This window comes from Periplaneta americana, chromosome 9 (genome assembly GCF_040183065.1).
Source record: "Periplaneta americana isolate PAMFEO1 chromosome 9, P.americana_PAMFEO1_priV1, whole genome shotgun sequence".
In the NCBI taxonomy this organism is placed as follows: domain Eukaryota; kingdom Metazoa; phylum Arthropoda; class Insecta; order Blattodea; family Blattidae; genus Periplaneta; species Periplaneta americana.
The window spans coordinates 66993079-67137257 of NC_091125.1; the positions used below are offsets into that span (position 1 = coordinate 66993079).

At 35.7% G+C, this 144179-nt stretch overlaps 1 long non-coding RNA gene across 1 annotated transcript; it reads right to left on the bottom strand.

Annotated features, from left to right (window-relative positions):
* Positions 1-16470: 16470 nt before the first annotated feature.
* LOC138705660 (uncharacterized) lies at positions 16471-57062 on the bottom strand. The gene is made up of 5 exons (XR_011333716.1): positions 56994-57062; positions 46447-46482; positions 44763-44872; positions 31889-31988; positions 16471-18025 (listed from the first exon to the last, which is right to left on the bottom strand). It is a non-coding gene; the product is annotated as an uncharacterized lncRNA (long non-coding RNA).
* Positions 57063-144179: the final 87117 nt, after the last annotated feature.

The following is a 144179-nucleotide window of genomic DNA, read 5'->3' on the forward strand; positions in this document are numbered from 1 at the left end:
AGAAAAGTGCTGGCCACATGGCAGCTAACTGTGACCACGTACTGGAAAGAACAACTGTTGGGCCCTTCTTCTACAAACGTACACAGGAAAGTTACAACAAAGTCCCAAGTGGAATAATTGGGCCCTTCTTCTACAACCATACAGTACAATGTGTGATTTCTCCTTAAAATACACAAATGACTGGGACCTACTGTTCTCCAACCAGGAGATCAACCGGGAAAGGAATGTGCTTACTATTGCGTCATCTATTGGAGCGAAGTAGATTGATAATATTACCGTTATAACGCCAGTTTAAAAAACATGCTCTCTCCTGCATAAGTTGTTTCCTGTATGGAGGGATTAAAAGACCAGGAGATTAACCGTGATCTAATTTTGTAACTAGGGTAGTATAAATGTCTGTATCAGTGTTATCGTTTGTGCTTTGAGAGATATCCAATGGACATGCGTCTACCCACGTCTGTGACCTTATGACATCTTATGACATCAACATTCATTCATAGCATCATCCCGCTGCGTCTCATTCCGCAAAGACTTTCTCGTGGTTGGAGTACAGTAGTTACAGGCCTACTCATCGGCTGCGCTTCCAGAAGAAGTGCAAGGAAATTGAAAAAAAAGTTAATTTTGAAAAAATCACTAGTTGGGCCTTCTTCCAGTAACAGCTTCAATTGGACGGAGTTAAGCAATAATAGACCAACCGACAACTTGAAAAAAATTAGATATTTGCACAAATCTGTTGATGGCGGGCTAATTTAACTCGGGAAAAAAAATGAAGATTGCGGTATCTGAATTTTGCTGCTATTTATAAGAAAAAATTCGTTTATTGCATAAATTTCATTTATTTAGTTTGCTTTCAAATGTTAATTCAACTGCTGGTCTCTTATTCAAAATCGGTTAGCCTTTTCTGATATTATTTATGCTATTTTTTGTAATAGTATGAATGTTATAATATTTCTTGCATAAAATGCGTTATAAAAAACAGGTTTATTTCAATGGCCAATATCTCGAAACGGATTTTTGGTGCTTGGTCTCTTATTGGGTAATTCCGTCCAATTATTAAGTCACGTTTCTCATTCTGAAAGCTCAAGTTTTCTCCTTGTTACTGTTTACGTCGGACTATTATGTTTACGTTTAACATTGTGGATATAGCCTAACGTTGCCTAAAGCTGTGGTCGTGGATTATAAACAGATTCTTTATTATGCTGTGTGAATTTTGTCTTGTCATTGAAGGACAGATTTCGTGCTCATTTCATATCACGAGAGTCAAATCGAAAATGCCCATATATAAACTTTATTCATAGATCGTAGAAATCTTCGGCCTTGGTAGCGTAGTTGGTATAGCGCTGGCCTTCTATGCTCGAGGTTGCGGGTTCGATCCTGGCCCAGGTCGATGCCATTTAAGTGTGTTTAAATGCGACAGGCTCATGTCAGTAGATTTACTGGCATGTAAAAGAACTCCTGCGGGACAAAATTCCGGCACACCGGCGACGCTGATATAGGACTAACCTCTGCAGTTGCGAGCGTCGTTAAATAAACCATAATTTAAATGTTTTTCGTAGAAATCTCCAGTGACAGACTGAAGGCAGGAGGTATTTTCCTTGTTTTCTTATTCGGTGTTTAATGACACTGTATTAACTATTAGGTTATTTAGCGTCGAAGGATTTGGTGTTTAGCAAGATGGTATTTGGTGAAGTGGGACTGAGAATTTGTCATGAGATTATCTCACAGTTGCCTTACAGTTGGGAAACTTCAGAAAACGTCAAGCAGCCAATAAGTCCAAGCGAGGATCGAACGCACGTCTGAGAGCAGTTCCGAATCAGCAGGCAAATTCACTAGCATCCGAGCTTCGCTTAATTTTTCTTGTTGAGGTTGACGACCGAAAATGTCACAAAACCAACCCACCATTATTTATTCAGCTTCTAATAGAAAGATTTTATTAATTTTATGATTCTTATAATAATGAAGAGCTCAGAACCATAGTGGGCCAAGCGCCGTTTACTAAAACCGTAGAAAACAAGGGTTAAAATAAAGTTATTACCATAATTCAGTGGAAACATATAGCAAGTAATATAAAGTATACATATTAAAACTAAATGATATATCAGTCTTCATGATATTCACTTAATTTTAACCCTTGTTTTCTCCTTTTTTAATAAATGGCGCTTGGCCCACTATGGCTCTGAACCCTTCAATTGAGCCTCAAATATCGAAGAACTGTGTATACATTCTATTTTCTTATGTAACTTATTTTTTTCAACTATTCCTCTGCTTGAAATGTGTTATAGGAGAGGGATTATTGCATCACCCTACGTACCTATATTTCTTTCCTTATCCTGTTGTATCGCATTCTTTCATACATTTTTACAAGTCATGCTATGTAGGGAGAATACTATATATCCTAAGACCGCCACTAAACAGGAAGACATTGTGGGTATCCTTGGTCTCATTCTCTGCACTGTGCAAGGCCATCGCTGAGGCAAACGACACAGGACAGCAATGACAAAGGACAGTTCGTGTACAAAAGATAAATCACTCCGGGAATTGAAACATGGAATGCTTGTATGGGAAGCTCGTACGCTATCCACTGAGACAAGGGTCTTGTGTTTTAAATCAACACCGAATTGTGCGGATTCCAGATTACAAGAACCATGACTTGGGTTATAGTGCGTTTCACGGATGGGGAGGGTTTCCTCGTCGGATTTTTAAACCATTGGCAGGTCAGTTTTGCAGGAGGGTGAGAGACTACCGAACGTCTCAATACAACCTTCACAGTCCTGGTAGAACACTCGTGTCTATCAATTTATTTGATATGAATATTTAATTTCTTGTATTAACGAGTGAAAACAAAGTAACCACATAGTCCTCAATGCATCGCTGTCGAAATTATCTACTGTATTTAGATTTAGAACAATTCCATGGCTGTCTTTTCGCTGGACTTTCCAATTCGCCTGTTTATTTCTCCTTAAGAATTCTACTAAAAAATAACTTTCAGTAATTTCAGTTGCTTGAACAGTTCTTTCACACACTATACGGACGTACGTCATAGGTTTCCCGCACATCGTATCTGAAAATACTCGTGAAAGAATGTGATTCCTTCTTCCACAAATTAAATAAAACACTGCAATTAAGAATAAAATAAATACTATATTTTAGATTTCTACTGTTCACAAGTTCACCATACGCACCAAAGTCCTTCACACAGCAAATTGGTTATACAATGTGGGGCTCACCTCACCGGTCCTGGCCGGAGGAGAACATCATAGGGGACGCTGGGAGTGGAGAAGTTGTGGAACTGATAAGAGCTGTTGACAGGCTGAAGGTTTGACCATTCACGTACTGTACTCCAACCAGGAGAAAGTCTCAGGGGAATTAGACGCAGTGGGGTAATGCTGTGAATGAATGTTGTCATGAGATGTCATAAGGTCACACACGTGGGTACACGCATCTCCATTGACTAACTCTCAAAGCACAAACGATAACACTGTTACACACATACTTATACTACCCAAGTTACAAAATTAGATCACGGTTAATCTCCAGGTCTTTTAATCCATCCATACAGGAAATAACATACGCAGGAGAGCGCATGTTTTTAAACTGACGTTATAACGGTAATATTATCTACTTCGCTCCAATAGATGACGCAATAGTAAGCACATTCCTTTCACGGTTAATCTCCTGGTTGGAGAACAGTACCTAAACATGTGTAGTGATTCGTTAATGTTTTTATAAAGCTTGTACTGTGGATGTTATCAGTTCGGAAGCTGGCGAATATGGACATGGTTTCAAGTAGCTTTGGAGTGAGTAATAGTTGATGCATTCCTTTTGTAATTTTTTTTTTACAGTGCCGGCGAGGTGAGTCCCGCATAATAACTGTAGCATACTGTATGTACACACTATAGTCTGCATCAACTGAATATTAACTTGAAGATCAGTGCATAGTTGCCGCTTTGGTTCAGTCATAAGCAGACATCGGATTCTAGGGCAAATGCCTATTTTGTTTCTTTAGGAGAAAAGAAAAAATAATTATTAATATTTGTGTTTCATGGAAATTGAAAGGTATTCAAAGAGTTTTATAGTGCCCTAAAATGCCCTAAAACGGTTATTAGAGCCTAATTTGCTAATATTCGCCTAAAACTGCCTAACTCACTGTAAAGTTTCGTATTTTACTCTTACTTTTTATAATTTATACCTGCATTCACTGCGAAATTTAAGGCATTTAAAAAGTGGAAAGTTTGCTTCACACCGGCCATGAAACCATTGATAAAGGAAACAAAATGTTTTGAATCTCACGACACTCGCAATAGATTTCACCGAATTTAACATGTTTGGAGGCATAAATTCCGACAAAGAACCAACCTTAGTTTTGAAGCAGGCAACAATCACAACATGTGCTGCTACCGATTCAGAGATATACTATACTATAAAAATGACTGTTTTCGGTCTGAAACCGATTAGCTGTACTGCCCTTCAGAGTGTCATAAAATCACAATTTTTGGAGAAAGAGTGTTTTTGAAATATTTATGAAAAGTCGTAAAACTGCGAATTAGTAGGGTAAACCGTTACAAAATATTTATAAGAATGGCCCTCCTAGTGTTAACACTACCAGGAAATGCAACAGTAAGTGGAACTTTGTATTTTTGTCCAATTGAATCTCAATAACAATGGTTCATTTGAATGCTCGTTAACAGTTGCTCTTTCCCTCACCTTATTTGTGTTGAGAAGTTTTGAGCGGTAGGACGTTTTCCTGTGAAGTTTAACGCGATAATGCCGAAAAATATAAGTGCAAAATCTACATTGATCCGGCAATGGCTAACAGAATATTCAGAATTCACTTATGATGGAAAAATAATATTCTGCAAGATTTGTAGCAAACAGGTATGTAACAATAGTTGAAATATATAAATTCTATTAATTTTAATGAGTAGGCCTATAATATTTATACATTGACTGAGCTATCCTGAGGTATAATTCTTTTTAAGACCACTACACTTTAACCTTTTAAATTCCGATAGTTAAAGTATTTGCAGGTCATTAAAATTTTGATTGTTCGAACCCACTAACTTTGTGATAGAAATACGGCAATACAACAATTAGATTTCGCAAGAAAAGAAGTGCCACCTAAAGCAGCATGTGCAAGGAGCGGCTCATAAGGCTAAAGCTCAGCAGAAAAATCAATTGCAACAAACTTTACTAACACAGCCTACTTCATCCAATCTCAGCAGCAATTTCTACTCCGATTTAACCAGAGCGTTTGTTGCTGCTAACATTCCCTGGAATGCAATTGAAAATCCGGTTTTAAGACAGTTTTTACAAAAATACTGCAAACAAAATATCCCATCTGAGTCGACCCTAAGAAAAAATTACTTAGACAGAATATACAATGAAACTTTAGCTTCCATTCGGGAGGATATAGGTGATTCTTACATATGGGTCTCTGTGGATGAAACCTCAGATCCTATGAATAGGTACATACCAAATATGGTAGTAGGAAAACTTAGTCCTGATGGACCTTCGATTCCACACCTCGTATGTGTTAAGGAACTTTCGAAAGTGAATAGCCAAGCCATTGCTTATTTTGTAAATAAAGGCCTACAGTCTTTATACTCAGGTAATATAGACGATTCTAAAGTTCTGTTGTTTTGTACTGATGCTGCCTCATACATGGTTGCTGCAGCTCCACTTCTTAAAACATTTTATCCTAACCTCACGCATGTAACCTGTCTAGCACATGGCCTTCACAGGGTTTCTGAAACAATCCGGAATGAATTTCCTCTTGTCAATTCGTTTATTTCTAACACAAAAAATGTTTTTGTAAAGCCCCATCCAGGATTTCAATATTCAGAGAGAACTTTCCAGATATCCCACTCTCACCTCAGCCGGTTGTTACACGATGGGGAACCTGGATTCAGTCAGTGGTGTATTATTCTAAGTATTTTGAAGAAGTGGTCACAGTTATTGATAAATTACCTGAAACTGATAGTGCAGCGTGTGTGAAAGCAGTGAAAGATTGTCTGAATGACTCACGAGTGAAAAACGATATTGCCTACATAACATCAAACTTTTCTTTCATACCTGCAAGCATTGAACAATTAGAACGTGAAAAACAATCTCTTTGTAGCCAAATAGCAATAGTAAAGGAAGCTCAAGTGAACATACATCCTGCTTTGGGCGAAACTGGGAAAAAAGTTAAAAATAAGTGGGACAACGTATTAAATAAGAATGTAGGATTTTCATTGTTGGAAAAAGTATCAAGAGTGATATCGGGGGAAAGTGTAAATGTTCCAGTAAGTATTGATGTTTCTATTGTACCTAATTTACAATTTGCGCCTCTCACATCAGTTTCGGTTGAAAGAAGTTTTTCTGCTTTCAAAACGATTCTCAGTGACAAAAGACAAAGGTTAACTGTGGAGAATTTAGAAAAAATTCTGGTGATGTACTGTGCAGATAATTATAATAAAGTCTGAGCATGGAACGGAATTTCAATAACTTAAAATGAGTAATCTTGATATCAGTAATCATTATTTCATTAGTTTCAATATATTAAATTTGTGCAGCTCTGTTTATAAATATAATATAGTATTCTTTTTTAATGTTTAAACATACTTTTTTGTGCGTATTTTAGTGTATAACTAAAAATTTCAGTGAAAGAAATAAGTATGATACCTTGATGTGCCTAAAATGCCTATTTTCATTAAAATAGAGCCTAATTTTACAAATTTTGAGCTTATTTTAGGCGCCTAAAACTGCAATTTTTAGTGCCTAAAAATCCGATGTCTAGTCATAAGGTGCTTACGGGAAGAGAAATTCTTGCGAACTTCATGCGCTGCGTGCTACACCCATGAATGAAAATATTGACCTATATATTATTTACTGCATAAGCTATGCTTGCATGAAATAGATAAATCCCCAGTACAATATAACCGTTCTTGAAGAAATATAGGCCTACCCATTATGAAGACATCGACCCCCTAATGTAATATACCTGCACAAAATAGTGTTAGCCCTCTGTGTAATACAGCAGTTCTTAAAAAAAATTAGAAATAAGTTATGCGTATTATGAAAACGTTGACTCATACATGTGTAATATACGCTTTCAAAAAATAAATCAACCCACACTACAATACAGACATTCCTTAAAACTCAGAAATACATGTAATTATGTTAAATATGTGACTGCCCAAAATAGATTAGCCCTAAACAAAATATAGCCGTTCTTTCAGGAAATCAGAAATATACTCATTTTGAAAATATTAGCCCATATATGTTATTAAATATATAGTGCAGATATTTTTTTTCAACGCTCGCGGACGTAGAGCGGAAGCGGCAGCGGTGAGCCAAGGAATAATTACATCTTGTACTATTGGATGGGATCTTATTTAACTGAACTGAGTGATAACTTGCATTATCTATTACTCCGTACTATAATATTGAACCTTCTTTCAGATAATTCAAGAAATCATTCACGAACCACTCTTTGAACAGGTCAGAATTAATTTTTAAATGATAGTGTTGTTTTTAGTCTCAAATATCAATTTACTTTCGGAAACAAAACCAATCCTGTCCGATACAGCAGGGCATACAGTAAGTTTCCTCCTTTTCCAACAGGTATCCTCATTCCACCTGATGATTTCGAGTCCTGGCATATGTATTTCAACGAATGGCTATTTTGGTCATGTTTCATCCAAACAAAATATGGGCCTTGTGTCACCAGATGATCGGATGTTATGCATTTTTTTTTAAGAAAACAGCCGTTGCCACTGCAGTATCTCGTCTTTTCATTAATAATCTGTTTTCTTCGTTACATCTTCTGTACGTAAACCCCAGTTTTTGTAACATTCTTAAAATAGACTATTGTGATCCTTGGAACCAATTTTTTTTTCTGCCATGACTTTCCTTAATTTAGATAAAGTCGAATATTCACCCCTGTCATAAAATTTAACTACTGTACGGTGTAACACATCTTTATCGAAGTCATTGAGATCTGTCACATGACGTCATTTGATTGTTTTCATAGAAGAAATTTTCAGAAGAGGTTATGTAGATTTCAGCGCTTCCCCTTATTTACAGTTCGTTTAGGAATGCCACACATTTTTTTAGTCAGATCTTAAGATTTTCTAAAATCAGTGGTGGCAATTTCCGCAAGATCTTTAAGAAACTTACATACATTGTAAACAGAAGTTTTGCTGTGACTTAGCAAATCAGATTATTATTATCAGATTATTTGCCCTTTTTAATTCATGACCCGTATATAACAGATCATCCAACTTCAATCTCCATAATAAACTAAACTAATCAATAAACTAAATTAGCTAAATAAAAATGGAAAATAATAAAACAATAAATACAGTAGACACGAATTTAAAGAGAAATGACTCTGCACAGTTTGCACACTATTGCTTTCAATATCGCTATCTGTAAAGGATTGATGTTTTCCTTATACGCATATAGCAACAGCATTTGACACAGCATGACCTATGCTGATTCAAGGCGTGCGTGGGTTGAGGTAGAGATAACACTCCCATTCGCAACGGCCCACGAAGTTTTAAGAATCCCGGGGAAGCGGCAGAGGTAATTGCATTTGACCTTCAGATGCATATTCTGGTGACGCGGAGTTTTTTTTATAGGAAATAAAGCAGAAACATCAGTAACTTTTTAACAACTATACTTATGTAAGTGCATCAGAAGCAGTAATGTGGGGGCAGGGATTTCCTATTGGATTATAGTCAAGAAGCCTCTAAAGCTGTTGAGAACAAATTCTCCCTATCCGTGAAACTCACTATAGTTCAGTAGGCCTATAGGAGAACTTAGGATATGCCTCAAAAAGGAGAAAAGAAAGAAGTTTTTATATTGTCATCACTAGGGCCCGGAAGTTCATTCCCTAAAATAGTACCAAATGACCCTGCAAATGCGCCCTTAAAAAGTGCAGAATTTGTCAATAAATAAATGCAGTAATAAGTGAAGAGAAATTACATTTCCTGTAACAGTACGAATACTAATCAATCAGTATGAACTTACATTATTCCTTAGTGGTTGAAGCAGAGGTTATTCCGTTGTCTAAATCAGTGAAGAGTTGCAGTTCAAGATTGGAGTGCGGCTGAGATTTGCAATTGAGGTACTGCGTCTGTTTTCCTTAAAGATACTTCTGTAATCTGTACCTTGAAAACTTCTGTCCACGTCACGTCAGGTCATTGGGGCATATTTCAATTATGTTAATTATTCCGCAGACAGAGATAAATCTTTTGGTGTGATGGAGCTTCTTCTTTCGAGAATATCTCAAATATCGCACAATTATTGCTAACTTATACAGGAGTTTTTAAAATAATGTTAGTCACTTTTTCCTTGACTTTTGTCCTACACTACCAGGCACAGAACTCAAATTAGATTTTATTTCTTAAACGGTGGCTAGTGACACATGTAAAGAAGTGCCAACAGTCTCCAGTGACGTGACTGCTTTTGGCAAACTGGAAAAATGAGCCGTTATAAATACAAAATTCTCTTTGAATTCATTGTTTGCCAGTATATTTTGAGCTTTCTCAATAGACGTAACATTATTGGCGTCCAACAAATTAACCACCTCTTTAACTACATCCTTGTAGATGCTGAGCATAATGCAAGGCCGCATCGAGCCACGTTCCCCACCGGGTTAACTCTGGTGTAAGTGAAGTGCTATATTAGATGCTGTTGATCCAAATAACTCAGTTCTTCTATGGGTATTTCACAAACATTTTCTTTACGGAGGCTTGCAAGTAAACGACCTATCACGTGATGTTAGTGTGTTTGTATTTCATCGCGGTGATTTACACATTCTATCTCCCATGAAGCTCTTGCTTTTTGAGTTCACGATAGGAAAAATCTTGTAAAACTTATAAATATGCCGTGCATGTCTTAAAGTACTGAAAATACGAGGGAGAACCGAAAAGTAACGCACAACAATTCTTTTACGGAATACTATTTTGGTTAGGACGTTCAAAATTGGCGATAGTTTGAATCTTGCTCTACAGGCAACAATGGCTCGATCAGGTGTCACCCTGGCACAACAAGTGGTAACTACGAGAAAAGATGGCGGACAAAACAAAAAAGTCCAAGTGAAATCCACAGGAAAATGTTGAAGGTGTACGGTGCTGATTGTCTGGACGGTAGCAACATCTCCAGGTAGTACAGGTTCTTCGAAGAGGCCCATCGACTAAGCACGTTTCGGCTGACCAGTGACCGTTGCAACACCACCCAATATAAGAGGCATTGAGGTGGCAATCACCCACATTACAGTCCAGACTTCGCAGCCCCTTTCACCTCTTCGGACCAATGAAGAAATTTCTAGGAGCTCAACTCTTCGGTTCGGATGAAGAAGTGGAGACAGTCGTACGCAGATGGCTATGCACTCAGAAAACGAAGCTTTGTGAACGAGGTGTACTGGATATGATGTCACGATGGGAGAAATGTGTATTGAAGTATAGGTAAAACCTGTGGATTTCTTGTGCATTATTTCGTTTTGCTTATCTATTAAAATCGTTGCCACTAAAAATTGTTGTGCGTTACTTTTCGATCCTCCTATGTATTATACATTTGTAAAAATGGTGAAAATATGTATTTATATGCAACATAAAACCATGCTGAAAAAATTCAAAATTTGATTATTGGTATAGATAATGTATAAGCATATAATTGTACCATCCAGGTAAATGTATGGGAACGCATGAATGTCCAGACACCAGTCATCATTCATCATTCTTTATTCAAAGTAATTCGTAGTGGAGTCGATAATTTTGTGGACGGGGGATCGTGCAGCTCTGCTCTTAATTGTATAAAAGATGTACTCTTATCACATACACCGTCCATCAATAAGCGAATAGTCTACGCACGTGGTTGTATGAACGCTGTTAGCTTAGGTGAAGTACATATGTTGCAGTAATAGAGGCCAAGCCCATCTCAGCATATGAACAACATGCAAATATAATTTTTTCAATAGCTACGGAAAATGGTAAAGAAAATTACAGTATTGTCATTTTCGCGCTCTTGTATTGTGTGATTTTCTCTTCCGTCTCTGCATTAAAACGTCATCTTCCAGGATATGGATTTTCCTTAGCACAAGCAGCTGGGTCACTACTACCCTACAAACGATTCCTAGACATGTTTCTCAAGACCTTTTCCAGCAATTTGACCAACACTGGTAAATTTATAACGTAGATAGAGAACTTACTTTGAAATTTATGTACATAAGGTGTCATACTCATAACAATGCCACCGGTGTTCATAGTAAACGTAGTCTACCAAATCATCGACTCTCCCACTTAAATGGAAGAAACACTGTCTTTGCATATAGAACGTCCACATTGGAAAATAAGAGATGATAGAGAACTACTCATCGCGAAGTTGATTTCTTACAAAGTGAGTTCTTCTTTATTTTCGCCGTAGTGGGAAACCATAACCTGAAATTCTTGGTATATGTTTCCTTGAACATACGTGTTCATTGCTCTTTTGCAAAAACCGGTCTTCAGAGTAGTTTCATCTTGTATCCGCAAATACGACCGTCGTCAACCAGTCTTCCAGTCCTACAGCATCCTTTCCTAGGAAGCAAACCTTCCTCCTCGGTAACATTGAGATTAACATTACGTCATGTAATGCTAAGTAAATTCAAGTACACGTGTTTACTTTACACATTGGTCTGTATTTATACACTTGAACGTATTCCTCAAGGTGACCTCAGACGTCCTGTAAATTAGTGAATCTTCGTCAACATAATCATAATCTACAATATTTCCAAGATTGTTCTTCATGGTGCGTCCCCTCTATATTGAGCGTTATGACCCAAATGAGGAAGATAACTTACTTTTTACTTTTGACAGGTTTTCCTCTTTTAATGGTAATCATTCCACTCTACTATATTTGATATTCCTGGAAACCCTCCTCCTGTAGGCCTAGGTATCAGGTGCGCATCATTCGTGCTAATCCAGCTCTCTATGTTAGAGGTGGGGAAAAAATAACGTAACGGTTATTTTGGAACAGTTCCTTGCTTGGAACTGTTTCTAAAAATAATGGCACCTTTGAATACTACGTTTCAAAATAACAGCGTTGTTACGCGCTAGTACGAAATACTTGCTGTTATAAAGTACCCGTTTCACTTTGGAACTACACCACAGTCTAGTATATACAGTCACGAAGCTTGCGTTGTGGGGGTGCTAGGAACAAAAGACTGTGCCGGTACTATTTCGAATTGTCTGTAATGAGGCGATATTAGCGATCCTAGTGGTCAGCAACTATCTATGGATGCATATTTACTACGTATTGAGCTTCGCGACTGTATATAGGTCTACTAGACTGTGACTACACTATGACAACGCATATTTGTCAGTATTGGAAGCAGTGGCGCCAACTTCTGGAAAGCACTGAGTGGGCTCAAATATTTGAGGTATAAGTTAAATAAATCTCTTAAGTGTAATGATAACACGAGAAATTATTAGATGGGCTCGGACCGCACGAGCCTATATAAGTTGGCGCCACTGTTTGAAAGCAGAAGTGGAAATCCTTTCGTCGCACTCAAAGAAATGTTGGAAAACTAAAGTAAAAGACAAATAGTAGAGATACGCAAATTATCTTGAAACTGATGTTATCTATAAAACAATTATCAACATAATGCCTATATTAGAGTAACTGCATTGTGAATTTTATCAAGGGAGATGAAAGTATATGGGTTATGTTTTATTTACAAATATTTTATAATTTTAGTTTCATTACCAGTTTTTGAAATTAAACTAAATTCTGTTGAAACATGACTATTGTTGAAGTTTTTTTATTTACGAAAATACAACGGTAAATGTTCTTATTTCATTACAATGAGATTATTACTCTTCATGGCGGAATTAATATGAATTTTAGCACGGCCGAAATGATTATAGCTTTTATTTATTAATTTTTGGAGAAATTGAACACCATTGTGAACTTGAGCTGAGCAGAAGAGAAAGCATAGGTTAACTTTTATTTACCATTGGGATCCACTCCGATTTCGTGTGAAATGGGCACATGGGTGAAGAAAGTATGATGTTGAAACTGGTTAGGAAGAGAAAAAGGAATTGACTGGGTCACTAGTTGAGAAGAAACTGCCTACTGAAGTATGTACTGAAGAAATGGTGAAGGGGAAAAAAGTTCGCGGCAGAAGAAGATATCAGATGATAGACGATATTCAGATGTATGGATCATATGCGGAGACAAAGGGAAAGGCAGTAAATAGGAAAGATTAGAGAATGCTGGATTTGCAGTGAAAGACCTGCTATTTGGCAGAACACGATATGTAATAGACTGTTGAGGAGTTATGTAATATGTGTTATATGCAAGCGTACAAGATCTGTTGAATTGTATCTGTTTGTCCCTGTTTTGACATCCTGTGATAATTAGAGAAGTTAACCGTCAGGATGTATAAAGTGGAATAACGCAATCGTGTCCGGTATTAAAATTTTTGTCACGAAATATCAAGAAGAAAACAAAATTATTCTCATGCGAAGTTCGTTTTTCGAATCGCACGATACGAACTCCGCAAGCTACCACGTACTCATCATCTCTGACTTAAAAGGATAGATAGGAAAAAAACCAGTTTCTATCATGAATGTTGACTCATTGCCTTTTAAATGCTCACTTTGTTCTTATTTCATTGCGCATCCTGTTTTGAAAGTTCTTGTTTCAGCGCCCAATAAAACTACTGTGCATATGCAATTAATAAATATAAAACTGTCAACTGGATCCTCCTCAAAGGTGTGTCAACAAACTCCGGAATCAATGTTTAAAATACGTAGCCTTGATAGATTCCACCTGTTTTCCAATTCTGTAGTCCGTAATTGAAAATGTGCCAAGATCAATAGCTATTTCATTCAGATAGTGCGTTTGTTTTTAAGTTGTATTAGCAGCTTCGGGCAATAGTACTTTCGATATCGAGATAGAATTTTTTTTCACTTTGTGGAATTGGAAATACATTACGCATATACAGTAATCCGAAGTGCACACAATTGTATGTCAGTGTGCCTCTTTTACCATGATACTGTGAAAGGAGCAACAAATTAAGAATTGCACACGAAGTAAGAAAATAGATATAATTTCTTTTCATAGTTATTGTTTAAAACCATTTATTTTTGCTTGTTTACTTAATGAGTGGTTTAAATATTTGTTATCTGTCTTTAATGTTGTAGTTACTGATTACTTGTTCGCTAAAATACTGGTTTATTTTTTCTCTATCTCCAAAGTAGAAAATGATTGGTCTAACAAGCAAACATTCTGATGGGGGCAGATAAAAAAGTTAAATTTTTTCTTTCACCATGTTGATAATGTCAAAAGAAGTGCCTATACAAATTTTGGCCACTCGACCGCAATTACGAGGGCCGTAAAAAAATTAATTCGCCAGAGGCCGTTAACAGAAAGAAAGCACAATTTCATTGGAAAAAATTGTTGGAACAGGCATAGCAATTGTTGAGCTATTTTTCAACATATTCCACACCGGAATTGGGACATTTGTCATATCATGGAATCGACAGAGAGGTGCAGACGGCTGTCAAACGCTGCTTCCGATCCCAGACGGCTGACTTCTACGACACAAGGATACAAAAATTGATTTCATAGTGATAAATATCTCAATTCCATGAGACATATTTGACAAATAGCGCAACATTTGCTCTATCTGTTTCAATAAATTTTTCCATGCTTTTTTTTTCTGTAAACTGCCCCAGGGAAAATCACTTTCTGGAGTGCCTCCTAACTGCGGTCGAGTGGCCAAAATTTGTATAAGTACTTCTCTTGACATTATTAACATGGTGGAAGAAAAATAATTAACATTTTTATCTGTCCACATCAGAATGTTTGCTTACAAGTACTAGTTTGTTTTCCTTTTATTAGTAAATAATTATTTACTTAATTTCTACTATAATTATTTTTCTTTCTTTATTTTAGTAGCTAACTTTATAATCTGCCGTTGTGGCTTTGTTACTAGCGTACGAATTTCCCATCTAAGCGATCCAAAGTTCGATACCTGGCGCGGGCAGTGGAAGAGATTTATCTTCCGTCCATGGAGCTGGAAGTTTTTCCCTTGTCATGTGCTGTCCTGTATCGCCTCATTAGTGGTTCCTGTGCCGTATTGACGACACGACCATGGAGACCTTTAATAATAATATCTATTCCTCTAGCGTTAGTTAAAGGATATTAAGGTACGGTCACACCTCGCTACTTCTGCAACGCTGCAGTACAAAAAAACTGCGCAACTCTCGTACTGCGACGTGTGAACAACGGTGCAACCCGAAAGTAACGGCTGCCGAACCTGCTGCCCGCTACTTTTTCATGCTGCGCACAACTTAGAAGTAGCGACGTGTGAACAGGGTTCTCAGGGTTGCAGCCGCAGCACTATTGATATCGGTTTTGTTGAAACTTTTGCTGCGGTTGCGACCAGTGTTACCACCCAAATGTGCCAATGATACTTTTATTGTTTGGATATATTTTAATGTTAGCTATGATGAAAATAATTTATTTATAACAGTACTAAATGTACAACACAGTCAGAGTATATTTACTGATAATATAATTAATTTTTTTAATTTTCCGTAGCGTAGTTTCAAACAGTAGAGTTCCCAACATTGATTACGTGAATATGCTGGTGATTATCATTAAAGTATATATGCGTTTTTAATAGCTTTATAGTAACAATAATGCCAATTTCTGAATAATAGTTAGGAAATAATAGATAAGTAAGCTATCACATGAGTTTCATAATCTGAAACTCTAATGCGAACATAACTACAAAATGTATATTGAAAAGTCAACACGGAGATGTAAAGCTGCAGCTAGACTGCGGCTGCAAAAGTAGCGCCTTGTGTGTGAACGGACTCGCAACCTCCAGTTGCAACTTTTTCAGCGCTCGGGTTGCGCAGCACGAAAAGCAGCGTGCAGCGCGCTACTTTTGGCTTGCGTGTGAACACGACACGCAACTTTTGCAGCTGCAGTACAAAAGTTGCGCAGCAAAAGCAGCGACGTGTGACCGTATCGTTATATTCTCCTGCAGATACGTCAGCAAAATCGGCGGCAGATTCAGATCTACCGAATATATACATTTTACCTAAGCTCCTTGTTCATGAAGCAAATGAAGGAGAACCACAACGCAGAAAACTGGAATAGTCGCTGAAGACATTGCACGAAAGGATTTTTCCTTCTGTGTTCGCAAGAAAAGAAAATTGCTGTGACATTCCTAACTTTGTGCTGACACAGAACATGGTAAATTTGGAGAATATCTTTATAGCTACATTGCTTATTAAAAGAATGTAAATTGTATATGTGAAAATGATAATCAAACCGTGCAATATGTTCTGTCTGGCAGTCCATTATTTTTGTGTGAAAGACATGAAATATTCTTAATAATTAAATTAACCGGTTGTGAATTTGAAAATCCACTAACTGTCCTGTTGGTCTGTTCATCATTGGAGGAGCGTCGCTCGAATTGTTCATGTCACATATAAACGAAATATTTTCAAACTTGCAGGGTATATATTGATTTGACTAATCGTTGACATTCGTTATTCGAAGACTATGTATGCTTCATCTATGTTCTAATTTAAATTAAATTTCGCATGATTGTAAATATGCAACCCGAATATACCTACGACCTCTGATTGAGGTGTTGGCTGATATATGTACAGATACGGAATTAAAAAATGGGCAGAATCATGGTAACAGTCGTCCTCTATGTAGGCAACAAGCTTCGGAAGACTGTCCACAAATAGCATACATTTAGGAGCTCTTGTTTACTGCACATGCGCAATACATTGTATCTGGAACTTGGTAAAATAAGGTAGCCCAAATTTTGTTTCTGCGTCTATGTATCTATTATCAGGCAGTTCATCTCACTTGACGGTATGTGTCGGAGGAAAAACTTATTGTTTGTATACATCTCAAGTCTGATTAGCATAATATGTATCTAGTACCCTAACTCATTATCTCCTGGTCTAGTTGTCTCGTGAGTGATGCCTTATTGGTGTCACTTGTGCCCAGACCTGTCTTTGGACAGTTGGCTAAACAACAATATAGATACCTACAGGTGAAATAGTACTTCCACTTGTTGGACAATAATAATAATAATAATAATAATAATAATAATAATAATAATAATAATAATAATCATAATCATAATAATGTCAGTATCAAAAAAGTGCGGGGCAAGAACACAAATAAAGAAATAACTCAATTTTTGTTTTAATTTTATTAATTTAATTAGTCTATTCATCCTCCCTTTAATTTAGCCTAGTAGTAGATTAATTATATGTTTAGTTAATTTTAGTTTAAATACTTCCCGTTATTTCATTTAGCAATTAAGGAATTATTTGTTTACGTTTACCTCATTTGAGTTTTACCTCCCTCTGTATGGTGTAGGGAAGAATATTATCTTTCGACCAACACTAGACAGGAACACATTGCGGGACTCCCTCGTCGTGTGGTCCCTCGGATAGTACATGATAAGAGACATAATCCAGTCCCGTGGACGGAAGATAAATCTTTTCCAATGCCTAGGCCGGGAATCAAACGACGGATCGTTGGTTGGGAAGCGCATAAGTTGTCCATATAGTTAAGGCAGAGTACGTGTCTTGTCTTGTTTTTATAGTTAATTATCTTTATTTACGTAATTAGCCACTTTCCTAATTAAATGTTCCCCTCTTTAACGTAATAGTTAATTATTGCTGATCAAATTATTACTTTATTTATTTGTCTTTCTTATTTTAAGTTATTTTTTGTTTACTTAATTTTATTACTCCTTTACTTACGTGTTCTATCTTCTTAATTTAATAGTTGCTTAATTACTTTTTTCGTTCTTTTCTTTATCCGTTTTACACCCTCTTTTTATTCAAACATATTAGCCAGAGCGGTTATTTCGAGGTTATATTCTTGGATCAACACTGGATACATTCACATTTTAGGTCTTCCTGGCCGTGCGGTGAGCACGATGCATGGCCACTGCCGACACATCATAGGACACGTACGAGTACAATCAAGGTGCAAGCATTCAGTCCTGTGGAAAGAGATACAGTAAACCTGTTGTCTGTCTTATTGTAAAAATTATTGTTCTTTATTTCCTTAATGACTAGTTCAGTTGTTTATCTCTCTTTTAATTTAGCATAATTTATATTTATTTTTCTGTTTAAATATAAGTTTAATTATTTTTCCTTTCCGGCCAGACTGATACCAGTTTCGTCTACAGACATAAAGAAATTGAAGAGGTGAATTCCAAACTGGTCTGAGTCAAAATGACAGTTTATGAGAAAAATGACAAAAACTGATAAAACAAATTCGAGGCTCCTAGTGCCTGCATATGTTTCTTTTTTCAAACGGATCTAAGTTAAGACTTAGGAGAGTCTGTTAAATAAACTTACACAGTTATATATTTGGTTGAAAAAGATAATTAAAACGTGAATAAAACAGATGAAAATATAAAAAAATGACTTAGCATACTTTGGAATCCACCTCTTCAATTACGTTGAGGTTTCCAAGAGGAGGAACAAAAATGTATCAGGATTCTACAAAGTACGTCTACTTATCTTGCTTTGCATTGTCCCGGTCTGTCTACAGCTGTAGCTCTTCGAATAGAATAATAATAATAATAATAATAATAATAATAATAATACATAGACCTACAAATAAAATGAAAATATACGAATGCATTAGCACTCTTCAGTAAGTCAACACAGAGTCCAATTCTTGAAGGTAGTGGTCAATTTTTTTTAAATTTAATTAGTCTATGTTATGTATAATAAGGTTCAAAAAGAATGGGCCGTCGACAAATGTCTAAATTCGAGAATCATAATAGTGCGCATGCTCGTCTCCTTGAAGCTCCAGTTTACAAGATGACACAATTAAACCATGTAAATGTGCTGTATTTTATTCTAAAATATGTTATAAAATAAAACGAAGGGTTGATTATAGCTGCATCAGGGCCTCTGAAGAGTGAGATAGCAATAAAATTGATAAGTACTACCAAGTGTCGGCCCATTCTTTTTGAACCAATTGTAGGCCTACATGATTGCATTTCGTTAGTACTGTCAAACCAGTTACTATCATATATATATATATATATATATATATATATATATATATATATAAAATTACATTTTGGTAGCTTTTTACTTGAAATAAAATATTGAACCCTTATAGGGGTTGGCGAGATTTGAAATGCTTCTGTAATGTCAAAAATATTTTCTTTTATTTTAGAAGATGAGAATAAGTTACGAAGGAAATAAATCTGAATGTTCTACCAGCAGAAACATTATTAAACATTAGAAGAAATAGTGCGAACGTGTCCAGAAGATTTTAGAAATTCCTATCCTCGAAAAACTGACCATATTCGACCAAAAATGTGGTAAGTGGCACGAAAAACGTTTTGGAGCGAAATCATATCTAATGGCCTAGTCTATGATGATGATGATGATGATGACGACGGCAATAAAATTTATGATAATTGGTGATATCGACGGCAATCGATGATGATGACGATTCTGTTAATGATTATTATAACGCTGACGACAATTGATGATATAGACGGCGTTTGATGATGACGACGACGACGATTCTATTGGTTATTATAACGCTGACGACAATTGATGATATAGATGGCGATTGATGATGACGACGACGATTCTATTGATGATTATAACGCTAACCACAATTGATGATATAGACGGCGATTGATGATGATGATGATGATGATGACGACGATTCTATTGGTTATTATAACGCTGACGACAGTTGATGATATAGATGGCGATTGATGATGACAACGACGATTCTATTGATAATTATTATAACGCTAACCACAATTGATGATATAGACGGCGATTGATGATGATGACGACAACGACGATTCTATTGGTTATTATAACGCTGACGACAATTGATGATATAGATGGTGAGTGATGATGACGACGATTCTATTGATGATTATAACGCTAACCACAATTGATGATATAGACGGCGATTGATGATGATGATGATGATGATGACAACGACGATTCTATTGGTTATTATAACGCTGACGACAATTGATGATATAGATGGCGATTGATGATGACAACGACGATTGTATTGATGATTATTATAACGCTAACCACAATTGATGATATAGACGGCGATGGTTATTATAACGCTGACGGCAATTGATGATATAGACGGCGATTGATGATGACAACGATGATTCTATTGATGATTATTATAACACAGACCACAATTGATGATGTAGACGGCGCTTGATGATGATGACGATTTTATTGATTGTTATAACGTTGACCACAATTGATAATGGAGACAATTGGTGATGACGATTTTATTGACGATTGTTATAATTCTGACCATAGTTGATATGGACAGCGATTGATGACAAGAATGACGATTAATGACGACTATAATGCTGATGAAAACTGATGCTATCGACGACGGTTTACGATGATCATGACAACGATGATGATTGATGATGACTAGAATGACTAATATAAAATCGATTACTATAACATTTACTACAGTTGATAATATCGACGACGATGACGATGATACAATCACGATTAGTGATGACAATAATGTCGACGATAACTGATGATATCAATAGCTGACGATGATGACGATGACGATTCATGACTATAATTTCGACACTATTTACACACAGTGGTTAATGATGATAATCATGTACGTGACGATGACATTAATTACTGGTGATGAAGCTAATGACGACAGCGACGACTACGAATGTGTTTAGGTAGGTAGGTACACTAGTGGAGTAAAGGATTTAAGATAACGATATTCGAGTGTGAAGAATGGATTGCTGTTCCTGTTTGTCGCAAAGTTGTTTTTAATCTCGAAGCCTGACACACCTGTTTCTTTTTGGCAACTACAACAATGCGTTCACTTCTCGGAAACAACCGGGTATTCCCAGCATCAGACCTGTTCAGCAACTTGCAAACACGCCTAGAGTCACTTGCCGATTGTGGAGGTCACTCCTGCACGCGACACGAATGCTCTGCCAACCGTTCACGGATCAGCGACTGAATCATAGAGTTACAATAACTGTAAATTTAGATTTGTTTAGTAATATAATCGGAAGAGAACCAACGTATGTATGAATATCATTTCTAAGGAAGTGCACAAGATAGGACCACAGTTGTTTGAATAAAGCAACAATCACAATTCTTTCACCGGTTGTGGCCTCATCTGACACACATTGGTCCTCTATTTCTTGTCTTATTACTCGCGAAGCGTTAGGTGTTCGCGATGGCGCGTGCATAAACGTCAAATAACTATAATGCTACCACTCAAGTCCTTCACACAAGACAATCAAAACCCTCAAAAAAATATTTTTACAATATTGGAAATACGTTTATGTCTTTGGATTGGAATCTGGGCTGTAGATAGAATGCGATAGAGCTTCTCATTTTTTTCTTGGCCAACACTAACTTCTGCTACAACCATCCCGACATGCAGGATGGCTTAGACCAGTGTTTCTCAACCCCCGGGCCGCGAGATGTTCTCTTGGAATTTGGAATAATATTACTTTTCTAAGCATTTTTCTCGAATAAAATGTTAGGTGAAAAATTTTCGTGATTGTGTCGAAAAGCGCAGTTCCAGATCGGCTCTAAACTCTGAATTCTAAAATCTAACTAAATAACATCTGTGTAGCAAATTTCAGTGATCAAGCCAATTATATGATTGATCGGGAATTTTTCCAGATTTAGAAATCTTTGAGCATTCGGGAAAGAGAATACCGCTGTTTACGATCGGTCATAGAAATTGCCTGCAAGCCGATTACAACAATGGGCAGCGAATCCTTTGTTCTCAAAATTGAAGTAAATGACATCTGTGTTGCAGATGTATAAACAACATTTTTTCACTTCAATTGAATATTAAGGCAGTCTGTAATCGATTCTCGATACTGAATATTTATACCCAATACTGTCTCTTCGCAAGTTTGCATTGTTTCAAAACCCGAGTGTCGTGATTTTGTAAAAGACTAGTGACTTTGCTTAATTTTAGTATTAAGCAGAGGTCTGCATCGGACATTTTCACTCGAGCGCCAAGTAATGCATAGCATAATCCGATAGGTAGCGCACATGCATGATGGGTAAAATTGTCACGAGCGATAAATCCTCGAACGGTATAAGCCGAGCGTTCTTGTTACAGTGATGAACTGTAGTAACATTATAGATGTTTATCATTTCAATACTTTGCAGTGTTTAACTAACCTCTCCATAGTACAACTACAGAACTTGCTTTAACATGTAATATAAATGTTGTAGGTATTTTTTTTTTTCCCCCACATAGGAGTGATTTTGTTTTTGCCACATCTGATAGATGTTATTGGATGTAAATGTAATTATTATAAACGGAGAACACAATCACGATAATGCAAGGACTGTATCAAGTTTTCTAGTAGTAATAATAATAATAATAATAATAATATAATAATAATAATGATGATAATGATCTCTAATAATTAGTGTATCAATCTTTGCGTCTGTAACAGTTGTGCAGTATGATTATTCGTTTTATTATATTCTCTGTGACGTTATCTCTGTACTAATATTGTTATTAATCTACTGCTATATCAATAATATTTTGTTAAACGTTTCTACATTGTCGCAGTATATAGGCGGAACACTATGTATGGCCCTATCATATTATATATGTGGTAAATCAAATATTGAATAATTATTAATTAGCAATAATAATTACATATCGATGTTTTTCATACTATTTGATTTATAACTTCATGTTCCTGTTCTGGTATGTTCCATTGACTGTTCCATTAAACGTTTGTCATAAACGCAGAAAATAAAGCCTTATTTTTACCGTGTGAGCAAAACATATGTGTATCTTATCTGTCGCCTTCCATACAAGATAAGACATGTCGGTGAGATGACCTTGTACTGTGCTTCTATTTATTACGAGCGTATCACGACCGATCGTATCTCACTCGAGGGTGCGACACTCGACCGAGTTCAAGCGAGCGATTTAACTCCAATGCAGCACTCTGATATTAAGACATTTCGTACTGAATGTATTTGTGATGCAACAATGTCGTAACAGGTTTACTAGTAAACATCTTTCCAATTTTCTTCTTTTTTTTTTTTAAGTTCACACACTTAACTAAAATAAGTATTACTCGACCGAGGCGAGTGGAGCAGCGGGCGTAATGTGAACTATCGCGATGACGTATTACGAACGCAGGAGCAGTACAAGTGGCGCTCCGGGCTGCAGGACTCCACTGGCCTCGGTCGAGCAATATTAATAATTGGTATATGTGGCGAAATCTTAACATTTATATAGTACTGGTACCCTACGAAAACGATGTGATATGTTGACAAATATTTAATTATTATCAATCACTGGATTAAAGAAATTGTGTAGCATGTTGTAGTTTCAGCTGTAAAATTCGACAATAGAATGTAGCCTATTTTATTTTACTTGCAGCAGCCTGGCCTAATACTTCATTACAACCAGCAGACAAGGAAAGCTTCATGAGTCCTTCCCCAATTAAATATGTTTTTTTTTTCTAATGATAATAAATAAGATGCCATCAGAAGTGAAGTATCTGTGGTTGAAGCTTGGGAAATAGTTTTCTTTTCTATTTTGAGTGCATTTATTTTACGCATGAAGAATTCCATGGGTTTGTTGACTAAATCGGAATGTTTTCTGTTGATGTCGAAAAAATCACATTGGCTTCATAGTTTATTTTCTCATAACAAAAGCACAAATGGCACATTGAGGTCGTGGTAATTAGTATCAGGGCATTGTATGAGACGAAAATTTTAGTTCCATGTACTTACGAATGAACACAAACTTTTCCTTTTACGTACCGATAGTTTTCCCTTCCTTTTGCTTATCCTGGAGATCGCTCTATAGATCTGAGATGAATGCATCACTACAGACCCTCGTCTTATAGAAAAAGGATTTACCGGCCGACGATCTCTCAAAGGCTGAGAACGATGTCTACTAACTGTAAAAGACGAAGAATGACAAGCTGATAGAATCATGTAGTTATTCCACACATGTCACACAACTCTGTGTGGTAATCATGAAAGTCGCACATTTCTCTACCCGCACCCATAAGAATGACTATTTAGGTCTACTTCTGTCCACTCACAAGGGTTGCAACAGCCCATTAGAGCCAGGACCGACCAGCCGACTGCTGGCCTCACGTCCATATGCTTCCGCAGAGGTAAAAGATCATCCAATCAGAACGGAGGTATCGTGTGGTTAGCGCGATGATTCCCCCAGCCGTTATAGGTACTTGTCGTAATCGGATGTCGCTACCTATCGTAGCTCCCAAAATTCATCACGATGCTGGGTGACACCGAGTTCATACACTGACCGAAATTTCATGAGAAAATCTCTTCTTCCATGAGGACTCGAACAAGCGCACTCAATATTGCGAGTCCTAGGCATGATGCCTTAGACCTTAGACTACGACTCGTGGTTTTTATGCAATGTAGTAGTTTATATTTTAGTTTTTATTCATTTAATCATAAGTAGTGAAACAATAGGAATATACCATTATGGTGCATAGGCCTTATCTAAAACGACTTTCTTTAATTATGTTTCGCGTGACGATTTTTGAATGAATTTGGTTGTGCATATAAAGTCATATTTTACTACAAATTATCTTGCACATTTTAAAGACAATTCCTACTTTTGCTAATATTTGACCCTTTTACTTGTAGTAAGGCAATTGAAAAAAGAGAATAAACTTGTGGTCATAGTCCTTGATGCTTATGCAAATTTTATAGTCGTATTCTTGCTCCTTATGTTTTTCCGTTTCTGTAATTTCTAAGTACAGTAACACCCTATGACGTAGAAAGAATATTTTCACTGAATCACTGAATAAAACATTTTAAAGTACAGACGTAACCTATGTATTTCCCTAAGGGAAATGTCCTATTGCTTTTATTAGCCTACATACTGCACTAGTTGTGAGTAATGTACAGTAGTGGCAAAAAGAACCGGACCGACCCTTGTAGGTGATTTCAGAATCTTGTTCACTCCAGAGCACGATAGACTGGTAACTAAGACTTTCGTGGTTCGAATCCTGCCTGGGAAGGAAACGTTTTTTGGGTCCTTATTCAAATTTATTCCCAATACTTTTCGATTGCAGCGATATTTTACTACTTAATTAACTTATTATTCCGAGAACATGAATTTTACCAGAAATTGAAAAGTATTGGGAATAAATTTGAATAAGGAAGAAAAGAAGTTTCCTTCCTAGGCAGGATTCGAACCACGAAAGTCTTAGTTACCAGTCTATCGTGCTCTGGAGTGAATAAGGCTCTGAAATTAGCTACAAGGGTCGGTCCGGTTTTTTTTTTTTTTTTGCCACTACTGTACACCTTTGTCACTGAAAATGGTCTCTCTCCTGTAGCGCGAATTTGTCGAAGTATCGTTCAGGTTAGTTAACACGAGATTCAGACGGGGAAATACTCGTATTAAGCATTGAGGTCCGAGGATAAAATCAAGTCGTACAAGCGACGTATCTGTATGTCACGAAACGACATATTCTCTACGAAGGCCTTACGACTTAGCGATAGATCTCCTTTTTTTTTACAAAGACCGGCTTCGAATCTCTCTATGTAAAACGCACGCGTGTAAACAGCGCACATGATGATGATTCCCGAACTATTCCGAGATGGGACATAAGTCTCTGAACAGCGACCAATCTCCTTGTCAAAGGGTGTATATTAACTGATGCAGTGTTACTTTATGCAGGTGGTATTATAAATTAACAAAGGCCATGGGGGAAAAAAGTGAAGATATCAAGATTTGATTCATTGTTTTGGATTTAGTTTGCAATGGATCGTTGGCCGATTTCGCAACGCGTTTTCTGTGTGGAGAGATTTATAAGTTCAAGTTCAACATGCTTATTGAGGAGAATTCAGTGACCAGGATTGCCAGGGACCAGCTCCTTACCGCAAAACAATAAATGAGTGGGTGAGTCTGGCGAAAAGATGGAACAGCTCAAAACAAACCTCATCCCCATAAAAAAAAAACAACAGTTACATTCGCATAAAATGTCGGGAGCGAAAGGATTACAGTGCAGCGTAGCACCTAGTCGTACAGCAAGGCGACACTCCTTAGTCACCAGATTTTTTTACTTATTTATCTATCTACTTATTTATTTACGCTATATATATATATATATATATATATATATATATATTTGTTTGTTTTTTTTTGCTTGTTTGTTTATTTGTTTATGTACTTAATTGTTTCTTTATTTGTTTATTTATTTATGCATTTATTTACTTATTTATTTATGCTATTATATATATATATATATATATATATATATATATATATATATACTGTACACATAATACAGGTTGTCCCATTTATCTTGTGCACCTATTATAACTTTTTCTTTGATAGGTATTGTAATTTTTGTTTTTGAGCGTTATGTTAGAACGAGGGGCTAACATGAGTATGGAGATTTGGTGCATGTAACTACATTATGGTACAAGATACACGTGACGTCATCAATTTTTCAAATAGCACTATACCTATACTTTAATCATGTTATATTGTGCAAATCTAGTGTTTCAGGTAAGGCTCCCTGTAAAGCAGTTTTGAATAATTTCAAGGGAAAAATTGTTCCGGGGTCGGGTATCGATCCCGGGACCTCTGGTTGAACGTACCAGCGCTCTGCCAACTGAGCTACCCGGGAATTCTACCCGACACCGTCTCAACTTTTCCCTTTATATCCACACAACTCGCGTGGGCTGACGAAGTGCCAGAGACCCACATCCAGTGCACACAAACTCTGTGTGACTTGGAATTGTGGTTTTCTGTTAACGTACACGTATTCAAAACTGCTTTACAGGGAGCCTTACCTGAAAGACTAGATTTGCATAATATATTCGTCACTGTGTACGTTAACAGAAAACCACAATTCCAAGTCACACAGAGTTTGTGTGCACTCGATGTGGGTCTCTGGCACTTCGCCAGCCCACGCGAGTTGTGTGGATATAAAGGGAAAAGTTGAGACGGTGTCGGGTGGAATTCCCGGGTAGCTCAGTTGGCAGAGCGCTGGTACGTTCAACCAGAGGTCCCGGGATCGATACCCGGCCCCGGAACAAAAATGTTACATTGATTACACATATTAAGACGAGTTTAAAAATGCATCACAATGTCACCTTCCTAATCAATAACAACAACAAAACTAAACAAAAATGTACTTCCAATGCGATGATGTTATGCTTTGAGAGACATAGAAGATGTTCCAAATGGTGACCATTCACATTAATGCACATTCGAAGGCGTTCCCCGAAAGACAGTATGACTGCCCGGTATGTTACTGGCTGAATAAACACACAAGCCTGTCGAATGCGTTGCTGCATGTCGTCTGGTGTTGTCAGAATGTTCTAGTACACTCTGTTCATTACAGTTCTTCACAGGAAGAAGTCGAGTGGCGACAGGTCCGTAGAACGTGCAGGCCACTGTACGTGGATTGTAACGTCGACAGTTGTTGTGGTTTGTTTACATGTTAGACAGCAAACACACAACACGATGTGTACGGACGTCAGTCGTCTTTCGTTTTGAGTAAGTTAATGCACAAGGTGAATGATGCACCACAACAAACGACACATTCTGATGGCATTCATTTTGCACTTTGTTGTTGTTATTGATTAGGAAGGTGACAATGTGATACGTTTTTGAACTCGTCTTAATGTGTGTAATCAATATAACATGATTAAAGCATGTAGTGCTATTTGAAAAATTGATGACGTCACGTGTATCTTGTACCATAATGTAGTTAGATGCACCAAATCTCTGCACTCATGTTAGCCCCTCGTTCTAACATAACTCTCAGAAACAAAAATTCCAATACCTATAAAAACAAATAAGTTATAATAGGTGCACAAGATAAATGGGACATTCTGTATATTTGCTAGTTTGTTTCTTTACTTTCTTAATTACTTCTTTATTTACATATTTACTTATGTATTTATTTATTTATTTAGGTATATATTTATTATGTTTAACAACGCTGGGTATTCTTTTAGTAGATTAACAAACATCTGTTGTTCTTCTATGCTTCCCACTTCGTCTTAATTGTCCATTTTCTTGTTAAAATAACTAAATTTTAAGGACTACCATCAATTTTTCCTACCAAGAAGTTAACATAAATGCATGCATGGAAGGCGAAAACTAACGAATCTTAGCGGAAAAATCCGAAGTAGTGTCGATAATCGATATAATCGAATACTTTTGGTACTTTATACTAACTTCAAGTACCTACTACAGTCAAAGCGGAAGGTAATACTTCAATTTTATGCATACTACCCAATTTCTTCATGTAAGAATGTTATTTAAATTGTACATACCCTGTTTTATTTCATATCATACCACAGTTTTTACACACATGTCATAGACAATCCAACTACGAATAGAAAAGCAAGAAATGGTGGGACGATTTACTGCTATTGGTAAAGAATATGGACAACATATTTTAACCTTCTCTTAACTGATTACAATGCAATGTAATTCGTTTCATACAGCAATATACTGTATAACAACAATTCACGATAACAACTCTTTTGTTAACTGTGTAACATTATAATTTTATTATCTTTTTGCAGTGTAGAGAAAGAAATCAAGAGGTTTAGTACATGATAACACTAGCTAAGTACTATTAACACAAAAATACTCGGCATGTTAACTATTATTTATAGCAGGGCTGGGCATCTGGATGGGACCCAGACTCTAAACGGGGACGCTTAATATTCATCCGTCACTTATCAACGCTGCGCGGTGTTCGGCGGGGAAAAAAGGGGATGAAGAGAAATCATATGGCTCCCCGTGAGAGAGTAGAATCCGCTCTTGTTGCCCAGCCCTGATTTATAGATTATGTTTGATAGCTACTACTACTACTACTACTACTACTACTACTACTACTACTACTACAGGGACATCATTTTATTTTTACTAACATTTTTAATATTAACCTGTCTATACCTTTAGAGAACCGGAAACACCGCTTGCTCCCACCTCCAAGACTGGAGTTAGATGATACTGGCGTAAAACACAAATCACTCTACTAGGTATAGGAAGGAAGAAAAGTAGTTCATCCATTTACGTAAACTAGGAAATATCGCGATTTTGAGTTTGATAATTTTCATTAGGTTTTTCTTTAATCAAAGTACAGTACTGTATTAAGAATAAGTGTTTTTACTCACGAAGTGAGTTATCCATGCGAACGTATTCATTATGCAGTGTATATTATACTGTCTACAGCACATTAGCGTACAATATAGAGAAAGAAGTTAAATTGAAAAATAATCATAATATGAATATTTAAACACAATTTTGAAAATGGTGGCCGTTCATTTCGATACAGGCTTCAGTTCTTTTGTGCATATTATCGCACTATAGACTATTGCATCTAATTCCAATTGCCAGTTTCGTCCTTCCTACTAGTAACTCATGTTGAAATAATTCTGTACCTACTCTACGTACTGTAAATTCAATCTTCACTTCTGCCCGACCCGAAAATATAAAGTTACTCAGACATGCTATCTACTGTCCGTCCAAGTGGTTATGCCGCAGGATTGTAGAAAGGGAGGAAATCACGTGACAGTTAATTACTTAATGAGGCCCTTTTATTTAAGTTAAATTAAACAGCTGTATAATATTACGTAAACTTCCAATTCCTAAGAGAAATTAATGTTTTCAGAAAAGAGCTAAGACAGCCCAGCTATTACAGAGGGGCGAGCAGAAGCAGGTGGGGGAAATCGGGATGCGACGTAGGCAAACGGACAGTACCTGTGCGAAAATATGATTCAATATTGAAAGCTTTTTCGTCACTGGAAAACGCGAACATATTTCTGGAACGTACTATACTCAGTAACTCAGTACTGCTTACTATCTGCGGTCTTGGTTCTGTGTGGCGTTGGAACTTCCTTAGTAGAAGGGGTGGGAGTGAAGTACATTCAAAAACTCAGGTACAATAAAAATTGAAGTAAAAATAAAATGATGTTCCTGTACTACTACTACTACTACTACTACTACTACTACTACTACTACTACTACTACTACTACTACTACTGTCGCCACCGCCGCTACCGCCACCAACATTTTTTATTTACTTCCTTATTAAATATCTATATCTCCAAAATAAGAAATATACTTACATTTTATAAATGTTAAGATATAAACAGTGTAATAAAATAATGTACAACACAATTTCCTATTTGAAATTTGAAAACACATAATGCATTATGACATTTCTGTCGCTTTGTTCTCCAGTTCGTACATTTCATTAGGTTAGTTCACAAACACCGTGTTACGTCATTCAGCTTTCTATATCTTCTTCGCAGGTAACATATCAAGGTTCTAGTCCGCATCTGTTATAACTTATCAAAATTGTTGTATCGAACCCGTTATTTCAGGTGAGCCGTAACAGCTGGAACGCTTCTAGGAATACGACTTTCCCGTCTCTCTCGTCTACCTGTAGTTCGGCGCAACGCCACCTCCTACATGCCAAACCATGGAACACATACCAAATCCTTTTCGAAATATTTAATTCCCCACTTTTCTGTCGGAAATCTAATTCACGTCTAGTGAATTTGTAACTAACCTATATTTTGTAGTGAAATAACTTACTGCGTTATTAAATTCTCCATGATTATCCCGTAATAATTGAAGGGCTCGCGGCTCCACTTTTTGGTGAAATTAATGTTTTGCTTGTTTCATACGTTGCAGGAGCGGTGTGATTGTTAGCATTTGGTAGCAAGTTACAGTGGAATTGGAGCTCCCAATCATTGCGTTGCAAAAAATGAGACAGCTCCTGGGGTCATGTACAGAGTGAACCGTAAGTAGTGTCATTAAGTTAAGGAGGTTCTCTTATGAGACATTTCAAACAAAAATGTTTAATACAATTTAAATCATTTTTGCTTCCTTTTTGAGATAACAATTGTTTCATTTGAAAAATATCATAGCGTATTTTGGGAAAGCGTTGATTTAATTCCCAGTATGTTCAGTCGTTTTTAGGACAGCAGTGTATTATGATGAGACATTATTGGAATAATTTTAGTTTTGTCCCTTAAATGTGCAGAAATTTGATCCGAACAAATGTAACTTTTGGTTCTGCAAAGGAATTTTACAATGTTATAATTTTCATTCCCACTTTCGCTCTTAATTAATTGTACTCCTTGTTAAGAAGTTTCATCTTCACCGCGTCTTTCCCTTCACGTTCTATACATATTACAGTATTTTTGACAGCGTATCTCTATCTCCCGAGTATAAGATGCGCCCTCGGTGATGGCAAGTCTCATTCAGGAGACAGAAAATCGAAAAGATGCTAATCATTTAGTGAAAAGATATGAATATATGTTGTCTAACTTTGATACTATGCTCCTCAAATGTTTTCCTTTTTTTATTTTGCGAAAATAATTAAAAACTAAAAGCTCCGGTGGGTACTCAGTTTACTTTTAGTGGAACTTTCTACTTGTACGCACCGGGAAGGCGACAGTTGATTAATTATAATAACACGTAGGCCTACATTTGCTTACAAGTCCGCCGAGTTAACGGTGTGGTAGCTCGTTTGCCTCCAGACTAGCGCCCCGGGTTCGCTTCCCGGCGAGGTCAGAGATTTTCGTGTAAAATTTCTGTGCACTAATATGCCTGGGTTAAATCCCAAATCTCGCCGCAGTGCATAAAATGAAGAGGAGGAATATGTCACTGTTGATAATGATTCGTTCGTCGGTTGGGGACGTTAAGCCTGGCGACCCCTTGGTGCTATCGATAGGAGTAGGTTACGTGCCGGCACCGGGTTTACCCTTCTCCCTTTCTCATTTTCATTATCATCCTTACTCATTCCATACAATACACCTACACATATACTCACCTTAGTACACGACATAACTCTTCACAGATACACATAATGCACAACATGGCCCGCCGAAGTGGTGTACAACTCGAAAATGGGTCACAGTCCTGCCATCTATCTGTAATATGCGGAATCCGAATCATGAAGTGGGTAGACATTGGATACACACACATTTGTTTACAATAATGGCAGTATAAGTCAATCACAATGTGAGTGCTAGTGGTAGACAATTGAGTTACTCTCATGAAGCAATTGAATTCCGTCGTAAGTAGGTAGGGCAGGGTGCGAATTAGGATTTCTGATGAGGGGGGGGGATAAAGTCCTAGATAGAGAATACCATACATAACATTATTGTTATTCTTATTCGATACGGCTCAACGCTTGGTCGCACTGAGTTGCTTGTCTTGCATCTTGAGCATAATAATAATAATTTATTATATTCATGAGCAGGCTTAAGACAAGATGTGCAATTCCTGAGTTATTGATTGTTGTCAGCTTGCCGGTGATGATAATACATCAATATTATTTTCTTTGCTTGCTTACTTACTTACTTACTTACTTGCTTTTAAGGAACCCAGAGGTTCATTGCCGCCCTCACATAAGCCCGCTATTGGTCCCTATCCTGAGTTAGAGTAATCCAGTCTCTATCATCATATCCCACCTCTAGTTTTTCGCCTCTCCTGTAAAAAAAGAAAGAGTGGAGTTGTCCAACTTTGATACTTTGCTTACTTTATAATTTTGTATAATCATATTAACTTTTAATAGAAAAAGGAGCATTTTCTGCGGACCTCTGGAGAAAGAACTAAGAAAGAGACTAGTGAACTGCGTTGTGTGGAGTGTAGCATTGTATGGGGCAGAAACATGGACATTACGACGAAGTGAAGAGAAACGACTAGAAGCATTTGAAATGTGGATATGGAGAAGAATGGAACATATGAATTGGATAGGCAGCATAAGGAACGAAGCTGTGTTGGAAAGAGTGAGTGAAGAAAGATACTGAAACTGATCAGAAAGAGGACATGGAATTGGCTGGGTCACTGGTTGAGAAGAAACTACCTTCTGAAGGATGCACTGGAAGGAATTATGAACGGGAGAAGAGTTCGGGCAGAACAAGATATCAGACGATAGACGATAGACGATATTAAGATATATGGATCATACGCGGAGACAGAGAGGAAGGCAGAAAATAGAAGAGACTGGAAAATACTGGGTTTGCAGTGAAAGACCTTCCCTTGGGCAGAACACTATGAATGAATCATATTAAAACAATTATATTTTCGGAGGGGGATAGAAGTTATCCCTGGCAGGGATGTTAACATGAATTTATGAGAGGGGGATAACTTTCTAACAGGGGGGAAATCTCCCCCATCCCCCCCCCGTTAATTCGCACTCTGGGTAGGGCAACATAAACACAAGAATCAATAATTCAGATGTCGAGAGATTTCTATTTTGTAATTGTACCTGCTAATCCTTCCCCAGCTCCTGACAATGTTCGTATAATAGACTTGAAACATCACTGCCAACAGATGCAATTAAATGGTGGGAACTTGTAATTGTTTTGGACATAATACTCACGACGTTAGGCTAGCTGAGAAGAGAGAGAGACGGAGAGAGGTGTGGAACCGGTTATGATTTTAGACGCGGAATATTATGAGATTTATTTTTCGAGCCATTAAGTTCTGTCATACTACAATCACAAATAATAGTGATAATAAAAACGTCAATGCTGAAACAATAAGACGATTAGTGTTTTGTCCTTCGGCTGTTATGTAATTCGAATTATGGCAGAGTAAAATACTGTAATGATTATCGAGTATAAGGTAGGAAATTTCCAAGCCAGGTGAGGAAGACTTTAGTGTTTTCTTTGTTGTGGTCTAATTACAGTTCCTCCAAACTGCCGGAGGGCTAATCCTTGTTTATCGTCGCAGCACGCATCTAAATTTCCGGTTCTCGGGCAGGAATCCAGTCGTACTGGAAGAGTGGCGGATTGCAGCAGGTAGCCGGCCAGTTGAGGCGTATTAAGTGCTTCCCTGTACGCTTACAAAATGATCTTTCACCTTCTTGAGTCCTCGATTCCAGCCCTATCAACTTGATAATCAGTAGTTGTGTGACTGAAGACTAAAATGAAGGTATTAATAATTATGTTTGGCCTAATTGTAGCTCCGTCAACTTACGGCTTCCGGCCAACGGGACCTGAATACACTCCCCGACTGTCATTGTGAGATTTGTGGCGCGAAAGCGGTTGTGGAGCAGGTTTTCTCCGAGAAGACTTGTTTCCTTTAATCTTTGATTGCACCGTTCCTGAAAATATTACGGTTTCGACTGAGTGAGCGAAGAACCACAGTATAGAGAACATACAGTAAAGACACCTAAGCCAAACAAATTCTGAGTGCGCATGTCACGAAACCGAGTGTATTGTCTGGAACCTCCACCAGATGGATCTCCATCTACGACAGGGCTGGCATAATTTAATATTAACGGAAAACATTCATTACTCATCTTTTAATAATTTTAAAGACATGAGGCAAAGGAATGGCAGTATAACCATAATAATAATTACTTCCGTGTGCAATCATCATGAAAATATTCACTAATTGACGCTAACGTTCAAGTCACTGTTTGAGGCTTATGTTGGTAAAATTGATCCAAGTACAATATAGTGCATCATGGCGTCCGTTGCGGTGAAATGCGAACATGAACGTCAACAATGGATATAAGTATTTTGACTTCCTAGCGACATAATATTAATGATAGATAATATACATACAAGATTATTCGTATTACTGACCAATAAAATAAATAAATAAATATTTTACTAATATTTTGATAGTAGTTTGATACTAGCGACATAGTTGGATTCATTGAGAATTAGACCTTACTGAGCTTGAATTTAGTACCAACAACATCAAAGGTGCCGACAAGAGTTGTCCCTACTGATTCTTTTTATACTGTGGAAGAACCTTCAATTCTTTGACCCTCGTGCAGTGTTGCCAGGTTTTTTCAGACGAAAATCTCTACAGATGTTTAAAAAATCCCTACCTTGGTCAAATCAAATCTCAATGGTTCCATTTGGTTTCCACGCATTAACTAGACCTAATTGAGATTGTGATAAATTAAAAAAAAATCTATTAACATAATTGCAATTGAAGGGCCCACGGAAATAACATGCTAAGTCACTTTTCTTACATTTTATAAGAGAGCATTTCTTAACTTTAATATAGTGGTAAGACATCATTAGTTTACATCTCATTTAGTTTAAGTTACCGTGTCACAACGCAAGTTTTTTGCCATTCTAATTTACTACAAAGATAGTTCACTTTATGAGCTAGCAGATAGGACCAAAAAACAAAAATAAACAACGTGGACCCTTCATTGAGTTTCTTCGTCATCTGCGATCTCTTCTTCACCCAATATAAGTCCAATAATTTCGTTGTTTCTTTTGCCTCTCATTAAACAATTTAAGCATTTCTTGTGTTACAGGATAGACATAGCACACCCTTTTCATGTTGCGCATGTCTAGTTTTATACGTGGACAAGTGCCGAAACAGTGTTTAAATAATTTATTTATTGATTTAATATCGGACACCGTAGAAAATATGTATTTCATAAAAGCATTAGAATGCGGCAGAGATAGACAAATTTTGGCAGTTTTCGATATATTTTGAAACATGAGTTGAGGGTTGAAATTTTGGCATCCTTAATTTGTTTCCAAAATTCCAGAATTGGCAACTTTAAGTAGGCCTATACCGTTTTTTTTTTCGGCGAGAAAAAATTGGCAAAAGTGCCCAATCATTCTGTAACATTTAAAAATGTGTTAATTAGGAGCTCAAGTGAAATATTAGGATCTTTGCTTCGTTCCAAGAGCGAATAATAAAATTACCCATGGGTACTAGGCACACAATAAAAATCCCTACATTTTTGCAATTATTTTTTAAAAATCTCTATATCCCTCTTCGTGTGAAAAATCCCTACGCCGAGGAATAAATCACTACACATGGCAACACTGCGCCTCCTGTTTAATATAGTATATTGTATAGATCCTCACCGAGATATATTTTATCTAATCGTATCAGTTGGCGTTCTGATTATTTTCACAAATTTCACACTCGCTCTCAGCAATGTCCTGTTCTAACATTTCCTTCACACAATGGCTCCTTTAATGAGAAACTATCAATTTAGTTACAATCTAATTATAAATATACAAGGCGGATATACTATCCACTTAATTATAATTTTTGTCTTGTAAAAATAATATTAATAATTACACTATTTATTTAACCTTTGCTGAAGACTTAGTTGTTATATTCTTTCGGGAAGAGGAGTTACACAATTCAATATTTATATCGTCATTATCATCATCATATTCTTCACGGCTTAGGAATAATGCACTTGTTCCGGTTTCAGAGTTAACAGAAGACATCTAATTGGGCGTCCTATTATCGTCTTTCCATTGCTTTGTAGGCTTAATAGATAAGCTGAAATGGTAGACGATGTGGTTCCTTTCTTTCTACATGTTATTTCCATCTATTTGTATATTGTTGTATAATGTCATTCAAACCATTTAGTTTCAATTAATTTATTTCATTGCTGTATTTATGATCCATACCTGTATCCTACTATTGATCGAAGAAATCTCATTTCAGCAGCGTCTAGTGGCGAAGCTAAGGTTTAAATACTGAGTAGGTTGAAAAAATCTGCTTATTTTATATAACAGGTCCAGGCGTCGATTCTTCTTGGTTGCAAAAAGTGTCAATTACTCTTTCCTTGAAACTCTAATAGCAAGTTGTTTAACCACTTTCTTTTCAATGGCGAATGTACTAAGAGAACTTAATCTTTCATTCTTCATTGAATTACAAAGATAATTTTTTACTCTTTTGAGTGTACTCATACTCCTTTCTGAGGAAGCTGTAGTAATGGTGAATGTCAAGATCAACTTGATAAACTGTGTTACCTCTTTATAAACGGTTTGAAAACCATTGCTAATTATTATGAATTTCAGGGACGTCTGCTTGGGGTAAATGCTTTTCTTCATCTGCAGAAATATTCTTTAATTCATTTTGAATTTTCTAATCGTTCTTTGTTGAAAAATGGATATGTGGACAGAAACTTATTTAATTTCATCACAGGAAAATTTAGTTTATATCCCAGAAACCTATTTTGATCTGGCAATTCAATAAATTTTACCTTTTTAACATCACCAAAACGCGTTTCCATCTGTACAGTCAGTATGTTCAAGATTTCGTAGGTTAAGAGTTAAACAACAAGAAGTCTTGTTCACTTACATTTATTTCACTGAAAATCCTTTTAAAGTTTTCAACACATGACCTTACAGTATTTTCTGATCTCATATTCTTTATCATAACGATTAGGTCGTTGTTTGTTTAATAATAAGAAAAAAAAACTGTAAGCGTCTTACGAGTAGTAAAAACAGTAATTTACTTGTAATTGAAACGATAAAATGCATAATTAGAAGCATTTAACTGTAAACTCCACAAACGCCTCCAAAAACATTCTCCATCACAGATCTAGTTACGTGCACGTGGATCGTTGTGTGCTTAACTTTAAGTCGGATCTCTAACATTGCGTGTAAACTAGTCGTAAATTCGAAACCCACCTTGGGAACGGTTGTTGCCTTTTTCGACACGATATCTAGTGTTATTATAGGCATTATACGAGCAAGCGTGCAGCTGTATCGGAGAAATACTGAACTAAACGCCATACGTAATTCTATTAATCACAGAGTAACGTAGTATTAGAGCTGCCAACCTGAAAGGAATGGAATGAAGGAGATGAGTATTCGGTAGGGGATAGCCTTTTCAATAGTAATAATAATAATAATAATAATAATAATAATAATAATAATAATAATAATAATAATCTACAAAAACGAAAGTTTCAAGTAGGATGGAAGGACGCAAGATTATTCAACACCACTAGGCCTACACCTATACAAACATGGAGGTTGTAATAAAATCTTGCATGGAATTTTGTAAAATGTTTTTGTCTACACTTACTGTAAGTTGTTATTCATGCCCTGTAAGTATAAGCGTAAAGTAGTTATTATGAAAAATCACTATTTTATAGACTCTTCATCATCCTCTTATCGTGTCCTCCTTTTGGAAAGTCGATTTCAAATATGCCTCCATTCGTCTCTGTCTTCTTCCAAGCTTTCTTCCTGTTTCCATTGTCCATGTTTCGTGTATCATCCAAAGAATTAATCCTCCTCGGTTCTTATAATATTTTTCGTGCTCGTCAACGGCTGAAGACCTGAGTTCAAATCCTAGAATGCTAATTTTTGGAGGATGTTGCTGTGGATACTCCAAGTTATGAGGCTGTGTTAAGTGTGCAGATTGAAGTATAATTTTTAATTTGAAATCTTAAAAGTAATGACAGTGTATGTAAGTAATTGTTTATTAATTAGGGTAAACTGGGGTCAATTGGACAGTCGGGCATGTTGGAATGTCCAACATGCCCGACTGTCCAACAGACCCTAGTTTACCCTATATGTTTTTTTTTCTTTTAAATATATTGGAAGTAAGAAATTTCCTGAAGATTAGCGGGGAGCGGGAGTACATAGACATTGTCCTTTACAGGAAAAGTCACACGGAGTTAAATCCGGTGATCGTGGTGGCCACTTCATTAACTCGTTATCTTCTTGTCCAGTGCGTCCGATTCATATCTATGTTAAACAATACAATCAAATCTAATTTGGGCATTTTTTTTTTTAATTTTAGGAACAAAAACTTCGCAAAGAAAATCTGACATATGAAGGACGGCGCGGTCTCAAAAAGTTTGAGAATTCCTGGGACAACTTCCAAGACGTCCGCCATTTTTCTACAAAGTGACACTTTCGTTTTAGTAGATAATAATAATAATAATAATAATAATTATTATTATTATTATTATTATTATTATTATTGTTATTGTACATCTTGTCGTGTACTAGGCCTGTACTGGCCTGTTATGACTTCAAGCCACGCCGGCCTGGGTGGCGCAAACGGTAGAGACATGGCATGTATCTATCGCTTGGTCCGAAGTGTTGTGGGTTCAAGTCCCTTCTCGGGCATGTGTGTTGTGTTTGTATTAGATTAAGTAAAAAGAAAGATAACTTTGGAAAACAACCTCTGGCCGGTAAAAAAAAAACGCTGTTAAAAAAATAAGAAAGCCACCGTTTGTTAGTTAGGTGTTCTCAACGACCGCTTTCCCTAGGGCTGATAATTCAAAATATGGCGTGAAATTCATAGTACGTGATTTTTTCATCTGTATCTGTATTCATCTATCAGGCCTATTCATTTGGAGATCTTCGGCAGCATATTTTGCAACTTGCGACGTATTAGAACATCCAGGAGTTCCTTAAACATGATCAGACTTAAATTGTGTAAAATTTATTACATGTATTATTTGTTTTCTATACAGTAGGCTCTATATCAATTATTATTGATACTTTTAATCTAATATATTATTATATATCAACTAGAAGAGCAGATAAGCCTATTTATAAGGTTTGGACAAATGCACATGTATTATTATCGACGATGTAAAATCTATGACTGGCAGTAAAAATTAATTGGTTGGTCTATGAAAATATGGAAGTTTTTTATTCACTGCGTTATACATCGGGATGTATTATGTGGAAAATCACTAAAACATAGGGATGCGATTAAAAACGTGCTAAAACTTACTAACACAATTCTTGGAGGAAAAGGTCACTCAACCATTGATATTTTCAGACACTGCTGGAATGGTTGGAATCTACGTATGGTGTTTCATTATTTGAGAAACCTGGTATCAAAGACGGACATAGCATGTGTCATTTTTACCGAAATGTAGTTAAGGATCGGTTGTTATAGTATTTTTTCGCGCTCTTTCCAAATCCGCTATATTCTCCGTTTATTTCAGAAGCTGTCATTTACATGTTTTTATGAACGATAAAGTTTGTTCTTACTTTCATAATCGAACACCACCATACATAATTTGTTTCAAATTCGGACTTGACCATCTTAGCCGATCAGATTGCTGAAAATCGCTTAAAACTATCATGGCGATCAGTTAATGTTTACATATTGACAATTTTGACGAGTTTGAACATTTTAATGACTACGTCCTCTTTTATTTCGAAGTTTTATTGAAATATAAGCATTTTGGGGCGCAATAAGTTGGAGAGTACTCCTGAACCAACTAGAAGGGCTCTGGTTCATGCAAGCTTTTGCTGAATTATTGCTTCAAAATAAGCATACTACGGTTTAAATTCGAACCAAGATAACGTTTCACATTTCCGACACTTTTTTTTTTTGTTTCGTGTTCAGTTGTAAGCTAAGTTTGCTCAGTTGCAAAGCGGACTAATTGGTATCAGACTCGTTCGCTCAGTTTACTTTTCAATTATAGGGAGTTAACGGTATGTTGCGAGTGGTAATTGGCTGCCATATTTCAACGAAGATGTTTAACAGGTAACAAGAAAATGATTAACAGAGGACAGTTCAAACTGTCACTTCGCTGCACATTCGTCTTTAATTAATTTAGAACTTATGTCACACTAGCAAGAAAATGTTTCATTCCAACTCAAATACACATACTGAAATGAAATTGTCGAAAGAGTTTTCTAGTAAAAAGTAGGCTACACACTTCGCTTACGTTTTACAGTGGGGACTTCAGAATATTTCTGTCGTAATTTTGGAAGATACCGTATCTTTAATGCGATATTTTTTGTGCGTCCGCACCGTTTCATACAATGTGTTCAGTTACGTATTTAAAAGGGGACCGCACATTGAAAAGTACATAATACAGTATAACTATGTGCGAATTTTGTTTATAGTAGTATAATATTCCTACTTCATATATAGGCCTGTAAGTCATAATTAGTAACCAAGTAACAATCAATATTGTTGACAAATGTATTGAAACTGAGAAGCGTCATTCCCATGATTCCAACATATTAAGCTGAGGCCATACAGAGCTCTATGCTATGTACGCTATGTATGCTTTGTACTCTTAGTTCGCTATGTCCGGTGGCCATAATGAAACCTATGCTTTTAATGAAACTCTTCACTCTTCAGTCTACGGATTGCAGCTAGCACACAAGTACGATATTTTCTGCTTCGTTAAACATGGATCATGTAATAGCTTCTGTGATAGTCAATCGCGCTGTAGTTTTTATGATTGATAGGTCAATATCTACGGAAAGAGTAGAAAAAGATTCGAAATCAAAGTCTTTTTGAAAAGCGAGAAAAAAATTACCAACTTTGAAGTGATATGTTCAAAATAGACATTTACACCTTCAAAAGTTGGTCAGCGGCAAACTCTTATTTTTCACTTTAGATTGAGGATCAAAGCGAAAGAAATGTTGCGGAAGAGTGGAAATTACTTTTAAAATTAAAAATGTCCACTGGTTTCCGATTTAAAGCGAGCTAAACGAGTGTTTTCGCTTGGCGGAGGACTCACGACTCAACCCTCTGTCTGTTGAACGAGGATCGCGTTAATTTTAAATCTCTTTACAAAATATTTCATCGCCCAAGGTTTTTGAGTTTATTGCGAGTTTTGAAATTTAATTAATATTTCTTTTACATAAATAACATCTATGCTGATTAATTTGTTTGTCTGTTAAGGAAGAAGGAAAGGTTTATTCCTATAGATTTTTTTCATGCTGATTTCAAATTTCTCTACCAATTTTTCGAACGTCCAGAGTTTTTGAGTTATTGCATTAAGTTTTAAAAATATGATTTAAATATTATAACAAAATATAATAATACTCTTGGCCGATGCATTCCTTTCATGCTTTTGGAATCCGATAACCAAAGTTTTATAGTGCATATAAATTTATATTTCGGAGGTTAGTGCGTAATTTAAGAGCATGTGCATAGGTGCAGTTAAGACAACTTTTCTGCAGCTCTATTTTAAGTTTTTCTGTCTTCATATTGCTATCGATTTACCATACTGGTAATATTTTCAATTTCCTTTCGATCTTTTACACCACACCCACACAATACCTGTTCCCAGGGTGAGACTCAAACCCGCAGCCCTTTGAGGGAAGGCCGCTAATACATTACGCTCACCTCAAAGTTCATGAGCACTCAGGAGGAAATATCGAAATAAAACTTTTCACAGTTGACCAATTTCGAAGGTGTAAATGTCTATTTTGAACAGATGACTTTGAAGTTAATATTTTTTATCACTTAACAAAAAGGGTTTTCGATTTCGAACATTTTTTAATATTTTCCTTAGACAGTGACCTGTCAATCATAAAAATTACAGCGCGATTGACTGTCTTAGGAGCCGTGACATGATAAATGTTTGAGCATATCAGTCGTGGGTTTTAGTTCGAACTTAGGTTTAAGATACAAATTAGATTTATTTTAAATGTTATTTTAAGTGATCGTGCTTCATTTTATTTAGGATATTCCCTATTATTATTATTATTATTATTATTATTATTATTATTATTATTGTTATAAATTATTGTTAGTATTAATTATTGGTATTATTATTAACTGTATTTTAATTAATAAGTTTATTATTGTCATTATTGAGTGCAATTAGTTACCACTGCCACCGGGTATATACCCATTGCAGTGTGAATAAATACATACATATTTTTTTTAGTTTGTTATTTAATAACGCTGTATCAATTAGGCCTACTAGTTTATTTAACGTCGATGGACTTGATGGTAGTGAGATAGTATTTGGCGAGATGAGGCCGAGGATTCACCATAGATTACCTGACATTCGCTTAATAGTTGAGGAAGATCTTGGAGAAATACTACCAGGTAATTAGCCCAAGCGGGAATCGAACCCACGTCCGAGAGCAGGTCCAGATCTGCAGGCAAACGCGCCAACCGTCTGGGCTCCTGCATGTTCTGGTTTCAGTACTCTTTTAGGCCTTTGTTCCACAAGTATGAATGCTTCAACTCCTTTAACTGCTCATATTCTCAATGTTTAAATGAAAATATGTAGAAAAAACAAGTTGTGAAAGTGATCGCTGCTAGCTTCGAGACTTCCGCATCTGGCGTGACAGAAACCTGTCCATTGGTTTGTTGTGCATGCCCGCATACTGCGTCGCCGACGTTTTGAAAATATGGGCCGAGAATCAAACATTCCGCGACACAGCTAATGTAAGATAGAGAACATAGCGTACGCATCTCTGTGTGGCCAGGTAAATTGCGAATAAAGAGAGCTATATTTTGCGTGCTATCAAAAAGGAGTGCGGTATATGGTAGTAAAAAAATGTTAATAGCCTCCCTATTGATATAAAAAATGAAACTCAAAACATAAGATTATTTAGGATCAAAGTAAAGAAGTACCTAATTTCTCACTCCTTCTATTCTGTAGGTGAATTCATGACATTCAACAACGCTTCATCAAATTGATACTAAGACTATATTGTAAACCTCTTCTATATATATTTCAATTAGACTGTGACTATAAATTAAGACTTTATAGTAGTATTAAGTTTTTTTACTTATTTCATATTCTAGTTGTGAAGTAATGTACGAATACCATGGAATGTTAATAAATACAATACAATACAATACAACGTACCGTACATAGCGCTCTGTGTGGCCTCGGCATTATAGCCTACTATAGCTGTCTGTGGCGGATCCTCTTTTAAATTGAACGCTCTATATAACACAAGAACTTCAACATTTCGGAGCTTTCTATTGGTTCCATCACAATGACAAGGAAGGGGTATTTTATCTATACAATCGATTACCGAAGAGACAGTTGATGTTAATAATAATAATAATAATAATAATAATAATAATAATAATAATGTGGAGGAAGTACAGTGAAAGCTCCATAACCTCCGGCAAGTACGAACTGTTACTATTATTATTATTATTATTATTATTATTATTATTATTATTATTATTATTATTATTTTGTTTCTTTCTAATGGCATGCATATTGGCGTGTAGTCATTTGCTCCTCTATATTTTTTCGATTATGATGAAAAATCCTGTTCTGAGGTTGGAGCGCCCATTAGATGGGATTGTGTTAGCTCCATATGATAGGATGACACCAGTATGTAGGTAGGCAGTTGACAAAGAAGTTATCGTGGAGTCCGGCGCCAAAACCTACTCAGCATTTGCTTTCAATGAATTGAAGGAAAACTCCGGAGAAAATCTCAACCAGGCAACTTGCCCCGACTAGGATTCGATCCCAGGCCCGCTAATTTCGCTATCAGACACGCTGACCACTACTCCAAAGCGGTAGACTTATTATTATTATTATTATTATTATTATTATTATTAACATATTATTAATTTCAGCCCTATAGAATGGATCTTGTTAACAAATCCAACCTTTTCTCTCCTCTCCTGATGAAGGTAATAAGAAGCTGTTACGCGTTTATGGCAAAGAAAGAAAGCAAATAGTCTCGCACCTCGTTGAACACCAATAAAGTCTTAAATCTTACTGATACCTAAACTTTATCTCTTAATTAAACAGTTTTTGTGTCTCGTACATTTATACTCATGGTTTAAATATAGCCTACAGTCTATATTTACAATATGAGACAACTTACGAGTACCGGTAGTGTAATCCACGTTCAAGGGCTGGGCTTTTGGTCCGTTCTGTCTTTACACTTGGGAGCTTTGTGGTTAAATTTAAACAAATTAGGAAATTCTATGGGCCTGTGCCACCAGGAGGTAATGTATTAGCAATACAGAGATGTCAAGATGTAGTTACCGGTACATATAGGCCCTAATATTCGATAATTATTAATGAAATGTTCGTGTATCTGTCTAGGCCCTATATGTGTACTCACATAGGCCAAGACCTACATGTAGTCGTATTATTTTTAATTAAACACACTTATACAATGTATCTGTCATTTTGATATTATGTTGAATCTAGAAAGTCCTAATTACATTTCTATGTGAGATGTAATTAACCTTACCTGTAAGTAGTTCAAGGAGATTGCCACTCATAGCCTCTGCACAAGCATTTTCTCAATGTTTAGAATGTCCTAGCTTCTCCCAGTCTGCTGTACAGAGTGAAGTCTGGATTCTGAAAAATAAAAGCAGTCGAAATGAAATTTTTCAGAATGGAAGCAGGATACATACTTTTGGTTTAGAAGAGATGGAAAAATTTTTCAAGAATTTGAAGCACTGACAATGAGTGATAAAATGTGTAAAAATTATAGAAATAATTGGATTGGACACTTTAGGCCTAATTATATAGTGATTGATATGTTTATGTGTGAATGTAATGTATGTATGTATATATGTATGTATGTATGTATGTATGTATGTATATATGTATGTATGTACAAGTATGTATTTTATTCTATTTTTTCCATATTATTTATTTAAAAATAAGTTGAACTTCAAAATTAAAAATTGAGGAAACGTGACCAGTGTTAAACTCTAAGGTAGAAAGCATTTTTTTTCTACAGGAACGGGATATTTCCTTTATATTACGTTTTTACTTATGATGTCTCAATTGATGCCTTTCCACCATGTTGACTGCGTGACTAGGGGAACTCCGCTGCTCTTGAATGTCTAGTGTTCATTCAAGTTTCTCGCTGGAGAGAATATGGAAAGCGCAGATTGTGATGATTACAAGTTTCAAGTCGGAAAATTATAAACAATGACCACAAATAGTTTTGTTTTTGTTTTTGATGTAGTTTTCACTCGTAGTTTTCGGTGTTGTGTTTGCTGTTGGATTCGAAAGGCGTTGATTCAGATATAGCGGAGAATAATGATATTTTAAGGCCGATAAAAATGTACATTACTCTTCGCAGATGATCAAGCCATAACGAAGATAACCTTCAAACGGCGGAACATTTTTTTTTTCCGAAATAAAAAATTTAAATGTTCGCAAAAGTTGAATTATGGTGCCAATGTTTCGCACAAAAAATTTGGATTTTAACCGAACCGCAGAAGCTCTAAAGATTAGCATATAGGATAAACTAGGGTCTGTTGGACAGTCGGGCATGTTGGACACTCTGTATTTTAACGTGTTACCTCGCCACTTGTGGGCACCATATTCTGCTAGAAATCAATGACGGAAGTAGCCCCACTCGTGACTACTTCCGTCATTGACTTCTAGCAGAATGTGGTGCCCACAAGTGGCGAGGTAACACGTTAAAGTACAGAGTGTCCAACATGCCCGACTGTCCAACAGACCCTAATTTACCCTACAGTAAAATGTTTATTTATTTCTTTATTTTCATAATTCTTTGCTGCATGGACAGTGGAGCTTTAGTCACTTCTTTCTTACCATTTTTAGTTTCTGAAAAGCTATTAATAAGAAAAACTTCAGTTTTCATTTGGTATTACGGACTTGTGTCTGGGAGGAATACAAGTTGACAATTTAAGATTTTTATGCCTCTGTACTTTAACAGGTGCCAACACTGTATTAATAAAGAAGCTTGTAAGATTTATATTTACACTGTTATTACATTCTAGAATATGAAAGAATAGCATTAACGAGTTACGTACTGAATAATACGGTGATAAATGTAATCAGAGACCTAGTTGTTTTTTTACTGCTTATAGTAGAGACTACAAGACAACTTTTGTACATCCTGACATTTTGAATTTCCCACATTTCTTTTCGATACCCCCTATTGTACATACCTTGTCTAAAATAATGGAGAAATATAACCTCCAAATCTGAAAAGAAAAAAAAAAACAAAATTAAGGCATTTTCAAGAAAGAACCAGATAAGAACCAAAATTGTGTTGTATAATAAAATTATCCTTTAGAACAAGTGGGACATTTTAAATATTTTGGTTTTAATTTAGCAATAAATAAACAAGAAGATATTGATATAAAACTATCATTATTCCGAGGACTATGCGGTACATTAAAGCGAATCATCCTAAACAGAGCAAGGAAGGAAACATTGATGAAATTCTGTGAATTAATGGCGGTCCCTATGCTACTCTAAGACACTGAGTGTTGGCTCTTGACAAAATAAAAGCAAAGAATTTAGACAGTCGAGATTAAATTTTTGCGTCCAGTAGCAGGCAGAAGACAACATTTCTAATGAAGTAATTAGGTCACGGCTCAGTATATTTAATTTAAATGAAACGATTAAAAATAATCAAGAAGACTGTTTAATAATGTTTTAAGGAAGGATACAAATACACTCCGGAGATTTAGAGGACGCCCGGAAAACGATGGAGAGAGCAACATAGCTTTCAGTTTGGAACCGGAACGAGCCATGAGGACCCAAACCTTGATGATGATGATGATGATGATGATGATGATGATGATGATGATGATTAGGGATCTATTCTATCCCAGGGCGAGCGGAGATAAGGTTAGTTGTTCTTAGATTATATTGACGTGACACAGGTACTATTAGGGAACATTTGCGTCTTGTTTGTGATGTAGTTGACATTCTATTCATGATTCAAAACTAGACACCGCAGACTCCTCACAATGTATTCTAGTAATAAAGATTCATACTATGAGACATTTCCTACAATTTAAATTATTTATTCAGTGATTTAATTAATTTATTTTTACTGGTAGAGTTAAGGCCTTAGGTCTTCTTTTCCATTCAACCATTATAAAAATAAATAGCAAATATTACATGACAGCAATACAGAAAATAATGAAATAATAATAATAATAATAATAATAATAATAATAATAATAATAATAGTATTAATAGTAAAAGCAAAATGTAAATGTATTTAGATACATGTAATTCTGAGAATTAAACAATTACAAATTAATGTTAAGTAAGATAATTTGGACCACATTATGAAGGAAAATAGATATATTGAAAATAGAAATCATCTTCTGCAAAAGTAATATTATCTAATGAAAGATCATGTTCTAGAAACAAAGAGCATTTTTTTTAAATCGGCTTTTGAAAATAGTCAATATCTGATAACTCCTTTACACTATGTGCACTAGAATACGCTATTTTTTACTATTTAATTACACTATCATAAAAAAACGTAGGCTTATATTGATCAAACATATTTACACTATTTACAAAATTAGTAGACTATATATAATTATATAGTATTATTAAATAAAATAGCTTACATTACAATACACAATACTGTGCATAAAAGTGTGAATTTGTGTGCTCAATATAGGCCTATATTCTTTAAGATATTGTAAATAGTAAAAATAGCGTATGCTAGTGTACATAGTGTAAATAATTGAAATTGTAAATATTAGTGTAATTGTTAAAACAGCCCATGTTTTCTTCTGTTCAGCTTGACTAAATAGGATTCGCGTGAGCAACCAGTCAAGTACTTCGCTTGCATATGTACGCGCGTAGTCCACTTAGAAACTCCAGCAATACTTAACCTTGCATCCTCGTGGGACAGAATACGTAGTCCACTTAGAAACTCCAGCAATACTTAACCTTGCATCCTCGTGGGACAGAATACAGTCCCTGATGATGATGATGATGATGATGATGATGATGATGATGATGATGATGATGATGATGATGTATGACACAGCTTCCTTCGGAAGGTCAATAAACCTATTGCCTCCTACAGTAAAGTATTTCTGAATAAAGGGAGCTTGAAGCAAAATTACGGGATCATTCCTTTCCAAAGTTTCCTACTTTATGCAAACAGATGCCTCTGCAAGTCAGTGAAAATTAATTTTCCGAATCGAGAATCAGGGGCTATTATACAGTAAGTCATATACCAGTATTATTGCGAAGGTTGAGAAGATTCTACAAAGTCACTGAACTTCAGAAATACGTAAAGTCAGAAAATGTACAGAGGTATTAAAATGTAATTTAGTTTGCTCATGAACCATTGTTTTGTAGTATGGATACATATCTTGCTTGTGGAGGTGATAAGTGAGAAAGAAACAGTCAGGAAGTATTCCCATATACATAGAACTTGTAACATTCATGGCGACTTAAAACAATTTGTTACTTTTTATTTCGAAACGAAATACGTTCAATACAGCCTACGTTCAATGTCATGCGGAACGGAAACCCGGTGAGAATTATTGTCGTGCAGTCGGCATGACGCCGAGGCTCCACCTGAGGCAACACAAAATATCGCATTAATGTAGCCGTATAAAATTCCACGAACTGTAGGCCTATATATTTTATTAGCTTCTAGTTGCATGTTCTGGAAGGTAAAAATATATTATTACTGTTTCACGCTTGTAGCTCTCACTTGTCAGTGATACAATTTCTCTGAGCAATACGTCTATTCAGAGGACAGCATTACTACATTGTCTATGCTGTAAATATTTAATAACATGGCTGTTACCCGTATCTAGGATGGTACCGGTATAGTGTTCTTTACTTAACGACTCTTCTGAATCACATAGTGTAATTATAGTGGGCTGTAAATTGCTACACTTGTGTATGAATAATTTTATGTGTGGAATCTATAATCTCGAATACGAGTAATAGGCCTACTGCAGAAGTTTTTTTAATCAGGAACAATTTAATAGGCGTATTCATGATATGATTAAACTGGTTGGACTCAACACATTTCGTTAGTGTTCCTGTACAGATACAACAAGGGTGCTCACTGTTTCCCACTATTTTTAATTTGTATATTGATGATGATATCGGAAACTGGCAGAGAGAATTAGGTGAACACTTTTATATGGATAACGAAATATTAAAGAGTTTTTGCACGCGGATGATAGGATTATCACGTTAGATGGTGAAGCTAATTAAAAAAAATACTCTTTAAATAAAATCAAGAGGTGACAAGTTACAGTAATAAGGTACACGTACCAAATAACGCCACCTTAACACCTAATTCACTGTTGCTCTGGAAATAAGTTATGTAAAACACAAAAATTATGACAAAGAAACTTCAATCTTATCTTTAGAAAATAGCACAATGAAAATGGTGATATTATATACTGGAGAAGAATTACAACTCAAATAGGAAAACTTCCTATATTGGCGTTATTAGGAACAGCTTATCCAATTAACGCCACGTATTTTCTAGTAATATATACACTTATAATTATTAATGACTTATTTTTGCTAAGCAACACAGATTGAAATAAGCAACTAAATTTGAGTTATTGTTAATAAAATGTACAAAATCACTAATGAAATATTCTTGATCTGAAGCTGAAACACCAGATGGATTACGAAAATATTTTTTTCCAGTAACTTCTTACTTTCAAAAAAAAAAAAAAAAGAGAGAGAGAGAGAGAGAGAGAGACAACGAGAGACAGTTATAAACACAAAAGCATTAACCTTAGTTAAATATGAATGTTTTCCACAAGTAAAACAACAAAAAAATAATAGTTTGATTATTAAACCAATATCGTCACTCTGCACATTCTGGACATTTGTAAGTTGAAAGGTTAATGTGTTTCCTGATCTTTCCATACTTACCATGTAAATACCGAATACAATATGAATATAAAAGGAATGAAAATACTATTAAAACTGAGGACTATCGTTAAACAAATGAGTACCGTACTAACATAACCTAACATTTTATCTGTAGACCTTTAACGCCACGTGGTGTTAAAGTGCTACTCAGTACTTGATAACATTACACGCCTGTTTCTCTAACATTTTCAATTTTTATAGATAACAAATACTTTCTCTGCATAGAAGAATGTTTAAGTATCAGAAAAATACATAGTTTAGTATAGTTATTATTTGCTCAACACACAAAATAAAACATTACCTCTTATCTTGATGTAAGAACAGCCTTTCACTATTAACACACAACAGCAAAATGGTGGAATATTATGTCACTCGTAAATGTCAGCGGACAGCTACTAACTCATTTCATCACTACATGGAAAGCGAATGCAGGCTACATTAGTGCACTACCAAAATCTGGTGTCGTTAACAAGAATTAATAGGGTGGCGTTAAAGATATACATGGCGTCATTTGTCTCAGGGACCTTAGAAATTTCCACATCAGAAACTAAAGTTACGACATTAAGTGAAAACTTTCAGTAAACAATAAAATAATTTTATTATAGAAGATAAAATGATAGAATTGGTTAAAAACGTTAATTATTTAGGCTGCAGTATAGGAAGAGAAGTAGATTCAGATGTGAACAAAAATATTTAAATGTCAACAGTTCTGTGCAACGATAAAACTTGGATTAAAAATGAAATGCTAGAAGGAAACAATGCTGAAATTCTAAACGACAGTGGCTGTACCGGTACACATCGCGCCATGTATTTCGAGGGGTGGTGACCATTAGATTAGAAATGGTTTGTAGATACCACACATGCTTACACTGATTCCTGTCCGCAAGGCGAAGCTCTGCGAAACGCTAGACACCACCAAGTACAATCAATTATAGCCACTGCCCTTAAAGATGCCGATTACAACACCTTTGAAGAAATACATGGTCTCTCCGGCACTGGCAGTACACGGCGCATAGATATAATAGCTTTCAAGGAATCTACAAGATCTGGATTCATAATTGATCCCACTCTGCGTTTCGAAATGAATGAGGAACAGCCAGCAGAAGTGAATAAGGAAAAAAGAATATCTGCAAACCTACCATTCCCTATTACCTCCCAAAGTACCGGCTAAAAGAGCTTGAAGTAATCGAACTTTTGGTTGGAGCAAGAGATACCGATACTCTCTTCATGAAAGATGTGTTTAAGAGGCTTGGAATACCTACATACCTACATCTATTATTCCGACTGTAACCTTAGCTGCATTGAAAGGATCAATTGCTCTCCTCAAGCATCACTTGTATTCGAAATGAAACTAAGTTCATTGGCATTCTTTATTTTTTTTTGTAACATTTACTTCTCTCTCTCTCTAAAACTAGGTATATTTTCACTAATCTAAAAATGTATTTGCAGCTCAGTACTTGTTAGGAGTTTCATTGTCAAAACAAAATCAATGGTTCAATGAACTTGTAAACATTTGTATGGTTAAGCACTCTTTGTCCTTTGTGGCAGCTCACGAATGGTGAGAATATTTTTAAATTATTAGAATGGTCTATTTTCTGTCATTGAATTTAACGAAATACGCTTTACGCATTCTTAATTTTCGTTCTAAAATTGTGTTAAATGATATAATTTAATGGATATAAAAAACAACAAAATTATCGGAAATTGGAAACAAGTAGCAAGAAATTAGATCCAGTTGAACAGAAACAATAGTAGTAGGTCCTTTCACTCCCTGGTGGAACATAGGACATCAATGAGAGATCTCCATCGGATACGATTGGCAGCAATAGTCTTGACCTCATTCCACACTCTTCCAGTGCTCTCAACCTCTTCTCTCACGGATCTCCTCCATGTGCCTCTTGGACGTCCCACTGTTCGGGCTCCTTGGGGATTCCATTCTAATGCTTGTCTTTCAACAGCCTCCCTCGGTTTCCTTAACGAATGTACTATCCACCTCCACTTGCGCCTTCTGATTTGTAGTTCAATTGGATCTTCATCTGCCAATCTCCATAGATTTTTATTACTTATTATTACTGGCCAAAAATGTAATTAAACAGAAGAGCAAAATAGAATAATAATAATAATAATAATAATAATAATAATAATAATAATAATAATAATAATAATATTATTATTATGATGATTATTATTATTATTATTATTATTATTACATATAAGAATTCAAATTACAATTGTGGAATATGAAGATGAACTACATATAGCAGCTAATGCCTAGAATAAAATTTGTAAAAATATGATACAAAAATTTGAACTTAAAAAAAAAAAAACAAAATCTATAGGATTGTGTGGAAAATAATATGTTCACAGAGTCAAACTTGTTATTGATGACAAAATAACAGAACAAGTAGACCTATCAAGTTTTACATATCTGGAAAGTCTAATAAATGACGAAAAGAACATTATAATAATATTACGAATAGCCTATAGCAAAATAAATGTAATGATCTAACGATGTTTTGGTAAACAAATCTTAATCTACACAAAACTACGTCTCCATAATATTGTAGTACAAAGTCGGCCTTTCTTAATGGCAGTGAAAGTTGTGTTGAACGAAAGAAATGAACAAGATCTGGAGACTGCACGGATGAGATTTTTTAGGTGATTGTTGGATTTATTAGGACGAATCATCAACAAAATTGAGACAGACATCCGAGAAAACTTAAAGTGAATAACGTTATAGGACATTTCCATTTTTTTCCAAAAACTATCTAGGACAACAAGAAAAAATGAATCCAAATCGCATACAAGAATCATCATGGAATTGTCAACCAGTAGGAAAGAGAAAAACAGGCCGACTGCAACAAAGATGGAGAGATCACGCATACATTTAGAAGTCACAAGAGAACAGAACACAAAGGACATACTCTATACATGTTCATGGTGATGATAATGATGGGAGAGGTATAACTGTTGTTTGATGAGCAATTTATTTTGTAAGCTTGTAGCATTTCCAGCAATATCGAGTTCGGTTCCTGGTAGAGATGTGAATATTATTTTTATTTCTCCCATTGGGACTGGGCGTGTTCATTACTTTTTGTCCCTGTAGTACGTGCTAACCTTGTGACCAGAGATTGTCGCTATTATGAGCGTCCCAATTGGTTCAGAATTCCTCATAAAACATCTATCTTCGAACACATTATTTTTATTTAGCAAGTTGTACAATGTTTTCACATTTTCCTGCGCCCAGATCGCTTTCAATTTATCCTCATTCTCCAGTTGTTTCCTCCTCCAGTCTCTTTTTCTCAATCCTTTTTTTCTCTCATCAGTTTCTCGCCTGTTTCCGTGGTCTGATGGTCAGCATGAATTTTTCTTGAAGAAAAGAAGTTCCCTGGTGTTTAAAATCTGGAAATTTGTATGAATGTGAGTGCAATTGCGGATGTATCGAGTTATTAACCCTTAGTGAGGTGCGCTAAATTTTGTGATCCTAATGGTCGCGTGCCAGTCTTTTTTGCCGCCTGTAACAATGTGCGAAAAATTTGTGTTAGAGCTTACCCAAGCTTATATGAGTCTTGGGATTAAGCGAAACATCATTTTATATAAATTAGAATTTTGAATTCATTTTATGTGTATTCCAATAAGTCATATAATGATAATACGAAATGTGTAGTCTTGATTGTTCAGTCTTTGACTTATTTATTGTAGCGAAATATCAAAAGTTATTTTACTAATTTATTTATTTATTTATTTATTTATTTATTTATTTATTTATTTAACCTGGTAGAGATAAGGCCATCAGGCCTTCTCTTCCTCTCTACCAGGGGATTACAACTACAATATTAGGAATACAATTACAATTATAATTACAATTAATATTAAATTTACAAATACAATAAAAATCAAAGTACTAAAAGATTAACTGATTAATAAAAGCTAGACAGTTTATTTTTTTCTATTATTAATTAAGTAAAAATTAAACCTACTCTACGCAGTAAGAAAAATGCTTAATAAGTTTGCTTTTGAACGCTACTATATTCCGACAGTCTCTGATGTCACTGAGTAGGGTATTCCACAAGCGAACGTTTTCGCCCTTAGTTTGGGAATCATCAGACTAATAAGTAGATATCTATGTAAAAGTAAGTAAATCCATATTAAGCATATTGCAATAAACAAGTTTAAAACAAGCGTGAATTAATAATAAATGATTAAAATGATTGACAAAGTTACATGTAAAATTTATTGGGAAATTATGCTATTTAATAAAAAAGTACTAAAATTGTCTACATGAGAAGAGTTAAAATTGTTTTTACCTATAACCAACCTATTTTTTTTTACTTTTTAAATTTGTTTAATAAATGGCGCTTGGCCCACTATGGCTCTGAACCCTTCTAATATACCACACGTTTCATCACATGCGTAACTTAACAAAAAACACTTACAGTGGAGAGTCGGCGTCGGTAGCGTAGTCGGTATAGCGCTGGCCTTCTATGCTCGAGGTTGCGGGTTCGATCCCGGCCCAGGTCGATGGCATTTAAGTGTGTTTAAATGCAACAGGCTCATGTCAGTTCATTTACTGACATGTAAAAGAACTCCTGCGGAACAAAATTCCGGCACATTGCACATTGGCGACGCTCATATAACCTCTGCAGTTGCGAGCGTCGTTAAATAAACCATCATTTACTTACAGTGAAACATACTAACTATTTAACTCCTGATATTCCTGTAATGATAATACCTTCTGACTGAAAGTAAGGAATGCATTACTTTCTACTTCGAAATTGAATAAACAACTAGTTAGAAGAAAGATATTATTTTCTGTTTCTCTCTAGGGTTTTTGAAATTAACTTAAAATATTTCTTAGAAATGAGGAACATTTCTAAGAACTTAGCTAAGTCAAATAATGTTTATCTATAAATTAAATCTCTTATCAGTTTCTTGAGGAAAATACCAACCTCAGACAATACACAAGAACTGATAATAATAAAAAGATGACTCATTGCTTCATATGATTTGTTTGCTGACAAATTTGGAAGGAAATATATTTGCCACAGAGGTGGAAGAGCGGATAACTTGTGAAACGGATGTAAAGCGTATACAGTACACTGTCATTGTTTACAGAGATTAAATTTGAAAGACGGAACATTGCCCCCGAAAAGAGATAGCGCGATATACTTCTACATTATGCCACTAGCGTCGAGGAATATCTCCATGCTACAAAAGTGATATTTGCAGGGTTGCGAAGTTATTCAAAACCAGGGAATAGACAAGATGTCTTTTCTCTAATTGAACCGTGAATTGCAGAAAACTCGCATGTCCTTGCAATTCAGGTTTTTTCCTCCCAGGAAATACTTATTAACAACTTACTTACAAATGACTTTTAAGGAACCCGGAGGTTCATAGCGGCCCTCACATAAGCCTGTCATCAGTCCCTATTCTGAGTAAGATTAATTAAGTCTCCACCATCTTATCTCGCCTCCTTCAAATCTATTTTAATATTATATTATCTTCCCTTGGCCTCCCTAAAGGTCTTTTTCCCTCAGGTCTTACAACTAAAATCTATATCGTCGTTGTTCCTGCAATAACTCCTATGTGTAAAATATGAAATTTTTCAGTAGGAAGAGAAAACGCATTTGTTCTTTTATGGCAGTAGTGCATAGGAGATTACGAATTCTTACATTTTCGAAAGAAAGAAATATAATAATTACATATAGGAGATTTTATTATTTGCTGTATCACTATTGAAGTTATTTAATAGAGAAAATATCTGAAAATCGATAAATATGTGACATAGGAGTTATTGCCGGAACAACGACGATATGCATTTCTAGATTCACCCATACGTGCTACATTCCCTGCCAATCTCAAAGGTCTGTATTTAAATGTTCATAATTATGTTAGGTGAAGAATACAATGCGTGCAGTTCTGCTTTGTGTAACTTTCTCCATTCTCCTGTAACTTCATCCCTCGTAGCTCCAAAAATGTTTCTAAGCGCCTTATTCTCGAATACCCTTAGCAAAAAAAAAATAAAATAAAATAAAAATCCCACTGTACTTGGACTTTTAGCGTTAGATACTATTCAACAAAGCTATCCATAAGAAGGGTGGCTTCAAATTTACACAGAGGATAGCTCACATACATTGAAACAGATGCAGAGGCTGACGCAACACGTTCCTTTGTTCTCAATTTACTCTTCGGCAAGGCCGGAAACTACTAACTTTGACGGTGAAATTACAATCTAATATATACAGTCACGAAGCTTGAGTTGTTGAGGGTAGGTCTACTAGGAACAATAGACTGTGCCGGTACTATCTCGCGTTGTCTGTGATGAGGAGACAGTAGCGATCCTAGTGGTTAGCGACTATCTTTGGATGCATATTCCCTACGTATTGAGCTTCGTGACTGTATATACTAGACTGTGGTGGAATCTTGGCAATACGGAATGCTCTACATAACCTTCTCTTTAGGACTGAAACATTCCAAAAAGCAGTTATACTTTCGGTTTCCAAAAGAGCCATTCAGGCCCTAGCCAAACATGCAAATTCAACCTTAATGCAGGATATGAATACTTTTGTCGCCCAGCTCCAGAATCAAAACAAACACACAGTTTTCTAATGTATTCCTTTTCATTATGGCATCCAGCGAACGAAACTGTTCATCTCTTAGCAAGAAAAGGCTATAATATATTGCTAAATCTCACACAAAATATACACTCAAATCTATGAAATCTATTATAAGAAGACGATACGATTTCATTTTATCACTATTTACAAGCACTAAACAACCAAAGATGGGCCGCTTTACTTATAAAACAGAAAACTTATACCAGAACATTCACGGAAATCTGCAATGGCCACTGTCACACTGCTGACGAGACACGGATGCCTGGCGAGACATCTACATTGACTAAATTAAGTTACCAAGCTTACAAACAGCCTGTTATGTCATGAATAGAATATCGTGGATGAACAACACGTCGTATCCTGGAGCCCTCAAAGCAGAGGAAAACATCATATGCAAATATTGGAAAGCTGAATCGCTAATGGCTTCTTTGCTTGACGGGACTGCACATTAGAAAACTTCCAGTTAGCGATGCTTATGCAACTGGCCTTAATAAAATTCTCTTAGTATTTGGGTATCAATTTTCCTTAAATTTAGAATTTGAGATGAAATTATTGATACAATTTATAAAATTTAGAACTTCTCTAATGGTTACACATTTCATTAATAAGTTAAACTCTATTGACAGCATAATAATTTCAGTGACACTAGTATCGAAATGTTCAACATCATGAAAACGACAATTTTAATACCATGCAATATGTAAGAAATTATATAGGCCTAACAGTGACATATAGTATACTCGTATGGTGCATGTGCATGGAAAGATAAGCGTTGAAATGAATTTTGTCTCATGTTCCCATCCGCTACGTCATTTTATCCTTTTTCATACTAATTGAAATATTCCCTGGAATAACAACTTAAAATACGTTGTCATTTTTCCATTTTCATCGTATATTGAATTCTTAGGGCCGGTTTCACCAAACAGGATTAATTATTCTATTCTCGCAGAATAACTTAATCTCATTAGGTAAATAGTTAATCTCATTTGTTAATCGAGATTATTTTGTGTGCGTTTCACGAATTTTATTCATGCAGAAACTAATCTCACTTATTTTAATCCAGATATACTGATATTTTCCAGAGATGATATGAAGTAGCACAAAAACAAAGGAAACTCGGGAAGGATTTATGTAATAGAAAGCGCCTGATTCGTTGTTACTTCTTTTGTTTCTAACCTAAAATCTGTTAATTTCGATATGTCATCAGTAGAAAAGAGATCAAGAATCCCATATTTAACCGCGAAGGAAAAAAAGACATTGGTCGATCTCGTTACAGAGTATTTCGAAACCGTAGAAAATAAAAGAATAGATGCTGTGACACAACAGACGAAGTTTAAGGAATGGAATATAATTGCACAAGAATTTAACTCCATATGCATCTATCATCATCGCACAGCCAAAAAACTTAAACTTGCTTGGGAAAATATGAATAAAATCAGAAGAAAGATATATGCAGGTGAAAAAATGCAGTGTGTAGCTGGCACAGGTGGAGGTCCTTCAAAAAAGCGGAAAAAAAATCCTTTTTGCGGACATGTAATGGATTTGATACGTCCTACTGCAGAGAGATTGAACAACCCATTTGATTCAGATGTTGCCTTCTGTTCAACAGGGAAGAAGTTACAAAATGAGATGGACGTTTTAGAAACCCCGGAAGAGGTCAACGATGACGTCACGACAATCCAATTATTGGTAAATGAAGTTTGGACACATTTTACTCCTGACATGCTGGGAAGTCTCATGAGTGAAGCACTCCGTCCTGCTCATCTTGAAATTATTTCTGAAGATGTCACTACCATAATTAATTCTGGAGAAGGTAATGATGATCCACCACCAAAGATGGAGAGGGAACATCAAAGAATACCGTACAGCTTCGACAGCGATACTGCCAGCTACAAATACATCTTGGACTAGAAGGGGAAGGCCTAATCTACAAAGAGATAACAATGACCTGGTTCTTTTGCAGAGAACAAAAAGTGAATTACTTGAACTGCAGAGCAGACATACCATTGAACAGCAAAATATGCTTAAAGAATGGATCTTCGTTTATATAATCCTCATTAGACGAAATTTCATAGGTAATATTATTCTTTTGAGCAGCCATGATAATCGTCATTAATCTAGATTAATGCTGTAAACCAGCGAGATTTGAACACTTAATATTTCATCTCGATTTCGTCTTATTAATTTGGATTATATCAGAAAAACACAATGGTGAAACGCAATAACAGAAAATCTCAGATTAAAAAAGCATTAATCAAGTTTAAGAAAATAACTTCTGTTGATGAAACCGGCCCTTAATAACACATCTCCCTCCCGACAAAATATTATTTCCCTCCAACAAATAGCGCCCTCTAGAAACATTTGAACGTCGTTCTGAGCAATGCTGTTGTACCAAATAGCCTAGATCATACATACCCAGATTGCTCGGCCTTATAGGCTTGGATGGTAACAATTTTTGTCAGGTTTACTATGCTGCCATCTAGTTGTTATGTAAGGAATCACGTCATAACTTCCATTTGAATTGCATTCGCGACTGTACTGCCATCACGTGTTCGTTTACGGCGGACGGGTGGCGATCCTGGCGGTTCTCTTCAAAGTGCTACAAATTTTAACATATGGATGAGTAATCTATATGTGATCTGGGGTAGTAGTTCCTTTTGATCTCGATCGATCCTAGGTGGAACACCGATCTCCGCAAACAAAAATGCTGTAGAAGCAAGTTTCGTGAAGAACGCGCAAACATAGTTCCCAAATATTGTATGCGAACTAATTTCGCCATAAGAAGGCTAAAGACTTCCTGAAATCTACCATGGGCTAGCTAGATTTTCATAAACAGTACAAGCGTACTAGCTACGGCGCACGCAACTATTTGGTTTCACGAGATAACGAATGACCTACATTGAAATTGAAAACATATTTTGGAGAAAAAAATTGGCTTGAAATGTAGGTAGCCTATGTCTAATCGTTGAGAGAAATAAGTTTTATATTTTTTCACAGGTAATGTATGAAGACTGATAGTAATGAAAGCTTTCATTTGACTTGCTGTTTAGTTCTTCAGTAATTGTAGATACCTTGTACGTGTCAGTTATTATTTCTTACCGACCTTAACATCTCGTGACTTTTTTTTATCTGCTGCTACTGAACAAAGAATCTTTTAGAGAATGTTGACTGTTTTTCTGCGTCATAAGATAAGATGTTACGAGGAAAGATCGTTATCATGGCAACACTCAAGTGCTTGCGTTCTTCTCTCATACAAATATTAAATTTGAAAGACGCAGTAAACAAGATTTTTATAAAATATTTTACCTGCAAGAGTAGAAAATTATTATGTGCTGAAGTGGCACATTAAAGAGGAAGAGTCCACACCTGTGGAGTAACGGTTAGCGAGTCTGGCCGAGAAACCAGGTGGCCCGGGTTCGATTCCCGGTCGGGGCAAGTTACCTGGTTGAGGTTTTTTCGGGGGGTTTCCCTTAACCCAATATGAGCAAATGCTGGGTAACTTTCGGTGCTGGACCCCGGACTCATTTCACCGGTATTATCACCTTCACCTCATTCAGACGCTAAATAACCTAAGCTGTTGATAAAGAGTCGTAAAATAACCTTTACGGACAGAGAGAAGTTGGCAGTAGAACCTTGGTTCGGAAGAATTTGACGTAATTATGTCTTGTATTGAAATTATTTTTATGCGATGAAATGTATAAATGATTTATAAATGATTAGCTTACATCCAAAAGTGGACATATCCATGTCATAATTTTTTTCGACGAAGAAGAAAAACTGAAATTGGCACTCGCAGTAAGAAAAAAAAATCTAACATCTGATTCATTCTTACTAATTGAATGTGTTAATACTACATTTTTCTCTTAAGTATTTCAGTAGTAAAAAAAAATATATATAAATATTTTGTATTTGTCCATTTTTATTGAAAATTGTAATTTTTTTTCCAGCTTTCATTGGAAATTCCATTAACATTTCAGTTTTTATGATTTCAGAATTAATTATTATTTTTATTGAGTTAGAATTAGTTTCGTCCTCAACTTGAACATGAATTACATTTTATTGAATTGCTGTAAAATATAATATTTATGATTAAAACAAAATTATTTTTGACTGCATCAAGTTCTTTTACATTTATTCGTATTGTCTAACTTATTGGTACTGGAAAAGTTTTAACTCTACAGACATTTTTTTCTAAAGCCTAAACTCATCTTGGTACCTACAGTATATCATTTTCTCTCCAAAAGCTTTCTCTTCCGAGATCCCCTATTTATTTGACCAACACAAGATTGCTCCACGTTAGTGGCTATAGAAAACTTTAAGCCAATGCTACAGGTTAGAATAGAGAATGAATTTTACTCATTGTCGAAAAAATTGATTATTCGGAATCATTTTACATTTGTCCGTGTTTTTATTGGTTACAGTACTTTATTTCTCCATAAGTAAAAAAGAGACACTGAAGAATACTAAGAAAAATACGTTTCTTAATAATTATTATGTCCGCTTTTGAATGCAAAGATCAATTTCTAAGCCCTTTTAATGCTAGTTTTGACCTATTTGGTTGAAAGTAATTAAAACATTGGATTCCTTTTAGTCGAATTATACGAAAATAATATCAAACTCAATTTTCACTAAAAATGGGCATGTCCGCTTTTGGACGCAAGCTCCACAGATTTCCCTTTATGCTATCTTTTAATTTCCAACTGAACATGTCACTTTAATTTGAATTTCCTAAATATTATTAAAATAACCGGTTACGAAACCTAGCTTTAACGGCAGGGGGGATCATCATACTAACTAAATGATACCTTCGTTCTAGTTGGATGATCGATTACTTCTGCTAGGGCATGTGATCGTGAGACTAGCAGCTAGGTGGTCGATCTTGACCCTTTATGGCAGTGGTCATCAGCACAGCGCTTCCTCGGGCTAGCTAGTGTCTCTTACCAGCGGATAAGAGACTGCACTATAGTGCATCCATGGCTGCTGCCGGGTATGCTCTCTCCCTTTTCTTGCTGCACGACGGAGCATATTACGATGCACTGTTTACCCGTTAACCATTTCAGCGAGTGCTGACGACCACTGCTTTATGGACTGTTGCTCCACGGACTTTTTAATGCTTAAAATAGGTGTATAATATAATATAATATAATATAATATAATATAATATAATATAATATAATATAATATAATATAATATCTAGACTGCTCGGGAAAAAGAGAATAAGTCAAAATATACAACTTTTCAGTACAAGCAATTTAATGGTTTACAGTCTTATGTTTGCTAATGTAACATACTATGGTCTGTCCAAAACAACTTCCGACCTGACAAATGGCGCCTTTAGCATGTTACCATGGCAACCATTCAAATCAACCAATCACGAGAGAGGCGTAACCATGGTAACGGGACGGTGTTGCAGTGTCTATGTTTACAAATTGCACGTGAATACCACAGCGTAGTGGTAAATATAGTGCCCGGAATGACTTTGAGTTGGCTGGTTAGTGCGTGCTTTTTGTGAATTAAAAATATTATTTAGTTGTATTATTGGTTTAGTGTACCGGTATTGATAATTATTGTTTCAGTTTTATTATATGTATTATCTTCGTTGTTACTGGTCGAGTGTGTGGCTAATGTGTGTTTTATAGTTTCTGCGAGAGTTTCTAAACAGGTGACTTGTGCAGTATCGGAAGGAAGGACAGGCAGACAGAGAACAAAGAATATTGTACAAGGTGCCTCGTTAAAAAGTCGAGCGCGAGAGATGGTGTGTTATGTAAGAGAGTATTTTGAGAGGGAAAAAGATAATGGCGGACCTCTTTTACCTTTCGCGCAAGTCGCAACGAGAACTGCTGCGTGTGTTAAAATAATAAGAGCACTGTTATCGATATTGGAAAAGAAAAAGGCAGTGCAGATTTTTAATCATAAATATTTTTACAATTTTTTCAACGTCTTTCTAACAATATTACATTCATTAATACCGACACTCATAGAAGTAGAGGATTCGAATTAAATTTGAACCTGTTTTTACAGTCTACAGTCCTTTCGACGCTTTTCTAACGGTATTACATAGTAGTAGTAGTAGTAGTAGTAGTAGTAGTAGTAGCAGTAGCAGCAGCAGCAGTAGCAGCAGTAGCAGCAGCAGCAGCAGCAGCAGCAGTAGCAGTAGCAGTAGTAGCAGCAGCAGCAGCAGCAGCAGTAGCAGTAGCAGTAGCAGTAGCAGTAGCAGTAGCAGTAGCAGTAGTAGTAGTAGTATACACAAATTTTAATGCCTAGTGTTCAACAAATTGGTTAGAAATGCATGTGTTCGTGTCAGCCGTTCATTACTGCACTCTATCGGCAGCGCGCTCGCTTACACGAAAGATGGGAAACATGACAACACTGCTCCCCCTTCTCTGTAAACTGTCAAGTCGGAAGTAGTTTTGGTCAAGGTATAGAAAACTGATTGTATTTTAATTGAATAATTATATTATTTTACTTATATTGTTTATACCAATCTGTAGAACATGTCATGGTGCAACATAATATTGACTTATCTTATTTTGGACATTTTTTGACTTATACTCTTTTTCCCGAGCAGTCTAGATATAATATAATATAATATAATATAATTGCTACTAGTCCATGAATATCTGTTATTTCATAGCACTGCCACTGTGTAGTCATCCAATGAAAGGTGTTGTTTTGAGGTTAGGCTCAAAATGAAAGGTGTTGTTTTGAGGTTAGGCTCAACTTTTCCCTGTAGGATTTCGGATATGATGTCCTATATCTTGCAGCAGTGTTTCCACTACATCGGAAGTCATTCTACCCTTTCATTATATTCATATAAATATGGTATTATGATCGTGATGTTAGTTCTTGAACGGCAAACATCACGTATTATTTAATTAAATTCAGTGTCTTCATCTGAGTCACTGGCACTGGTGTTAAATAACATTAACATTACAATAAAATTGCTTTAACGCTTAATGCTGTCCATTTACTCATAAATTGAATTTAGTGCATGTGTATTTGTTGTATATCTTTTATACATAATTTTGCACTGTTAAACGTTACGCACCTAAGAACAGTTGAAGCGTTGGGCCGAATAACGGTCTATGTTACAATTTTTCAAAATCGAATTTTTAATGGAATAATGCTCTGTATAGTCTTATACAACTGTAAGAAAATTTTTGTTTCAATATCTATATCAGCGGCGCTTCTACACTAGTTACAACTATGAATTTCTTGGTTGGAACAACGGTCTATGTCACTAGTCACTTCTAGCGTATCCAGTTGTTTTCATCGTATCGGGAGTTATTGCACGGGAGGTTGTTCTCTTTACGAATACTGGGTATTTGAACTCTGTGTATCAGGTTACGTAAAATGGACGACTGCAAGACAGTGACGATTTCTATGGTAGATATTGACCGGCTAAATAAATCCAAAAAAAAAAAAAAAAAAAAGATCCAGAAAATTAATATTAATAAGTGGAAAGATGTGTCACGAAAGTCGCTGAGGGATAGTGGTCTTACGTATATAACAAGGAAGACAAAGTCGCAAGTCAGTGCGAAAGATCCCCGAAATAATGTAAGTTCCTGTCTGTTACTTTTGCAGTATTGTATTAGTTGTATTTTAATTTTCACTTTACCTAGTGTTAGTTGGTATATGTTGTGTTTCGCCACTATAGTTTATCTTAGAATAATATCAAAGTATTTCGTTTCAGGAACAGTTTTGTGGAAATTCTTGTAAGGAGATGTGCTCACAGCTTGCTCTTGATGTCAGAAAGGAGCTGTTTAAAATGTATTACTCTCTTACAGGCGGCATTTAAAAACTGTGATTGTTATTGTCTCCATTATTAATAAAATTTATACTTAACAGATAAGCCATCTGTCGGGATGGATACTGAATATTCGGGAGAAGGGTTCAAATTCCATCCCCAAACAATTTCTGAACTGTAATATTTAATTTTCTTTATTCATTTGTTATTGTTACAACTTTTATTAACATAATGGTGTCCCTACATCTCAATACTGCAGTTATTTTCTAATAATAGTGTTATTATTTGATCAATATTTTATGTTTATCATAATATGACATTGAGTGTAACTTTAATAAATTACATGGTGTTAATTCATATTAATAGGGCCTATTTAGCATTTAAAAATAAATGTCATAATCATTTTGTTCATAATTTAATCTTTTTATTGCTTTTATATATTTCATCATATTATTCTGATTGTATAAAACTGTTTGTCTGTATTCCCCAGTAGCATTTTTGTGGAGTTAAAAATGTTACAAACTTCTATGATGTGTAATATGACTTTCAATAACATATAATTGTATACTTCGCTTAGTTGCCCGTCCGATAGTAAATGTATGAGCGGAATTGCGATGTAACCTTTTTGGTCTTCCTGCACAGTAAGCGGATTGTAACATAGACCGTTATTCGGCCCAACGCTTCAGTTGTAGAAATATTACTAGGTTTACAAGTAAAATTTACACATTTGTAAAATTACTCCTGCGTATTGAAACAAAGCACTTGTAAAGTACCTATGCAAAATTTCATTTCTAAAGATTTGACTTTCTTTGTGAAGTTCAACTTTACAAACTCAGGTTGTAAACACAAGTTTACAATTTACATGTTATTGTCCAGTTTGTATTGAACATTCTCACAAAGGTAACAACAAAACAGGACACACTTCAATTATTGAAGTCTGTTATGGTGATGGTTATAGTCGCACAATTTTGAAAGAGAAAGTCGAATCTGAGGACTACATTACAAAATTATGTACTTAAGATAATTTCATCTGTACTTAAGTGTATCTCAAATTTCAAACCCAATTCATAAGACAATGCCCATCAATCTTGTAATCATTTAGAACCGAATTTATTCAAAAAATACTTTGTAGACTGACATAATCTTTATCATCGTACAGATTAGTTTTGCCAGGTGTGAAAGCTCAATGTTTAAATAGAGATATCAAGAACGCCTCTCTGTTGAAAAAAGTATTAAAAGAGCTTATTGTCCTGTTGTGTAAGGGACATTCACCTCTATCTAGCCTAAAATCTAGCAAATACGGAAGACTTTAATCTCCTATATGTGCAGGAACATTTTCCTAGTGATGCATCTACTTAACCTATTTCTTTTCTGCGTGTCAGAGTTATTAAACACTCCAGCTTATGGCTTAAGCAAATGCTTGAGATTTTATCTCTTACTCTTGTTGAAAGTAATCAAATGAAGCAATGTTCAAACAGAATGTAGTTGCTCCAAATATGAACATTGTGAATACACGAGATGTTTCTGCTCATTAAGCTTATTGTGTTCATGTGAGCATACGTTCGTTTAATATTCAGAAGACAAATGTTTTGTCATTGCAGGTGTTCTTGTATGGACAATGGTTGCTCTTTAATCACGTCGGGTTAAAGAAAAATCTATTTCTGATGATAAATGAATACAGAACCTAGTAGGATAATCACATCATTCATTTCCTCCCATAAATTTTCCATAGAAGACAAAATGTTTACGCTTTCTCCTTCAAAAAAATGTATGCCTAGTTTTTTACAAAACATCTTATATTATGTCTAGTAATTTCCTATAGAGAGAAAGTGTTTTTGGAAAGAGAGAATTATTTCCTCTAGCTATTTGCATGTTTTCTTAATGATATAGATAATAATTATTCATACCTCAGGAAAGTGAACCTCTAAAAAGAATCTCACATCATATACTTATTATTCCCACTTGGGATGATTACCTAATTGGCTTTTTCCGACGTTTCCTCTATCTGTAAGGCCAATGCCAGATAATCCCATGGAAAACACTCGGCCTCAACTCGTCAAAAACCATTTCACTGACATCAATCACGAGTTCTAAACTACATGAACTGTAGTTCGAATTGTTGTTGCAGTATTCTTCCTATTTGTCGGACAGTGCACCTTCTGATCTTTTCTTTTTCTCAAACCTTGAAACTTACTTGACTAGCATAAATTGTTATTATTATTTTGAGGTTATAGCAGTAGCAGAAGGCTTTTTATAGAGCTAAAAGAATTTGTTTGTAAGATAAAAGCGTTGCAAAACCGTTGGACCAGATGTGTTAATCTTAAGGAGGATTATACTGAAAAATAAAATTCTTTTAAAATAATTCTAGTTTTATTTCTGTGCCAGACCATGAACGTTTTAAACAACTCCAGTATTTTATTTTCTTATTTATAAATATCCTTGTTATTATGATTGTTATTGCTATGGTTCCAGTTGCTTCAGAACCAGTAAAAGTCATCGTTTTAGCTTTTCCATAGATATTTTGAAATTAAAATCTTCTGTTATCTAGTTAAATCTACTGTAATTCATTTTCATAATTCGAAATCCCCACTTGGGAATCCTAAAAAATTTGTGTAGCAAAATCAATATATTTCACTAGAAACTTTTTCTCAATAAAAATATTCATTATTTTTTAAACTTTAGCATTATAAATATTTAAAAATTGTTGAGGATATGGGTACAGTCTTTCTTACTTCTTTGCTTCTTTTTTTAATTACATAATTTGTGTATAATTTGCTTTCTAAAATCGTGACCTGATGATGATGGATTATTATTATTATTATTATTATTATTATTATTATTATTATTATTATTATTATTGCACACTTGTAGCGGAATAATACTTCACTGGACCACCAAAAATTAAAATATGAACTACTATAAACATTAAATAGGCCTACTGCTTGAAATAATATTAATTTAATACATGGACAAGTATTTATTTAGAATATAGGCACATATCCGGTATACATCCATGTATGGTGGGTCCCTATCACCACGGCATGGCGCGTCCTCAGGTTGCGGATAGAGGAGACGGCCTCCAGATATGGAGGGTAGCTGCGAATATATTGAATAAGCAGTCGTGGACAGCCGATAAGGGGTGGTCCTCCAGCTTGGGGGTTGGGCGAAGGGCTAACAACCCATCACCGTAAAAAACAGCTTGTTACGAATTCCTACAGTAAGCCTCGGAATAGGACTGATTCTCTGGCACGACCACAGCAAAGGAATAAGGTTTTGAGATTTGGCACTTGGAACGTAACTAGTCTTTATAGAACAGGAGGGGTAACATTAGTAGCAAAAGAACTAGCTAGATATAGAATAGACTTTGTGGGAGTACAAGAGGTTAGGTTAGATGGGAATGGCATATCACAAATAGGAGATTACTTGTTGTATTATGGGGAAGGAAATAATAATCACCAATTAGGAACAGGATTCTTTGTACATAAAAGAATAAAATCAGCAGTAAAAAAGGTCGAATTTATCAGTGACAGGTTATCATATTTAGTACTTAAGGGTAGATGGTGCGACATCATAGTTATAAATGCTCACGCCCCTACAGAAGAGAAAGACGACTATATAAAGGATAGCTTCTATGAGGAATTGGAACATACTTTTGATCAGTTTCCTAGATATCATATGAAAATTTTATTGGGGGATTTCAACGCTAAAGTAGGACGGGAGGATATTTTTAGACCAACTATTGGAAAAGAGAGCCTACACGCAATTAGTAGTGACAATGGAGTTAGATTAGTCAACTTTGCCACATCGAAAAATTTAATTGTCAAAAGTACAACATTCCCCCATAAGGATATACATAAATATACTTGGACTTCTCCAGATGGATTGACACACAACCAAATAGATCACATCTTGATAGATAAACGGAGACATACTAGTATAGTAGATATTCGAACTTTCAGAGGTGCAGACTGTAATTCTGACCATTATTTGGTGATTGGAGAATTAAGAGAAAGATTATCAGTAGCCAAGCGAGTAGAGCAACAAGTTAATATTACTAAATTCAATATTTTGAAATTAAAGGACGAGGAAGCTAAGCAAAATTATCAGGTCGAAATTTCGAATAGGTTTGCCACTTTAGAAAGTTCCGACGAAGTTGAGAAAGAATTAGATGTTAATAGCGTGTGGGAAAATATCAGAGATAGTATCAAAATTGCAGCTGAGCAGAGCATAGGTTATTATGAAACTAAGAAAAAGAAACCGTGGTTTGATGAAGATTGTTGCATGGTAGTAGAAAGAAGGAAACAGGCAAAATTGAAATTCTTACAGGATCCAGTTGAGGAGAATAGAGATAATTATTTCAATGAAAGACGGGAAGCAAGTCGTACACTTAGGAATAAAAAGAGAGGTTACTTGAAGGAAAAACTGAATGAGGTAGAAACAAATAGTAAGAATAAAAACATTCGAGATTTATATAAGGGTATAAAGGAATTTAAGAACGGATATCAGTCAAGGGTAAACGTGATCAAGGATGAGAATGGTGACTTGCTTGCAGACTCTTCATCAATCCTAAACAGATGGAAAAACTATTTTGCGCAACTACTAAATGTACATAGGCCAAATAGAAATGATCGGGACGATATTGAAATACAAACTGCTGAGCCATTTATACCCGAACCCACGATTTCAGAAGTCGAAATTGCGATAGAAAATCTGAAAAAGTACAAGTCTCCAGGTATCGATCAAATTCCAGCAGAATTAATACAAGAGGGTGGAAGTGCATTATATAGCGAAATTTATAAACTTGTACTTGCTATTTGGGAAAAGGAAATTGTACCAGAACAATGGAAGGAGTCCATAATTGTACCTATTTTTAAAAAGGGGGACAAAACCAACTGTGGTAACTTTCGAGGAATATCACTTTTGTTGACGTCGTACAAAATTTTGTCCAATATTCTTTTGAGGAGATTAACTCCGTACATAGATGAAATTATTGGGGATCATCAGTGCGGTTTTCGGCGTAATAGATCGACTATTGATCAGATTTTTTGTATTCGGCAGATAATGGAGAAAAAATGGGAGTATAAGGGTACAGTACATCAGTTATTCATAGATTTCAAAAAGGCATATGACTCGGTTAAGAGGGAAGTATTATATGATATTCTTATTGAATTTGGTATTCCCAAGAAACTAGTTCGATTAATTAAAATGTGTCTCAGTGAAACATACAGCAGAGTCCGTATAGGTCAGTTTCTATCTGATGCTTTTCCAATTCACTGCGGGCTAAAGCAGGGAGATGCACTATCACCTTTACTTTTTAACTTCGCTTTAGAATATGCCATTAGGAAAGTTCAGGATAACAGGCAGGGTTTGGAATTGAACGGGCTACATCAGCTTCTTGTCTATGCAGATGACGTGAATATGTTAGGAGAAAATACACAAACGGTTAGGGAAAACACGGAAATTTTACTTGAAGCAAGTAAAGCGATCGGTTTGGAAGTAAATCCCGAAAAGACAAAGTATATGATTATGTCTCGTGACGGGAATATTGTACGAAATGGAAATATAAATATTGGAGATTTATCCTTCGAAGAGGTGGAAAAATTCAAATATCTTGGAGCAACAGTAACAAATGTAAATGACACTCGGGAGGAAATTAAACGCAGAATAAATATGGGAAATGCGTGTTATTATTCGGTTGAGAAGCTCTTGTCATCCAGTCTGCTGTCCAAAAATCTGAAAGTTAGAATTTATAAAACAGTTATATTACCGGTTCTTCTATATGGCTGTGAAACTTGGACTCTCACTCTGAGAGAGGAACATAGGTTAAGGGTGTTTGAGAATAAGGTGCTTAGGAAAATATTTGGGGCTAAGCGGGATGAAGTTACAGGAGAATGGAGAAAGTTACACAACACAGAACTGCACGCATTGTATTCTTCACCTGACATAATTAGGAACTTGAAATCCAGACGTTTGAGATGGGCAGGGCATGTAGCACGTATGGGCGAATCCAGAAATGCATATAGAGTGTTAGTTGGGAGACCGGAGGGAAAAAGACCTTTAGGAAGGCCGAGACGTAGATGGGAGGATAATATTAAAATGGATTTGAGGGAGGTGGGGTATGATGATAGAGACTGGCTTAATCTTGCACAGGATAGGGACCGATGGCGGGCTTATGTGAGGGCGGCAATGAACCTTCGGGTTCCTTAAAAGCCATTTGTAAGTAAGTTGTAAGTAAATCCGGTATACATAGCCTACACCAAGAGATTGTAATGTCTACTTTGCTGCTATAGATTTTACCTTTGATGAGCTATTGAGGAAATATGCAGTGCGAAATAAGTATACACATCTTCTCTGCACTCATTTCTTCCTAAGAGAACTTTCAGTCGTAGCAATTCGCGCAATAATTGTCACCTGTTTCCAGTTTCTATAGTTTATTATTATTATTATTATTATTATTATTATTATTATTATTATTATTATTATTATCATTCGGCTTCTAGTCGTCATGAAGAGCAGTCGACTTTTTGTGTAGCTCCGCTGTTTTCACAGTGTTCAGTTATTACTACATTAGTCTGTGTCCTCATTTAAGGCGCTTAGTTAACTGCGTACAATGCCGCCTAGTAAAGATACATGTTCTAAATGTAACGCTGCTTTCTTCGGCAGACAAAAGTTCCTAAAGTGTGTTGGGCCTTGTGGCCTAAGATTTCATCTTGACTGTTTAAATATGAGTGAAGTGGAATACGATTTTTTCATGAAGGGAGGCATTTCCTCTTCAAGTGTGATGAGTGTACCAGTGCTGCGAAGGCGGTTCATGGTGATAACACTCCTGTGAAACCGACCAAGAAGACCGATAAGAAGATCATCTCGCCTACTAGAGAACTTGAACTACCTAATTTACAAAGTAAGGAATCTCTCTCTGTACAAATAGAGACGGTACGATTGAATAGTGAATCCATTCTAGATACTTTAACAGTTATTCTGGAGCATGTTAAAAATCTTGAAAAAGAAATGGGTGAATTAAAGAGCGAGAATACTGCCCTCAAATTACAAATGGCCGAGATTTTGGTAAAAAATTCCTGTCCTTGTAAGCCTGATCAGACTGTCCCAAAATTGGGTCAACAGTCCACTGTTCACCCGGTTACTAAATCCTACAGTAGTGTTTTGTCTGACACTGTTAATTCTCGCAATCATGCGAAGTCAGCACCGAGTACTTCATTTGCTCTTACTCATCATAACAGTAATGAGGTAATCTCTGCTGTCGTACGCACAGACGATAGCACTGTTGCGTTATCAAATAACGTAGACTCTGATGGTTTTCAAACTGTCACTCGCAAAAAATTTAAGAAACGAGATCCTAAAGTTGGCACTCTAACTAATAGCAACTTAGAAATGGCTCCAGAGAGAATCAGAACCAAATCTCTTTTTGTTTCTAGATTTAGTCCTAATGTAAACGAGAATAATATTAAGGATTCACTCTTTCATCAACGTAAATTAAGGTCTCTCGAAATAACTAAATTGAAAACAAAATACCAGTCGTATTCCTCTTTTCATATCTCAGTTGATGAGAGGGATTTCGAGTTAATTAATAATTCTGATGTTTGGCCTGCGGGATGCCTCATTGCACCCTTTTTTGGTAAACTTAAACCTGAGCAGCATTTTGCTCCACCAGGTACTTCAGTTGATTCTAGGGTTAATGCCTCTTAATATTATTCTCTAACTCTCAATGCACAGTTCTAATAATCATCTTGAGATATTTTACCAAAATGTTCGTGGTTTAATACAAAAATTGATGAAATTTTTCAAAATGTAGTAAGTAATAATGATATCATTATCTGTCTTACTGAAACATGGTTATCTGAATCAGTATTAAATACAAACTTATTCCCTAACAATTATACTGTGTTTCGAGCAGACAGAACGTATGAGGACACCAATAAAAAAAGAGGTGGGGGTGTCCTAACAGCGATTAACAACCAGTTACCTTTTACCTGTCGGCGATATGATTTAGAAATTATTAATGAATGTGTTTGGATTGAAATTAAAATGGCTGATGGTATTAATTTATTAATTGGAAATCATTACTTCCCACCTGATTTCGGTCATAATCACTTAAAATCTTACCTCAATTTTCTTGAAAAAAACCTTGATACTCATAATTTTAGAATAGTAATTATTGGTGATTTCAATTGTCCTGGTATGGATTGGTCAACTGGTTTTAATCTTAATGATATTCATTACTACTCTAAAATTAAGTCCAGTGATTTATATTCCTCGTCTCGCCTTCTGGGATTAAACCAAATTAATTTTACTGTCTCAAGTAAAAATCTACTTGATCTTGTCTTTACTAATATTATTAATAGTACAGTAAAACTAGCCAATCATTCTCTAGTTTTGGAGGATTCTTATCATCCAGCTATCTCCATTAATCTTGAAGTGTATTTGTCGCTACCTGATCACTGCCAATCTAGTACCTTCATAAATTATTCTCAAGGTGATTACTTGAAACTCTATTCCACTCTATACAATCATGATTGGAATTCCATATATCAAACTACTGATGTTAACGTTGCTGCTAACGCATTATCCCAGATTATGAACAAAGCTATTTCTCTTGCTGTTCCTGTCACTTTCGTAAAAAAATCGCACTATCCTAAATGGTTTTCAAATACCTTGCGTATACTTATTAGGAAAAAGAACAAAGCACATAGAAATTTTAAGAAATTCAAAACTGATCACCATTATCAAATTTTTTCCAATTACAGAAAACAAGTTAAAGCTATAATTAAATCTGACAAATTTAAATGGTTACAATCCATTGATGAAAATTTGAAGAATGAACCTAATAAATTTTGGAAATACGTAGAATCTTTTCGTAAATCCAATAATTATCCCACCGAATTATTAATAAATGGGATTCACATTACTGATCAGCAAGAAATTGCTAATGCATTTGCTAATCAATTCAAATCGATTCAAAAACAGCCTAATTCTAATCTCTGTTTGTTGGAGTATAATTGTACTGACTTCTTATCCTTACCTAAAATTACAGTTGAAGACGTTTCATTAGCCATAAAAAAGCTTAAACCTAATAAATCAAAGGGCACTGATGGCATTCCTAATTTTATTATTAAGGGATGTTCTAATATTCTAATACCCGTTTTAACCTTTATATTTAATTTAAGTTTATTAACCGGTACATACCCTATGCTTTGGAAAGAAGCATCCGTTATTCCTATCTTTAAGAATGGTAAAAAAAAATGTTGTTTCCAATTACAGACCTATTTCAATATTAAACAATTTCTCAAAAATTTTTGAAAAAATAATCCACAAACATGTTTCATTTTATGTTAAGAATAAAATTAATTCAGCACAACATGGTTTTACTAAAGGTAAATCAACAACTACAAACTTAGTATCCTACCTTAATCTTGTTATGCCTGTTATTGAAACCCAAGGTCAAATTGACTCAATTTATATCGACTTTAGCAAAGCGTTTGATGTTGTACCTCACAATATTCTGATAAATAAATTAAAAAACTTTGGTCTCTCTTCTAACTACGTGAGCTGGTTTGAAAACTATTTAACTAATAGACAATGTTTTGTTCGTCTTGGTGATTCTCTCTCGGACCCATTTAATTGTTTATGTGGAGTTCCCCAAGGATCTACATTGGGCCCTCTATTATTTTTATTATTTATTGATGACATATGTAAAAGAATAAGTTCAAACTACCTGTTATTTGCTGATGATCTCAAAATCTTTCGCTCAATAAATAGTTCTGCCGATTGCCAAACTCTTCAAAATGATATTAACTCCATTGAACTTTGGTCTGACATTAATGGAATGAAAATTAATGAAACAAAAACTTTTGTCATTTCGTACTCTCGAAAAACTACTTCCATAAAATTTAATTATTCTCTTAATAACGCCTATATTATTAGGAAAAATTCTATAAAAGATCTTGATGTACTACTCGATTCTAAATTATACTTTCACGATCATGTTCAATATATTTATAACCATTCAATAAGAATGCTTGGTTTAATAAGGTCTATAACCTATTCTTTTTCTACTCCTGAGTCACTATTAATTCTATACTTTACTTTGGTTCGCTCTAAACTTGAATATGCATCTGTAGCCTGGAATTCCATTATTTCAACCGATTCGGTTAAATTGGAAAATATTCAAAGAAAATTTATTTCCTTATGTGCTTTTCGATATATACCCAATTCCACTGACTTTAACTATGATATTACCTGTAAATATTTTAACTGTTGTAGCCTTTATGCTAGACGTCTAAATCTTGATTATCAATTTTTTTGCAAAGTTATCAAGGGTGATATTGATTGAGTCTATCATAAACAATATCAGCCTTCGTATTCCTACAAAAGGTTTAAGATTTCAACAAATTTTTTATAACCGAAATTCAAAATCACTTTCTCCAGTCTGTAGATGCATAAAATATGCCAATTTGCATGGGCACAATTTAGATCCTTTTAAGGTTTAGTTTCGTTTTGATTATTAGTTTTTACTGTTTGTACTCAATTGTATTCATGTATGTTTTTGTTATTTATGATATTATTTATTTTTGTTTTGCACCTTTGTATCTTCTGTTTGTGTATTGTGCTGAACTATAATTGGCCTCTGGCTGTTGTTCAGCACACAAATATTAATAATAAATAATAAATAAATATATTATTATTATTATCATTATTAATTGTAATTTATGATTAATTGTCATTATTGAGAGTAATTAGTTACTATTGCTACCGAGTAATTTACCCATTTTCATTGTGAATAAATAAATACAAAAATACATACACAGGCCTACATAGGCCCCTATTAATGTTCTTTCTTTTCTTGAGCAGCAACAAATAATTATTTTAATATGATAGATATAACTCAGCCCCATGTATTGTTCGTCAGTTTAGATTAGATCAGTAGGCCTGAAGTTCTCAGAAATGATATTCGTCAAGGCTTGTTTCTTAATCAGTTTTAATGTTATGGCAATGCAAACGTGACAATGGTGTTATTCTGGTGTCAGTATTAACATAGCCATCACAAGTTAAACGATTTAAGACCTCTTTTGATAAGCTGTTGAGAAATGAGAATGCTGGATGAGCAATAAACTTGCAGCTCTTGAGGCTGAGCGAATAACATGGACATGAACATTTTCCGGAAAAATACAGTATAAAATAAATAGTGGAAAATTTTCCATTTCAGAAAATGTTCTCCTCACATTAGTAATCGCACACAGAATCGTAATTTATTCAGTAATAAATTGCTAATTCATGTATTGTTGCCGATATACAAGGTCGTCTCAGAAGTCTTATTAATATTCCACACATTTGTCTGTGAGTTACTATGCAACGAATGATTTGTTTACATGTGTTATTAGTATTGTTCTGAAGCACATTTTAAGAATAATTTAACTGCATTATCTGTGTATGATATATAGTGTCTATTATCTTCACATTCTCATTGTAAATATCCGACGACACAATCGCAATTCTTGTATTGTACTTCTGCACTTAAAAAAAAAAGACACGAGTGCCAAATCAGCAGCTGTAAATATATGAAGTGAATGGGTAAACAGTAGTAGCACGGCATCTAACTGGTTTAAGCTAATCAATAACAGAGACTTAAATCTTGAAGATATACCTCGCTCGGGAAGATATCTTTTCTAGAGAATGAGGCTATATTCACTAAACTAGAATAGCTTACAGTACATTCGCCAGTAGCAGTGAATTGTCAGAAAGTCTAGGTGATTCTAAACCACAATTTGTTGTCAGCTCCAACAATTTCAATTATATCTGAATGACGATGAGTAAATCCTTTTGATTTTACCAATCACAGTTGCAGGAAAAAGACTTTTGAGACGATCTGAATAAAATTTTAATTTTTATAGTTAATTGTAGAGTTTCTGTCATAGAAGAGGGATATGTTTTTTGGTCGCTATTACTCCGGCATACACTATAAATATGTTTCATAATTATGCTTGTTATAAATAACATTTGGCATCATTCACGTTATTAAAGTTTACTTTATTTTGCTGCATTACTGAAGGAAATAGCAGCATAAATTTAGTCTCTTCCTTCGTCATATTATAAGTTAAAAGTCGCTATTTCATATGTTATTACGAGGCTAACCTGCTTTCTCAGTAGCTTAAATGTAAATGATTGCACTGCCTGTGCCATAAGTTTCGTGAGCCTTGTCAGTGCACAAGTCAGTTGCAGAGTGAGGGGCAGATAAGAGCTTAGCTCAAGTCGCTATACTGTATGGATTGGTTGGAAAATATCACGGTCTGAAACATTTCCATGTCATATTGCAGACGAGGTCAAAAAAGTTTATCTACATGTGAGAAACCAAATGAATCCTCTGATAAAAGGCGACAACCTGTTTGTTAGCATGGTTTACTCTGGAAATCGAACTAATGGGAATTTTCGAACGCAAGCAGGCGTGTGTAAGTGCATGTCCAATGGACCTGACATTGTCCATACAGTAGTACACACGTAAGCATGAGTACATATGAGCCGTTCAGAGCAAAAGTGGTGCAAATCAAAAATTGGTAATGAGGGTTAAAGTAAACATTCTGTAAAATACAGCGCAAAGTATCAATTAATATTCATTTTATTTAAACTGTTAGTAGTCAGTGGATAGCAAGAAGGATATATTAATTGCTACTTTGCGCTGTATTTTACAGAATTTTTACTTCAAACCTCATTACCCAATTTTGACTTACACCACTTTTGCTCTGAACGGCTTATATACAGTAGCTCGATTCAGTGTTATTGGCCCTTGTCCTTGGTTGTTTGGCTAGTGAGCGAGCTGTGTGTTGCGTCATAAAGAAATTTAATTACAAACATGCATTGGAGGGGAAGAGGGAAGACGATGAATGAATAATATAATATCTTGCTCGTAGCTGAGGGACACTCATGTCAAGAAAATGTCATCATGATATTGTTTAGTCAACAGACAAAATGGTTAGTGAAGGGACGTGTGGAAGAATATTGTGTTTTAAGACGGAGTGTATCGCGACATGATAAGAAGGAAGTGTTAGGTGTAATGACTGTTCCGCCTGACCTGTGTGACCCAGGCTGACAGTAGTGATGAGTAACTCGCTCTTAGTCTATCTATTTACTTTTTGAAAGGGCTAAAATCCCCGAATCAAGCTGTACATACATACATACATACATAGGCCTACATACATACATACATACATACATACATACATACATACATACATACATAGGCCTACATGCTTACATACATGGTGATAGTAAAAAATTTGGGACTGAGAAGTAAAAACGAAGAGAAGCAAAAAAGTTCCAGTAAACATGAGTCCGCAAATTAACCGTTTGCGAGATAATGCCATTTTTTCAGGTTGGGGCTGCCAGCGAACCGAGTGCCTGGAAACTGTAAAGCGACAATTTTTCTTAAGTTCTTAAACGTAACAGTGAAAAACGAAGCGACTCAAGTAACAAATAGGCTTGAAGCTTTTATATATATATATATATATATATATATATATATATATATATATATATATATATTCCTTTGCAAGGACGCACGATAGTGTACCTTTTAATTATTGTTTCTTCTCCTACATCCCCTTGTATCATCATTAACATCATCTTCTTCTTCTTCATCATGAGTCAAAATAGGTTGGGTTATACTGTCTTAGACAATGAATGCTTAAACATTAATTTGATATAAGATTATACAAAATAAAAACTTTTATTTCCCACTGTGTAAACTATAAAATGAGAAAAAAGTATACATCAATTATATGGCACAAATATTTATTTAAATACTATTTCCACGCTTTCATATACCCGTAAACTAACAAATTAACAAATAATTTAAATTATGCTCCAGTGAACTTAGAGTATAACTAAATACTTGGAAAATATATTTTAAATTTAAAACGCAATTGAATCGCAAAGCAATAAGTTACTCGTAGAAACGAGTAACTTATTGCTTTGCGATTCAATTGCATTTTCTACTTAAACATTATCTCAGTTTTTAAGGTTAAAGATTAATTTCGAATTGCATAATCGTCATATTACAGTAGGCCTAATGTCTGGAGCAGGAATGTGTAGAGCAGCGGTCGTCAACACAGAGCACGCTCGTGCTAGCGTTGCTTACCCGCGGAGAAGAGACTGCACTATGGTGCACCTTAGCTGCTGGCGGGTATGCCCTATCCCTCTCTGCCTGCTGCACGACGGTGCATTTGATATTGCTCCGGAAACCTTTTACCCATTTCAGCGAATGCTGACGACTGCTGGTGTAGAATGTAAATTTAATGTTTAGCCGCGAGACGTTATTTTCTCTCTTTGTGATCTTGCATTTAAAATTTGCGTTATCTCCCCATGTTCTCTGATGTAATCATCTAATCACTTTGTACCTTCTCGTGTTCTCGTTACTCATGCCATTGCTCACGTTCTATTATTAAAGTCATAAAATGGTTTTATACTGCTTTCAGGAAAGAAACAATGAATAATCACGCAAGATACAAAGACTTCTTGATGTGGTCTTACATTTCCGAAAAAGGATTAAAGCTTTGAAGCACTTAAACTTAAATTAAGCTGAAACTATCTAAATTCAGTTTTATTAAAAACATAATATGAGTCTGTTTATCAGAAAAATGTATGATGATTTCATTCCTGTAAGAATTAAATGAATCAGTGTCCCACTTACGAAACAGAAAAATTTCCTGTTCTTTCTTGAACACCTCCAAATTACTTGCTTTCCCTTTCTTTGTACGTCAGAGATCTCTGTTGTCCCACGAGACTCATCTGCAGTCTCAATGAGTACTTCGTGTTCCTGATCATGCGTAAAAATTGAATAAACTATTTCATTATCTTAATAATCAATTAAAAATGTATCTACAGTCCTAATACCTTATAATATGGGTTGTGGTATGTTTTAATGATAGAACAATACTTGTGCAGACCTTCTCGGATCAAACCACAATCGTGCGGTAATCTTTATCTTGGCCTTCCATTAAGACAAACACAGATGTCTGCTCGCAAAGCAGGAAACTTAATGGTTTAAGACGCATATAACCGGTAGACACATTGCACCTCAAGCTACTATAGCTCAATCAATGACAGGGTACTTTTGCTTCGGAGTGGGAAGCAATAGAGACGAAGAATAAATGATAAACTACAAGTTACAAGGGATCTTTGGTTTTATAAATTCTGATACGATTATTCGTGAGCGCGTTCTTGGGGAAAACTTTCTTGCACCGCAAATCTGAGCCACGAAACTTTTCACATTATATCCATAGATATATAGGGTAAATTAGGGTCTGTTGGACAGTCCGGCATGTTGGACACTTTGTACTTTAACGTGTTATCTCGCCACTTGTGGGCACCACATTCTGCTAGAAGTCAATGACGGAAGTAGTCCCACTCATGGCTACTTCCGTCATTGACTTCTAGCAGTAGTCCCACTCATGGCTACTTCCGTCATTGACTTCTAGCAGAATGTGGTGCCCACAAGTGGCGAGATAACACGTTAAAGTACAAAGTGTCCAACATGCCCGACTGTCCAACAGACCCTATTTTACCCTAATAGAATATGATTTCACATTATGAAAGCGGATACGGTAAAATATAACTTCCTGTATATATCGGGATGAATTGTATTTAAGCTCTGAAAATAATAATAATAATAATAATAATAATAATAATAATAATAATAATAATAATAATAACAAAATAGTCATCATCATCCAAGACATATATTAGACTCTGGTTTGTTACGGTCTCACATCAGCCCATCTCTTAGCCGGGAAACTAACGGATCTTCTTCCACGGGAAACATACTGCAGGATTTGTTTCGGGATGCGTGTTCTATCCATCATTTTGACACGATTTTCCCAATTTTGCCTTTGACTGTTTACAAATTGTAATACTGGTTCGGTTGTGAGTTCTTTCAGGATATCATAATTCCTTTTGTGGCCCCACTTTGTGACTCCTGTAGTACGTCTCATGAACTTCATCTCGGCAGTGGTTATTCTTGACGAGATCCCGGGTTGGATACCTGGCCCCGGAACAATTTTTCCCTCGAAATTATTCAAATCAACTTTACAGGGAGTTTTACCTGAAAGCTTGATTTGCGAGTCAGATGTGTTTTTATGGCCCAAGCCTCGCATCCGTAAGATGAAGCTGAATGGGCAAGAGTTTTATAAATTTTGATTCGTGTACTCCTCTGAACTAATGATGGGTTCAAAATTGAATTTATTGTGCATAATGTTTCATAAATCTGATAATTTTATTTTGTATGTAAAATGATAACGAATATTCAAGATAATTAAAGTTGTTCAGTCTTTCTAATAATTTGTTATTGATGCATATGAAACGTAATAACTTAACATTGAATGTATACTTTCCCATTCTTCCTCTGTATCTTATAGTATAATAATAATAATAATAATAATAATAATAATAATAATAATAATAATAATAACAATAAATTAAATTTCTTAATCTTGTTCTTTCCTAGCGAAAGCTGTTGCACTTCATTTCGCCTCTTTCTCTTTATCTGCTGGACTGTAACGAGGACTCGTTTCTCATATGTTCATGAAAGAGTAATTCTATGAAAGTTAAAATAAAGTGTGTGTCGTCACATGATGGACACGTTGACATAACAAATGTCAGCGCTGCGTTGTTTGCCGTGAGTAATGCTGCTTATATGCAAATATCGTGAACAGTTGCAATAATGTCACCTGCAGTACTGCAACGTAAACAAGTGTTGATGGAAGTACGTGCGTCTTATCAGAATAGTAGCCTACCTCCAGTCTCTTCTACCAAGTAAATTAAAGATACAGTACACAGAGCGACAAATTATATAGGTAGTATATTATATTATCATCTGAGTCCTGGGAGTAGCCTATAGTATACTATATCATACTTCATACATGTTTATGATATAAGGTGTATGTGCAGAGACCCGAAATGTGGTATAATATACCTGCATTTGTACCCTAACTGTAACCTGCAGAATTTTTAAGCTTTTTTTTTCGCGTCAGTACTTTTTTTTTGAAGTGTAGAATTATATTGAACTTTAAAAATCAAACAATAAAAGCCTCAGAACTGAGGAAGTTATATTATATTATATTATATTATATTATATTATATTATATTATATTATATTATATTATATTATATTATATTATAATACACAGATGAGCCTAGCGTTAGTTCATAGCTTTCAATATTCATAAAAATAAAATTGTATCTTGCATAGTTGGTCAGTCTGAATGTACAGAGCACATTCAGAACATAATTTAACAACAACAGGGCAGAATCGAGTGAAATGTAAGCTGGAACGGAGCGAGATGCAATTAAAGCATTTACAATTTCAGTGGTAAAGGCATATAACTTTCAACTATATCACACATTAACATTTCAAATTAAAACTTCACGGATTTACGAAAGCTTAGTAACTTTTAATCACATTTTCTGGAAAATAACTTAAGTGCACTTACACCTTCTGGCCTCCTCAATTACAACTAAAAGAAATATTTGCACGTGGTGACTCGAACCCTCGAACTTCCGACTTATAAACGCAAATATTGAAATCACATTTCATTTCTTGGAATCTTTCACCATAAAATATGTTGAATCATATTCATATTACAAAGGTAATTGTTTATTGTTGGCGTTCAATCCTTGCGTCTCTAATTTATGAGCCACTTATTTCTTCCTTCTTTGTCAGCAGGAAAATGGTACAATATGTAGACTCTATGCTTACAATTATTACTATTCGTACAATTTGAAGCCGCACAACCAACCGTTGTGTAAAATTAATAATATAGTTTAATGTTTAAAACTAAAATGGATCCACATATCAGATCTTTTACTTTCCGTATTGTTGTTTCCGCCTAGGGAGAGCAGATTCACATCGATAAAAAAAGACGACACAATGCTTCAAAAAGGAGGAACTTGTTTGAAAAAAAGAGGACAGAAAATATGTGCTTAGATTTAAGCTTAGGTCCTTATACTATAAATTACGTCAATATCTATTTTATTACAAAATATTTACAGTATAGATTTAAGCTAGAAATATGTAACGGATTTGTCGAGCTATGGAAAATACTTCCTTTAGCACGGAGTAACGCTTGGAATTAAGTATAGCTGATATTGATCGGTTAGCGATTTTTTTAAAACATAGTTACCCCACCATGCATGTTTCCCGCTCTCACAGGTAAATAACCTAATTGTAGTCTATAAAATTTATATGACGTGAATAAAATTTAACAATTAATAGAAAGTCAGATGTTCAAATTTATGTAACTTTATTTTTATCAGCGAATTTCAAACCCAAAGATCTTGTTTAGTATTATACATGGTGTTTCCGAGGTGGTGTTACAAATTTTCAGAGATGATGGCGAAGGGCAGATGTATCAATTTGAGATAAGGAACCCTGGTCCGGAAATGACTGAGTCGAAAGTTATAAGCAAAAATAGTTGTGGGAAATGGAATTGTAATTTCGCATCACGTGCCCTCCTTCCCTTAACCTTTGGAACAGTCGTGGAAAGATGGTATGGGCCGGATGTCTCCTACGTGGTTACTTGACCCGATAAAATCTGTGAGCTTATCTACTGTTCCCTTTGGCTCATCCGTATTCGAAAATCAGGTCTGCTTATTCCGCTCTCGTGTACTCCATTTCACTAGGACTGATCGACTGGACACTGCAACTTGTACACATACACTGCTGTCTACAGACGTGCATATCAGGACCGACCATGTCCGTTACACATTACGCTATCTGCATTGCTTTAGTGTAGTTTCCTGTCCCCACCCCTCTGACAGCGCACTGAATGGGATACTGTAAGTAGACAACGTAAACAACGTCAGATGAATACAGTATGTGTAAGATGTACAGATAAATACACATAAATAAGGTTACAGAGGAATAAAATTATTTCATTTCCACACAACTATTTTTGCTTGTAACTTTCGACTCGGTCATTTCCGGACCAGGGTTCCTTATCTCAAATTGATACATGTGCCCTTCGCCATCATCTCTGAAAGTTTGTAACACCACCTCGGAAACAACCTGTACATAAGGTCTTTGACCAAACTACCTTCCATATGGCATAATAAAATTCGTGTTTTAATCATCTATACAGAGATGGTTCCACTGTGTAGCAACATATTTCTAGCTGTACTGTAGGCCTACATTGCTAGCTGTCTCCACACATATTACATAGTTCATAGTTCTCGGTGTAGTGTGTTACGGGCCTTATGGCTTGTATCATACTTAAGATATGTTAATATCTATTTTATTTCAAAATAATTATGAAAAAACTTAATGACGGTTTTACAGTTACGTAACTACATATGAAAGTGGACAGAAAATATATTTTTAGATTTATATTCGCATCTTGATCTCTCTATTTACTAGCTACCTCTGAGCAACGACCATAACAAGGAAGAGGAAAGAGAGTTATGATCGTTGGCAAAGAGTATATTCAGTCGATGCTGCTGCCACCTACAGACAAAATAGTTTTAAAAAAAAGAGTAAAATCATGTAATTAAAATATATCAGCCATACAAGTTACGAAAAGGAGAAAATGTCTTGATTTTTTAAAAATCCGCCCTGACCCCGGACAAAGACCTAAAAAGGAGGACATGTCTGGACAAAAGAGGACGTCTGGTCACCCTATTTCCGCCACACATACGTCACGTCATGTCACTCGCTTGGGAATTAACATGGCGGATTGGTATGCTCGGGGAATACAGTGCGTGATAGTGCTTTAGACCAGTATTACCCAGTGCTGCGGTAACAAAGTCTGCGCTTTGGTAACGCCTATGTGATTATGCGTCTGTTAATACTGTCGCAGTGTGGGAACCAATATACTGTAAAGTTACGAACTTATAATAGTGTGCAACCATGCAAGCGAGAAAGTTGCTTCGGAAGTCTGCCACTGAGAGTCATACTCAAGTTAAATTCGATTCGCCAGTTTGCTTAATACACTGTACCCGTCATTTGCGTTTAAAATTCTCTCAAGTCAGGTAACATCTCACACACACACGTGATACAGTGTAAAAATAGGAATTTATAAATATAGAAAGTTATTGAATTTACACAAGTGAGGTCAGATTCAACAGTGTTCAAATATGATATATTAAGCATACAAAGATATAATTTATTACAGTTGTATGAACACTTTTTGATAATTAGATTAAAAATTAGTATAATCAGTTAAAAACCAAACATGTTTCGTATTTCCTTGGTTTCCGCACAAAACCAATCCGCGGTAAGTCTAAATTTCCACATTCAGTATTCCCAACCTAACACACATAACAATTTCCCTCTTCTTACCGCTTAAGTGACATATTGATTTTACTGTTTTAGGCTTCTAACATATTATTTTTAGAGACGTTCAATATAGTAATAATTATAAATTGGAAACTTACCACTGCAATTTCACCTAAATTGCACTGTTAATTATTGTTTCTAAATATTTGCAAAAATTAAGTAAACTCTACAACTCCACTAAAGTTACTGGATTCGTGATGCAAGTAACATTAAGGAAGCCGTGAAAAAATCAACAAGATTCCAGATGTGCCGATGTTATTACTGCAATATGTTATATAAATAATATTGTTAAAATATTAAAATGAAAAATAAATCATTACATAACCTTACCGTTTGTTTTAAGTTCGCATTTATGGACTGGGAAAAAAAAAGACAGACGTATATCACGGCTTGCTGGAGTATAGTAAACACAGAAAACATTTTAAAGCAACAATGTTGAAGATAGATATTTTTGTTTTACAAATTTGCCGTCATTGAACAGAAACCAAGATGGAGATTTCATTGCAACTAATTAGAAATTCCTCTTTCAGGTATATAATAAACAATCTTCGCACAAAAGATTGTACGATACACGAGCGGTATGGTTTCTTTCAATTCTCGGAAATTAAAAAAGCTCAACTACGTTTCGCTTTTTCAAACTTTTCCTCGAACATGAAAACTTCAACATACCGCTCTTGTAACGCATATTACTATTATTTTGTATGCAAATAATGAACTGCCAATTTTACACATAACTTAAGTAACAATATCAACTAACTTTAATTAAGTCGTAACCTGGAATTCTTTTATTACACAGATTTAGAAAAATCCTCTGACGCTTATACTTAAATACAGTCTTGTAGATAATGGAAATATGTCAAATGCATTTCTTGTTCTCATAGGATATATTCGTTGAAATTGATATATAGCTTTACAAAAAATCGAGATGACACATTTTAGTTTATTCGTTTTCGAGGCAGCGGTCGGACGTTGATGCTCATTATCTGGTTGGATTTTTCGAGTCTAGTAAGTTTCGTCACAAATGTTTCGTCACCGGCTAGTTCAGTCACTGGCAGTTCGTCGCAATGAAAATTTGGTCACAACACCTGTCGGTCACAATGATAAGTTAGTCACAATACCTGTTCTTCACAATGATAAATTAGTCACAAGTATTTTTTCGTAACATGTGACATGTTCGTTACAATGACAACTTGATCTCAGTACTATTTGCTGCCAACATGAATGAATTAATATTGTAATCTTAAACATTTTATTAATTTTATTATGTTTTCAATACATAAAAGTAAAAAAATTCCTTCTACGTTATATCCAAGAGACTGTAAGTACCCCAATATATTATCGTTATCCCTGTACTCCCCATATTTTTCAACAATTCTCTGAATTCTTTTATGTAAAGTCAACGTATTTCTTCTTTTTCTTGGATGGAGATAATGTCTCTTGCCATTCCTTCTATTACCACGCTGATTTCTGCCGTCTCTCTCTGAAGGAGTGCCAGAAGATGATATAGTGAGGGGTGCGCTTTTCCCATTGAAAGCTGAGTCGCATATGCCAAGCCTCACAGTTTGTTGTTCTTAGTAATTACATTAAGGTCTTATTATAGCAGTTCCATATGTTCGGTGGGGAAAAGGGTTGTTGTCTCCCACGACGTATTGTTATATAAAAATGTCATGTGACACGAATCGGCCGGTAATGGAATTATAATGTATTACGAATCGTTCTGTTACGAAATTGTAATGTATTACGAATCGTCCTGTTACGAAATTGTAATGTATTACGAATCGTTCTGTTACGAAATTGTAATGTATTACGAATCGTCCTGTTACGAAATTGTAATGTATTACGAATCGTCCTATTACGAAATTGTAATGTATTACGAATCGTCATGTTACGAAATTGTAATGTATTACGAATCGTCCTGTTACGAAATTGTAATGTATTACGAATCGTTCTGTTACGAAATTGTAATGTATTACGAATCGTCCTGTTACGAAATTGTAATGTATTACGAATCGTCCTATTACGAAATTGTAATGTATTACGAATCGTCATGTTACGAAATTGTAATGTATTACGAATCGTCATGTTACGAAATTGTAATGTATTACGAATCGTCCTGGTACGAAATTGTAATTTATTACGAATCGTCCTGTTACGAAATTGTAATGTATTACGAATCGTCCTGTTACGAAATTGTAATGTATTACGAATCGTCATGTTACGAAATTGTAATGTATTACGAATCGTCATGTTACGAAATTGTAATGTATTACGAATCGTCCTGTTACGAAATTGTAATGCATTACGAATCGTCCTGTTACGAAATTGTAATGTATTACGAATCGTCCTGTTACGAAATTGTAATGTATTACGAATCGTCCTGTTACGAAATTGTAATGTATTACGAATAGTCACGTTACGAAATTGTAATGTATTACGAATCGTCCTGTTACGAAATTGTAATTTATTACGAATCGTCCTGTTACGAAATTGTAATGCATTACGAATCGTCCTGTTACGAAATTGTAATGTATTACGAATCATCCTGTTACGAAATTGTAATGTATTACGAAATTGTAATGTATTACGAATCGTCCTGTTACGAAATTGTAATGTATTACGAATCGTCCTATTACGAAATTGTAATGTATTACGAATCGTCATGTTACGAAATTGTAATGTATTACGAATCGTCATGTTACGAAATTGTAATGTATTACGAATCGTCCTGTTACGAAATTGTAATTTATTACGAATCGTCCTGTTACGAAATTGTAATGTATTACGAATCGTCCTGTTACGAAATTGTAATGTATTACGAATCGTCCTGTTACGAAATTGTAATGTATTACGAATAGTCACGTTACGAAATTGTAATGTATTACGAATCGTCCTGTTACGAAATTGTAATTTATTACGAATCGTCCTGTTACGAAATTGTAATGCATTACGAATCGTCCTGTTACGAAATTGTAATGTATTACGAATCGTCCTGTTACGAAATTGTAATGTATTACGAAATTGTAATGTATTACGAAATTGTAATGTATTACGAATCGTCCTGTTACGAAATTGTAATGTATTACGAATCGTCCTATTACGAAATTGTAATGTATTACGAATCGTCATGTTACGAAATTGTAATGTATTACGAATCGTCATGTTACGAAATTGTAATGTATTACGAATCGTCCTGTTACGAAATTGTAATTTATTACGAATCGTCCTGTTACGAAATTGTAATGTATTACGAATCGTCCTGTTACGAAATTGTAATGTATTACGAATCGTCCTGTTACGAAATTGTAATGTATTACGAATAGTCACGTTACGAAATTGTAATGTATTACGAATCGTCCTGTTACGAAATTGTAATTTATTACGAATCGTCCTGTTACGAAATTGTAATGCATTACAAATCGTCCTGTTACGAAATTGTAATGTATTACGAATCGTCCTGTTACGAAATTGTAATGTATTACGAAATTGTAATGTATTACGAATCGTCCTGTTACGAAATTGTAATGTATTACGAATCGTCCTGTTACGAAATTGTAATGTATTACGAATCGTCCTGTTACGAAATTGTAATGTATTACGAATCGCCCTGTTACGAAATTGTAATGTATTACGAAATTGTAATGTATTACGAATCGTCCTGTTACGAAATTGTAATGTATTACGAATCGTCCTGTTACGAAATTGTAATGTGTTACGAATCATCCTGTTACAATTTTTGTGGCGAATGATCCGGATTCCATATTTTTCTAGTGTAAAGCAATTAAGAGGTGGTTCCATGGTGAATTCTTTGATTCACCTCGACAAAAATCTTCTCCCCATCACCAATTCCAACGAAGTTAGATAACAGAGCATTTGATAGAGCATTGTTGTGTACCTCTTGTACTATGAAGGTCCATTCCAATGAAAACCATGTAGAATTAAGAATACCATTTGTTCTGATTGCCTCCGTAATCATTTATGAATAACTGATAAAATCTCAGCTTGCTGGGATAATTAAGGACGAAGTTTCAGCTTATTTCTGTTGGTTGTTAAAATGCTCAAATCTTGTCCATAAGCATCTGAATTACCACTTTCTATTGTTCGTATACTGGTTGAGAAGGCCTTATAGGCCCTAGCACTAACTCTGACAGTGTAAATAAATCTATTAAATAAATAAATAAATAAATAAATAAATAAAGTAATTACATCCCCGAGATTTTCTGGCGTACACCTTTTCTTTAAGGTATTCCCACAGAAAACGGTCCAACGGTGTTAAATTTGTGATTCTTGCAGACCACCCGACGATCCCACGAGGCCCGATGAACCGTCCAGGAAACGCATTGGTAAGCCATTCCCTTGCTATCAATGCAAAATGGGGCGGTGAATCATCAAGGATGATGTGCACAACGTCAGTTGAAAAGTTTTCACCGAAAAACCAGGCTTGGAATATAATTTTGAGATATCTTGTAACAAAAACAAGGTAGGACCAAGCATCGTTTTCAATAGCGATTTCCAGTTGAAAGTTCCGTAACGGATCTAGTATGCTGGGCGCTGAGCATGGTGTAGCCACGTCCTTATCGTGGACAATGATTCATTATTCTGCGAGAATCCAGATTTGTTTGACGTTGAGTAACGCAAGATCCACTTTGCGTCGCTTATTCCAAGTGTGTTGTGTGGTTTTCGTTCGTGGTGACTACGGAGAGAGGAGGAAGGAAACAAACATAAATGACAGCTCGACTTGCAGATAAGGGTGGAAGGATGACGAGCTTTATCAACAAACCAAAACCAATTCGCAAAACTTCCTCCCACAAATTGTCTTCATCATTATGTGATGTTGCCTTAGGCTTGCAGTACAGTGCATAATAATTACAAATTTCAACTCAGTATAATCGTGCTGGCTTTTAAAGGCCAACCCTATTATACCAAGGATTAGGCCTATCATTAATAAAACAGATTGGAATTTAATGTTTGGGGATGTTGCACGAGAGTATCGTGAATGAAAATGTTGTCTTGAGTAAAGACACGATAATATTTCTGTAGGATAGTTGTACAGGGACATCATTTTATTTTTACTCCAATTTTTATTGTACCTGAGTTTTTGAATGTACTTCACTCCCACCCCTTCTAATAGTGAACTTCCACCCAAGGCCGCATATACAGTCAAAGTCGTCTTACGGTTACAGTATACAGTATTGAGTGAGTATAGTACGTTCCAGAAATATGGTCGTATTTTTCAGTGAATAAAGTTCATTCGTTATTGAATCATATTTTCGCACAGGTACTGTATCCGCATGGTTACGTCGCTTCCCTGTTTCCAACATCCGTTTCTACTGGCCCCTCTGTAAAGGCTAGTGGTTGGGCTATCTTAGCTCTTTTCTGAAAACATTTTCTGTCAGAAATTCAACGTCTACGTAATATTATAAAACTGTTTAAAATAATGTAAATAAAAGGGTCTCGTTAGGTAACTGTCACGTGATTTCCCCCTTTCTACGACCCTGCGACATAATACTTGGACGGACAGTAGACAGCAATCTGATGAGAGTAAATTTATCTATGCGAATCGGGCAGAAGTGAAGTGATTACAATACGTAAGTAAGTACTCTCTTATAGAGTAGCTACAGAATTATTATTTCAAGAGGCAGAGGATTACGCTCCCTATGTCGACTGATGCTTTGCAGTATTTCTTTTGGAGTTACTGTAAAACAGTTGTGTTTGTTAAACATCCTACAACAATAGAAGAATTAAGGAATTACATTCCAGAAACAATACATTCAATTTCAGAAGATATGCTTAAAAACGTTTTCGATAATATCCACACAAAAGAAATGAAGACCGTATAGAAATGAACGGCTATCATTTTCAACAATTTATTTAAAAATCCAGATTTTGATTATTTTAAAATTTAAATGCAATCTCCATATGTAGGCTAATGTGCTGTAGACAGTATATTATCCTACCTTGCATAATGAATACGTCCGCCTGGATAGTTCAGTTAGTGAGTAAAAACACTTATTGTTAATACTGTACTGTATTTTGAATAAATAGAAACCTAATGAAAATTATAAAACTGAAAATCGTGATATTACCTAGTTTATGTAAATGGATGCACTACTTTTCTTCCCTCCTATACCTAGAAAAGTGATTTATTTGTATTTTACACTAGTATTGTCAAACTTCGGTCGTGGAAGGGGGTAACATAGTATTTGCGGTTCTCAGTCGTTAATCCAAAGGTATAGCCAGATTAATATTAGGAATGTTAGTAAAAACAAAATGATGGCCCTATATAAAATACATCAGTGATGACAATATAATAATTTAAAATTCTTTCATGCATTTTTTGTATTGTGAATTATTATTATTATTATTATTATTATTATTATTATTATTATTATTATTATAAAAATGAGATAAACATATTAATGTTAATCATAAGGCACGCTAAATTCCTAATTATAATACAGAGCGAGGCGAACAAGACTTGACTCTGATAACGTGCTCGCTAGCTAGCTCGCTGACGGCCGGGAATTCATAGCAAGAAGGTATATGCGGATAGACGCAACTGGATTCGGACTACCAAACAGTGGTAAGTTCCGTTGTTCTCACTAGTGGCCGTAGTCGTTAAAATAACCATGGTTATTGCACTACTGAGCAACGAATATTCATTGTGGAGATTTCTTAGCGAAAAAGTCATAGTGTACGTGAAATATTTGCGAACATTTCGGCTATGTTTTCCGAAAGCTGTCCGACCATCTAAGCGATACGTACCTATACCTTGACTTGTTTGAGTGAAAGGGACTCCGCTTTAAATAATAATAATAATAATAATAATAATAATAATAATATACAAAGAGAGCCCTCACAGAAAATCTTGACGATATGTGAACAACATTCATATGATGTCCGAAGTTAAATCTTCAAGACAGCGCAGGGATTATGCTGTTAATTGTATCTTTTACGAGGACTCAGAATAGGCCCACTTAAAGTTTTGTTCGTGTAAACAAAGTGCCAGTATGCCGTCTGTCAGAGAACAGAGAACTGGCGGCGACGGGTCGTCTTGTACCACGCACCTTTCCTCTATTTTTACTTCCTTAAATTATTTTAAAATAAGGAGCAAGTATGATTTGCTTAGTACTAACATGAGACATATATTCTGTATAAATAATTTTAGATTTCAAAACACGAAATTATAAATGAAGATCTATTAGTGCATTGAAAATTTGAATAGCCTAAAATATAAAGTAAATGCACAAATTTCTAGATCATAAAAACTGATCTCCTGGTGTACCGTCGCGAGGGGTGACTTTGTGCCATTCGCGAAAAACGTATGGAAGTATTCTTTAAGACCGTGACAAGGTTGTAAAGTCTACTTCCTTACGTTTAGTAGTCTTTAAAACCTTGTGGCGGTTTTAATGACTACTTCCTTACGTTGTTATGAAATGCGCGAATGGCACAAAGTCACCCTCATAGCACAAAGTCACCCCGCTCGACGGTATATATTCGAATACCCAATTAAATACAAAATTATATCAAAAGTATGATTTTCATTTATCATGTACCGGTATCACTTTTGCATTCATGATGTAAGTAATTCGTCGCCTTCTAGGATAGATAGGGAAGAATATAGCAATTCAGTCAAGACAGAAGAATAGGGATTAAAAAGGAAATACTTGGTAAAGGATTATATTAACACAAAAGGGTGATATGTGGGTATATTATTACAGTGATGATGAATCGAAAAGCAGAAAATAATGCAAAGGTCCACCATAACTATGAATTGCAAAGTTGGCTGACAAATAAATATATCATATCATATCATATCATATCATATCATATCATATCATATCATATCATATCATATCATATCATATCATATCATATCATATCATATCATATATCATATCATATCATATCCTGCATCGTACATTTGCATGTTCATAGTTACGTTTGTATTTCCTCTACACAGACTTATTTTCTTTCTGCATAGTTTCCTTTGTCTTATTCCACTTTCTCATTTTACTCTGCTAAGTCTCCTTAGTTTTGTTTTCATAATCTTCTTCCTGTTCCATTTCTTCACACTTGACAACGTCATTTAATTTTTATCGACTCCTAGACTCTTTACATCTAGAGGACACACTATTTACATTTTATCTGCCCTGTACTCGGACTTTTATATTGCATTACATTTTATGTATTAATATTTCTGGTCACCAGACTTTTTACATCTGGTGACGGTTTTAGTAACCGACTTCCTGGAGATATATATGTATATTTTTTGTACCTTTCGGTTTTAACACCGAGATTTTAATTGATGTCGCTTTTACGTCTACCAATTTTTAAATGAGATGTTGTACTGACTCTTGTTCAAGGGCGCAAATAGCCATAGACGCTGACGCGCCCTTTAAACACCATCAATCAATCAATCAACCAATCCATTTCTTCATCGTATTTTCAGTTTTCTCTTCATCTTTTTCTTCTCTGAGTTTTTGTAGTATTTATCCTCTACTTTGTTCTATGAATTTCTCCCCTTTGATTTGCTCCTGTCCATATTCTTGTTGGATATCTCCCTCTTCGAAGACTTCTCCGTGTTCTTCCTGTATGTAATCTTCGCTTTTATAGTGATTTTCTTATTTTTGTCTTCACAATCTTCTTAGTCATCGTAGTTTTTGTAGAATTTCTTGTCATCAATCTTCCTCTTTTTTTATTTTTTTTCTTTATGTTCTTCTTCGACATCTTCCTTTTCGAACTCTTACCTGGGTTCTTCTTGTACGTAATCTCTGCATTTCTGTTGAATTTCCTCATTTGTATCTTCATATTCTTCTTAGTCTTCGTAGTTTTTGTAGTATTTCTTCTCTTCGATCTCTGTTTTCTTCATATTTGTCTTCTTTCTCTTCATATTTTTCATCGGCAACTTGCTCTCTACGTTTTTTCTATCGGTAATCTTCACCTTCTTTGGCACCGATGAAAAATTCACATATGATCAACGCGAGTAAGAATATTATAAAATATTTTTATTTCAGGACCAAAATTTGTTTTGTAAATGTTGAATTTTAATGTGTTTACGATGTTCGTCAAACTATGTCGAAATCTCTCCCATTATGGTAGAAGTCGAACTTCGACATCAATTTAGTATTTTATTTTAAACAGTGATATAAAATGATCACATTGACACCAGATTTGTGAAATGTACGGAAAACATATCCCTGTACATTAGGGGAAAAATTAAATTAAATTTGCATAAATGCGTCCCAAAATTAACACTTTTCCTTAGCGTCTCGAGATGTCCCTAAAAGACCCTATATCCTTTATTTAAACGTCTCCATCTTCTGCATCCTCATCCCTCATCCAGCATTTTCACATCGATGGTTGTACATTGTGGTTTCACACCTCTCCTATTCCTTGCTTGAAGTTTCCATTTGTGCACCGCTTTTTCTAATTCTACTATCCTCCATTCTTCTTACATGCTCATACCCTTTCAATCCCTTTTGTTCGATTTCATCCATTTTGTTTCCTATGTATCATTTTTTGGATTTCAGTATTTTTTTTCCTCTTCAGGATTTTCTAATCTCTCTTCTCCAGAAATCTATTTCAATTAACTTCATTTGTTCATTTGTTGCTTTTTTTGTCCATACGTCGGCCCCATATAAAACCATATGTATTAATGGAGAAAAATTCGTTTCAGCACCGGGAATCGCACCCAGGACCCTCAGCTTGGCGCGCTGAGTGCTCTTACCATCTGAGCTATTCCGGGGTCTGATCCACACCACCGACCGAACACATCTGTGTCATATATTTAGGAGCGCATATTTTTAATGACTTTATGGCCATTTCAACAACAGTTTTATATCACTGTTAAGACACACAGACATATACACACATATGCATATATAAATTCTTGTTAGAGGACCTCGCCGTGATGACTACATGAAGTCGTTGATTACACAATATTCAATAGAGAATATATTATATAAAACCAAACCTTGCAAAACTGACTTAAATATTAAATGTTTTATTCTGCTATATATCGAATTTATAAAATAAAATAAAACCATCTGCCCTTCAATAAGCTTGACGACAAGGATCTAGAAAACAAATACGCATATAAAAGTTTACAATGAAAATACATACAATAAATTTCAAAAGAAAATTAAAGTGAAGGTGAAATTATATTACTTGAAATAGACATGAAATTGTAAAATTTGAATTGAGTCCTTTAGAATTTCTCTAAGGATTTTCTCAACATTGTAAAATGTGAATCCTTTTGATTTTTAAAGGTTATAGGTGTATTTGGAGATGATACCACGAACTCCAAAAAGCTCTCTTACATATAAATGAGTTTAACATGCCTAGTATTTCCATACCATTGCTCACTCTGTTCTCAATTTCATTATTTGGAGTACCATTTTTCTCTGTTGTTGACCTGAGATAGCAGAACTTCTTCACCTTCTTCATTTTTCTGTCGTCATTGAATAGTTCATCAGAATCATTCGTTAAATATACGAGTAATATTTTTTTTTGTATAATTAATGTTAATACCTATTTTTTAATTATTTTTTAATTTAATTATTTTTGTGGAACAATACGTCGAACTTTAGGTAGGAAAGTTCGGAAAGAAACATTACTAAAGTTTTACAAAATGATGGCTCTACCAGCTTTACTGTATGGATATGAGAACTGGGTTTTAAGGAAGAAAGACGAGAAAAGAATTGAGGCTGTTAAAATGAAATGCTTGAGGTTAGTGGCTGGCTATACACTACTTGATAAAAAGAGAAGTGAAGACATTAGATCTGAATTAAACATGCATAATATTATAGATATAATAAGAAGACATCAAAACAATTGGAGGGAGCATATACATCGTATGCCAGAAACATCAATTACTAGAACAATATACAATCACGACCCTCGTGGGAGAAGAAAACCAGAAAGACCCATAGAAAGATGGCGGGAGCAGTTTTGATTTGATTGGAGTGGAACGGATCTTATGATCCATACCGTAATGCAGATGATGATGATGATGATACCTATTTCCGATAATCAGCCGATAATCGGTTACACAAGTAATTTGTATTCTGCACGCTTGGAGCAAAAGTAAATTGTAAGCTTACTGTATAAATTTGATTCCTCATTAAGATTTTTGGCTAATACTGTAGATTAAATTGAATTTCACTATCATGTAAACCATAAGAAAGCACATTAATAGTAAGGAAATTATTTTTTATTCACTGCAATTCAACTTGTCTTATATTTAGTTGTGTGAACAAAATTTTAAATGGACTTCAGAAAAAAATGACAAAAATGTGGACCAAAGAAAATGAACAAAATATTTGTGGACCTGTGATATTAATAAACAATACTGAAAATGTACGAATCCTTTATGGACAAAAAGAAGTGAACGAATTGTCCGTGTACCAAATGAAGCTGGAGTACAATACTGTGGACAATATAAAGTGGACAAATTGACCTGGAATGCGCCTGGTGTAGAGGAATAGAGAGAAGGTTCCGGGCTCGAGGTAGTGAAAGGTGAACAAAACGACATAACTGGGTGTGGAGATGTGAATAATTTTAAATAGAAATAAAATGAAATTGGAAAGTCTTCTTTTTTAAGTGGGTCTTTAGACAACAGTTTTATCAAGGGCGTTACATGATCGAATGTCTTAATGTTACAAAACGAAACGAACGCAGGTATTGTGAAAAAGCTGTATCTGTTGACAAGATCACTAGTTAGGTTCGTGAATAGAGAATGGCAATAATCGAATGGGGTAACACTAACATCTGAAGTCCACATCTGTGAAGTAACGGTTAGCGCGTCTGGCCGCTAAACCAGGTGGCCCAGGTTCGAATCCCGGGCGGGGCAAGTTACCTGGTTGAGGTTTCTTTCCGGGGTTTTTCCTCAACCCAATTTGAGCAAATACTGGGTAATTTTCGGTCCTGGACCCCGGACTCATTTCACCAGCATTATCACCTTCATCTCATTCAGACGCTAAATAACCTGAAATGTTGATACAGCGTCGTAAAATAACCTACTAAAAAACATCTGAATGAGATTATTTTCGTGGCTAATGGAGACATATGTGTGAAAATATCCAAGTCGATGTTTGCAATATGACAATAGGCTTACTTCTTCTTTATCGTTCGTAAACAAACAAAAAATTAAATCCTACTCTTATATTATATTTGAGATAAATTTCCAGATGGAGTGTAAGAAATCAGAACATTTGGAGGTCTCATAAATCTGAACCTAGATGGAAAAATGAAATCTATGGGGGAAAGGACAAAATTCTGAAGATTGTGGTAATGGTGGTAGTGTTGGTGATGGTGGCATAGCCAGGAATTTACGATGGGAAGGGAGCAGGTTTAAGAACATCACATAGAAAAATTTCCCCATAAATTACATGTGATATATTTTTAGACGATGATTGTTGTTTAATACTATGAAATTTAAAATAAATAAATTATTCAGACTCACAAAAAGTTACAAAGCGAAATATTTTGTCCGCCGTTGCAGGCCACTCTAAATAAATAACAATAATTTTAGTTATTGTGTTGTGAATGCTAGTTTAATAATTTCTTTGAAAAACACCGGCCAATTTAAAATAACTGTCGGCAGAAATATAAAGAATTTGTCATTCTAAATATTGATCATTGTCGGCAGAAACAGCGAAGAAATATCTTCCTTTGCATCGCACTCGCATTGCCAATTGTGGATTCTTTCTTCGTGCTTTATATCTAATTGAAATTTGAAAATGTTTCTTGAAATATTGGGGGTGGGGGTTCAGCCCGGTAAGTCCTCGCCACTGTGTGGTGAAGGCAAAGGTGAATTTCAGTGTAATTCCTTGTAATTGAATAATATTTTCGTTATTCTTGTAATCCTTTAAAAGTAATATGGAATTTGTTCATTATGGAATTGTTTCATAACTGTTTAACAGCTGCGATAGTTATAGGAAAGGAATAATCTATGGCAGGGGTCGTCAGCAGAGAGCACGCTGGGGCTAGCGTCTCTTACCCGCAGAAAACGCAGTGCACCATGGTGCTCTCGTAGCTGCTAGTCCGGCATACATGGGCACAATTTTCAGTTACGTGAGGCACTCGATTTGAAATAGTTTGTTTACTAGGAGAGGAGACTGCAGAGTAGAATGGGATATATAAACTGATGTGACCTGCGTCACCTTATCGTAATCGCTAAGGCGGTCAGTGGCGAATTATTAGGAAAGCGCTTGGTTAATGTGAGAAACTCGAAAACTTTTATTCAGTTTGGCAAATTAATTCGGCAGCTTTAATCATAAACCTCTTTACTATTTCTCCATCATTGAATTGATTTAAATCACAGGCGAGAAATTGCGTAACTAGCCAATAATATTCCATCACGTTGTCTAGCTTTATTTTCTTGAATATTCTGGCGTTTATCAAGATTACTTAATAGATTTGCACGTTCTCCACCTAAAATAATTTCAAAAAATCATATTTCGTTTTCTACGCACATTTGATATTTTTTTATAAATTTCTTTTGGAAATAATACGTACAAACAACATTTAATTCCTCGTACCTTTTAATGCAGCGTGTTTAAGGTATAATGTCGTATTTAGTATATTATGCAAATGTTAAGGTCATAAATTTTCTTCGGAATAGTACGAAAAATAACATTTAATTTGTCTTACCTTCTAATTCAGCATGTTCTTTATGACATAAGGAGTAACGTCGTTGTATATCAAATTTATTAATGCCTAATAGGATTTTCGAGCATAACATACATCGTATGTTCTCCCCTTCTAAACAGCAAAAAAACTCTTCCTCCCATTTCTCATGAAATAATCGTTTTCTAACGCGTACACACTGCTTTGATAATGTCATTATGCCACCACTGATATTGGTTATGAAACTGATATAGAACCTGCCCACGCCTAGGAGCTGCGTGAGGGAGTAAAACGGGACCGTGAAGATGATGTCACTCAGAGCGATAAACTCTGTGAAGGTCAGTGAGGCATTATTTCTCAAGTAAGGCATGATGCCCATCTCTGTGCTAGTGGGTATGCTCTCTATTTCTCCCTGCTGCACGACAGTGCAAACGGGACGGCACCGCGTATCCATTGCACATTTCAGCGAGTGCTGACGACCACTGATCTATGGTATCCGCATTTCTGAGTCCACGACATAAAGAAGAGGTGAGTGGGTGAGATTACTTCATGGCTTGCAACGTAATAAATAAAGTTCATCGGTTAGGTCAGAACTTGAGGAGGGAAAACAACAGCGAAATAAATTTGCGCGTTTGTAATAAACGTACGTTTCATACTTGCGTGGGTAGGTTTGTGCAATGTCCCAGGGATTGCTGAAAATCTTGCGGATGTGGTGTACCGCTTCGCAGTTAATCTGCCTACAAGAATTTCGTGCGTCCACCAGTAACACTGCCTTGATGTGTCTGTCAGTTCAGGAAACCATAATCATCCCAATTAGGACTACTGTACTTACGGCTTTTCTCACTTTAATCCCTCTGGGAGGCATCTTACAAGAGGGACTCACCAAGTGATAATGGATTTTCACAACGATTGTTCATCCATACGTTCCATTTGAAATAACCTCGCTATAAACTTCTACATCTGGAAAGGGCCTAGTTTTCGAGATACGATTTTTCAAATTCTTCAATCCAGAGCTATAACAGCTAATGCAAACAGTGCTATGTGCTAGACATGTCAGACAATAAATCTCATTTAGCTGCATACCGTACTGTCAAAATCTGTTCAAATAACATGAGTTATGAAAATTAAATATCGAATACATAATACTAATGGAATTGACTAAAGAATGGTCTATGAAGAAGTGATAAGGAAATGTAAGCATAGTATCTGAAATTACTCACTGTACTGATCACAGTAGTGGAAATCCCTGTAAAAATTCTCAAAACACAGTGGAACTTTGCACCACGAACATTTCAGAAGAATGAGTTTCTCACAGTCAACTTTAGAGCAGTTCTGTACATCAACGTGAAAACACAATTCTACAGGAGTGACGAATTTATCAGGTTTGTTATTAAGATACCAGGCTTGATGCCACCCATTTTAAACGTATTCACATAAAGGATATGTAAACTATTATGTGTTAAGGACTGCAATTTTATCACATTATCTCTCTGATGCAATATTCGTGCCAAGTAACAAAGCACTGTAGAGAACTTACGAATTACATTTTTCCAAGGCCTAAAGCCATAAACGTCAAGAGTCTGAACAATCGGAGTTGTGTGCTTTGGAATTGTTAACACTGCCACCATTTTACCTTCTGTAGTTACTCTTTCTATAACCTGTCTACCTCGGTAAGTGGTTTATGAGTCTACCAAAAGAATGCTATAATCACTGACAGATGGAAAGTATACTTCTTGAAACCACTTGAAGGGTAAGTTTTCATAAGCTTCCCTGATTCTGAATGTTTGGAATCTTAAACATTTTCTTCTTCACGATGACAATGAAGATATGAGTATATGGGTGCCAAGCGATTATTTTGACTATTACACTTTTACTACGTCACACTACTTTTGACCAATAAAACGGTACGAAAGGACGTCTTTCAACCAATCATGGCTGCTTATCGCACAATTTTATCGCGTCCCTAGCATTTGTTTAATTTTATCGCGTCCCTAGCATTTGTTTATTTTTATCACTACCCTAGCATTTGTTTCTTTGTTTGCCAACATTTCAAACTGCACTGGTCTGGACGTCAAAAAACAGACAATTACAAACCACTCCAGTCGATGCACAGCACTTTCAAATATGACTTGCATTGGCATTCAAGAACAAGAATTAATAAAGATCACTGGTCATATATGAAGAGCACCATTCGGAAATCCTGAATAAATTGAGGGATACACCATGTACATCAACGAGTTCACTTCTTTTACGCACACGTCCAATATAACATCAACTGAACCACCAACCACTAAAACATTCAAATTTGAAAATTGTACTTTCAATAATTGTTTCTTTTAAAATTATTCATGTTTATTTTTTATTTCATCATCGTTAATTAAAACGTTTCTTGTTTATTTCATCATCCCTAATTAAAACTTTTCTAACACTTGTTTATATTATTTAGGTTATGTTTGTCATAGCTTCTGCTATTTGATATTATGGATAGTCACGTATCAGAGAATGTTTAATACTAAGATTTATTGAAAATCATCTGTCAAGTGACGTTGTTTACTGGGATCCGGTTGATTGAAGTGGAATGCAAATGTTTTAATAAAAATGAAACTGAATCAACAAAGCCTTCTTGACTAGTAACCGTCCACAGAGTTCAATGAAGATTCCATAATTGGCACAACTGATAACAAGAAAACATAATCATAAAACACTACTGCCATCAAGCATAATGTTGAGATGGTACAATAATACATTTGAAGACAGTTGTATTTTCGTAAGCCAATTAATATTTTATTGTATTGGAGTACTTTGTTACTTCTCGTGTTCCACTCGCAGATTTATCGATAAAATCAAAACCTCTAGTGAGATTACTGTTGAAAAATCCTATCTTGAAGGTTAACCTTTCTCCGAATGTAGAAATTTATAAGGAGATTTCTTATTTCAGGTGGAACGTATAGGCGAACAATCGTTGAGAAAATCCATTATCATTTGATGAGCTTTCCTTGTTTAGTAAAGCCACTCGGTGCCAATCAGTTGAGACTGATCACTAGCTGGATACGAAGTTCGATGCCTCAAATATGCTGCGGGATTTATGATGAACAATAACCAAAACTGAATTTTAGAATGGATGCAGGCCTATACATACAAGGTGATTCACAAAGATCGTGCAATCCTCTAGGATCTGATTTCTGCTGTCGTTGTGAAGAATAAAGTTCATACATATATTATACATACAATATAACTTATGTCCATTTTGAATAGTTTTGGATAATTAAAATCACGGTTCTTTTTTCCGTAACATACATCCTTGTGAACTTTCCTCAGGAGCTACATGCCTTACAGACTGGTGTATAGCTGTACAGCTGTTAGCAGCGACACAGTCTCATGAAATCAGGATCAGGGTTAGAGATAACGCACACAAAGCAAGATCACCGTAGTCGTAGCGAGTTATTGTCATAAGCAACTTCTGACTCCTAGAAATATAGAAGAGAAAGATGATTACCTGGTGGGACATGGAGCTTTCCTAAACATTTAAGGCCAAATAGTCTTCTTGTATACCCGTTAATGGAATGAGTTGTTGCTTGACTAAGCGAATACATCATTCAGCCATCAAATCCGTATGTAACAGGCCTATCTTTAGTTGTGGTCTCCCGTATCTCTTGTAGATATTTAAACCTTCGCTATGGAGGGGATGAACCTATGTTCCGACTGCGAAACTATTGTGTTAAATGAATGAATGTTCAAACAACTGCCTCATTTTAATTACATATTACGGAAACAATATATCTTACGATTGCGAAAAGACCTTCGAACAAAACTCTCTAGATACCAATTTATGTGGACATAAAATTAGGAGAGCACCAGGAAATAAAACGAGAAAACAAACAGTTGAAATTTTATATGGCTATGGCAGTCTCTACTCTCTTGTATGCTGGTGAGAACTGGATCCTGAGACAGAAATTGATCATATTCAGTCACCATAAATGAATGTTTTGTGAGCGGTTAAGGACTGTGCAAGACGAGATCATGTAGCCTAAGGAGCGAAACTGTAAGGGAGAAGTCAGGAATAATATACATTATACACCGAATTCATAACTACTAGAAGCGATGGGTTGAGCACCTGAAGGGAATGGATAATAACAGATTTTAAAAACAGGTTTGGACATACAGATCACGAAAAAGACGAGACTGACAGGCTACGAAAACGATTAGGCTAAGTCAGGCATGTCAATTGATGCGATGAAAGAGTAATGGAACGGAGAAAAATTCTCTCCGGCGCCGGGACTTGAACCCGGGTTTTCAGCTCTACGTGCTGATGCTTTATCCACTAAGCCACACCGGATACAACTCCGACGCCGGTTAGAATCGTCTCAGATTAAGCTCCAACTCTTGGGTTCCCTCTGGTGGCCGCCCTCTGCACTACGTCATAGATGTCTATGAACGCAGGACCGAAGTCCACACATGTGCTGAGGTGCACTCGATATGAGTGACTAGTTGGCCGGGATCTGACGGAATAAGCGCCGTATCCGGTGTGGCTTAGTGGATAAAGCATCAGCACGTAGAGCTGAAAACCCGGGTTCAAGTCCCGGCGCCGGAGAGAATTTTTCTCCGTTCCATTACTCTTTCATCGTATGATGACGCAGAATATCTGCATGGAAATATCATATGTACTTCGGTACATTAAAATAATATATATGATATGCGTAAAATCACTTTGTGATTTAAGACGGCGCTTATTCCGTCGGATCCCGGCCAACTAGTCACTCATATCGAGTACACCTCAGCATATGTGTGGACTTCGGTCCTGCGTTCATAGACATCTATGACGTAGTGCAGAGGGCGGCCACCAGAGGGAACCCAAGAGTTGGAGCTTAATCTGAGACGATTCTAACCGGCGTCGGAGTTGTATCCGGTGTGGCTTAGTGGATAAAGCATCAGCACGTAGAGCTGAAAACCCGGGTTCAAGTCCCGGCGCCGGAGAGAATTTTTCTCCGTTCCATTACTCTTTCATCGTATGATGACGCAGAATATCTGCATGGAAATATCATATGTACTTCGGTACATTAAAATAATATATATGTCAATTGATGCCCACAGGAGCAAGCGCGCGCTTTAGAGCCCAGGAGAGCCTGAGCGCTTTACAGCGGAAAGGAAAGAGACAGACGAAAGAGGTGGTATATGCTGCTTGGTCGAGCTATATTCAGGGATGGCCAGCACTGATTCAGTAGATAAAGGGAAGAGAACTTATTAAAACTGTATCCATGTTAATTTTTAGATTTGCCTTGAGAAGTATAAGTGCATTATAAGAATATAAGTTTTAATTTTCATGCTCATTTTTCACAAGTTTGATTTTTTTATTCAAAAGAAATATTTTCTCAACTTTTCGTATAGAAAAGTGAAATTTTCAGGTATAGGCCTATTTATTTAGTAGCCTTACAGAATGTTTTCATAAATCTAATATACCGTATATAGGCCTACGTATTACTGAAGATAGTGTATTGAAAATTTTGAAAATATTCGCATGGAAATTGTTTGTAAGAAAATGAATTAACAAAGCAACTACTGTTACATCATAAGCAAAAGATACGTGCCCATGTGTTGTAAAAATGTCAGCTCTATAGCTTCAGCAGATTTCGAGAAAATAATTTCATATTCTGATAATAGGAAGTTGCTCACAAATATCACCTTAAAAGCATAATGCGATAATAGTTTTGTTATGTAATATTAGTTACACTTAAAACAGATACAGTACCTAAGTAACTTTGCTTTGTACTGTAATATTGTTTTGATTAGTTTATTGATTACTTTTGTAACGCTAAAGATACTATCAATATAAATTCCAACTTATCATGCCATACTCAATCTCTTTCTTTGGAATATCACTTTCTTTATGAATGATGAGTTTCATCCACTTAATACAGTATAATATTATACTACTATGGAATTTAAGTGAATATTCCTTCTTAACTCTCTATTATGTTATTAAGATATAAAACACAAGTGCAATATTAAGAAATCAGTGTTAGTACTCTTGTTTTACAGACAATATAGATAATATTAAACAGAAAGAAGCCATATAAAAATAACGACATAAAATTTCACGTTCCGTTTGAAGTTTGTGCACCACTGTTTTCTTAATCCAACAGGTTGGTTATTCATATATACAACCCTTCCTCTTTCCATACTTAGCGTTTGCTGCCCGCGCACGACATCAAGGTCAGAAAAATGCGCTTGCTTTGACATCACTGGGCTAAGTATTGAGCCGGAGCAGGCTATGGGACCTACACCATGAAGGTGATGATAAACTAATAGGAGTAATAATAACAGCAATAATGAACTATCACTGCGGATGGAATACCGGTATCTACGGTAGTCAACAGTGCAACATGTAAGTTAAGCATAACTCCGCTATTTATCTCTGCCAGTCCCACGCAATGTGTAGCAGCGAGCGTAACGATTTTAAAAATCCCGGTGCCTGAACCAGGAAGCGACATCTGCAATGCTTCTTTCACCAACTCAAAATGGGAACCTTGTTCTAAGAAGCCACACAAAAACCAGATTACACACTTATTAGAGAACGTTCGCTAAAATTGCAAAGAGATTTTCTCCCAGCTGAGAGATAGGATTCACAATTATTGTCATTTATGAAATATATCATATGTACCGTATCGCATATAGAAAGAACCGGGAGTACCACAAGAAAAACCCCTATGCAACGTTCGCTTCGTCTATCACAAATTTCATATGATCGAACCAGAATCACCTGAATGAAAGAGGCGGCTGTAACTTTACTTTACCAGATTCAGCTCTTCGACATATTTATCACTTGTCAACTCTGACTACTGTACTCCAACCAGGAGAAAGTCTCAGGGGAATGAGACGCAACGGGGTAATGTTGTGAATGAATGTTGATGTCATAAGGTCACGCACGTGGGTACATGTATCTCCATTGGCTAACTCTCAAACCACAAACGATAACACTGATACACACATACTTATACTACCCTAGTTACAAATTCAGATCACGTTTAATCTCCTGGTCTTTTAATTCCTCCAAACAGGAAATAACTTATGCAGGAGAGCGCACGTTGTTTAAACTGACGTTATAACTGTAATATTATCTATCTACTCCGCTCAAATAGATGACGCAATGGTAAGAACATTCCTTTCACGGTTAATCTCCTGGTTGGAGAACAGTACTGGCAGCAGCTTAAACGAAGTATTTCTCATTTGTTAGCAGAAATCCTAACTGGATCCTATGTTATCGCCGGTTTACTGCATACATTAAGAAAATTGATTGGACTGATTGAAACTCAAAATTTTTCCATTTATAATTATTTACCAACGAAAGTAATTTCTTCTGTATATTCCACATTAGCAAATATATGTTGTTTCTTTTTTTGTGTGTGTTCAAATAATTTAATGTAACAAAACAAAACGAACTATATTTTACGGCACTTCTACAACATTTATGTGTGGAGCTGAAAATTGGGTGTTAACAACTCGTCAGCATTGTGAAAGGTGACTCGAATGGTTTGTGCGTTGTCCCGCGCCGAGTCAGAGTTTATAGTGAAGAGAGATTGATTGTTTTCGGAAAGTCTGTTGAGTGACTCCTGATTGTCCCGTTATCATGTCAGTACTTCTTCATTATTTCACCATTGTTCTATAAAGATATGCTCGGTCTTTCCAGTCACCAGACGTACTCCTGCAGGAAAGGAATTATTTACATCAGGTCATCTCCTGATCCGAATAAAGATTAAGTGTACTAATCTTATCTAAAACCTTAATTTGTGTTTACCGTTAGATTCAGATCAGCTAATTTTATGATACTGAACCAGTTTCAAACGTGACCTGATCGATTCTCTGTAAATGGATATACCATTCTGAACTGTAATTATCAATAGTTTTCAGAATATCACCAGTTTCTAATTCCATTCGAAATATTTTCTATGTGGTCATTTAAAGAATAGCGTGCTGAGTGTCTCAGAAGATCGATTTTTGCTGCGTCAATTTGTCGTTTTTGCTGAGTTGTTAATACCCAATTTTCAGCTTCACAGACAAATGTTATAGAAGTACCGTAAAATATACTTCGTTTTGTTTTGTTACATTAAATTATTTGAACACACAAAAATATATATATATATATATATATATATATATATATATATATATATATATATATATATATATGCTAATGTGGAATATATACCCTATATAAGAAATTACTTTCGTTGGTAGGTAATTATAAATGGAGAAATTCTGAGTTTCAATCAATCTGTTTTCTTAATGTAAACAGTAAACCGGCGATAATATAGGATCCAGTTATGATTTATTCTAACAAATGAGAGATACTTCGATTAAATGGCTGCTGCCAGTAGCCAGAGTTGACGTGTAATAAATATGTCGAAGAGCTGAGTCACCATTCAGGTGATCCTAGTTCGATCATATAAAATTTGTGACAGACGAAGCGAACGTTACATAGGGGTATTTCTTGTGGTACTCCCATTTTCCTCTATCATTCCACCAATACTCTCCTTCTTTTCCTTACTTCATCTATCATCTCCAATAGTTAAAATAGTCTGATGTCAAGTCTTGGACACATTACTGGTTTCCATTGTTGATATAGGAAGGAGTTGGGGTTCCGGGCCCTGAGGCTTATAAGATATCGTACTCTTCCGATGGAACCTGGCTCTATGAGGATGTAGGATGGCTCACCTGCCAAGATCGGGTTCACGAATGTCATCCAGACCACCTGTCGTATTTCGGCAATCATCACATACATAGGGCCCTTACTGGGCTAATGTAAGCCTTAAGTGCAAGGATCTGTTCTTAGTACAGCCCTTGAAAAATCAAGCCATCCAGGCTAAAATTACTGTATCAACAAAAATTATGCCATCATCATCATCATCATCATCATCACTGTTCGGACCTTTGACCCGTTCTGGCTTCAAGACTATTTCATAACAATTGTCCGTGTTAAATTAGCCGTCAAATTAAATACTTGTAGCGATTGAGTGAAATGTATGTCTAAGTGGGTGAGATATCAACCCACCGCACAACTCCCTATCATGGGGACCAGGGATTTTTGTTCGCAGTTACCTTCTCCACGGATTGTCTTCACATCGACTTCGAGCCTCGCCTCCCCGTCTTCCACAGGGTGATTTGCGAGGATTTACCGTCCTTTACGGAGCTTATTTCGAAGACATTCTGAGCAAAAAATGTCATATAAACATTATTCTCATTATTTACAGAGTTACGTTTCGTTATGGGAACGCATTGTTGTGAACGCATGATCTTGGTAGCGTGCAGTCAGCATCCAGGCGAGCCCTATGGAAATCAAAGATAGCCGTATGCAGTTACATAGCGCGACGAGTCCCGTTCACAAGCGTGCGGCCAAGTGTGTCAAGCGGACGGCGACATTTTTTAAAATGTGTTGTAAACTCTCTAAGACTGTAAATTAGGATGCAAAATTAAACTGCAAATAATTAAGTCGGTGGAAGTTGTGTGATTTGTAAAGTGCGTAAGAATAATGTAATTTTCTATACATCTTGATTACACAACTTTTAACACTGTATCACTTCGAAATATGTATGATAAGACTTTCTTGTGTTAAATTCTAACGTGCCTTGTTTACATGTTTTGACCTATTTATGGGTCATCCTCAGAACTGGCCGTTGTTGGTCTTGGCGCCTCTTGTTCTATTTCCTGTGAGGGTGCGTTCGTGTGGTATAGTGTAGAGTCAAAGGGTGTGTGTGTGTTGAAATTGAGCTGTGTGTTGGGAATTTCGTTGGGGTGTGTTTTCGTGTGTCTGTATATTTCATATTGTTCTAGGGTGTTTAGTTTCTGGCTTTTTGGTTGGATGTGTAGTATTTCCATGTCTGTGTTCATGTCACACATCACAAATGCTAACCACACCCACAGAGTCATCAACACAGACATGGAAATAGTACACATCCAACCAAAAAGCCAGAAACCAAACATCCTAGAACAATATGAAATATACAGACACACGAAAACACACCCCAACGAAATTCTCAACACACAACTCAATTTCAAAAGACACACACTCTTTGGCTCTACACTATACCACACGAACACACCCTCACAGGACACAGAACAAGAGGCGCCAAGACCAACAACGACCAGTTCTGAGGTTGACCCATAAATAGATCGAAACATGTAAACAAGGTACGTTAGAATTTAACACAAGAAAGACTTATACATATTCCGAAGTAATTTTCTAGTTAAAAATAGAAAAAGATGTCCTCGTACGAAGCAACTAAGGAGTTCACAGCACATTTTAGCTTCATAATACTTTCCAATTAAAGAAATGATACTTCTGAATGTTTCATTCTCTATTTGTATTATTCTTTTACCTTCAAACTAAAAAAGAGATGTATTTTACAAACAACTTTAAATTAATGTAACTCTGGAAATATTGAGAATAGGAACTATGTTCAATATGACATTTTTTGCTCAAAATTTCTTCAGAAATAAGCTCTGTGAAGGACGGTAAATCCTCTTTAATCACCCTGTATATTTGTCTCTGGAAGATAGAATGTCTTTTCCACCCGCTACTTACTTTTGAAAGTAGAGCCGATAAGGTCTTCCCTCTATACCCCTGAGCAAAGATCCTCCATATTTATAACTCCTGGAGAGAGGGTGGACCGGTTATACCCCCGGACGTAGGTTCCCCCAACATGTAGGGCTAGAAGCTATTTACAGACCTTAACACTGAGCAATGGGATCGCTACATTCCTACATCTAAAATAAAAATTATAATTAAACTATTACCAATGATACAATTTGAATTGTTAGTCATCAACAAATGAGTTACAACTAAGTAATTATCAATTGTAATAATTAACAATGACAAGGCATTATCTACTATTGATCACATGACAATAATGAAGCTGTAGTCTTAACAAAGATATTGAACTTTGATATCTCCAGATGTAAGATTTGTAGTACCGCGAAACCGAAGAGAGAGTTCCTACGAGGGCTTAATTTTTTCTAGGTACTGTTCTGATTTTACCATCCCATACAATCATTTCATCCATTTAATGAATAGATTCTCTAACTAAACATTATGACTGAAACAATTTTTATAATAATATACTATAATAAGTACAAATGAGCTCGCATAGTCTGGTTACAAAATATGTTCATAAAATTCTATCTAGATCTACAGTATAGTCGACCTGGTTGGCGAGTTGGTATAGCGCTGGCCTTCTATGCCCAAGGTTGCGGGTTCGATCCCGGGCCAGGTCGATGGCATTTAAGTGTGCTTAAATGCGATAGGCTCATGTCAGTAGATTTACTGGCATGTAAAAGAGCTCCTGCGGGACAAAATTCCGGCACATCCGGTGACGCTGATATAACCTCTGCAGTTGCGAGCGTCGTTAAATAAAACATAACATCTGCAGTATACTTTTATAGTACTATCCTGTCACAATTGCTTCAATTAAAAAAAAAAGAGATATCTGTGAGCCAACATTTTGACTTTTGATATTAATGATAATGAAATTTCAACACTAAGTTTTGTATTCGGGAAGGGGGACTCTCCTTTCACCTCCAAGGTCCTTTTGAGCTGCACAAAAAATTGTACGCGAACCTCCAGATAGGGAGTAAGCAACCTTGGAACCCACAGCGCATTAATGCGTATCGTGTGCGGTTCTTCTGTTACCCATGTGTCGGCTCGGCACGGGGTACCATGTAAGGAAATGTGGGATGCCATAGCAAACCAAGCAAGCTCCACTAAAACAATTTGTTGGCTAAAGCAGAGAAGTACTTAAGACTGTTTTAGTGTGTATTGCAATGATATAAAATGTTTAATACACAGATGATACCACTTTGTGTGTGTGTAAGCACTCTGTCACAGTTATACAGTGAAAATGGACTTATTTATTTCCAAATTAAAAGTGGAAATTGCTGATTTTCCTGTGACTCGATGAAGATTGTGGGCTTTGTTGTGAATGATTGTGGACTTTGTTGTGAATGATTGTGGAGACTGCTGTATTTGTTACAAATATTTTTATTCAATGAAAGTATCAATTCTAATAGAATACATAATTATGATTTTAAATTAAATTTAAATTTTAATTAATTTTTTTTTAGTTTAGGACACGAGGACTTAATGTCTCAATTGAACTCAATTTTGAAATCAACCAACAAAATCAGGCAATTCATTTGATGAGAGACAGAAATCCTCTTCTTGATCATTATCCATACCTTCATCCATTGAAGTGTTCCTTGCATATAAATTTCTATAATACTCCAGTTCATTACTTGGTTCCCAGTCTTTGCCAAAATGTTTGTTTAACAAATTCATAACATCATTCCCTTTCTTTCTTTCTTAACTTTCTATGCATATTAATATCTACTCGTAAAGGCCTAACTACGGGATTAAATCGTTCCAAGTTTTTATTCTTCTTTGTATCTTGTATATTCCTAACTTAGTTTTGTAAATAGGTTCTCCTCTTATTGAATCATTATTTTTGCAACTTCTTTTCAAGAAAAACCTCTTACACTCAGCTATCTTAAAATGTACTTGTATTTTTCATTACTTCCTTTACAGCTTCTTTAAAATCCCTTACTTCAGTCTTCTCCCATTTTCAATACAGTTCCATGCTTTGATATGATGGTTCGATAGTGAGTAGAATATACAGAGTGTTTAAAAAATACGGGGCATAATTTCAGGTATGTATTTCCCACATGTAGACAATCAAAATAGTTCATTACAACATGTGTCCGGAAATGCTTCATTTCCGAGTTATGGCCTTCACAACATTGAAATTCACCGGAACGTTTTTCTTTCCGCAGGTCGTTGTCATTACAGAAGATGTTCAAAATGTCCACCTCCTGCTTGAATACAGACCTCACATCGATGTCTCATTGACCCGCGAACACGATCCCAAACTCCAGGAGTATTGCGTATGTCCTGAGAACATGTCACAATTCGATTCCGAAGGGATTCCAAATCAGGCACCGGAGACGAAAAAACTAATGATTTTAAATGGCGCCATAAGTAGAAATCGAGAGGGTTCAGATCAGATGTACTTCTGTACTTCTGGAGTTGTAGATCTTGGTCGTCCCCTTCCCAAACCAGGAGAGTTAAATTTTCCATACTCGCACAGACGGTAATGGAGACGTACAAATGTCTTCCGATCTGGACATTGTCGCTGTGGGTACCTCTCCTGGTACAAACGACGAGCCAGCGCAGCATTGCCGTCCGCCTTACCGTACATGAAGTGTATCTCTGCCAGCTCTTGATTTGAATACATGTCGCACAGTCTAACGCCTACACAACACTGAATGTAACCTTCGCCTCGGAATGAACTGTCAGAGTGGCCTCTTAATGTCTCCTTTGACGGCAACGACCTGCGGAAAGAAAAACGTTCCGGTGAATTTCAATGTTGTGAAGGCCATAACTCGGAAATGAAGCATTTCCGGACACATGTTGTAATGAACTATTTTGATTGTTTACATGTGGGAAATACATGCCTGAAATTATGCCCCGTATTTTTTAAACACTCTGTATACAATAGTGTCGATTTTCCTAATTTCTTTCTCCTTATTGTCAAATACATGGTCTGGCGGTATGAATGAAGGACCTGTGACTGGAAATACTAACTCAATACTTACGATGTTTTGTGGAGCATGTTTTACTAACCACGTTAAGCAGGCTGTAAGAACAGTGGATGTGATATCACGTGACTACAATATTGGCACTCTATTGGTAGTTTGGAGATTGTTGAGTCTGCTATGGATAGCAAATGGTGCTTGCAGATTCAGCAGCGAACACTGACTTTTAAACTCTATTTTCAATGGGACATTGATGAAATTTTCATGAAAGGAATACATCATTTGAAAGAATGGGTTCTGAAGAATATATTGCAATGAAAACATGGAAAATGGAAAAAAAAAGTGGAGATTGCAGAGTTTGCTATGACACTCCTCAAATGCTCGGGATCTCTGGAGAGCTATGTTAGGCAAAAAGATCATTGCTGAGTCGAAAAAAGCTTTTTTGATAGATGTTTAAAAAAAAGGATAAATACGCGTTTCCCCTCACGAGGTATCGGAGTTACGCCCTTGTCTTATTATTCGCCTTGTATTCCTCTTGTTCTCATTATATTCCCATAATTCTCCTTGTATTTACCTAGTTCTTATTGTGCTCCCATAATTCTCCTTGTAATTACCTAGTTCTTATTGTATTCCCATAATTCTCCTTGTATTTAGGCTACCTAGTTCTTATTGTACTCCCATAATTTTCCTTGTATTCCCATAATTATCCTTGTATCCCCTAATCCACCTCGTATTTTCCTAGTTCTCCTTGAACTCCCCTAATTCTCCTTGTATTCCCCTAATTCTCTTTGTATTCCCCTAATTCTCCTTGTATTCCCATAATGCTCCTTGTATTTACCTAGTTCTTATTGTACTCTCCTAGTTCTCCTTGTATTCTTATAATTATCCTTGTATTCTCCTAGTTCTCCTTGTATTCCAATAGTTATCTTTGTCTTCCTCTCATTCTCCTTTTATTCGTATTGTTCTGATTTATTCCCCTTGTTCTCAGTGTATTCCCCTAGTTCACCTTGTATTCCCCTATTTCTCTCCTAATATTCCCATAGTTCTCTTTGTATTCCACTAGTTCTCTTTTCATTTCCTTAGTTCTCCTTGTATACCCCTAACTCTCCTTGTATTCCCATAGTTATCCTCTTATTATCCTAATTTTCCTTGCTTTTCCATAGTTCTCCTTGTATTCCCCTAGTTCTCCTTATATTCCCCTAGTTTCCCTTCTATTCCCCTAATTCTCCTTATATTCCCCTAGTTCTCCTTGTACTCCATTTGTTCTCTTTGTATTCCATTTGTTCTCGTTGTATCCCTTTGTTATTCTTATATTCCCTTTGTTCTCCTTGTATTCCTCTTATTATTCTTGTATACCCCTTCTTATCCTTATATCTCCCTTGTTCTCTTCGTATTCTCTTTTTTCTCCTCATATTCTTCTTGTTCTCGTTATATTCTTCTTGGTCTCTATTTCCCTTGTTCTCCTTGTATTCACCCTGTTCCCTTAAATTCCCTTCAGTCTCCCCGAACTCCCGTTGTTGTTCTTCTTGTATTTCCCTTCTCGTTATTGAATTCCCTTTATTCCCCCTATAGTCTCTTCTTCTCCTTGTTCCGCGCGCTGTTCAACAACCCCTTCTACACAAATATTAGCATAGCGAAACTATGCATCTGTCGACAGATGATCGCACCCACCCACATGTAGTTCTTCGTATTGATATGCATCATAGTAAAGCTAGCTTTTTCCAACTATTAAAGCGAATATTGAGTAATTCCATGGCAAATCCTTGACCTTATCTTGCCAAATAGTAGGCTATCTTGCTAGTCGCTAACACGAATCCCATTGATAATAATCAAGCAACTGATACATTCAATAAATAGCCTATTAAAGTTAAAATACTTCTAAACAAAACTAGCTATTCACAAATATTGATATTCCGTAATCGTTTTATTAAAATGATTCATTAATACCAATATAATTTTTCGGGAAAACATAGAACGAACCTGTAAATCTAAAGAAAGAAGATGAAAGTAATTGATTTCCGTTGTTCACCCATTATTCTGCCGACCGACGACTTGTAGCCAAACGTTCGATCCTCGGTAGATGCTGAGAACGCTGTTAATAAAATGACACTGATGTGAACTTTTTTATCTTTGGCTTGGTTTTTCGAGGGCATAAGTCAGGGCTTACTTAAAGAGCATAGGTAATTCAGAAAAGTCGTGGAACAAAGAACCACCTTCCTAATCAGTTTCACCTTGCATTCATTACCATGCTGTATGCAACGTGCGTAGTGCATGACCTAACATACTCACGTGTAAACAACATATTCATTATCACAATACAAAGCGGTAGATAGTAGATACGACAAGTTTTACAAACCCGCTGCACGCCACGAGTCCCAGGGAACACGTCCTTGATGACTTGCTCACATGCACAGGCACAACATTCAGGAGCTGGCAGTTGCGAACTCGAGAGACTGAAAGGCACAAAAATTCGATTCTTGTTGGACGAAGACGAAGCGATGTGTAGCTTGGCCAAGCAGCGTGACGTACAAGCACAGGGGAACCCCAAATATTAACTTCTTGCTAACGTTTATGTATATTACAGGTATCCAAAAATTTCCCTGTTTAGGACACTTCACCATTTTGTTGTGCAACATACTAAATACACAAAGCTGTGAGTGAACAGGAGTCGCTTTACAGTAAGAGCAGTAATCAGGAATTTCAACGAAACAAAAACATTCATAAACAAGCCGTGAACAGGGCAACCATATAAGCTACGCAACAGAGAGAGGAGAAAGATTTTGAAACTGGTTAAACAAAACCTTAGGATTACTGCAGTACAAATAGCAGCAGAATTAAAAGAATACTTAGGAAAACACGTACATCCCCATATAATAGGAAGAGTAATACACAATAGTAATATGCGTTACAAGAGCGGTATGTTGACGTTTTCATGTTCGAGGAAAAGATTGAAAAAGCGAAACGTAGTTGAGCTTTTTTAATTTCCGAGAACATGAAAACAAACATACCGCTCGTGTATCGTACATTATTTTGTGCGAAGATAGTTTATTACATACCTGAAAGAGGAATTTCTAATTAGTTGCAATGAAATCTCCATCTTGGTTTCTGTTCAATGACGGCAACTTTGGAAAACAAATATATCTATCTTCAACATTGTTCCTATAAAATGTTTTCTGTGTTTACCATACTCCAGTAGGCCGTGATATACGTCTGTCTTTTTTTTTCCCCCAGTCTATGGTGAGTCTGGAATCTTATTGATTTTTTCACGGCTTCCTTAATGTTACTTGCATTACAAATGCAGTAACTTTTGTGGAGTTGTAGAGTTTACTTAATTTTTGCAAATATTTAAAAACAATAATTAACAGTGCAATTTAGGTGAAATTGCAGTGGTAAGTTTCCAATTTATAATTATTACTATGTTGAACGTCTTTAAAAATAATATGTTAAAAGCCTAAAGCAGTAAAATGAATATGACGCTTAAGCGGTAAGAATAGGGAAATTGTTATGTGTGTTACGTTGGGAATACTGAATGTGGTATTTCACACTTACCGCATATTGGTTTTGTGCGGAAAGCAAGTAAATACGCACGATCTCGCACAAAAATTGGTACCATGCAAGTGTCAAGAAAGAAGCTCTGTATAACCAGGTAAAATATAAGAAGAGAGTGCTGTTTGCTAATGAATATATACAGTATATATCCAAAGATTCTGAGGTCAGGAAAAAAGTTATATTTTCTGATGAGAGCAAATTTAACATTTTTCACAATAATGGACGAATTTTGTGTGTAGAATAAAGAATAGAGAGTGGGATTTGGAAAATACGCAATCCACTGTAAAACATGGATGTGGTGGCGTTATAGTATGGAGGTGTACGGCAGCTAATGGGGTAGGTGAACTTGTGTTTATTGATGGACAGTGGATAAATAGGCATATATATATATATATATATATATATATATATATATATATATATATATATAGCAAAGAAACTGGGCCTGGCAGACAATTACTACTTCCAACAGGACAATGACCCTGAACATACTGCAGAAATAATTATTCATTTGTGAATGGTCTACAACACCCCTCATCAACTTCATACTCCTCCACAGTCCCCAGACATTAACCCTATCAAACATCTTTGGGTTGAATTGGGCAGAACAAAGCGTAAATACGCCTTTAATAGAAAAAAAAATTGAAGGAGGTGCTTCTGAAAGAATGGCGAGAAATAGGGGCTGAAGTCACCGGTAAGCTTGTTGGTTCCATGCAAAATAGGCTTAAGATGGTTAATCACAGAAAGAGGAAGCTAACGAAATACTAGTGGAAGCAAAAAATCGGATAAAAATTGTACTGTGCTAATACTTGTACTTGTGTCCACCATTATCAGGGACAAAAAGAACAATTATTTTAGTTTCTGTGTTAAAGTAACTTTTATTTCTATTTCCAAAATATTATTTTACACTTACAGGAGTGGAGATTAATTTATTTTCAGTTTCAGTGTTATAATATCTATAATTGATTTTCAGTTCCAGTGTTATAATATCTATAATTGAGTGAAATATAAATTTTTAAATCTGTATTCTGCTACTGTGCTTATATTTCTGTCCGCGACTAGGTGTTCGTAAGACACTCGTCGTAATGTTAATCATTATATATACTTACTTACTTGTGGCTTCTAAGGAACCCGGAGGTTCATTGCCGCTCTCACATAAGCCCGCCATCGGTCCCTATCTTCAGCAAGATTAATCCAGTCTCTATCATCGTATCCCACCTCCCTCAAATCCATTTTAATATTATCCTTCCATCTACGTCTCGGTCTCCCAAAGGTCTTTTTCCCCATTGGCCTCCCAACTACCACTTTATATGCATTTCTGGATTCACCCATAAGTGCTACATGTCCTGCCCATCTCAAACGTCTGGATTATATGTTCCTAATTATGTCAGGTGAAGAATACAATGCGTGCAGTTCTGCGTTGTGTAACTTTCTCCATTCTCCTGTAACCTCATCCCTTTTAGCCCCAAATATTTTACTAAGTACCTTATTCTCAAACACCCTTAACCTCTGTTCCTCTCAAAGTGAGAGTCCAAGTTTCACAACCATACAGAACAACTTGTAATACAACTTTAGAGATTTTTTAGATGAGAATGGATGACAAAAGCTTCTCACCGACTAATAAGGGGTCATTTCCCATATTTAGTCTGCGTTTAATTTCCTCCCGAGTGTCATTTATATAGTAACATTAATTTATTTCTTAACAGGGCTGACGGTCTCTGACCCCAAAACTTGCCGGCCTGGGTGGTGCAAGCGGTAGAGGCACGGCATGTCTCTATTGCTTGGCCCTAAGGGATGTGGGTTCGAGTCCCGCCTCGGACATGGGTGTTGTGTACGTAGGCCTACAAGTTTAAGAAACCGGAAAACGGAAATAAGAGAGACAAAAACGCATTGCTTTTAAGTTAGACATATCAGGTATGTTGTTCTAAGAATATGCACAAGCAGAGTCGATTTAAAGTGCTTATGGAGTGAGGTGACATTCTTATTGGCTTACAATACCTACTCCACATGCCTGACAGAATTTGCTGTGCTCTTATTGATTTTTTTCTTAAACTGTATTGTTTATGTTCCCTTCCAGTCTTTATCAATAGTATAATATGTAATAACCAACTTCTACTTGGGTTCAGGGTCGGAAAACGCCAGCCCTATTTATTAACACTGAGTAATGCCCTGTCCTCCGTTGTCAATTTACTGCATATGATCTTCAAAGTCTTAATGGCAGTCCTGACTGAATCAGAGACTTGCGGTGCGCATAGTTCAGATTGTTATGCAGTCCACTCTATTAACGCGAATAATAAAATTTCAGGCATAAATATTGTATTCCAAAATTGAGAAACTCAGGATGTCTAACAGAAATACATTTCAAAGTACGCGTGAAAAAAATCATTTCAACCCGTTCGTTTTATAGACATAGAATGAAACATTTTTGCCCATACGACACAGGGACAGAAAGAAACTCTCTTAAACAAGTATCCTTATCGCCACAGTGGCCAAAACACTGCCATAAATTTTTATTCATATCCTTGCGCAGTTTCCTATACTCCATTGTAAAAGAACAGAACTCTTCAAACCAGACCTGCAGAACTTAGCTCCTCAGAGCGACTGCTTTACTCCCCTTTCTTACCTCACCCATCTTTTCTACCAGTGCGGTCATGACGTTCTAGTTACGCTCGGCTGCATCAACATTCATTCTCACGGCGGCAGGTATACAATACGCTATCAAGAATTACAAATGAACAGATAATAGGAACATACCTTTAGAAAGTAAGAGAAAAATGAATAAGGGAAATAAATAAATTAAAAGACATGTAAAATAAATTTTAAAATGTATGTGTGCATATAATGTAAGAAGGTCTACCTATGTATATATCGTCCTATTACTAGTAAAGCCGATTAAATCCACTTTTTGTGTAATATAAGATTACAGTCCCCGACTTGTCTTTCCGTTCTCTGTATTCTAAAATGAAATAAGTTCGAAATGTTGCATACAGGCAACAAACCAATTACAACTTTATTTGAAGAATTTATTATGATTTTTCGTGCATTAATAAAGTTTTAATTCCTGTTTTTACAAAACTTGTATTACTGGTCTTAACTGGTTTTACTAGTAATAGGACGATAAATAAATTGTACCATTGATAAGTGAGTGATAGGCAGCTATATGACCGGATGTCAATGCTGTTATTCAACATTGTAACGCACTCCAGCCAAATAAATAAATACATAATACGCGTACTGCAGTTTAAAGAGAACTGGAACATGGCAAAATCTAAACCCGTGAAGAAATACTACTTCCAAAGGAAATAGGAATATGATTACTTTGTTGTTGAAGACGAAAGAATTGCTTGTTTACTGTGTCCCATCCAATTTATTTCTACTCGTCATTTCAATATTAAATTACATTTCAACAAAGCCCATATTAGGAATTATAGAATGCACAGACTTTCGGGTAAGTTCATTATTACGAACGTATATTGATTATTTATTTATATACTGTTAAATTAAGGACGTCACTCGTTGTGTTCATTTTGAATTGAAATTAATAGTGACTTTCAAGGTTCATTACATAAATGCTATAAATTCATGTTTCCGTAGATGATGATAGGAGGAAAGTTTTGGAAAATCTAAAGCAGGCTAGGTGCAAAGAAATCTCAAAGAAACTACCGACAGGAAATCTTGCATAATTGTAAACTTCGAAACGAGATAACGCGTTATAAAAACAATGAATTTATTACAATCTTTTTTGACAATTACATGCCGTCACTGATGGACCTTAACGGCCAGAGAATGTAAACAACTCTACGCAGAAGTCGATCATCCCCAATAAAAGTGGAGTGAGGCTGACGTCATATTTCCCCTACTTACGCGTTCTGTAGGCCTGGTTCAAACCCTCGCATCGCTCAGACATGTGAACGCGATAAAATAATTATATATCGTACATGGCCATGCTTCTCATTGCTTGATGGCTCTGTAGATAAAGTGCTTTCCAACACAGCGGTCCCTGGTTCGATTTTCGGCGTGGAAAATGGAAGATATCTTCCGTTTACGGTACTGGATGTTTCTCCCTTGCTATATGCTGTTCTGTGTTATGGTGATCCTATGCCGTGCTGACCATACGTTCAGGGAGGCCCGCAATGTAAGAAGCCAAGGAGCTTGTTTTCAATATCGGTTCAAAGATAGTATGTATACTTACTTACTTACAAATGGCTTTTAAGGAACCCGAAGGTTCATTGCCGCCCTCACATAAGCCCGCCAGCGATCCCTATCCTGTGCAAGAGTAATCCAGTCTCTATCATCATACCCCACCTCCCTCAAATCCATTTTAATATTATCCTCCCATCTACGTCTCGGCCTCCCTAAAGGTCTTTTTCCCTCCGGTCTCCCAATTAACACTCTATATGCATTATATCTACTCTAACTACTCTCCCCTACACCGCATTGATTTGCAAGGCAGTATTAAAAGAGGTCATACAGACGGATGAAAAAGAAAGAAAAATTAAGTTTTTTTTTTCAAAATACATTAACTCTCAACGATCAATCACGCTTTTGAAGCCATTCGATTGCATAAAGACGGATTACAATTTTTATGTGTACGATACTGTTTTATTCGTAATAGTTTTTTTCAGTGTTCTCTGCTGTAGTGGTTATGGGAGATTGCTATGGGAAATTGCTGTAAACGTTCGGAACTCTTGACAAAGTATTATATGCAGGGAGAATCACAGTCAATAAGAAACGGGTGACAGATCTATAGGATATCTCATGTCTGTGTATTCAAATTTACTTCACTGCATGTCTGATAATACGTCGACCTCGTTAGGGATGCACTGAGAGAACGCGACGAGAAAAAAATATAGGCCTATATTTCTCATAGAAAATACCACATCGATGCGAAAATAAGCCAGACTTTTTATCTAAATTTCAAGTTTATATACGTGACTCTCTCTGGCTTTTACGACAATTCATCATATCGTACGCTGTTTTAAAAAATGATGAAGTAAATAGTGAAGACAGTAATGAGAACAATGATGACAGTGAATAGTGCATTGAAAATGTGTTAGGTTCATAACAACACTGTGCCGGTATACTGGTATAATCTATATTAAGAAAAAGGTTTGCTTGTTACTACTGAAGTTATTTCTAGACGTAGGAAGTTCGTACCAAAACATAGATCTCAGGTTGTATGTAGCCAACATATAGATCATCTCACTAGTTGTCTGCTGTGTATACTATACTCTGTTCACATAAAAAAAACTCACAGTATATCCGCAATTGTGGATGGATGACTTTCGTAACTACATTACAGAAATATGCACAGTAAAGAGGCAGTTTCATTACGTGCTAACGTTTGCAGCGGAGTTGTGCAGTTTTTATTTTAGTAGGTTATTTTACGACGCTTTATCAACATCATAGGTTATTTAGCGTCTGAATGATATAAAGGTGATAATGCCGGTGAAATGAGTCCGGGGTCCAGCACCGAAAGTTAACCCAGCATTTGCTCATATTGTGTTGAGGGAAAACCCCGGAAAAAAATCAACCAGGTAACTTGCCCCGACTGGGAAGCTTTTGCATTCCTTACTAATTAAGAAAAAGAAAATAAAGATGGGATGTTCATGAAAATTTTGACGCTTTTTAGTTTATATTGTCCTAAGCCAAAGAAATTAACACTCTGGAACTTTTCCATTATACACTGTAAAATCTTAATCTTTGCCATCACTACTACTCTTGTGTGTAAAAAAAAAAAAAAAAAAAAAATACATCTAGCAAAAAATAAATAAGTAGCAGAAAAGAGGTTTCTACTGGCAAGTAATTGTCTTACGATAAGTAACAACATTTTGTAATGACATCGAATTAAATGAAAGAGAATTCTTGAACGAATAAGGAATCCGGTGCAGGAACAAGATGATGTAACGAACGACAGCAGAAAGAATTCTGAAAAAAAAAAAAGATACAGTATGGATATGTAGGTAGGAGGGATTAGTGTTCTGCAATGTTTGTACATAATAAAGGCAAACCAAGACATTAAAACGTCGCCATATTTCAAATGAAAAACTAATAATTAGTAAGATTTGTGCTAAAATTCTTAAGCGCTTAAAACATGAAGGGATGTGAGTAGAGGATAGCGAATATTTTTATAAGTATAACGATAGGTTTTCTGAAGAGCGAACATTGGCGAATATCGGATAACCATCCTCGAAAACTAGAACAGAATGCAGCGTCTGTAATGTACGACGCTAGGAGGGGCATTGGGAAACCGAGAGAAAGGATTAATTTGTGGGATCGGACAGGCTTTGAGCCTAATCCATAGGCGAAAAGGTAATAGGACTTTTGGTAGAGTTTGGTAATTTTTTCTCAATTAAATTTTAGATTTCACTGAAAATTATACTATGGACAGAGTCTTTGAATGAGTGGGGGTGGGGAAGAGAATCGAAGTTAGCATTCAGGTCTTATCTTCATCTTCTAAGCCTGCCACCTATCGAATGACTTGTTATAAAGTAAAATCCACAATCATCGTAAGCTTGTATTCTGTGATTGCTTTCACAGCACTTAGTTTTAAAAGTATAGAAATGTAGAAAAATATGAAAGTCAGCAATGGACAAACTCGCATATATCCACTCAAGTCTACACGTCGTCGGCTGGAAAACACTGCTGCCTTGCGTAATATGCAAATTGGAAATTGTCCTATTCCTCGGCCTACCCTCTCTTCTTGGCATCCAAGAATCTAGTTGTTGCAAATGGGTCGGGAATGAAATAAAATAACGGGAAATATGATTTAACAGCAGTTGCGTAATGCGTGACGTTGCCTTCTAACAACCCACACGGATTAAGCAAGTGCTCGCACGTTCGAAATTCAGCGATGATTTGTACAGGAAAGGAAAATCTATTGTAAGATCTTCATATTACGTTGCCATATACTGCATAATATGCGACATATTTAGGTATTTAAAAACGTTCTTCCTAGGCCTAAGATATAGAGTTTCTTTGAAATTTCTTTAATAAAAAAAAATAGTTTGTGAATATCAATCTGTCACATTTTATAATTCTCCATTCGTCTTGTCACCGGCTCTTAACAATGGAAAGGAGGACTTTGACATAAAAAAGTATAATTGCAACACGGTTTATTAAATTTTAGGTCAGTTTCTTTGCTTTTTCATGAGTGAGATTGCAACTGAGGTAACTATAGGCCTATGGGTCGTTTCATCGTTTGTCACAGGTTTCGGGCATATTTGTTATTTTCCTTTTGAAAGGTGAGGTATCTGTTTTCTTAAGAACTATTTAAAGTTTCTTTCTTTATATAAAAAGGACTATGAAGTTGGAACCAGAAAATATGAGTCGGCAGCTATTTTGGGCTGAGTCGAAGTTACAGGTGCGCTTATCGATATATTGGTATAATATCGATATGTTATCGATTTAAGTATATCAAAAGTGGAGATAAATATCGATACATACATCGATATATAACGATAATAATAAGATTCGTTTGTGGGACGACAGTAAGTATGTTTAGCTTAAGAATAGACACGTTGAGAAAATTTATTAAAATGCAAGCAAAACTAAACTTTATGAGAGAATGTTTACATCAACTCCATAATATTACTAATGCTTATTAAATATACTGTATCTGTTCATGTTTATTCGTACAAGTGCATTGACATGTTTAGGCTTAAGTTGGGAACGACGCGATGTGCTGACAAAAGTTCGCTGCTTAAAAAAACACAGGCACTGAAGTTGCTGGTACTGCAAGATAAATCGGAGCTAAAGATACTAGTATGGGGAAACGACTTGTCTTCTGTTTTCCACCATTTCATGGGATTAGTGTTCCTTGAAATTACTGGTTTATTTAGATAGCTTTCTAGTTGCGCTGACTAACCGTTGCCGATAACACGACAGCAGCGTGCTTTTTGGCATTTTCCTCGAATTAAAACCACAGACAATGACTTTTATCTTTGGCTTATAAGTGGGATGTCATGCGTGGACAAACAGAATGTCAGATATTAGGCTATTTTGATATTATACTCAGAGTGAAAATATCAATAAATGTCGGTATGTTATTGGTTTTCATATCGAAAATCACACCTCTTAGTTGGAGTCGGTAATAACGTATCGAATCCGAGTGTGACCTCGTTGTAAGAAATAGTGATATTTCAAGAATGAACACTTTCTCAACTACGTAAACCTTCGGTGGCCTCATGCTTATAGAGGTTCAGAGGAGCGATTACTTCCATGCTGTATAAATAATGCTTTGCATCTTCGTTTGTAGTGCATACTTTGAGAACTGATCTTTGCTGTAGCCTACAATCAAAATCAGACGTACAGGCAGAGCCCTAAGCCACATTACCCCCCCCCTAATTTATTTCACATCTAACTGACAACTCAAGACTAATATACATACATATACCTTATTTATCCACAAGATCCTTGTCTGCACCGTCATCATGATCAGGCAGCGCATTTTCGTTCCCTAATGTACAGCGGATCGAGTAGCTTCTTCTGGTAGCTACATCTATTATGTCACGTGGATTCATAAGCAAAGTAGAATTGCAAGCAGGTACGCATGGGGTCATTAAATAATAATGATGTAATGTATTATAAATATGCCCTTGTAACGTCATAAGGCGTAGAAAGAACATTTTCTTATTTAAACAAATAATTACCGTCGCGAGGGGTGACTTTGTGCCATGAGGGTGACTTTGTGCCATTCGCGAAAAACGTATGAAAGTATTCTTTAAGACCGTGACAAGGTTTTGAAGTCTACTTCCTTACGTTTAGTAGTCTTTAAAACCTTGTGACGGTTTTAATGACTACTTCCTTACGTTTTTTTTTATGAAATGCGCGAATGGCACAAAGTCACCCCGCTCGACGGTATATCTAATGTTCGTAAAAGATTTGCATTTCATAACCATTTCGTTCACTGCAACGGGATAGTTTTGATAAACGAATTATTTGTATATACCGTGTAAAATGTAAATATTCATAATTTGTATATTGATTTTTGTTATTAGCCTATTATTATTTTGTCCCTGTAACGTCATGTGGCGTAGGAAGAACATTTTTTTAGTTTAAACAAATTTTTACTGGCAGTTATAGTAAAAGATATGAATTTCATAATCTCAGAATAGCCTACCTATATGTTTTTGTTCACCGTAACGGAGTTGATTTCGTTAAATGCATCAATTGTATATATTATATATAGAATATTTACAGTTAATGTGTATCATGTTTACTATAATGTTCTATAATATACTGTATATTGTATTGTACTACGTAGTTCAGTATTATTATCGATCTAATTATATTTCCTGTCATATGTAGCACTAATACTGTATTCTGTAGAGCGCTAGTTCCACAGTGTTAGTGCGTTATATGGTTAAAAAGTAGCTGGACAGACCATTTCAATTTAGTAGCAATCCCACTTACAGTTATGCTCCATTATTATTATGTACCGAACTAGGTTATAACTTCCGTAGCGTCCTGACGTGAGCATTTAGCGTCAGAGTTGAACTCTAAAACACCAGGATATACTAACCGATAACTTTCCTAACTTGTTTGGGAACGAAAATGCCCTGCCTGATCATGACATAACTGAATAAAACGCCATGTTGGGCAAGAGGTTTTGCGAAGAAAATATTCTGTTATATTCCTGAATACTTGTACCACAGCAACCCGCAGTTGATTAGTTGCCGAATATTAAAATATTACAGGGGTAACGTGACTTATGGCCCTATCTGTGTAATTAAATACAGATTTTAAGAATAAAAATAGAATACTAATGCCAATGAGATTTTATGAATGAGTCGGGGTCTAAATTTTTAAGTACCAAAGTTTTTCAAATAAACCATACATGATATACGTTTTTAAGATTCCTGATGATTGTCGTCAGGATATCCATCGTGTCTTGGAACTTAACACATTAATGGCCGGTTTCACCAAGCTTCTTTAAATCAGCACAAACGACTTGTTAACAAATGGATCGTTTAATTTTAACGGAATCTTTAAAAGTTGACTATTTCACCAAGCCTCACATCTTTAAAATTAACAGGCGTTTACTAACGAGGGGATTTTGTACTTGTATCTTGCATGTTTTGTTTTTCATACGACCATGGCTTCGAAATCGCGAATTTCATTGGTTACATATGATCATGGCTGACTTTGTTTGGCATGAAGAAACAATCATAGGCAAACGGGTAAGAGGCAGTAATTTAAGAACATCTTCCTAAATACAGTATGTTGTCATACCGCAATTAAAAAAAAAAAAAAAAAGACAGCTGCTTCCAAATGTAAATAATAGGAATGTAGAGCAGTTAAATTGTAGCTTCTAAAGGAAATCTGAGAAAATTTAGCGGACTACAAGGTCGACAGCTTAAAAATTGATGCCACAATTAATTATATACAAAGCATTCTAAGCAGTTATATTAGGCCTAAATTTAGGACGGGAAATCGCCTCTTCCATAAATTGCATACTACTTTTCCACTGTATTTCATGCAGATTTATTAGTACCCTGTAACAATTTTGCCATGCTTATGTGGCAGGATTCAGGAGAGATGTCATTAAATTGGATTTTAAGGGGTATCCATTGTCTCCTAAAAGAAAATCTCTTTGCACCCTTTTCATTTAAAAGGCATCCTCCTTTGGAATGTTGTGCTATCCGTGTAGACCGTAACATTATCTTAAACCGAGAAGAATCTGTTGGAAAGGCGTTAAGTGGGTGATTCCTATCTGTCGTATTCTAACCTATTACAATTTCAATAAACTAGCGCTGAGGTAGTTCTGAGGTAGAAGTGAAAATCGTTGAACTTATAAGGGATTTTTTTGTGGTAATGCAGTTGATCGTATATGCAAGTCATAACAAAAAATTAAACTAATCAAACATAACCCTTTCACAGATTCGTATGTGCAAGGTGTATAAGCAGAGTACGAAGGAAACTACCTCAGCGCTAGTTTAGCCACAATTTTTCTATGCGGAGCATTACATAGGCCTATGAAATTGTTTGAATATTGAAGGAAAAATAGGATCTTCTATTGCAGAATCTTTTGGCTATATTACTGCTAGGATATACGATTGGAACATGTACACAATCTATGTTGTCTATGACAACATAAAATTTAGCTATAAGCTTATTAGGCCTATAGAAATAATGACTATTGTAATGTTGGTAGTACGTCTGATAATTTATTCACATATCTAGACAATACAGCTTTTGATACCCCGTTCATATCATCAATTACTAAGTTATTTCAAAACTTCCCGCAACATTATTTTAAAACGAGAAGAATCTGTTGAAGAGGCGTTAAGTGGGTGATTTCTATCTGTCGTATTCTAACCTATACAGTAGACCGGTATTCAGTTTCTTCTAGAATCATTCTTACTACTTATTTCCTTAATGTGTAGCTCTCGTGGAATTCTTTATCACTTAAATCTCAAAATGATTATTCCGAGTGTTATTACAACATATAAGTTCGTCGTTATGTTGAAGTTCTAAATAAAGAACTTCATCATCGAATAATTACGTCCGCCATGTTGTTGACTTCTTAACGCATCGTTACTGTTTTAACGCGACGAATAGGTCCTAATAAATTAACGATGAATTTAAAGATGCGTTAGCAATAATGATACTTGGTGAAACACAAAAACTGACTAACGTGTCATTAAATTATTTAACGAGACGTTATAATGATAACGAAGGTTGGTGAAACCGGCCATAAATGTTTCAGAAATACATAGGTTCTTTGAAGTAGGAGATAATAACTGACCTAACAGAGTATGTGGCTCTTTTGTCCTGTATGTAATTCCCAAATTTTTTTAGATGTTAGTTCGAGGACACGGTAGAATGCCCAATACTCTTATTTCTGAACATCACAGTTCAAGAAGTTTTAAATTATTTTTAGCGAATATTCCCTGGGTGAAAGTTTCTAGAAAGGAAATGCAAGGAAATGTGATAGCTGTGCTTGCTTCACTGTATGATAGTAAAACGTGGATTTTCAACAAGATAGATTATAGTCCTGCAATAGAAGCAGAGATGTCTTCTTCTAGGTGTGCAATAAAATTGTCCATGTCAATGAAAATACAGGACAAGAATTAAACATTACTTTTTGTTATAAAGTCGATCCGGATTCCAGTCCCAGTAAGCTCTGAGATTCTCATTTAAAAATCCATGATGACACCTGTGGCGGACATGTTCGCAGTTGGACTTCTCTCGAGGTTCTCCTATTTCCCAATATAAGTGTCGACATCATTCCGTCGATGTGCAGTGGAGGCAGGTTCAAGGGGACTGTGGGGTTGCCTGCATGCGTCCTACTCTAATCAAGTAATTAGTGTTTCTGTTTCAGGCAAATCTTCCACGTTTATTAGTCAGTTCCAATGGGCTAATTGGCTCGGTGTCCTAAGTTGAGACCGCCCATCCTACCTTTCGTTTTTCCGTGGCTTCCCTCAAACTTTAAGACAAATGTCGAATGAGCCCTTTAAAAAATGGACCACGGACTTGTCATCCACCAGTATACATTTCAAGTTTCAAAATTTTGTCTATAACTTTTCATCTCGCTACAGAGCGTTGGTGGGCGGGGTCTACCAGCTTGGTTTGGTGGTGCTGCTCCTTGCCTTTGGAGAGGTGACTGGGCAGTACCAAGCCAACTAACGTTCTAATAGTTGACAGTCATTTCATTTTTTTCCCTGCAAAATTAACTCAGGTCCCTTCAGTGAGACGGGGTGAGAGAAGTGAGACAAATGGCCTTAGGCTAGGAGCTCATATAATATATTATGTTCCGATACTAATCGTGTGCCTTTCAATTGCGCCCTGAATATACAGCGGTCAGCCGGAATGGGTGAGGAATTTGCCTCGCTTGGGTGCCTTTTACGGATTTTACGGAAGGAATGTTTGTAAAGGAGTGCATTATTTCAACTTCAGAGATATTGTGTCCTTTCCTGGTGACGTTTAAGTCTCTCTACACAAACAATCTGTCGCCGCGTATAGGAACTTGGTGAACATTTTTATGACGCCCTTTTCTGTAAATGTTGAGCAGGCTCCAGTCAAATTCCAAAGAGAATTGATAAGGCTTCAGTGTCACAATTTTGAAAGAGAGATATTACAAATTCCAGGCGGCCTCGTTGCGTTTTATAAGAACTTTGAACAAAAAGAGTTTCCGTTTATCCACGCATTGACATGCACGTTAATTGTCATGTTTGCCTGTATATACCTTTGCGAACACATATTTTCAGTTATGAACTTTTCGATTGCTGGTAAAATTCATGTTCTGAGAATAATAAGTTAATTAAGTAGTAAAATATCGCTGCAATCGAAAAGTATTGAGAATAAATTTGAATAAGGAACAAAAAAAGTTTCCTTCCCAAGAAGGATTCGAACCACGAAAGTCTTAGTTACCAGTCTATCGTGCTCTGGAGTGAACAAGGCTCTGAAATCTGCTACAAGGGTTGGTCCGGTTTTTTTTTTATACCGCCACTGTACATAGCAAACATTCTATGCATAAAGTTCAACATACAGTACGCCTATATTCCACCTTGCAATCATGTCAAAAAACAACAATACAGGTTAACTACTACATATGGCATAAGTGGAATTCTTAAGTGAACGAATTAGCTCACTTAAGTGAACACTTTTATTATAATAAGAAGGAAATATGAAATGAAAGCTAGCATTTAAGGGGTACTTATTTATAAGTGCTGTACATGAATTCGGCCCTAAATCTGACGTCTAAATCACTAAATTTTCCCTCATAGTTTCAAGAACTTTTCCCTCTTATATTGCTTCTTGTTATTGATGCAGGCCTCAGTAAAGTCATAGTATGCAAATATACTGTAGGTATCTCTTCAAGCTCTAAGGAACCTGAATAAGAAATACTCCATCCTCATTTTGTGGCATTAAAGCGATGACACTTGTTGCACTTGTCTTTCAATTAAATAAACATCCTTGCCATGACTGCATAGTCATTTTTATCTATTTTGTTCCTTTACATTGATGTATAAGCATCCATCTCGTCGCCTGTTTGTCGGGTCTTGCTGTCTGCAGGTTCATGCAATAACCGGTAAACCACTGCTTCTTCCTTCCTAAATACTTACCCTGCACCTAGTTTTACCATCTATCTGATAGTTACTGTGCTAGGCATTGGTTTAGAGTCACGTGGGTTCAAACTCGGACCAGGACGGTGGGTTTCTAAAGGCGATAAAATCTATAGCATGGCTAGTGGCTACTATCCCACAGTTTACCCACAGTAGGTGCCACATTCTTTAACCCTCGAGCAGAAAGTCGAACGTCTGAGAATCTACCAACGGAATCTTGGACAATTTGAGGAGGAAGGTGATCAGTTCTTGCATCGCATTGTAACAGGTGACGAGTTCTGACGCCATCATTTTAAGCCACATTCCCGATAGTCTAGGACGGAATGAAAACACACCGGATCTCCTCACTTTAAAAATTAAAGTTGAAAGAAAATGCAGGAAAAACCATGTTTTTTTTTCGAGGTCTATTGCTATTAGAATTTCTGAAGCGTGGACAAATGATCAATGCCCAGCGCTATACAGATGAAGAGTACACTGGAAAAACAATCAAAAGTCTATTCCTCGTCCAACCATTCATTCCAGTCCACGACTAAAGGACTAATGATTAAAATCAGATAAAACAATTATAAATCACGCAAAAACTTACATTTCGTCGTTGTTCCTGCAATAACTCCTATGTGACATATTCATAGATTTTCAGATTTTTGCTCTATTAAATAACTTAAATAGTGATACAGCAAAAAATAAAATGTCCTATATATTATTATATTTCTTTGTTTTGAAAATGTAAGAATTGACAGTCTCCTATGTACAGCTGGCATAGGATGAATAAATGTGTTTTTTCTTCCCATTGAAAAAATTTATATTTTGCACATAGGAGTTATTGCAGGTACAACGACGATATAAAATACTTTCACGGTTATCTTAAGGGTGATATCATCTAATTCAATATATTATTGCAAAATTTATTGCTGTTCCTAATGAAAAAGTAGGAAAGGATTACTGTATGCGTGGTGATAATTCTTCCTTACTAGTTTTGATAAGAAAAACACTAAAGTTTGCAGCACTACATTGAATTAGACGATAATATCACCCTTAAGAGAACTGTGACTTTCATTGTTTTGCCCGTGTACTCTTCAGATACTCTCGGACATCTTAGACAAAACGTCAAGAATAAAATCTAATGCGTTTAGGATACTTTTGCTTACAGTCCAGACTTATCTCCATGCGATTTACAATTTTTTGGGGATTCAAAGGGAAGGCTAAATGAAACCACATTTCCATCGTACGAATCGATGCAAAATGCTGTTGAGCATTGGTTCACCTCCAGATCACAGCGATTCTATGAAGCGGCACCTCCACCTGGTGTCACCGTGGTAAATTTTGTTTCAAGCAGTAATCTTAATTTATTCTCTTAGCGACTGTCGGTTTCTTTTGAACAATCTAATATTTGCCTCACTTTTTTGCACGCATACCGCATGAGTCATCGGTAGCGTATGGCAGTACAGTACCAGGGTAATATATATTGAAATTTATAGTATAAAAACGTGTAGGCATACTCGCGGTATCTCATAGCCATAACAGAGTAAATATGATAACAGTTATAAAATGATTTATGTACAGGTATTTCCATGTCACTCTGAGGTAAAATTTAGTACTGCTTTGCGTCGTGTGGTGCAATGCAGCTTGCAAAGAAAATGCCAGCTATTCCAAGTAACCGTAGAGCGAAGTTGTCATTTTTTTATTGACTTGACAACATAGAACTATATTTGTGTGTTTTTTTACATAGTGGCTTATCCTGAACTCCTTTCCGAGCCTTTGTAACCAGTTTCTAGGAAGCTATAAAAATGTGACAGCACAATAAATTAATTCGATATAAACATAATTCAGAATTCAATTCAATAGCAATTAAATAACAAGATCATTTTAACTCATCCCTTTAACAGATTCAATTTCAATTAACCTAAACCTAATTCAGTAACTAAGATTAACAAAGTTGGAAATTTGAAAGATACCAAAATTACTCATGGTTAGCGAACATGGTTTCCGATGTTCAATAATTATTGAACATCGGAAACCATGTTTGCCAATTATTATTATAATAATAATTAATTCTAAGCTGATTATTATAATTATTATAAGCTGAACTGATTATTATCGGCCAAGACGACAATGATCGCAAGGATTAAGGGTTTTAAATTTTGAGAAGTCAGCCGAAAGAATTAAGCCAAATTTCCTTTGCCAATATTACCAGCCCTCACGCCGACGTAAGATGCAAGTTGCTTTACATTTAATTTGTTCCTGAACGTTAGAAGTATAAGCTATCAAGGGAGCGGTTATTGACCCAACCTGCAGGCCCGCACTGGAGAAAGTGAGGGCGACGAGATCGACGTTCTGCCTCAGATGGAACCAAAGAGTTTGTAATATAGGCTATACAGGAACATCATTTTATTTTTACTACCATTTCTAATATTAACCTGGCTATACCTTTGGATTAACGATTTTGGACTGGAAGCACCGTTTGCTACCCCCTACCAAGACTGGAATTCGATTATACTGGCGTAAAATACAAACAAATCACTTTAATAGGTATAGGAGGGAAGAAAATTAGTTCATCCATTTACGTAAACTAGGAAACATCGCGATTTTGAGTTTGATAAGTTTCATTAGGATTTTATTTAATCTAAATACAGTACTGTTATTAACAATAAGTGTTTTTACTCACGAACTGAGCTATCCATTCAGACGTATTCATTATGCAGTGTATATTATACTGTCTACAGCACATTAGCGTACAATGTAGAGAATGAAGTTAAATTGAAAAATAATCATAATATGGATATTTAAACACATTTTTGAAAATGGTGGCCGTTCATTTCGATACAGGCTTCAGTTCTAATGTGCATACTATCGCACTATAGACTATTGTATCTAATTCCAATTACCAGTTTCGTCCTTCGTACTAGTAACTCATGTTGAAATAAGTACCTTACGTACTGTAAATTCAGTCTTCAATTCTGCCCGATCCGAAAAGATAAAATTACTCAAACATGCTATCTACTGTCCGTCCAAGTGGTTTTGTCGCAGGGTCGTAGAAAGGGGGGAAATCAAGTCACAGTTAATTACTTAAGGAGGCCCTTTTATTTAAGTTATTTTAAACAGTTGTATAATATTACATAGACGTCCAATTCCTAACAGAAATTAATGTTTCCAGAAAAGAGCTAAGACAGCTCAGCCACTAGCCTTTACAGAGGGGCGAGCAGAAGCGGGTGGAGGAAATCGGGGTGCGACGTAGGCAAACGGACGACAGTACCTGTGCAAAAATATGATTCAATATTGAAAGCTCTTTCGTCACTGGAAAACGCGAACATATTTCTGGAACTTACTATACTATGACCGTAAGGCGACTTACACTGCATACGCGGCCTTGGTTGTGTGTGGAGAACTGTTGGAAATTTACTATACTATACTATTTTATAGTAGAGGAGTTGGGAGTGAAGTACATTAAAAAACTCAGGTACAATAAAAATTGAAGTAAAAATAAAATGATGTCCCTGTATAACTAGAGACACCAGCGGCGCTATTGTAGTGTACAGAATTGAACCGACGCACAGTGTGCAATTTTTCCAATCTAGGTGTACAAAAATCAAATTTCGACTTGTTTAGTTAGCCATAGATGAATATGAATTCATGTTCTTTAAGATTTGGAGAATTTTGTGAGGAATAGCTTTCACTGTTTTATCAGCGGCAAGCTATTTTTAGAAGGGTATAAACAATGAATTCTCTCTGAAACTTCTCGCTTCTGTTCAGTCGTAGACGAGATGCTTACTATGTGAGTCAAAAGGAGCCAATTGTTAGTGATTTTTCGTGTTGTGAGATATGGAATCTGTTCAGATAGGTACCTTCTTACTAATGTAACTTCAATTTCACGTTTATAAAGTATTTTTCTCCTTACAGTACGGTTCAAATATTACAATTGAAAAGCATATATTCTTTTAAAGTTTTCCAAATGTAATGTGAGTTTTAGTATAGCCGGTCACGTCCGGTTACAATTCTTTTACCACTTAATACAGCATCATTTAGAGTTTCAGTCCTTGTTTTATAGTTTGCGGGTTTTTTCACATTTATCAGTAATTAATTTTTTTTCATTTATCTGAAAAAAAAAACTCCGTTATGCCATAAATGCCCCCAAAAAAGAATTAATGCGTTACAAAATTAGATTAATCCATGACGACAGTGTACGCTGGCTTTATCAAAAAAGACTTGAACAAAAAATGTTAGAAATACCTGAAGATGAAGACATTCACAAAGAATGGGAAAATATTAAAACTCAAATATCACAGGCAGCCACGGAGAGCATCGGAAAATATAAGGCTTTCACACAAAAGAAAAAATTAAGATCTTGGGATGATGAAATTAAGGAGATCATAAAAAATAAAAATATAGCTTATAGAAAATACCTTCAAACAAAATCCGTTAATGATGAAATAGATTATAAACATAAAAGGGCGATAGCTAACAGAGAAATTAGAAAACGACACAGGCAATCATGGAAAGAGTTTATATCTTTTTTAGAAACTGACATTTATAAAATGAAACCCAATACATATAAAATTTTAAAATACATGAACAGAGACATAAAGGAATCCGCCAAGATAAACCCTTGCCCCAAAATAGAAACATTCCTAGACTTTTACAAAAACTTATGGAACAATCCTACTTTTGATTCAAAATTCTGGGACACAAAAAACCCAGATGAACAATGCATTACAAAAGAAGAACTACAAGAAGCATTAAAGAAGACGAAAAATAGTAAATCACCTGGAGAAGATAACCTAAATTCAGAATTGTATAAATATGCAGGAGATCTATTTCAAGAAAGATTACTAAGATTTCTAAACAGAATATATCTGACTGCCACTTTACCGGAAGAATGGAAAAATAGTGTAATTATTCCCATATATAAAACAGGAGATAAACAGAATGTTGAAAACTATAGAGGGATTAGTATCCTCAACACATGTTATAAGATATTTAGTAGGATTTTAAATGAAAAATTAAAAAAACATGCTGAAACTTTCCTTCTGGAGTGTCAAAATGGCTTTAGAAAAGGAAGATCATGTGTAGATCCATTATTTAGTATCAAACTATTGTTGGAAAAAAGAAGAGAATTTAATTTAGAAACCCATATAGCTTTTATTGATTTTGTGAAAGCTTTTGATAAAGTCCGAAGAGACCTTTTATTCGACATATTACAAGAAAAAAATATTCCAAATTTGCTATTCCAAAATATAATAGAAATCTACACGGGCAGCAAAATAAGTGTCAAAATAAATAACTGTATATCCGAAAGAAAATTAGTTAATAATGGAGTTCGACAAGGTTGTCCACTATCACCAACTTTATTTAATATTTATATAAATGAAATTATTTTAAAATGGAACCAAATCTACACATCAGGAATCAAAATAACCAGTGCTCTAACATTAAATACCTTACTCTATGCCGATGATCAAGTCATAATTTCCAATTCAGAGGATAATTTACAAAGAGGATTGTATACATTAAATGAAATATTAAAAGATTTTGGGATGGAAATTTCAGCACAAAAATCAAAAGTAATGGCATTTTTAGGACAAGACCCAGTGAGAAGTAAGATAATACACAATAACCAATGCCTCGAACAAGTGCAAAATTTCAATTATCTGGGTTGTGAAATATCTTATCAAAATGAAAAAGATGTGAACAAGAAAATTACCAAATTTACACAAATTCTAGGAATAATAAACAATACATTAAAAGCTAAATTAGTACAAAAATCTACAAGAATAAAAATATATAATACACTAGCATTACCCACCCTTCTATACGGAAGCGAGATTTGGACATTAAAGAAAAAAGACATGAACAGAATCAAAGCAACGGAAATGAAATTTTTCAGGAGAACAGCAGGATATACTCTTTTAGACCGAAAAAGGAATGAAGAAATTTTAGAACAATTAGAAGTAGAGTCAGTAGAAGAAAAAATCACCAGATACAAATTCAATTGGCTAGATCATGTAAGAAGAATGGAAAATTCAAGAATCCCAAAAATTATGATGCAATATAAACCTAGAGGACATCGTCGACCAGGAAGACCGTTAAGAAGACTGCTAGATGGGGCCGAAACAGGTCTACAGAGGCCTAATTCGTGAAGGATGATGATGATGATGATGATAATTTTTTTCAGTGGTGGTGCATACGGTAACGTGGTGGCAACAATTACGTGTTTAGCTAAAAAATAGAAAAGAATCATGGAATAAGGAAGTTTTTAATCACTGTGTGAATGTTTTAGGTCTGCAAAATTATTCACATGACATCGAACATCAAGTTAAAAATACATTGGACACATTTTTATCTAACCTTAACAAACGCACCGTGGATCAGAACGCAAATGTAGTAGTTGGACAAAATTTAAAACTTCTCTGCATTCTAACGAATTGTTATGAAACTTTGTACAGGCCTTACAGGTGGCACATATTTTTTGTGTACAAACTTTGATTACGTTTGCACAAGAAAAACTACCTCTTTATAGCGGTTACATTTAGACAGAATTGATCAATAACGTCTCTCCTCTCTAACAGATTTTTATGAAACATTGCACGCAAGTTACAGGCAGCATATATTTTATATGTACAAACAATATTTACGGTCCCATAATAGGAAATATCCCTTTATAGGTGTACATTTAAACAAAATTAATAACGTCCCTTTTATCTAACAGATTTTTATGAAACTTTATACAGAAGTTACAAGTAGAATATATTTTTCGTTTACAAAGTCTGATTATGATTCTATAAGAGGATATGCCCCTTTACAGTGGTGTATTTAGACAAAATAACTTCTCTTCTATGTAATATATTTTTATGGAACTTTGTACAACAAGGCCTACAGGTCGCATACAGTTATAACCAGAGTTTTTAAACAAAAATATATGCTACCTGGAACTTCCGTACAATGTTTAATTCAAATCTGTTAGATAGGAGAGGTTATTAATTTTGTCTAAAACCACCTCCTATAAAGGGGTAGTTCCTCCTATAAAGGGGTAGTTGATTACAAACGTAATCAGAGTTTGAACACAAAAAATATGTGCTATCTATAAGGTGTGTACAAATTTTCATAACAATTCGTTAGAATTCAGATAAGTTATTAATTTTGTCCACTTAGATTTGCGTTTTTGCACACTGTGCGCTGTTTGGCCGCCATTAAAAAAGGGAATTTACGGTTCGCCGGGAGAGCGAGCAGTTCATGCTTATTGGACGAGTATGAATAAATACAAGTATACTTTTAGGAAAATAATAAAATGGTGAAATACTGCGCTGCAATTAATTGTTGGAACATAACACTTCTAGCGACGTGATTCTTTTCAGTTCAATTTTGCATCCTAATGTACAGTCTTAAAGAGTTTAAAATAGTGATGTGATTTGTAACAATTTTTGTAACAGTAAGTGCATAAGAATGATGTAACTTTTTAGTCAAAAATCGAAAGAAAAAAAAATCTGTACGATACAGCGTCGTTAAGTAATCGACTGTAACTAGTCTTAACAAAGAGAATATATTTCATCAGATCATCATCAGCAGCAGCAAACCAAAATAATGTAGTTTATGATTCTTATTTCCATTTTAGTAGAACCTATTTATTTTAACTGATCCTTTCTTTAGTGGTTAAATTTACAGCTGTGCAACGAAGAAGATAAAATTGTCATATGATAAATTTTCAGTGTTACCAAAAAGACATATTTGCGATTTCTCTCTTACTGAGTCATTACTTTAATGAAGACAATCTGCGACTTTATTTGCAAGTAGACTAGTTATTAATTCACAAATTGTTTATTACCTTGACAGCTCTAAGCCAATATGTTCATGCACTCATGCATTGTAATAGCTGGTTTCGTAGTATTATAATTTGCAGCAGTTGCATAACTGACTCCGACAAAACATTACGCAACTTAAGAAATAATCGTCTGACACGTTAGGACGTAAAATAGTAAAATAGACAGTGCATTACTGTCCAGCCAATGGCTCAACAACTAGAGCTGGGGAAGGGAGAGGTAGGTTCTCAGTCCAGTTAGCTGGGCACGAGTGACTGTAGTATTCAAGCAAAAAACACTTGCCTCAACCAGGAGATCAGTGTGCTATATTATGATGAAAAATGTTAAAATGTTATGTTTTATTTAACGACGCTCGCAACTGCAGAGGTTATATCAGCGTCGGCGGATGTGCCGGAATTTTGTCCCGCAGGAGTTCTTTTACATGCCAGTAAATCTACTGACATGAGCCTGTCGCATTTAAGCACACTTAAATGCCATCGACCTGGTCCGGGATCGAACCCGCAACCTTGGACACAGAAGGCCAGCGCTATACCAACTTGCCAAATTATGATGAATGTATTTACATTTTTCTTTGTTTTCTTCTTCTGTTTATTGTGACTGTCACTAACTGATTATTTAAAATAGCTTGGTATATGGAAAGATATAGTAGTTATGTTAAAATGCCGCCAAAAGGAAGAATAGCATGATCCATTCGGAAAGCCGAGAAATTATCACTTTCGGGATGAAGATTAAGCTAGAAATATTGCTGTTTTACTTCCGATAAATTAAAAAAGATGAACAGCATTATGTTGCAATAAATCGAAGTCTACAATAAAAATAAATATGGGTTGCGTTAAGAGAATAAATTACGAGAAACAAATCTTCCTAATGAACCTCTGTCGATTTCTGGAAAGAAATGCAAAACTAGACCACGTCATACGTAAAAGCAAGTAGATGACTTCGATCACAGGGCTATATACGACATCTAATTAGAAGAGAAAAAGGTACCAAGAGTATCGAAACTGTTGCCCATTATTCGACAGAAAATACACTTTCCATGGGGTAGGTCATCTCTACAAACTCTGAAGAAAAGAATGAGATTTCAATGGAATAAGTGTAAAGTCAACGGAAAATGTTACTAGAGATTTGATATTTTGAGTTGGTAACAAAAGAATTTAGTACAAATTCGGCACTATAGGGAATTTTGCCGTGATCTGGATTACTTGTAGGTAAGTTGGATCGACAGTAATTTGACTTTCAGAAAATGTCGGCAAGAATGTAGTGCTACAGTCTGGGGCCGTCAGTTTTACCACATTAGGAAGTTCGCACGAACTTTCATTTTCAGTGAACATTCGAATCTAAAATTAGTGTATTATTTGTATTGTATGATGTGTTTTAATAAAGAAAATTCACACAGTTTTATGTGTATTTAGTTAAGTTCGGGCTATCAGTGTTGCCACATTAAGAAGATCGCACGAACTTTCATTTCCAGTGAATATTCGAACCTAAATTAGTGTATTATTTGTGTTGTGTAATGTGTTTTAATAAGGGAAATGTTTATTCAATCATGAGCAAGTGATAGAGAAATAAGCTTCACATTTCAACATTTGCCACCATGAAATAAGAACTTTTTTTTTTGTATATACTGTTATTTATTCAATTAAATTTCGAATCCGGAACTAGCCTGGTCACTTTGGTGTCGGTTAAGAGGAATACTACTATATCTCATATAACTATGTTCACAGCCTCCAGAATCTCCTCCTGTACTTCTGGAGTTGTAGATCTTGGTCGCCCCCTTCCCAACCAGGAGAGTTAAATTTTCCATACTCGCACAGACGGTAATGGAGACGTACAAATGTCTTCCGATCTGGACATTGTCGCTGTGGGTACCTCTCCTGGTACAAACCACGAGCCAGCGCAGCATTGTCGTCCGCCTTACCGTACATGAAGTGTATCTCTGCCAGCTCTTGATTTGAATACATGTCGCACAGTCTAACGCCTACACAACACTGAATGTAGCCTTCGCCTCGGAATGAACTGTCAGAGTGCCCTCTTAATGTCTCCTTTGACGGCAACAAAGAAAAACGTTCCGGTGAATTTCAATGTCGTGAAGGCCATAACTCGGAAATAAAGCATTTCCGGACACATGTTGTAATGAACTATTTTGATTGTCTACATGTGGGAAATACATACCTGAAATTATGCCCCGTATTTTTGAAACACTCTGTATATATATATTTTTTTGGCCTAGCCGAAAGTGCTGTTGTTTTGGTATTGCTGGTTATTTGGTTGCCGGTTACGAGGGATTTTACTGCATTATGTGTTCGACTTCTAATATTCGTCTCTAATATCAATGCTTCTTATGTGGTCCATTCGTGTGCATCCTTTCACATAGCGCAAGAATTCCATTTCAAATGTTTCCAACCTGTTCTTATCTTTTCATTTAATTACCCAAGTTTCGCTACCATATGTACAGTACGATTATTTAGTCCTGACAGTCGCCGGAGATGTGCGCCTGGGACAGGCGAGTCCATTTAGTTACGCCAAGGGGTGTTTGGGTTATTCATCCGCTTGCCTTTACCGACCGCTCGGCCTTCTTTCTATTCCGAACTCTCCCCACTCCTCCTATTACTTCCCCTCTTTCGCGTCGCTGAGCTGTCAGGACTAAATAATCGATCTGTACGTGCAGGTAAAGCAAGTGTCTTATACAGTTTTAATTATGTTTCTTTCTTGCCTTTTTCCAGGGATTCTTTGTACTGCTACATACATTGCTTGTAATTTTGCTGCTTTGTTTATTTCTATTTTCATGGCGGATTTTCTTACCACATATCCCCGTACATCCTGTTACTTTTTATATTTTATTATGTCTTCAACCGGCATATTATTACACAATATATTGATATAGGTATGTAATTCTCCGCCTGATGTGTTAAAAATACTTGATTGCGAGTATGCCAGATTTCAGTTTTGTTTTTTTTTCTCTTTTTGCTCAACAACAGACCGACTGGTATAAAACACTGTGAGTCGTAAATACTGTACTCATTACAGGAAAACTTCTAAAAAAACAATGAATATGCAAAACGTCTTTCAGATCGTCAACACAAGTCTATTATGGAGGAAATTATGTGGTTTTATCTATACCTACTTTTCCACGACTGATACAAAGACTTAGGTCGAGCGCTTGTTTTATCACAATACACATTACGTCACAAGCATTTTAAAGAATAACGTCAGTTATATTTCTAGCGCTGAAGTCATTAGTTAAAATTAGCCATTCGGTAAATACTATATTTCAACTCTCCCGTACCGTTAGTTTCATTAACAAGCACATATCCTTTCTAAACCAAATACTTGGAGAGTCAAATTACGATTTATAGTGGGAAAAGACATCTTTCGTATGTGCTCCCATTACTCTTGTCATTGTTACCATTTCTTAATTATATTCTAGTTGCTATATCATCATCCTAAGAAATTCTGCAGCGAAACAGATAAGATAAGCGATATAGTATTTTGATACTTTAAAAATATTTTTGTGTTCCAACACCTTTTCTCTCATTAAATCTTCAATATTTACTAATCCGGTAAACTACTGTAAAATTTTAGTTCAAGTCACAATAAAATTAGTTACTGACTTCGTAATTTCTTTGTCTTATGCAATATTGCGCAATAAATAGCCACAACATTTATTTTGAATGGAAGTTGGCTGCATTTAAAAGCGCGCAATGCGTTTAAACACCAACATTTGTTATCATTATCATCGTCAACAATATTTGTAGTCTTTATCATCATCATCATCATCACCACCACACTAGTTCGTCCAGTAATGGAATATGGAGCTGCATGTTGGGATCCTTACAGATTAGAACATATTAAGACACTAGAAAAGATTCAAAAACGGGTCTCAAGCGTTGTCATAATAATTCACCTTTAAAATGGGACACACTCACGGACAGGAGAACGCGAATTCGATTATGCGCAATGTTCAAAACCTATAGAGGTGAGCCTGCCTGGAGAGAAATAAAAATAGGTTGCAGTCGCCAAATTACTCTTCAAGGAACGACCACTCATATAAATTGAGGGAAAGGAGGCAGAGGACGGACACTGGAAAGTTTTCTTTTCTCAATCGTACTATCAGGGAATGGAATGCTTTACCTGCAGACTTACTAAAGGCTTTACCAATAACCAAAAATGTATTTAAAAATAGGCTTAAGGACTTTACTAAGAGACGGTAGTATATTATACACACTATTTAAAGGGTGTAATTCATATTTTGTTATTTGAAGTGTTGTATCAGTGAAGAAGTGTGTTGTCAGTGAAATATGAAGCGTGTTGTCAGTGAAGTGTGTTGTGTAAGTGAAGTATGTTTCTGTCAGTGAAGTTTTATAGTTTATAGTAGCAGTGCAAAGTATTTGAACAATGAAATGCTTTTTAAGTATTAGTGAAATCAGTGTAGAATCAGTGAAATGTGTCGTAGTTACAGTGCAGTAGTCCACACCTGTAGAGTAACGGTCAGCGCGTCTGGCCGCGAAACCAGGTGGCCCGGGTTCGATTCCCGGTCGGGGCAAGTTACCTGGTTGAGGTTTTTTCCGGTGTTTTCCCTCAACCCAATATGAGCAAATGCTGGGTAACTTTCGGTGTTGGACCCCGGACTCATTTCACCGGCATTATCACCTTCATCTCATTCATACGCTAAATAAACTCAGATGTTGATAAAGCGTCGTAAAATAACCTACTAAAAAAAAAAATCCAGTGCAGTGTGTGAGTTGTCGGCGAAAGGAGTGTAGTGCTGAAAGGTACTTGTGCAGGTATGAACATATCATACTCGTGGATTTTAGTTCGAACTTAGGGTTAAGATACAAATTAGATTTACTTTAAATGTTATTTTAAGTGATCGTGCTTAACTTAATTTAGGAGCTCCCTGTTATTATTATTATTATTATTATTATTATTATTATTATTATTATTATTATTATTATTATTATTAGTAGTAGTAGTAGTAGTAATTTATTATTAATTGTATTTTTTATTAATTGTGTTTATTATTAATTGTCATTATTGACATTATTGCAATTAGTTACCAATGCCACCGAATATATACCAATTTGGAGTGTGAATAAATACATACACATCATCACCATCATCATCATCATCATCATCATCGGTGGCAACAGCAAGCTAGTATTCGGCAGATTTCATTCCCAATTTATTTATACATTTATTCTCTAACTTTTCTTGTGTTTGCCAACCCGTCTTTTTACTTTGGTTAAAACGCAACGATGACAATGATAACACATTTTGGTGTTATTATCACGATAATGATGATGATTACGATCACAATACTGTAATTATACGAATGAATGTAGGCATACCCTACAGAACGTTTCCAGTCTTCGATTAACGTTTTCTTGATAAAATGTCTCTTGTTTTTGATACGAAAACTTCGTAAAAAGTATGTAATTATCTCTCATTATAAAACTGTGTTTCTTGGTCGACTTTTACATGCAGATAAAATTTATGATAATGGTACGTCATTGTTATAGAGGACTTGTTAACAACCGTATCAGTGTTTCATCATTAGAAACTTTTTACATATTCAATTTAATACAATAGTCTGTTTCTTACAAGCATAATGTAAACGATATAGCCTACTCGGGTTGTGCAACACAGTTTATTGAAAAAGCTAAAAATATTGTCATATAGTTTTCTTTTTTTTTTTTTCCTTTTTAATTTTATTGTAATGTGATATAATACCATGTTTTAGCATGATCAGAACAACGATTCGATTTTTAAGATTAATCCTCGGTAACACAAACGCTGAACTTGCTGAAATCTGACGCTGCGGAAAGCGAACTTAATCCCTTTTCACATCATATATCAGATTGGCCATTCCCATGTTACGAAATAGCAATAACCATTAGGATCTCTACTGTCGAAAATGAATTTTTTTGATAACGACTGCTAGATGGAAGTACTGTTGCAAGCTATTACTCCATACAATTCAATCAGGGTTATAACGTGACTTCTTTGCAGTCGCTAGATGGCAGCATAGTGGAATTGCTAAAAGTTGTCTTGAAAGTGCATTAGGCTGATCAATCTGACCCCTCCTATCGTGGGATTAATTTTTAAAGCCCGAACTGTCGCGCTTTTTTATATATCGTGGCTTAGGTGTCTGGTGGTGTCTGTCAGTTCAGTTTGTACGTCTTTACGGTTCCAATGGAGTCCCATTGCAATGCCCTCTACTCCCCGAAAAGCATACTACAGCCTCCTCACGGCTGATGCCATCTGTACGCCAGTCACAGTACTGCATGACACCGCACCGTTTGGGTTCATGTTATTGTAATGATTCATAAGAATATAGAAATGGGAAGTAACAGTGGAATGATGAAGGGATGGATAGATGGATGGAGGGACGGATGAATGGACGGACGGACGGACGGATGGATGGATGGATGGATGGATGGGGAAGAAATGAGTAACATTTAAAAGGTACACGATAAAATCGCTTCCTTGTAAGTGCTCTTGGGGCTCATCTTAAACTTTATGTGAGCTCCTAATCTAAAGACCATTGGTCTCACTTCATTCACATTGTCCCACTGCAGGGACTTCAGTAAATTTTGCAGGTGACCAAAAAATGTTTCATATAGACAAAAATTCAACAAAGCTATTGGAATTATTTTAGGAAAAACTAAGA